Source organism: Malaclemys terrapin, chromosome 4 (genome assembly GCF_027887155.1).
Source record: "Malaclemys terrapin pileata isolate rMalTer1 chromosome 4, rMalTer1.hap1, whole genome shotgun sequence".
Classification (NCBI taxonomy): Eukaryota; Metazoa; Chordata; order Testudines; family Emydidae; genus Malaclemys; species Malaclemys terrapin.
In genome coordinates, this window is record NC_071508.1 from 93,940,812 (window position 1) to 94,084,990 (window position 144,179).

Consider the following 144,179-nt stretch of genomic DNA (forward strand, 5'->3'; position numbering starts at 1 on the left):
TTTGTAGTTGTGCATTTGATTTTTCCTTCCTAAGTGTAGTACTTTGCACTTGTCTTTATTGAATTTCAATTTATCAAATCTTGATGCCAAGAACAGAGGAAGCCCATGCTCGGATGCCAGGAATGGAGAGTTTGGAAAAGAACCCAAGCCTTTCTGTGAAAAGAGCAAGCAAGAGTACTTCTCCTCTGAAGTTAAATGGGGAGCATCATGCCTCATCATCTAGAACAGGGGTCGGCAACGTTCGGCACACGGCTCGCCAGGGTAAGCACCCTGGCAGGCCGGGCCAGTTTTATTTACCTGCTGACGCGGCAGGTTTGGCCGATCGCAGTCCCCACTGGCCGCGGTTCGCCATCCTGGGCCAATGAGGGCATCGGGAAGCCGCAGCCAGCACATCGCTCGCCCACGCCACTTCTCGCCGCCCCCATTGGGCGAGGATGGACGGCACCCCGGGCCGACAGCGGGCTGAGTGGGGCCGGTGGCCGGGACCCCGGCTGGCAGGGGCCGGCGGCCAGAACCCCAGACCGGCAGCAAGCTGAGCCACTCAGCCCACTGCTGGCCTGGGGTCCCAGCTGCTGGTCCGGGGTCCCAGCTGCTAGTCCGCTCAGCCCGCTTCCAGTCTGGGGTTCCATCCATTGGCCCCTGTAAATGTAAAATGTATTACTGGCATGCGAAACCTTAAATTGCCGTGAATAAATGAAGACTTGGCACACCACTTCTGGAAGGTTGCCGACCCCTATACTAGTCAGTTTCAGCATTCAGGTCCTCATGCACTTGCACAAGACTTCAACATTCTCTCAAAGCAAGAGAATGTTTGGGTTTTAAAAAAACAAACTTGTGATTATTTTACAATAGGGAAAGCAAAAAATATCAATCCAGATCTGGAGCTTTTACATTATTAAATTGATTTACTTCTAAGAATTATTTGATAATTTGAATAGACTTGGGTTTTAGAAGGTTGCTCTTGCGGTGGTGTGGATAGAGCACTTTAGAGACTATTTTTACGTAATAGACCCTGGTGTGGGTGCTGCTCTTCTTATGGGATAAAACAGACTGGTAAGGCCTAATATTAAAATTAAATAGGAAGCCTCAGAATAAATGGGGCTTTTATTCAGTATATCTTGTTAATCCAATATAAATTGTTTCCTTTATTAAATATCCTTTCCTCTTAAAAATGGATTAACCAGTCACTAAAGGCACTGAGGGAAAAGCCATCCATCACTATAGCAACAAGTTTCATGAATGTAACACTCACTTCTGCAATGGTTACCTTTGCTAAGTAGAATTAATTACATTATCCCATTTTAAATCCACCACTCCCAAACATTTTCCATTATTATTTCCATTGTGCCAATGCCCAGAAGCACCACTATGATTTCAAGTCCTGTTCGTGTTTCCTTTGTAAAGTATCTTTGCTTAGTCACAAATGTGATTTAATATTTAGTTTAATATTTGACATACAAGTTCCCGGTGTGAGAGAGAAGTAGGATTTTTGGGGTGGTTTGTTTTATGCCAGCCCAGACCTGTAAACTCCATTTCACAGACTACATTATCCCTTCTTCCACCCTTGCCATTGGCAAAGGTTTTTAGGACAACTGTAAGCTCTCACCAATTGACTGCCGTGCTAGGCCCATATATGGCAAGACAGGAACTCAAGTTTCAATTATGTATTGTTTGTAGGTTATTATTTAGGAGATTGATGCTCTATCTGTAAGAAAAGTAGATGGCAAAATAGAAGAATGGATGCATGAGCGAGCCCCAGTGCTTCATTGATTTTCCTCTTGTTGGATTTTTTTTATACACTTGTCTAAAGTTCTCATTATGAACAGCAGCTGTTCACATTGAAAACTTTATATGGTGTCACTTTACATTTTCATTGTAGGTGGCCAGCCCTCATGGTCATTCTCAAATGAAGAAGCGCCTAGCAGGCATTTGGCACTGGGGTTAGGGTGGAGGCAGAGAGCATAATTTCAATCTTTACACTCTATCATTTCAACACAAAGCAGCTGGCATTGCAAGATTTGCTTGCCAGCATTTAAAATGTTCAGTGTGAGGGGCTGGCGTTGAAAACTTTAAACAGGCAAATCTTTCAAAGGTGGCTGGCTTCATCCCCAGTGATTGAAATGATTATTTTTATTGTGATAGTGCCCAGAGTCCTCATTCAGAGATGGCCCTGTTGTGCTGGCACTGTAAACACGTGATAAAATGAGACACATGGAGTTTATAATCTCAATAGTAATGGTGAGTAGTGTCAATAGCTGTAACGGAAACCAATTTTTGTCAAAATTAGTCTAAGCATTCCATTCATTTAAAAAAATCCTTTAACTCCCTGGAAAGTTTGGCCTGTTAAAATCAAGCCATTTCAGATCAAAGGAGAACCCCACAACATTAGACACTACCATCAAAAATAAGTAATTTTAAGGACCTACTTAATCAAACTGCTCAATTCATTTTCAGCTTTCCATTTTTCTCCCCACTCCTGCCAAAAATTAATCACAAAGTTATGGAGCAGCTCCATGATAAAACTGAGCACTTCTCATCAGAGGATCTCAAAGCACTTTACAAAGGTAGATAATTACTCTCTCCCTCTGTTACAAATGGAGAAACTGTGACCTGCCCAAAATCTTCCTCTGCCCTTGACTCAGAATGAGCAATGCACAAGTCATCTCACTGACCTGCGCTGCCCTCTTCTGCTTAGCAAAAAGTGGACAGAGACTCATTTCCCCCTGCCACCCTCCCTTTGAATGTCAACTGTAACAAAAATAGGAAACCCTAGTTAAAATCAAGGGACTCTACTACCTGTATCAAATGCCGTTCAAATTCTGTCCAAGGAAATGCAGTCATAGCCATTCAGCACCTCCCTGGTTCTGCAGTCACAGAGACATTCTAGTGGAAACTGTGCTTAATCTGGGCCCTGCCTGATGGAAAAGAGACAAAGAGGCCATTCAATATCCAAGAAAAGAATTCTAAGCATCAATTTTGCTGGCACCAGCAGCAGAAGAAACTTGCATCGGGCTTTTCAAAATGCTTTATATTTGCCTTTAAAATGCCTCCCATCCACATCTCTAGAACACCGGGAGAAATAGGAAAGAAGCCAGGGTACACTGACAGAAGTGCTTAACATTTGCTTTCATTATCAAAACCGTATAGGTGCTGGTGTGGGTATATTTTATTACTTACCGAAAATCATAGATACAAATGGTGCTTTCCAGAAGAAAGACAGTGTCCCTACCCCCAAAGAATTTACAAACTCAGGGACTATCTAACTCCCACTGAAGTCAATTTTAGATTTTTCATCTGCTTCAAAGGGAGTGGGATTGGGCCATACATTTAGAGGAAGAGATGACAAGCACCAGAGAAGATGACCAGGGAGATGGCAATAAAACCAGAGGGTCGCTTGGCTGCAAGCTTCAGGGCTCCTGTTTTCACATGGTATTTATTTTTCTATTAATATGTATGACTAGTTTATAAACCTCCAAGAAAGAATGAGATTTGAGAAGGGAGAGTAATAGAGTTTTATAAATATATACAGAGATGCTGTATTATAGATATATATGAATGATGTACATTCAGTCAGTACAGTGTATTAAGGAACCTATCATTTTGGCCACTTTTAATTGTATGATCGATAGATGATCCGAACCAAAACTCTGGATCCAAACATGCATAAACTTTGCAAGAGTTCAGAGCTACATTTTTGACTTTGTGGCTGACTTCTTTTTTTTAAATGGTTGAACACCCCTGAACTTTACAGAAGTTCAGAACAAACCCAAAAACTTTGCAGCTCAGAGTCACCTTTAATCCTCTAACACAAGGTTTCTCAAACTGGGGTCCACGGATCCCTAGGGGACTGTGAGGGTACTCCAGGGGGTCTGCAAGTCATGTCCAGGGCCACCGACCCCACTGATCAACTCCTCCCCTCCCTCCCAGCGCCTCCTGCAATTCATGAAACAGCTAGTTCAGTGGCGTGCAGGAGGGATGGGGAGGAGTGGGGAAGGGGCATACTCAGGGGAGGGGGCGGAAAGAGGTGGGGAAGAGGAGGGGCAGGGGTGGAGCGGCGGTGGGAAGAGGTGGGGTGGGAGCGGGGCATGGGGCTGAGCGGGGGGTTTCGGGATCTGTGAAAATTTTTAAATCAAAATGGGCATCCTTGGTTTGCTAAAGCTTGAGAACTGCGGCTCTAACCTGTGCTCATTTTGAGGGGTATATGCAGCTTGCTAGAGGTACAGTTAGATGGTGCTTAGTGGGGCTTGAATAGAGATGAATAGTTCCGCTACATACAATACACAGTAGTGTAATACAGACAGTAGAAGGACTAAAAAGGATGTTTCTCTTTGCTAAATGTGGCCTGCAAAGGGAAAAATTGCAGGGTTGTGCCCTTTATTTCTCAGTCTGGATGCCAAAGACTTGAAAAATGTTTGTTTTTTTCCCCCACTTTTCTTTTTAACATGAAAAATTCATATCCTCTCTAGCCTGGAAGACTCTATGGTGATGGGAGAATCAGTGAAATGTTGACATTGTAAGAGTCAAAAAAACTGAAAATTAAGCGATTGAGAGGGGAGGGGATTTTTCGCCAGATAATTTAGAACTCTTTTGGGTTTTCTTTGTTTTTCCTAAACACATTGAGCTTCAGTAACTAATGAACATTTTGGATAAAGTAGGTGTTTGTTAACTATCCTTATAGTTAGAAATTTTTCCCTAATGTCTAACCTAAATCTCTCCCTTGCAGCAGATTAAGCCCATTACCTCTTGTCCTACCTTCAGTGGAGGAGAACAACTGATCACAGTCTTCTTTATAACAGTCCTTAACATATTTAAAAACTTATCAGGTCCCCTTAGTCTTCTTTTCTCATGCCCAAGTTTTATAACCTTTCCTCACAGGTCAGGTTTTCTAAACCTTGTAACATTTTTGTTGCTCTCCTTTGGATTCTCCAATTTGTCCACAACTCTCAAAGTGTGGCACCCAGAGCTGGACACAGTACTCCAGCTGACGCCTTATAAGTGCCAAGTAGAACGGAACAACTACCTCCCCTGTCCTGCATCTGACACTCCTGTTAATACACCCCACATATTAGCTTTTTTTGCAACTGCATCACATTGTTGACTCATTCATTTGTGATCCTCTATAACTCCCAGATACTTCTCAGCAGTACTACCAACTTCAACAGTTATTCCCCATTTTGTAGCTGTGTTTGATTTTTCTTTCATAAATATAGTACTTTGTACTTATCTTTACTGAATTTCATCTTGTTGATTTCAGACCAATTCTCCAATTTGTCAAGGTTGTTTTGAATTCTAATCCTGCCCTCCAAAGTGCTTGCAACCCCTCCCAGCTTGGTGTCATCTGCAAATTTTATAAGTATACTCTCCACTTCATAATCCAAATCATTAATGAAAACATTGAATAGTGCCAGACCCCACTATATATGTCCTCAAGTTTGACTGTGAACCATTGATAGTGACTCAGTATGTCAAATATCAGAGGGGTAGCCGTGTTAGTCTGAATCTGTAAAAAGCAACAGAGGGTCCTGTGGCACCTTTAAGACTAACAGAAGTATTGTGAGCATAAGCTTTCGTGGGTAAGAACCTCACTTCTTCAGATGCAAGACTCACTTGACAAGTGCTGGGTTTGTGAATAAGACTCACAGGACCCTCTGTTGCTTGACTCAGTATGGTTTTTCAACCAGATACGCAACCATTTTATAGTAGTTTCATGTAGACCACATTTCCCTAGTTTGCTTATGAGTATGTCACATGGGACTGTGTCAAAAATCTTACAAAATCAAGATATACCATGTCTATTGCTTCCCCCTTATCCACCAGCCAGTAACCCTGTCAAAGAAAGAAATTAGATTGTCTGGCATGATTTGTTCTTGACAAATCCATGCTGGCTATTCCATATAAACTTATTATCCTGTAGGTGCTTACAAATGAATTAATAATTTGTTCCAGTATCTTTCCAGGTATTGAAGTAGCCTGACGGGTACCTAATTCCCACGGTTCTCTTTGTTCCCTTAATGTGTTAGAGCTCATGATAAACATCCCTGAGACTTGTAAGAAATCCTCCTGTAAAACCAGAAAAGAGAAAACTTGACATTCCTGATACACCTCTACCCCGATATAATGCTGTCCTCAGGAGCCAAAAAATCTTACCGTGTTATAGGTGAAACCACGTTATATTGAACTTGCTTTGATCTGCCAGAGTATGCAGTCCCCTCTCCCCCCTCCCCCCCCCCCCCCCGGGGCACTGCTTTACCGCGTTATATCAGAATTCGTGTTATATCGGGGTAAAGGTGTATTTCTTGGGGTTAAAAGAAAAACAGATCTTATTTTTTTAAACACGGAAAAGAAAAAATCGTTCAGACATTCTTTCTCCATCATAAACAAACAAACAGGCAAAAGCCCATTTGTAATAAATTCTTTGCAGGTCACTTTTCAAGTTTTGCTATTCAAGCCATGGTGGGATGTGCTTTCTATCTTAGTGGGATGTCAGTTCTTGAGTGTGCTCATCCATTAGTTCTGAAGAAGCTCTGTTGACAGTGCTGCTGTTACCTCAGAAAAGAACAAAGGAGGCATGATAGTAAACGCAATTGTGCTTCTCTTGAAGACAAGTGCTGGGTTTGTGAATAAGACTTTCAAGTTTCTAAAAAAATATTGATCTGGGAAAATGGTGTTGGCTGAAAGGGAGAGAGAAAAAGGCTACATACCAATGGCAGCCACTGGAGGAGCACATCTACCTCTATTCAAGCCATGATTTCTCTTTCTTGTCTGTCCCAGACTAGTTAATATGGGCCTATGCTAATGCTCCCACTTTTTCCTGGAAGATTCTCCCTCCCTCCAAGCCTGATCCTGCCACCTTTAATCAGTCAAAACACTCAGATACACATGCTGTTTTGTCTGTGGCTCATTTTTCAGTAGTCACTTGAATGGGACAAAGCTGTGGGAAACTTGTTAAGAGGATTCTGTCACTTTAATCTGACAGTCAGAACTGGTCCTGTCACTTTGCTGTGACACAATTACTGTCAGTTACAAGTACACATGTTGTCGTGGCAGTTAAATGTAACCAACAGCTTATGGCTTTTGCTCTCTGACTTCATAACGCGATGGCATCCAGGAACTGTCTACTGTTGAGATGAGGTGGTGGTCCCTTCTGGCCTTACCCCCTGTGAAATAAGTACCACAAGTCACAGAGTTTATGTCTACGGAGGAAAAGCTGTGTGCGGGCTTGCCTGTCTGAGCTAGCTTGGGTCACCAAGCACTGTAGACAGTGCAGTGTGGGCTTCAGCACAGATCGTACAAGCCTGGCCCAAACCCAGGCTCTGTACTTGGCTTGCTGGCCTGCGCTGCGTTACCTTCCTTGCTACCATTGCGCATGCTAACTGGAATAAAGCTAGCTCGGATAGGCTAGCTGATGTACAGCTTTTGTTCTGTAGAAATACCCATTCCAGCTTCTGGCAGTCGGAGGCTTAAGGACACTCAGAGCATGCAGCCCCAAACAGGGCCGGCTCTGGCTTTTTTGCCGCCCCAGGCAAAAAAGCCTCCCCCCGCCCCCCCCCGCAGCGCGGCAGGGGAGGGCACCGAGCCTGGCCGCAGGCCGCTCTCCCCGACCAGCCAGAGTGCTGGGGGGAGGGCGGCGAGCCCGCCGCAGCTCCGCTCTCCCCAGCGGCCAGAGCGCCGGGAGGAGGGCGGAGAGCCCGCCGCGGCTCCGCTCTCCCCGGCGGCCAGAGTGCCGGGGGGAGGCCGGAGAGCCCAGCCAGGGCTCCACTCTCCCCAGCAGCCGGAGCACCGCACCGCCCCCCTCCAGGTGCCGCCCCAAGCACAAGCTTGGTGGGTGCCTGGAGCCGGCCCTGGCCCCAAAGACCTCTGTAGCAAGCTGAACCCCTCTGGTGAGTCAGGCCATAAATTCCATACCAATACCAGGTCCACAGAAAGAGTTCATTTAATATAAATATGAAAGCAATTGAGACTAGGTCCAGTATTCCTCATGTTGCTTACTTTGATACAAAATCCAATTCTTTTTTACATTGTCCCCATGTTTTCGATGTGCCATGGCTTTGTGTTGGCAATGCCTAGGGACGCTAACAAAGGGAAGCTGGGGGATTTGGCCTTTGATTAAGGCCTTGGTGGGGCTTTTAGCACTTGGGAAGGCATGGAAGGTGGTTGGGATTGTGGGATAGAAACATTACCCGGCTGTTTCAGCTAAAACGATGCACAGTTAAATTGTTAATGCTGACAATCTTGTCCTTGTTGGTTTTCAGTATTAACAAGTGCTAGTCACACACTTTTCTTAGAGCTATTGCTTCAGGCTGTCTCCAGACCCAGGGAGATAAACAAGCAAGGTATTGAGTTAAAGTAGATTCACTTTTGCAACGATCTCTTTGCAACCAAAAGGATTAAAATAAATAAAAAAATGTAATAGCAATGATTCTGGAACAAAAGCCTGCAGTCATGGAAGCAGGAATACACAGGGCTCTGCCTCCTGAACTTACTGTTCTGTGCAGTCCAATTTAAATGCTACATGCAGAAGTTCTTCACTTCCTTTGGGAGACTATTCACAGCTTAATCAATTTCATTGTCAAGAAGTCTTTTTCTCCTGATCTCACCCTACATTCTCTCTCATTTCTATCCATTTTTCGGGTTTACAGGTAAAACTTGCACAGAGTTTTCTGTAAGGAACAGCACTGGTAACAAGGATTCTTGGTAAAGAAATTGAGGGCACTGTATCCTCTGGCAAAAAGCATAATCCTACAAAGAAGCAGGTCCTGGAGCTTTTAATGAAACATACCAGAAGGGTGGCAGGGGCAGTATAGAATCATAGAATCGTAGGACTGAACAGGATCTTGAGAGGTCATCTAGGCCAGTCCCCTGCACTCAGGGTAGGACTAAGTCCCTGGCAGGTGTTTGTCTAACCTGCTCTTAAAAATCTCCAGTGATGGAGATCCCACAACCTCCCTAGGCAATTTATTCCAGTGCTTAACCATCCTGACAGGCAGGAAGTTTTTCTTAATGTCCAACCTAAGCTGCCCTTGCTGCAATTTAAGCCCATTACTTCTTGTCCTATCCTCAGAGGTTAAGGAGAACAATTTTTTCCCTCCTCCTTGTAACAATCTTTTATGTACTTGAAAACTGTTATCATGTCCCCTCTCAGTCTTCTCTTCTGCAGGCTAAACAAACCCAGTTTTTTCAATCTTCCCTCATAGATCATGTTTTCTAGACCTTTAATCATTTTTATTGCTCTTCTCTGGACTCTCTCAAATTTGTCCACATCTTTCCTGAAATGTGGTGCCGAGAACTGGACACAATACTCCAGCTGAAGCCTAGTCAGCATGGGGCAGAGTGTTAGAATTACATCTCGTGTCTTGCTCTCATCAATCCTGCTAATACAATCCCGCAATGATTTTTTTTTTTTTGCAACATACACTGTTCACTCATATTTAGCTTGTGGTCTACTGTGACCCCCAGATCCCTTTCCACAGGACTCCTTCCTAGGCAGTCATTTCCCATTTTGTATGAGAACATTTCCTTTAAAAGTAGCTCAGGAGCTGCAGCTGCATCTTTCTAAAAAGCCAGGGAGGGCCTATCCACACTGCACCAGAGCATGTCTGAACCTGGTTACACACAGCATTATTCCAGCAAGCAAAATGGTCTCAGCACTGCATGTCCTCACTTACCATGCTTCAAAACAGTCTTTGCACCAGTGCATTGTGGGAGAGTTTGCGCATACTTGCAAGCTCAGGTTACTGTGATAATGTTTACTGAATTTATTTGGATTCCATCAATATCAGGAAGTGTTCCATAATTTGGAATTGTCTCTATAGATTATCTCCTACAACTCCATAACATTACCTTCACCCAACAACCTAAATAAAACTTATAATTGAATTGTATCCGTAGGTGAAGAAAAAACAAACAAAACCAGTATTCTTTACAACAGCACACAGAGACAGCCCAGAACAGGGATCCATAACACCCAAAATGCAACTCTAAAAATCCACAAGTCATTGTTCAGTCCACAGAGATCTGTGCTGAGCTTTCACAGACCTGCAAGTTGTTTTCTGTATCCTCACTATCTGTCTACATAGCACCCCCATAGACCTGAAATTGGCAAGGACAGTTAATATGTGAGGAGTGGGTAGTAGTGAGTGTATGGGCTACAGAATAGCCTCCCGTGGCACTGATGGGTTAAAGATAGGATGCATCACTGGAGCTCTGGGAGTGAAAGATGAGAGGACTGCCCTCACCAGAAGCCGGTTACACCACCCGCTGTATTTATGACATGCGGGGCTGGGGTCTGAGACATTTTGCACATACTGTAAGTGGTTACTATGTGCTACCCCACCATCTCTCCCACAAACCACACCAATTCACCCCCTTCTGTATACTTAGGAGCTAATTCAGTGTCAGTAACAGACTGATTCCCCCCCCCCCCTTCATCTCCCTCCCAGGACTCATTCTCTCCCCTCACTTGTGTATGGGGTCCCTCTCCCATTAATGAAAAAACAGTCCATCACTTCTATAAATTGCCCTTTCCATTTCCAAAGGCCTACGGAGAGGAAATCACCACATAATCCAAACTGCTCTATGTCTGCCCATATTGAGGGACTTGGCCGAGCCTCATGGAGCAGCACTCAAGGCACTGCTGAGTTGTGGAGATCTTCCTGGTTCTTTTCATCAGACCTCAGGGTAAGCAGCTCAAGGCACTGACCCCCATCCCAATGATTTCCAATCCCTGCTGCGCTGGCCTTGCCATCCAGCAGCAGTGTTTCTCCAGGGAGCTATGCTTGGTGGGTGTGTTACAGCTATAGGCACTATGGGCCAAGCCTGTAGTCCTCAGTCCTTTTCAAAACAAAACTCTTGTGGGGGCGGAGGGGGGGATTTTTTTTTTTTTAAACTTGAGTAAGGACTCCAGGATTTGGCTCCTTTTCAAGTAATGATGATGATAGCTAGATCAGTTCTTACCCTCATTATCACGCATAACTCTGGCTATGCGTCCCAGTCATGAGTCTGCCACCAGATGGCAGACCTACCTAATAGTCAAGCACCCATCAAAAGTCCTATTTCCCCTCTCTTCCCCAAAATCCAAACCATATCAAGATATACAAAACTACGCTCGCCTCTGCCCTTTGGGGCCCTCTCCATTTGAGGCATTTTTCTTCGTTTCGAGCGTAAACCCATTTTTATGATTGCTGTAGAGACCTCCTGGACAGAGACATTGGCAGATGACAGCATCACACTCCGCCGCAGATGTATTTTTACACATGGAGGTGGCCACTGAGGGAAAGGCCATAGGTTCACTCACCAGTTTCCCGGTGCAGATGGCTCCCCAGCTAGAATGCATCCTTGCCTGAGCTTGGTTCTATTGTCTGCAGGAGCAAGAAATGAAGGCACTCCAGAGAGCGCGCACATGAGAGAGTGAATGAACGAACACACAAGCTACTATTCCACTGTAAAAGAACACAGCAAGGTGTGGCCAATATGGCTTCATCAAGGACTAATAGAGTTCTGAGGTATAATAGCAGCCTTCCTTGGAAGTGAGACAGAAGCAAAAGAGAATATAATCAGTTAATACTGCAGAGAAAAGATAAAGGCAGCAAAAATGCAGGATTAGAGCAGCTAAAGAGGGTAAATGTGTGGGGGGGGGAAAGGAGGGGTCAGAAAGGGTATTACTAACATGGGGAAAGTCAGAAAGAAATTAGGCCCATTACTAGTTGATGAGCGAGAATACTATCAATAAATGCTCTTTGGTGGTTGTGATGCCTAATACTTCTCCAAATCTGTGCGTGAGATAGGATGACCAGATGTCCCGATTTTATAGGGACAGTCCCGATTTTTGGGTCTTTTTCTTATATAGGCTCCTATTACCCCCCACCCCCGTCCTGATTTTTCACATTTCCTGTCTGGTAACCCTAGCGTGAGAAGGAAAATAAAAGGAGAGACATCTGAACAATTCAGAAGTAGTGAAGAGCTTGTGAACGCGGCTCTTGATAAACAGTTAGTATGTGTAGTGAGGCCGTATTGGCAAACCGGGAAGTGGGCGGGCTTAGCCGCCCACTACTAAAAGCCCCTCCCCCAGCCTAGCGGGAGGGACCACTGAACCCAGTACCAAATGATTACGTGGGACAACCAATAAAAAAACAGGGAACAAGGTGACGGTCAAAGGTTCAAAATCAGGGAACCAAATGGGGACACCGAGCAGAGAACCCCGGACAGCGCCCACTGCTCCTCGAAGGTGGCAAGGGAGCCAGCGGACGCTGCCCAGTGAAACTCCGCACGGAGACGTGAAACCAAAGAGGTGTGAAAGTAGGCCCCACAGTCGCAAAGCACCCCCTCGTCCAACATCTTCTCCCTGGTATTATAGATGGTAAGTTTGGCCAGGGCCAGGAAGAGGTTGACGAGGAGGTCTCGCGACTTAGTGGGGCCATGGACAGGGTGTGCATAAATAAACAAGTGCGGGGAAAAATGTAGCCAGAACCTCAACAAGAGGTTCTGGAGAAGCCGGAAAAGGGGCTGCAGCCTGGCGCACTCAAGATAAGCGTGCGCCAGGGTCTCCCTAATGCCACAAAATGGGCAGGCCTCAGGAATAGGGGTGAACCGCGCCAAGTACACGCCCGTGCTCACGGCCCCATGAAGGAGCCGCCAACCAATGTCCCCGGCGGGCCTTGGAACTAAGGTGGAATAAAGGCTGGTCCACCGGGGCTCCTCACCCTCCACAGGTAACAGATAGTCCCTCCACTTGGTGTCGGGGCGGGACACGAGGGTGAGGTGATGCAACGTGTGAAGCACGAGCGCGTACAGATAGTCCCTAGGCGCGGTTCGAAACTGGACCGGCTTCAAAGCGCGCAGCCGGCTCGGGTTATGGGAGCGGGAGAGCCGGGGGGGCTCATGGAACAGGGGCCCGAGAAGAAGGTCCAGAGGGCCCGGGGTGAGGGGTGGGCGGGGAACACCCTCCCGCAGGGCCCGCCACAGGAAGCTGAGAGCAGGAGGTGACAATGCAGCGCCCACCTCCTGGAGTACACGCAGAGGGGTCACGAGGGTGGAGAGCCCCATGCGCCGACCAAGCGCGCGGGGATCCACCCAGTCCCCTCTGGTGTAGTCCAGGAGGTCTCCGACCCTGGTGGTTTCCGCCAGGACCAACCTCCGGCTCACCGAGGGCGACTCCGCCACCTGCACACGAAGATCGGGATTGTGCAGCAGGGGCTCCGCGAGGAGATCCGCGCCCTCGGTGGCCACAATGGACCTGGTCGCCGAGAAAAGCTTCCAGGTCCGGAGAAGGTCCTGGTAGAAGACCGGCAGCTCCGAGAGGTCTCGCGGAAGACCTCTCGGATGAAGAAAAAGGAGCTGCCGGTCGTATCGGAGCCCTCGGAGGCGGCGGAGGAAGGCGTGCGCTAACGTGCTCCATGCCGGACTACCTTCACCATAAAGGAGCCTCTGCAGGGCCTGGAGGCGGAAGACATGGACCTTGCTACGAAGGCAGACCAGGCCCTGTCCCCCCTCCTCCAGGGGAAGACTCAGAACCCCCGCAGAGACCCAGTGCAGTCCAGGCCAGAAGAACTCCAGGGCTATCCTCTGGAGCCTGGCCAGGAGTCCCGGGGTCGGGCTCAGGGTGTTGAGCCGGTGCCAGAGCATGGACAGGACAAGCTGGTTCAGCACCAGCGCCCTCCCCCGCAGGGAGAGACACCGGAGCAGTCCCGTCCATCTCCGCAACCGCTCACGCACCCTGGCCTCCAAATCTAGCCAGTTCTCCGGCGGAGAGGGATGCGTGGCGGAAAGATAAACGCCCAGATAGAGCAGCGGGCCCGCGCTCCACCGAATGGCTTGAAGCGCGGGTGGGAGGGAGCCCGCCTGCCAACCGTCCCCGACCACCAGGCCAGAGCTCTTGGCCCAGTTGACCCGGGCGGAGGAGGCGGTCGAATAAACGGCCTGGCAGGCCTCCACCCGCACCAGATCCTCAGGGTCCTGGACCACGAGGAGCACGTCGTCGGCGTACGCCGACAGGACCAGCCGCAGCTCCGGCTCCCGGAGCACCAACCCTGCTAACCTCCGGCGGAGGAGGCAGAGGAAGGGCTCGATCGCCAGAGCGTACAGCTGGCCCGAGAGGGGGCACCCCTGCCGTACTCCCCGCCCAAAGCTGACCGGCTCGGTCAGGGTCCAGTTGAGCCTGACCAGACACTCCGCCTCAGCGTACAGCACCTGGAGAAAGCCCACAAACTGGGGCCCGAAGCCGAATGCCCGCAGAGTGCCCAGGAGGTACCCGTGGTCCATCCTGTCGAACGCCTTCTCCTGGTCCAGAGACAGGAGGGCGAACGACAGACCATCCCTACGCCCCAGCTCTAATAGGTCCCGGACCAAGTACAGGTTGTTAAAGATGCTCCGGCCCGGGACGGCGCAGGTCTGGTCGGGGTGGACCACGTCCGCCAGCACGGACCCCAGCCGCAGCGAGATGGCCTTCGCTACGACCTTATAGTCCGTGCTGAGGAGCGAGATGGGACGCCAGTTTCGTAAATCGCGGAGGTCCCCCTTCTTCGGCAACAGGGCGAGCACTGCTCGCCTGCACGAGAGAGGGAGGACCCCGCTCTGCAAGGACTCGGCCCAGACGGTGACGAGGTCTGGGCCGAGGACGTCCCAGAACACGCGGTAAAACTCCACGGTCAGCCCGTCCATGCCTGGAGATTTGTTAGTGGGCATGAGCCGGAGGGCCGCCGAGAACTCAGCCAGAGAAAGAGGCAGCTCCAGCCGGTCTCGGCCGCCCGCGCTGACCGTCGGGAGCTCGGTCCAGAGCACCCTGCAGGCCTCGGCGTCGGTCGGATCTGGGGAGAAAAGAGCGGCGTAGAAGGCCCTGGCCCTGCCACGCATCTCCTCCGGATCCGTGAGGGGGGCGCCGTCCTCCGCCAGGAGGCAGGTGACATGCTGTTTGGCCCCCCTCCGTTTCTCCAGAGCGTAGAAGAAGCGGGAGCCGCGATCCATCTCCCGAAGGAGACGGATGCGGGATCGAACAAACGCGCCCCGGGCCCGGTGGTCTTCCAGGGCCCGGAGCTCCTCCCGCTTCTCCCGGTACGCCGCGCGGAGGGGTGGATCCTCGGGGCCGGAGGCCAGACGCCTCTCCAGCTCCAAAACCTCCCGCTCCAACTGCCCTAACAACGCATCCCGCCGCCGGCTGGCGCCCCGGGTGTAGTTCCGGCAGAAGAGCCGCGCGCGGACCTTCCCCACATCCCACCACCGCCGCGCCGAGGGAAAGGCGCGTCGCTGCCCCCGCCAGGCCAGCCAGAACTCCCGGAAGGATGCCACGAAGCCCACGTCCTCCAGCAAACTATTATTAAAATGCCAATAGGCCGGCCCCGGCCGCTCGGAACTGAGAGAGGCCGTCACGGTCACCAGGTGGTGATCTGAGAACGGGGCCGGCCGGACGCTGGAGGCATGGGCCCGCGCCAGATGAAAACGGGACAAATAAATGCGGTCCAACCGGGAGTGGCGCGACCGGTCGTCCTCCACCCGGACATAGGTGAAGGTGGTGTCGTCGTCCGGGTGGTGGTCGCGCCAGACGTCCACCAGGGAGTGATGGTCTACGATCTCCCTGAGGACGCCCGCGGCTGCCTGGGAAGACTCAGGCCCGGAGCGGTCCCGGTCCTCGAGGGTGGTGTTAAAGTCCCCGCCCAGGACCAGGCACTCGCGAGAATCCAGAGTGCCGAGGAAGGCCGCCGCCCGCTGATAGAAAGGCACGCGTTCCGAGCCCGTGGTCGGGGCATAGACGTTGACCAAGTTCAGAACCAGCCCCTCCACACGGGCCCGGACGTGCAGCAGGCGGCCTGGCACGACCTCGGCGACCCCCAGCACCTCAGGCCGCAGCCCCGGGGAGAACAGGGTGGCCACTCCAGCCGAATGGGCGCTGAGGTGGCTAAAATAAACCCCGTCTCCCCACTCCAGCCGCCAGCTAGCCTCGACGGCCGGAGCCGTGTGGGTCTCCTGCAGGAAAATCACAGAGTACCCCCCCTCCCGAAGGAAGGAGAGCACCTGGCTCCTGCGGAAACCCACCCTACAGCCCCGGGTGTTCAACGACGCAAAGGTGGTAGCTGTCATACGGAGGGCTGGGGCAGATCCTCACGGGCGGAGGGATCATCGGCCCCCAGCGGGCCCCGCAAGATCCCGGTTTCGACTCCGAAGGTCAAAAGGGAGTCGCGGAATCTGCGGGCCCGCCGATAGGCCGCGATGTCCCGCCGACCGGACCCCCGCCCCTCCCCCAAAAGCGCCTTCACGGCCCGGAGGACGAGATGGAAGTCCCCCCAGCGCTGAAGGGCGAGCTGCACCTTACCCTGGGAACCACGGGAATCCGATAGAAAGAGGCTCAGCTCATCCCGCAGCGCGGAGGGGGAGGCAGCGGCCAAGCCGCCGCCATCCTCCGGCGGGGCCCCTGAAGGGTCCTCGCGGCCCACGGTGACGGACAAACAAGGGGCCGAGCTCCGGCGCTGCTGCGCTGGGCAGCCCGTCCCCATCCCCGGCAAAGGAGAGAGCGGCTGAGGGAACAACGCAGCCGCAACAGTAGCAGGAAGGGGAGACACGAAAACCGCCCCCTGAGGGTTGTCTGCAGGCAACGGAGATGCGACAACCCCGGGGGCGGCAGTAACACCAGAGGTGGCAAAAGGAGACACCTCGGGGACAGGATCTGGGGCAAGGGCGGGAGTAGGGGCGGGGCTCGAGACGGGAACAGGGACTTGGGCAGGAGAGGGGACAGGATCAGGGACGGGAACGGGAACGGGCTCCCCATCTCCCGCTGCCAAGCCGCTAGACTGCGGCTCCCCTCGGCCAAGGTCAGCATCCGAGGGGACGGAGGCAGCAGGGGCAGGGGAAGCCTCAGGGGCAGGAACGATGGAAGGGGCAGGATCGGGGATAGGAACCGGCCGCTCAGCAACGGCCGTCGCCCCGAGGGGCTCGGCGGCCGTGCACGAGATGGTAGTCGCGGCCGGGCTGGCGGGTAGGGCTAAGGGTTCTCCCAGGACTAAGTCGGGAGCGGCAGAGTGGGGCGAGGAACCGGGAGCAGGAGAAGGGGGCGGGACTAAGCCAGCACCCGGATCGGGGCCCGCTGGCAGAGGGTCGTCCTCCCCTTGGGTAACCGGGGTCAGACCCAGGGCCTCGATCTCATCGAAAATGGAGGCGAAAGCGGTCCCCTCGGCCCCGGCGACCTCCCCGCCAGTCACGGAGACAAAGGCCGCCCCGGCATCGGCGGCGGCGGCGGGGGGCACGGATGGAGCAAGGGCCGGGAGAACCGCTACGGAAGCCTCCTCAGGTGTGGGCTCAACAAAGGGGACAGAAGTTTCCCCAGCCACTGCCACGGCATCCACGGTCTCCATGGCCGGCACCTCCTGCTGGGCACCGTCCGGGGGCGCGGAAACAGAACTAACAACGTCGGCCCCCCGCGGCATCTTTCGGGGGGCCTGCTCTCCCTCCTCATCAGAGGGGAGGGAGAGAGCCCGCGACCTGCGGGCACCGCGCTTCCCCCGGACGGTCACCCAGCCCCCCGAGGTGGAAGAGGAGGTGGAGGGCCGGTCAGCAGGGGCAGGGCCAGAGGGCAAGGGCGATGGCTCCGGGGCTCGGGGCGGCAGGGTCGGAGGGACAGCAGGGGCGAGGGAAACCTCCCCCTGGGGCGGGCCCTTCCCCGCGGCCGGCGGAAGCCGCCCCGCCCTCTCCTCCACATGCCCCGCCGATCCAGGGTCGGCGACGGCAAGGCCCGCCCGCCCGGCCGTCTCCGCGGCCAGAGCGGGAACCGCGGCAGAAGGAGGAGGGGCGGCGGCAGCAGCAGTGTCCGAACCGCCAGGGTTGCCGGCGATGACAGGGCCGGCACCCTCCCGGGCCCCGGGGGTCTCGGACGCCCCTCCAGGCCGGGCCAGGGGACAGTCCCTCCGGACATGCCCCGGCGCCCGGCAGAGGAAGCACCGGGCCTCCCCCGTCGAATAGTGGACCCGATAATGGACCCCCCGGTAGGGCACCAGGAAGGACCCCTCGAGCGCCACTCCGGCACCCGCCGCCGGTGGCAGCTGAAGCTGGACCTGCCGGCGGAAAGACAGGATGTGCCGGAGGGCAGGGTCCTTACAGCCCAATGAGAGAGAGCTCAGAATGGAAATGGGCTTCCCCAGGGTGGAGAGGGCCGGCAACAGGGCGGCGTTGGGGAGGTAGGGCGGGACGGAGGTCAAGAGCACCCGTACGCCCAGGTCCTCCAGGGGTTCCAAGGGCACAAACACGCCTCCCACCGCCAGGCCTCGTTCCACCGCCTCCTGCGCAGCGGCCACCGACGCCAGGAAGAACACGGCCTTCCCGTACATCTTGGAGGCCGCCACGATGGCCGTAGGCCCCACCACCCTCGCCAAGGCCCGCACATAGGTCTCAATGTGGGGCGAGGCAGGCACCAAATGGCAACGGACGCCATGCCTCCTAGTCAGCGAGGGGAAGGGGCCGTGGTCACCAGGGACAGGCCCAAAGGCGGCGGTCGGGGCGGACGACGGGGCGGCACGCAAAGAGGCGGCGGCCACCTGGGCGTATGCTCTGGGGGCCGGAGGTGGAGCGCCACCAGAGCTGGTGGAAGGGACGGCAGGAGAGGGAGGGGCCGCGGCCGGTGTTGGGGCCGCAGCGGGGACCGTAGCCCTGCCCGCAGGAGGTCTGGCTCCACGGGCGGGGCCCTTGCCCTTCTTCCTCCCTTGGCCCTTCCTGCCGGTGGAGGGGGCAGCCGTGGCAGCGGCGGTATCCGGGACAGGGCCAGCCGAGGGGCCGGCCACTGGGGTGGGCGGGGACGACGGGGCAGGGGCAGGGGCAGGGGCAGAGTCCCCCGCCATCACAACCTGCAGCCGCTCCTCCCCTCTAGGCAAAAGACAACACAAAGGGGGGGGGGTGAACAGTGCAAAAGGGGAGGGGGCAACAAAACGGGGGCACAAGCGCGCGCGGGGGGGGCAAAGGGGGGGGTGCACCGGAGCAGCGGCTCGGAAACAGAATGGAATGTCCAGCCAGCTGCAGCCCAAGGACAAGGAGGGGTAGGAGGAAAAACTCCAGCCAGCCGCAGCCCAAGGACAGGGCCGGGAACACAGCCAGCAGGCTAGGAACCGAGGGGGGGGGAATGGGCACCAAACAAAATAAACCGAAGGGGCTCAAAAGGAGGGGGGTAGGGTAGGGCCAACTAATACAAAGGGGGCTACAGGGAGGGGACCCCACCAGCGAAACGTAGTTGGGGGGCAGGAGAAGTCCAGGGCGAAGGAAAAGGTGCACCCACAGCGTTCGCGAAGCGCAGGCTCCGCCGTTCACTGCTGCAAGTAAACAGTCCCGGACGATGGAAATGGCGGGGGGAGCAAACAGCCCTGCCGAGGGGCGAAAAGCAGGTCCAGGTGGCACGCGGGGCGGTGGAGGGGTTGTCGGCAGCTGTCGGCGGTGGGGGTGGTGGTAGAGGGGGAGTAGATGAACGAAGGGGGGGGCACCGCACCCCCCCCGCACCCCCTTCAACAGTCCGCTACGGGGGACGGGACAGCAGGATCCCAAGTCGACCTCGGAGCTTCCTGGCAAGCGACGGCTTCCAGTCCGAGGAATTACAAACGAGAGGCTCAGTACCGTCCACACTCCTAACGCGACTGGGGGCACCACCACCCCAGGAGCAAAGATGGCAAAGTCACTCAAAACACAGTCCTCAAACAACCCCCTCCACAATCTCCCGAACCAGGGACGCAGTCTCTTCGCACTCCGCGACGGAGGCAGCGGCTCCCACACAGGAACAGCAGCAGCAGCGAGCGGCAGTCAGCCGGCCGGGCAACCGGCCAGGCAGGCAAGCAAGCAGGCGGGTGGGCCCCCAGATGGTATCGGTGTTGGCGTTGGGGGGCCGATGCTTCTCCCTCCGGAGGCGAGGGCGAGGGGGGGGGGCAGGCCGGCAAGGCCCCCCCCTCCGCACTCCTCACTCACGCACGCAGCAGCAGCAGCGGCAGCAAAAGCAGCAACAGCAGCAGCAGAAAGGGGCCAGGGAGGACGGAGGGAGAAGGGAGCACAGAAAACTCCAGCCGGCTCCCGACGGCCCCTGAGGGAGAGGAGCCTGAATTGGCACCCAAGTGGGCGGAGCCACCGCCACCTGTTCCCGCCCCCCGGAAGTCAAGGGGCGGGACAGGAAGTATAAGAGCCAGGCCCCAGCCCTCAGTTAGAGCCCAGCAGCCGGAGAGGCCAGACGTGCCGGTGCGAGCTCCGGCGAGACCAAGGCTTCCCAGAGCCAGGTACCCGGACACGGACGGACCGAGCTGCCCCAGAGCCAGATACCCGGACACCGACCGACCGGACCTCCCCAGAGCCAGGTACCCCGACGCGGATTGGCCAAGCCTTCCCCAAGCAAGGTACCCCGAGGTAGACTGGCCACCCTTGCCCCGAGCACGGTACCCCGAGGAGGGGCCCGAGCGCCCCCCTGACCGGAGACCGGAGGAGCAACCCGACCCGGACGACCCTCTGCGAAGTGAGGAACCCATGGTGTGGGACCCCGTTGCCGAGCCCAGCGGGGAGCAGGTACAAATGGAGGAGGAAATGGAAATCAGCCCGGGGGTAGCTGACCCCAGTCTAGCTACAACAGAGAGCGAACCCATGTTGGTGTGTTGCGGTCAGGACCCCACCAACACAGCGGCAGACTGACTGCCGCTCTTAGGGCCCCGGGCTGGGACACAGTGGAGTGGGTGGGCCTGTGTCCCCCCTGCCACCCCACTTAACGGGTGGCAGTCTCCCCCTCCAGCCAGCGCTCTGGCACCGCCACTGAGCTATTGCTTGCTGCCCTGAACGAGTGCTTGTTGCCCCACCCTGACTGAGGGTCTGGGGCGTCCCGAGTTTGTCCGTGCTCAGCTCCTGATACCCAGACCTGAACCCGAACCCCTGAACTATTGTTTGTTGCCCCGCCCTGACTGAGGGCCTGGGCCTACTAACTTTGTCTGGGCTCAGCCTGAAGGAAGGTCCTGAGCCCCTGAACTATTGTTTGTTGCCCCGCCCTGACTGAGGGCCTGGGGCTACTAACCCTGCCTGGGCTCAGCCTGAAGGAAGGTCCTGAGCCCCTGGACTATTGTGTGCTGCCCCGCCCTGACTGAGGGCCGGGCCTGAACCCCTGACTTTACTGCTCAGCCTGAAGGAAGGTTCTGAGCCCCCTGGACTATTGTGTGCTGCCCCGCCCTGATTGAGGGCCGGGCCTGAACCCCTGACTTTACTGCTCAGCCTGAAGGAAGGTCCTGAGCCCCCTGGACTATTGTTTGTTGCCCCGCCCTGATTGAGGGCCGGGCCTGAACCCCTGACTTTACTGCTCAGCCTGAAGGAAGGTTCTGAGCCCCCTGGACTATTGTGTGCTGCCCCGCCCTGATTGAGGGCCGGGCCTGAACTCCTGACTTTACTGCTCAGCCTGAAGGAAGGTTCTGAGCGCCCTGGACTATTGGGGGTTGCCCTCCCCTGAATAAGGGCCTGGGACGTCCTGAGTTTGTCAGGGCGCAGCTCCGGATCCACGGAGCTGAGCGCCCGAACTACTGTTTATTGCCCCGCCCTGAGCTAGCGCGGGGGCTTGACTGACTTTGTAATCCCCAGCTCCGGCAGTGAGGACCGGAGCCCGGGCCTGAGTTACTGCCGGACCCTGACGGAGAGCAGGAGCTCATTGCAGAGGCCGTGTACCTTTGGCCTAGTCCCTGCCAGAGGGGCGGAACCCTGAGACCGATCCAGGCCGTGTAGTGAGGCGGCCTGGCCCCCGACGGCCCCTGAGAGGGCCCGACCCCCGCACCGGACGTTTACACGTGGCGCCCAACGTGGGGCCTCCTGCCTAGCATGTGGGCACGAGCCCTAGACACCGGTGAGAAGGGGGCAATGGGGGAGAGACCTCCCGCAAGGGAGGGGGATTTACCCCAGCTCCTGACCCGCATGACCGAGAGTCAGGAGCAACAACAGGCGGCCCCGGTGCGATACCAGCAGGAGTACCAGGCCGCCCACCTGCAGCAGCAGCAGCAACTCATAGAGCAGCTGGGGGCCCAACAACGGCAGCTGATCGCGGACCTGGTTACCCAACAGCAGGATTTCCAGCAGAAGTGTATCCAGCAGCTTGCCGCGGCCCTAGTCCGCCCGGGGGAACCCCTGTCCGGGGTCGCCCCAGGGGCCCCGCGACCCAGCCCCCCAGTACGGTTGACGAAGATGGGACCCGAGGATGACCCCGAGGCTTTCCTCGTGACCTTTGAGAGGGTGGCTATTGTGGCCGGCTGGGTCCCGGAGCAGTGGGCCACCATCCTGGCCCCCTACCTAACGGGGACTGCCCAGACGGTCTACCGAGGCCTGTCGGTAGAGGCGGCCAGGGACTACAACCTAGTGAAGGCCGCTATTCTGGACGCCCTGGACGTAAGCCCCGAGACCTACCGACGACGGTTCAGGGGCCTGGCCTACTCCCCGGGGGCCCGCCCGCGGATGGTGGCTCAGGAGCTACGAGAGACCTGTCGAAAGTGGCTACAACCTGAGCGCCGGACAGCGGAGGAACTGATGGAGCAGGTGGTTCTGGAGCAATTTACGCAGGTACTCCCGCCAAGGGGAAGATCCTGGGTCCTCCGCCACCGGCCGACGACGGTCTCTGCGGCCGTCACGTTAATGGAAGACTTCCTTGCGGCGGAGGTCCCGGCGGGGGCCGCTGGTCGGGCGGTCCCGGTTCGCACGGAGCACCCCAACCCAGAAAAGAGGGGGCCGCCCTCCCGGGCAGCCCCGAGTGCTCCCGCCCGTAGCATGGAGGGCCGGGCTCGGGTGGCCGCACCCTCCGGGAGGCTCACACGGACCCCGGCAGGCCCCGCCGGGGGATACCGTCGGACCCCCCCCGTGGATGACCCCGGGGCTCGGCCGCAGCTAGAGCGAGCCACGGTGGGACCCTGCTTCTCCTGCGGAAGGTATGGCCATTTGCAGCGGGAGTGCCCGGAACGGGGGTGTGCATTTGGCCAAGTCTATTCAGGAGAAGGCCGTGCCCGACGTCCACAGGGGACCAAGATCACCGTGCCCGTGGCTGTTGACGGCCGCCAAGCGATGGCCCTCCTCGACTCAGGCTGTGGCCAAACGCTGGTCTGCCAGGCCCTCGGCCCACCAGCGGACGACCACCTGGCGAAGATTCCCCTGCAGTGTATACACGGGGATGTGCGACGCTACCCCAGCACGCGGGCCCAACTAACCATCGATGGGGTCACCCGGCAGATGACGGTGGGGCTGGCGCCCCGGTTGGCATACCCGGTGATCCTGGGGCGGGACTGGCCCACCTTTAACGCCGTTCTACGCCGCCGGCTCGAGGGTAACCCGCAGGCCACGCCAGCGTTGGGAGGGGAGTCCCCGGGGACTGAGGACGACGAGATAGACAACCCCGTCCCCGCCAATCCCCCGGGGGGGCGAGAAGACCCTCCTCGGGGGGGGACTCCTCGGCGCCCACAGATTTCTGCCGGGACCAACGGGCCGACCCCACCCTCAGACGGGCCTACGAACAGCTGGCCTCCATAGACGGGACTATTCTTGACCCCCAGCGTGCGGCGCAGTGGCCGCATTTTGAGTTACGACAAGAACGCCTGTACCGCGTGGAGAAGGACCCCCGTACGGGGGACATCCGGACACAGCTTCTCGTGCCGCGGTGTCACCGCCGGGCGGTCATGAAACTGGCCCACGACGTCCCGGCGGCGGGGCACCTCGGGCATGACAAAACGCTGGCCAGGATTTTGGGGCGTTTCTTCTGGCCAGGGGTATATCAAGACGTAAAGGACTATTGCAAGTCATGTCCAGAGTGCCAGTTGGCCGCCCCTGCCCAGACCCCTAAGGCACCCTTGGTGCCGATGCCTCTTATGGAAACCCCCTTCGAACGCGTGGCCGTGGACCTGGTGGGGCCCCTCCCGAAGAGCAGCGCAGGGTTCCAATACATCTTAGTAATGATGGACTATGCCACCAGGTTCCCTGAAGCCGTTCCTCTCCGGAACATCTCGGCCCGCACCATTGCTATGGAACTGGTCAAGATCTTCGCCCGCGTCGGACTGCCCCGGGAGCTACTCACGGATCAAGGGACCAATTTTACATCCCGGCTGCTCAAGCAAGTCTGTGAGATCCTAGGGGTCAAGCAACTCCGCACCTCCATCTATCACCCCCAGACCGATGGACTAGTGGAAAGGTTCAACCGGACGCTGAAAGGGATGCTGCGTCGGTTTCCCCCGGAAGACCTTCGCCAGTGGGACCAGCTCCTTCCACCCTTGCTTCTGGCAATACGAGAGGTTCCCCAGGCATCGACTAAGTTCTCCCCTTTTGAATTGTTATATGGGCGACGACCCCGGGGCCTGCTGGATCTCATGAGGGAGACCTGGGAACAGGCTCCTTCCCCGGCCCAGGGTCTCCTGCAGTATGTGCTGCAACTACAGGAGCGTCTAAGGCAGGCGGGGGATCTGGCACGGGAAAATTTAAAAGCCGCCCAGGACACACAAGCCCAGACGTATAATCGAGGGGCACAGACTCGGGACTTCCAACCGGGTGACCGGGTATTACTCCTCCTCCCGTCCAGTGAGTCGAAGATCCTGGCCCGGTGGCAGGGGCCCTATGAGGTAGTCAGGAAAGTGGGCCCGGTCACGTATGAAATAAATCAGCCGGACCGGAGGAAGAAGAACCAACGCTACCACGTCAACCTCCTGAAGCCCTGGAAAGAGCGAGAAGGGCTGTTGATCAACCCCTACCCGCCCGAACCGGAACTGGGACCCCAGGTTCCCCTTTCCGGGGACACCGAGGAACCCCAGCTCGGGGAGAACTTAACCGAGGAACAGCTCCGCCAGACTCGGTGCCTCCTCCAAGCCTTCTCCCACACTTTCACGGACCAGCCGGGACACACCTCCCTCGTACACCATCGGATCCAAACAGAACCCGGGGTGGTGATACGGGGGACGACCCGGCCTCTGCCCTACCATAGGAGACAGGTCGTGGAGAAGGAGGTGCGGGCGATGTTGGATCTAGGGGTGATAGAGCCATCCCAGAGCGAGTGGCGTAGCCCCGTGGTGTTGGTGCCTAAACCCGACGGGTCACAGCGGTTCTGCATTGACTTCCGCCGCGTCAACGCCATCTCCAAATTTGATGCCTATCCCATGCCTCGGATAGATGAGCTGTTGGCCCGCCTGGGAGGGGCCCGCTACATCACCACCCTGGACCTGAGTAAGGGCTACTGGCAGATCCCCCTAGAGCCCGCCTCCCGTGAGAAGACTGCCTTTGCCACCCCCACAGGTCTCTATCAGTTCACCAGGATGCCCTTCGGCCTCCACGGGGCCCCGGCCACCTTTCAGCGCCTGATGGACCGCCTCCTCCAGCCCCATCAAGAATACGCGGCCGCGTATTTAGACGACGTTGTCATCTATAGTCCGCAATGGGAGACCCACCTGGAGAGAGTCGCAGCCGTCCTGAGATCCCTGCGGGAGGCCGGCTTAACCGCCAATCCAAAAAAATGCCGCATCGGCTGGCAAGAGACTAAGTACCTGGGGTATGCTATCGGGCATGGGCAGGTAAAACCCCTGATCGGGAAGGTCCAGGCAATTGCAAACTGCCCCCCGCCAACCACAAAGCGCCAGGTGCGGCAATTCCTAGGCTTGGCCGGATATTATCGGCGGTTCATCCCCCAGTTCGCGGCAATCGCAGCCCCCTTAACGGGGCTCCTAACAAAGGACAGCCCACGGCAGGTGATCTGGACTACCGAGTGCGACAGGGCCTTTCGGACTCTTAAGAAGTGCCTCTGCAGCGAGCCGGTCTTGTATAGCCCCGATTTTAACCTGCCATTTGTCTTGCAGACAGACGCCTCGGAAGTGGGACTCGGGGCGGTCTTATCCCAAGACGTAGGGGGCGAGGAACATCCCGTCCTATACATTAGCCGGAAACTGTTCCCACGCGAAAAGAACTATGCGGTGGTCGAGAAAGAGGCCCTAGCCGTGAAGTGGGCTTGTGAAGCTCTCCGCTATTACATCCTGGGAGTCCCCTTCACCCTAGTCACCGACCACTCCGCCCTTCAGTGGTTAGGCCGCATGAAGGACCACAACATGCGGCTGCAACGATGGTACCTGGCGCTCCAGCCGTTTGCTTTCACGGTCCGCCATCGGGCTGGTAAGGAGCACGCAAACGCGGATTTCCTTTCCCGGTTGGGGGGTGTGGAATGGGCTGGCCCCGCTGCACGGGAACCAGCCTTGGGGGGGGGGTCGTGTAGTGAGGCCGTATTGGCAAACCGGGAAGTGGGCGGGCTTAGCCGCCCACTACTAAAAGCCCCTCCCCCAGCCTAGCGGGAGGGACCACTGAACCCAGTACCAAATGATTACGTGGGACAACCAATAAAAAAACAGGGAGCAAGGTGACGGTCAAAGGTTCAAAATCAGGGAACCAAATGGGGACACCGAGCAGAGAATCCCGGACAGCGCCCACTGCTCCTCGAAGGTGGCAAGGGAGCCAGCGGACGCTGCCCAGTGAAACTCCGCACGGAGACGTGAAACCAAAGAGGTGTGAAAGTAGGCCCCACAGTCGCAAAGCACCCCCTCGTCCAACATCTTCTCCCTGGTATTATAGATGGTAAGTTTGGCCAGGGCCAGGAAGAGGTTGACGAGGAGGTCTCGCGACTTAGTGGGGCCACGGACAGGGTGTGCATAAATAAACAAGTGCGGGGAAAAATGTAGCCAGAACCTCAACAAGAGGTTCTGGAGAAGCCGGAAAAGGGGCTGCAGCCTGGCGCACTCAAGGTAAGCGTGCGCCAGGGTCTCCCTAATGCCACAAAATGGGCAGGCCTCAGGAATAGGGGTGAACCGCGCCAAGTACACGCCCGTGCTCACGGCCCCATGAAGGAGCCGCCAACCAATGTCCCCGGCGGGCCTTGGAACTAAGGTGGAATAAAGGCTGGCCCACCGGGGCTCCTCACCCTCCACAGGTAACAGATAGTCCCTCCACTTGGTGTCGGGGCGGGACACGAGGGTGAGGTGATGCAACGTGTGAAGCACGAGCGCGTACAGATAGTCCCTAGGCGCGGTTCGAAACTGGACCGGCTGCAAAGCGCGCAGCCGGCTCGGGTTATGGGAGCGGGAGAGCCGGGGGGGCTCATGGAACAGGGGCCCGAGAAAAAGGTCCGGAGGGCCCGGGGTGAGGGGTGGGCGGGGAACACCCTCCCGCAGGGCCCGCCACAGGAAGCTGAGAGCAGGAGGTGACAATGCAGCGCCCACCTCCTGGAGTACACGCAGAGGGGTCGCGAGGGTGGAGAGCCCCATGCGCCGACCAAGCGCGCGGGGATCCACCCAGTCCCCTCTGGTGTAGTCCAGGAGGTCTCCGACCCTGGTGGTTTCCGCCAGGACCAACCTCCGGCTCACCGAGGGCGACTCCGCCACCTGCACACGAAGATCGGGATTGTGCAGCAGGGGCTCCGCGAGGAGATCCGCGCCCTCGGTGGCCACAATGGACCTGGTCGCCGAGAAAAGCTTCCAGGTCCGGAGAAGGTCCTGGTAGAAGACCGGCAGCTCCGAGAGGTCTCGCGGAAGACCTCTCGGATGAAGAAAAAGGAGCTGCCGGTCGTATCGGAGCCCTCGGAGGCGGCGGAGGAAGGCGTGCGCTAACGTGCTCCATGCCGGACTACCTTCACCATAAAGGAGCCTCTGCAGGGCCTGGAGGCGGAAGACATGGACCTTGCTACGAAGGCAGACCAGGCCCTGTCCCCCCTCCTCCAGGGGAAGACTCAGAACCCCCGCAGAGACCCAGTGCAGTCCAGGCCAGAAGAACTCCAGGGCTATCCTCTGGAGCCTGGCCAGGAGTCCCGGGGTCGGGCTCAGGGTGTTGAGCCGGTGCCAGAGCATGGACAGGACAAGCTGGTTCAGCACCAGCGCCCTCCCCCGCAGGGAGAGACACCGGAGCAGTCCCGTCCATCTCCGCAACCGCTCACGCACCCTGGCCTCCAAATCTAGCCAGTTCTCCGGCGGAGAGGGATGCGTGGCGGAAAGATAAACGCCCAGATAGAGCAGCGGGCCCGCGCTCCACCGAATGGCTTGAAGCGCGGGTGGGAGGGAGCCCGCCTGCCAACCGTCCCCGACCACCAGGCCAGAGCTCTTGGCCCAGTTGACCCGGGCGGAGGAGGCGGTCGAATAAACGGCCTGGCAGGCCTCCACCCGCACCAGATCCTCAGGGTCCTGGACCACGAGGAGCACGTCGTCGGCGTACGCCGACAGGACCAGCCGCAGCTCCGGCTCCCGGAGCACCAACCCTGCTAACCTCCGGCGGAGGAGGCAGAGGAAGGGCTCGATCGCCAGAGCGTACAGCTGGCCCGAGAGGGGGCACCCCTGCCGTACTCCCCGCCCAAAGTTGACCGGCTCGGTCAGGGTCCAGTTGAGCCTGACCAGACACTCCGCCTCAGCGTACAGCACCTGGAGAAAGCCCACAAACTGGGGCCCGAAGCCGAATGCCCGCAGAGTGCCCAGGAGGTACCCGTGGTCCATCCTGTCGAACGCCTTCTCCTGGTCCAGAGACAGGAGGGCGAACGACAGACCATCCCTACGCCCCAGCTCTAATAGGTCCCGGACCAAGTACAGGTTGTTAAAGATGCTCCGGCCCGGGACGGCGCAGGTCTGGTCGGGGTGGACCACGTCCGCCAGCACGGACCCCAGCCGCAGCGAGATGGCCTTCGCTACGACCTTATAGTCCGTGCTGAGGAGCGAGATGGGACGCCAGTTTCGTAAATCGCGGAGGTCCCCCTTCTTCGGCAACAGGGCGAGCACTGCTCGCCTGCACGAGAGAGGGAGGACCCCGCTCTGCAAGGACTCGGCCCAGACGGTGACGAGGTCTGGGCCGAGGACGTCCCAGAACACGCGGTAAAACTCCACGGTCAGCCCGTCCATGCCTGGAGATTTGTTAGTGGGCATGAGCCGGAGGGCCGCCGAGAACTCAGCCAGAGAAAGAGGCAGCTCCAGCCGGTCTCGGCCGCCCGCGCTGACCGTCGGGAGCTCGGTCCAGAGCACCCTGCAGGCCTCGGCGTCGGTCGGATCTGGGGAGAAAAGAGCGGCGTAGAAGGCCCTGGCCCTGCCACGCATCTCCTCCGGATCCGTGAGGGGGGCGCCGTCCTCCGCCAGGAGGCAGGTGACATGCTGTTTGGCCCCCCTCCGTTTCTCCAGAGCGTAGAAGAAGCGGGAGCCGCGATCCATCTCCCGAAGGAGACGGATGCGGGATCGAACAAACGCGCCCCGGGCCCGGTGGTCTTCCAGGGCCCGGAGCTCCTCCCGCTTCTCCCGGTACGCCGCGCGGAGGGGTGGATCCTCGGGGCCGGAGGCCAGACGCCTCTCCAGCTCCAAAACCTCCCGCTCCAACTGCCCTAACAACGCATCCCGCCGCCAGCTGGCGCCCCGGGTGTAGTTCCGGCAGAAGAGCCGCGCGCGGACCTTCCCCACATCCCACCACCGCCGCGCCGAGGGAAAGGCGCGTCGCTGCCCCCGCCAGGCCAGCCAGAACTCCCGGAAGGATGCCACGAAGCCCACGTCCTCCAGCAAACTATTATTAAAATGCCAATAGGCCGGCCCCGGCCGCTCGGAACTGAGAGAGGCCGTCACGGTCACCAGGTGGTGATCTGAGAACGGGGCCGGCCGGACGCTGGAGGCATGGGCCCGCGCCAGATGAAAACGGGACAAATAAATGCGGTCCAACCGGGAGTGGCGCGACCGGTCGTCCTCCACCCGGACATAGGTGAAGGTGGTGTCGTCGTCCGGGTGGTGGTCGCGCCAGACGTCCACCAGGGAGTGATGGTCTACGATCTCCCTGAGGACGCCCGCGGCTGCCTGGGAAGACTCAGGCCCGGAGCGGTCCCGGTCCTCGAGGGTGGTGTTAAAGTCCCCGCCCAGGACCAGGCACTCGCGAGAATCCAGAGTGCCGAGGAAGGCCGCCGCCCGCTGATAGAAAGGCACGCGTTCCGAGCCCGTGGTCGGGGCATAGACGTTGACCAAGTTCAGAACCAGCCCCTCCACACGGGCCCGGACGTGCAGCAGGCGGCCTGGCATGACCTCGGCGACCCCCAGCACCTCAGGCCGCAGCCCCGGGGAGAACAGGGTGGCCACTCCAGCCGAATGGGCGCTGAGGTGGCTAAAATAAACCCCGTCTCCCCACTCCAGCCGCCAGCTAGCCTCGACGGCCGGAGCCGTGTGGGTCTCCTGCAGGAAAATCACAGAGTACCCCCCCTCCCGAAGGAAGGAGAGCACCTGGCTCCTGCGGAAACCCACCCTACAGCCCCGGGTGTTCAACGACGCAAAGGTGGTAGCTGTCATACGGAGGGCTGGGGCAGATCCTCACGGGCGGAGGGATCATCGGCCCCCAGCGGGCCCCGCAAGATCCCGGTTTCGACTCCGAAGGTCAAAAGGGAGTCGCGGAATCTGCGGGCCCGCCGATAGGCCGCGATGTCCCGCCGACCGGACCCCCGCCCCTCCCCCAAAAGCGCCTTCACGGCCCGGAGGACGAGATGGAAGTCCCCCCAGCGCTGAAGGGCGAGCTGCACCTTACCCTGGGAACCACGGGAATCCGATAGAAAGAGGCTCAGCTCATCCCGCAGCGCGGAGGGGGAGGCAGCGGCCAAGCCGCCGCCATCCTCCGGCGGGGCCCCTGAAGGGTCCTCGCGGCCCACGGTGACGGACAAACAAGGGGCCGAGCTCCGGCGCTGCTGCGCTGGGCAGCCCGTCCCCATCCCCGGCAAAGGAGAGAGCGGCTGAGGGAACAACGCAGCCCCAACAGTGGCAGGAAGGGGAGACACGAAAACCGCCCCCTGAGGGTTGTCTGCAGGCAACGGAGATGCGACAACCCCGGGGGCGGCAGTAACACCAGAGGTGGCAAAAGGAGACACCTCGGGGACAGGATCTGGGGCAAGGGCGGGAGTAGGGGCGGGGCTCGAGACGGGAACAGGGACTTGGGCAGGAGAGGGGACAGGATCAGGGACGGGAACGGGAACGGGCTCCCCATCTCCCGCTGCCAAGCCGCTAGACTGCGGCTCCCCTCGGCCAAGGTCAGCATCCGAGGGGACGGAGGCAGCAGGGGCAGGGGAAGCCTCAGGGGCAGGAACGATGGAAGGGGCAGGATCGGGGATAGGAACCGGCCGCTCAGCAACGGCCGTCGCCCCGAGGGGCTCGGCGGCCGTGCACGAGATGGTAGTCGCGGCCGGGCTGGCGGGTAGGGCTAAGGGTTCTCCCAGGACTAAGTCGGGAGCGGCAGAGTGGGGCGAGGAACCGGGAGCAGGAGAAGGGGGCGGGACTAAGCCAGCACCCGGATCGGGGCCCGCTGGCAGAGGGTCGTCCTCCCCTTGGGTAACCGGGGTCAGACCCAGGGCCTCGATCTCATCGAAAATGGAGGTGAAAGCGGTCCCCTCGGCCCCGGCGACCTCCCCGCCAGTCACGGAGACAAAGGCCGCCCCGGCATCGGCGGCGGCGGCGGGGGGCACGGATGGAGCAAGGGCCGGGAGAACCGCTACGGAAGCCTCCTCAGGTGTGGGCTCAACAAAGGGGACAGAAGTTTCCCCAGCCACTGCCACGGCATCCACGGTCTCCATGGCCGGCACCTCCTGCTGGGCACCGTCCGGGGGCGCGGAAACAGAACTAACAACGTCGGCCCCCCGCGGCATCTTTCGGGGGGCCTGCTCTCCCTCCTCATCAGAGGGGAGGGAGAGAGCCCGCGACCTGCGGGCACCGCGCTTCCCCCGGACGGTCACCCAGCCCCCCGAGGTGGAAGAGGAGGTGGAGGGCCGGTCAGCAGGGGCAGGGCCAGAGGGCAAGGGCGATGGCTCCGGGGCTTGGGGCGGCAGGGTCGGAGGGACAGCAGGGGCGAGGGAAACCTCCCCCTGGGGCGGGCCCTTCCCCGCAGCCGGCGGAAGCCACCCCGCCCTCTCCTCCACATGCCCCGCCGATCCAGGGTCGGCGACGGCAAGGCCCGCCCGCCCGGCCGTCTCCGCGGCCAGAGCGGGAACCGCGGCAGAAGGAGGAGGGGCGGCGGCAGCAGCAGTGTCCGAACCGCCAGGGTTGCCGGCGATGACAGGGCCGGCACCCTCCCGGGCCCCGGGGGTCTCGGACGCCCCTCCAGGCCGGGCCAGGGGACAGTCCCTCCGGACATGCCCCGGCGCCCGGCAGAGGAAGCACCGGGCCTCCCCCGTTGAATAGTGGACCCGATAATGGACCCCCCGGTAGGGCACCAGGAAGGACCCCTCGAGCGCCACTCCGGCACCCGCCGCCGGTGGCAGCTGAAGCTGGACCTGCCGGCGGAAAGACAGGATGTGCCGGAGGGCAGGGTCCTTACAGCCCAATGAGAGAGAGCTCAGAATGGAAATGGGCTTCCCCAGGGTGGAGAGGGCCGGCAACAGGGCGGCGTTGGGGAGGTAGGGCGGGACGGAGGTCAAGAGCACCCGTACGCCCAGGTCCTCCAGGGGTTCCAAGGGCACAAACACGCCTCCCACCGCCAGGCCTCGTTCCACCGCCTCCTGCGCAGCGGCCACCGACGCCAGGAAGAACACGGCCTTCCCGTACATCTTGGAGGCCGCCACGATGGCCGTAGGCCCCACCACCCTCGCCAAGGCCCGCACATAGGTCTCAATGTGGGGCGAGGCAGGCACCAAATGGCAACGGACGCCATGCCTCCTAGTCAGCGAGGGGAAGGGGCCGTGGTCACCAGGGACAGGCCCAAAGGCGGCGGTCGGGGCGGACGACGGGGCGGCACGCAAAGAGGCGGCGGCCACCTGGGCGTATGCTCTGGGGGCCGGAGGTGGAGCGCCACCAGAGCTGGTGGAAGGGACGGCAGGAGAGGGAGGGGCCGCGGCCGGTGTTGGGGCCGCAGCGGGGACCGTAGCCCTGCCCGCAGGAGGTCTGGCTCCACGGGCGGGGCCCTTGCCCTTCTTCCTCCCTTGGCCCTTCCTGCCGGTGGAGGGGGCAGCCGTGGCAGCGGCGGTATCCGGGACAGGGCCAGCCGAGGGGCCGGCCACTGGGGTGGACGGGGACGACGGGGCAGGGGCAGGGGCAGGGGCAGGGGCAGGGGCAGAGTCCCCCGCCATCACAACCTGCAGCCGCTCCTCCCCTCTAGGCAAAAGACAACACAAAGGGGGGGGGGTGAACAGTGCAAAAGGGGAGGGGGCAACAAAACGGGGGCACAAGCGCGCGCGGGGGGGGCGAAGGGGGGGGTGCACCGGAGCAGCGGCTCGGAAACAGAATGGAATGTCCAGCCAGCTGCAGCCCAAGGACAAGGAGGGGTAGGAGGAAAAACTCCAGCCAGCCGCAGCCCAAGGACAGGGCCGGGAACACAGCCAGCAGGCTAGGAACCGAGGGGGGGGGGAATGGGCACCAAACAAAATAAACCGAAGGGGCTCAAAAGGAGGGGGGTAGGGTAGGGCCAACTAATACAAAGGGGGCTACAGGGAGGGGACCCCACCAGCGAAACGTAGTTGGGGGGCAGGAGAAGTCCAGGGCGAAGGAAAAGGTGCACCCACAGCGTTCGCGAAGCGCAGGCTCCGCCGTTCACTGCTGCAAGTAAACAGTCCCGGACGATGGAAATGGCGGGGGGAGCAAACAGCCCTGCCGAGGGGTGAAAAGCAGGTCCAGGTGGCACGCGGGGCGGTGGAGGGGTTGTCGGCAGCTGTCGGCGGTGGGGGTGGTGGTAGAGGGGGAGTAGATGAACGAAGGGGGGGGCACCGCACCCCCCCCGCACCCCCTTCAACAGTCCGCTACGGGGGACGGGACAGCAGGATCCCAAGTCGACCTCGGAGCTTCCTGGCAAGCGACGGCTTCCAGTCCGAGGAATTACAAACGAGAGGCTCAGTACCGTCCACACTCCTAACGCGACTGGGGGCACCACCACCCCAGGAGCAAAGATGGCAAAGTCACTCAAAACACAGTCCTCAAACAACCCCCTCCACAATCTCCCGAACCAGGGACGCAGTCTCTTCGCACTCCGCGACGGAGGCAGCGGCTCCCACACAGGAACAGCAGCAGCAGCGAGCGGCAGTCAGCCGGCCGGGCAACCGGCCAGGCAGGCAAGCAAGCAGGCGGGTGGGCCCCCAGATGGTATCGGTGTTGGCGTTGGGGGGCCGATGCTTCTCCCTCCGGAGGCGAGGGCGAGGGGGGGGGCAGGCCGGCAAGGCCCCCCCCTCCGCACTCCTCACTCACGCACGCAGCAGCAGCAGCGGCAGCAAAAGCAGCAACAGCAGCAGCAGAAAGGGGCCAGGGAGGACGGAGGGAGAAGGGAGCACAGAAAACTCCAGCCGGCTCCCGACGGCCCCTGAGGGAGAGGAGCCTGAATTGGCACCCAAGTGGGCGGAGCCACCGCCACCTGTTCCCGCCCCCCGGAAGTCAAGGGGCGGGACAGGAAGTATAAGAGCCAGGCCCCAGCCCTCAGTTAGAGCCCAGCAGCCGGAGAGGCCAGACGTGCCGGTGCGAGCTCCGGCGAGACCAAGGCTTCCCAGAGCCAGGTACCCGGACACGGACGGACCGAGCTGCCCCAGAGCCAGATACCCGGACACCGACCGACCGGACCTCCCCAGAGCCAGGTACCCCGACGCGGATTGGCCAAGCCTTCCCCAAGCAAGGTACCCCGAGGTAGACTGGCCACCCTTGCCCCGAGCACGGTACCCCGAGGAGGGGCCCGAGCGCCCCCCTGACCGGAGACCGGAGGAGCAACCCGACCCGGACGACCCTCTGCGAAGTGAGGAACCCATGGTGTGGGACCCCGTTGCCGAGCCCAGCGGGGAGCAGGTACAAATGGAGGAGGAAATGGAAATCAGCCCGGGGGTAGCTGACCCCAGTCTAGCTACAACAGAGAGCGAACCCATGTTGGTGTGTTGCGGTCAGGACCCCACCAACACAGCGGCAGACTGACTGCCGCTCTTAGGGCCCCGGGCTGGGACACAGTGGAGTGGGTGGGCCTGTGTCCCCCCTGCCACCCCACTTAACGGGTGGCAGTCTCCCCCTCCAGCCAGCGCTCTGGCACCGCCACTGAGCTATTGCTTGCTGCCCTGAACGAGTGCTTGTTGCCCCACCCTGACTGAGGGTCTGGGGCGTCCCGAGTTTGTCCGTGCTCAGCTCCTGATACCCAGACCTGAACCCGAACCCCTGAACTATTGTTTGTTGCCCCGCCCTGACTGAGGGCCTGGGCCTACTAACTTTGTCTGGGCTCAGCCTGAAGGAAGGTCCTGAGCCCCTGAACTATTGTTTGTTGCCCCGCCCTGACTGAGGGCCTGGGGCTACTAACCCTGCCTGGGCTCAGCCTGAAGGAAGGTCCTGAGCCCCTGGACTATTGTGTGCTGCCCCGCCCTGACTGAGGGCCGGGCCTGAACCCCTGACTTTACTGCTCAGCCTGAAGGAAGGTTCTGAGCCCCCTGGACTATTGTGTGCTGCCCCGCCCTGATTGAGGGCCGGGCCTGAACCCCTGACTTTACTGCTCAGCCTGAAGGAAGGTCCTGAGCCCCCTGGACTATTGTGTGCTGCCCCGCCCTGATTGAGGGCCGGGCCTGAACTCCTGACTTTACTGCTCAGCCTGAAGGAAGGTTCTGAGCGCCCTGGACTATTGGGGGTTGCCCTCCCCTGAATAAGGGCCTGGGACGTCCTGAGTTTGTCAGGGCGCAGCTCCGGATCCACGGAGCTGAGCGCCCGAACTACTGTTTATTGCCCCGCCCTGAGCTAGCGCGGGGGCTTGACTGACTTTGTAATCCCCAGCTCCGGCAGTGAGGACCGGAGCCCGGGCCTGAGTTACTGCCGGACCCTGACGGAGAGCAGGAGCTCATTGCAGAGGCCGTGTACCTTTGGCCTAGTCCCTGCCAGAGGGGCGGAACCCTGAGACCGATCCAGGCCGTGTAGTGAGGCGGCCTGGCCCCCGACGGCCCCTGAGAGGGCCCGACCCCCGCACCGGACGTTTACAGTATGACACACTTGGGAAATGGACCACGCACAAACTGGCAAGTCCGGAGATGTCCAGCACTGTAGCATTTTCTAAATACAGAAATCAAAATATGTATAGAGCTTTGTGGCTCGGGATGTTCACTAGTTAACTTCCTGCATACATCTCCCCCTCCTTGTGCCTTCACTGTCTGCTGGTGGCTTTGCCAACAGATAGCGGTGGCCTAGTCACCAGACGGTACACACCCACATAATCTGCAATGCCAAGTTTTCCCACCCGGCTAGCGGCCTTATAGACCCATTTCTGCAGCCAGCTCAATCTCCAAGCTTTCTCCAACCTGCTGCAGTGGACGAAGCTCTTCTCTGGTGTTTCCAAATCCCACAGCGAACCTGCCAACAGCCTCAAAGAAAACACAATATTTAATTTGCGTAAAATAAACCAGCCCAATTTAGATACATTTAGATTTGCACACAGAGCAATAGACAAAGAAAGTGAGTCCAGTGGATGGCACACCAGCCTAGGAGTCAGAGGACCTGGCTTCTATTCCCAGCCCTGCCACTGACCTGCGGGGTGAGCGTAGGCAAGTCATTTCACCCCTCTCTGCCTCTGTTCCCTCTTCACCCTTTCTTTGTCCTGTCTATTTCAACTGTAAACTCTTTGGGACAGGGACAGACTTTCACTATGTGCATGTACAGCACAACAGGGTCTCTCTGTCACAGTTGGGGTCTCTAGGTACTACTGTAATACAAATTACAGACATCCACTGATCTCCTGGTGATGTTGAAGGGACTCTCCCCTCCCTCCCTCACCCCCCAAGGTGATAATCCGTCATCCCTCAGAATGCTTTGCTGAATGCGTCTGTTCCAGTGGGCGTTTCTGTCTGGTGTTCTGAAGGCACAGGACTCGGAGGCTGAAGGGTTTTTGGCTTTTACCACTAAGAAGTCAACTTCTTTTTTTATTTTTAATTCATTTGAGAGGAAGACATCCTCTTTCAGATACTCCTGGGATGGAAGCCACAGAAAACCAGATTAAAAAAACAATGCCCCCATCTGGTGCTCACTCAGCATTTTCCTCCTTGGGTGGCTCTCTTGACACACACAAAGATACCTAATTACTTTCCCTATCCCTTTGTCGGCTCATTCTACAACCCTACAGATATCCACACCTCCATAAGTACTCCCCCCCCTCGCTCCCAACTGCAAGTTTCCCATCAATCACACATACCAAGGTCGCACATTAACATTTGCTCCTAACAGACTCAATCTTGCTCGCTTCTGGTTCCTGGATTACTGGCCTCTACTCAGTTCTCCTCTTAAATTGTTCAAAGAGCCCCCCTGCCTGAAAACTGGCCAGAGCTGTAAGCCATATGGAATTCTGAGTGACAGCGAAAAATAAAAACTGCTCAAGACTTGACATTTGTTTTCTAAATCAATACAATTTTTCAAATTTATTTTTTAAGAATTACTTCTAATATATCTTTCTCACAGAAGGAGGGTATAGGGAATGTTCTCATTCCATCTGTAAACACTGAAATACAGATCTGGGAAACCAGGGAAGAGACACAAAAAAGTGCATTTTACAAAATTCTCAACTAAAATATATTTTACATGTATTACATTTCAATTTAAATTCTACTGACTGCATTTTCAGTTTCAAAAAATATTTCCATATCTAATAGATTAAAAAAGCATGAAATATTCTCATTATGGATAAGACATTTTGATTCATTTACATGCTGTTTGCACAACAGCATAAGCAACCATGTGAGTCTTGAACAATGTTCTTGGCCTGAAGCAGATTCTGACATAACATCAGAAGAGACAGGATTTCTCCTCTCCAGATGGGGGTGACAGCACATCCCAGAACATGGGTAAATACAATTTTTCCTCCCCCTTTGGGCAAGCTGGATTTCTTTTCCCCCACCTGGAAAGGAGATAAGACAGGTGGAGGGGGAACCAGGAGAAGTAAGATTTTCAGCAAGTGACTGTGGTTTCTGAAGCTGGATAGTAAACGCTTTACTGACTTTGCAGTAGCGTGCAGATTTGAATTAGCAGGAAAGCTTGAGAAACCCTGTCACGACACCAGTAAATAAAGCTACTCCTTTTGCAGAAGAGGATCCCCAGGCATCCTAGCATGGACTGTCCCTGACCCCATTGATCCTACTCAGGATGGCTGTCCAAGGAGTCCCAAATCTGACTCAGAACATATCAGCTTGTCCATATAAGGGTTCCTAAGACTTTCCCATATCATCAATCTGGGCTGTTTCCCCTGTATTAGGCCCACTGCTCCATTTTCCTTGTGCGCCCCTCTCCACCCTGTAGCCACAACTAACTACCTCTCACCATGGGACCAGAAGGGCAGGCAGCAGCTACAGAAACTACAATATTGCTCCACAACCACACCACTGTTTACTACGAGGGAGCAGGAACTACACCATTCTCCCATCTAGAACCAATGAGCATCCATCCCCTCTCACTTGGCCAATTGAGAGCCCTGAGGTTACCCCGACCCTGCTCTGATGCTGTAGTGAAATGCGCTCTGTAGTGCCAATGGCCTGACCTCCTTATTCCAAGTAATTGTTAAGGAAAACACAGACAATTACTTGACACCAACAGTGCCTTGAGGTATAAGTGGGATTAGATGCTTAAATTATGGATTTGTGCTCAGGTGCCTAGGGTTAAACCTCTTGAAAATGAAGGCTTGGGAGTTTTCCCCTGGGGCGCACTGGCAGGGACTTTGGAATTTTCCATCGTCCTCTGGAATACTGAGCAGGAATTGTCCATTGAGATCAAGTGAACATATGCCACACTTCCAGGGTTGGCCCTCATGGACCTCAGACCTTCCCATCTTCTTTCAAGGTTCTCTTGTCCTTCCATAAACATTCCCCTCTTTGGTATGTAGAGCAAATCTATGGATAACGCCTGTGTTAACAGAAACACAGGCTGCACAATTTTCATGTAACGGAATTTAATGTGGTCGGGATATTTTCTCCAGGCCAGGAAGGCGTAGCCTCAGTGATCAGAGCAAGAGGAAAATCCCCTTGATTCCAGCTCCGTCAGTGTCCGTGGTGAGTAAAGGTAGTGCTACTTCCACTTAAAGGACAACAACATTAAAGCAGTATGAACACTTCTATTGTTTAACACTAGTTCAGGCACCCCCAAAACTGAAAATGCAGGTCCCTAGTTTAAATGAGTGACTCCAGCAGTCAGCAGGTACATGGACCGATACAGTGTTGATTCTCATTCTTTAAATTAGTGCAATCTACAAATGGATTCCCAGCTTTGTGTGACTGATTCAATGGACTCTGTTATGCTGTCCTTTGGTTTTCTTTAGAATTAACTTCAATAGTTTGTGTTAAGATAAACTAAAGTATCTCTAGGATCTATACACATAAGGCAAGAGGCAAAAGTATCCGTAGGAATCAGGTAGCATTTTTCAACAACGCACACCTCTCATTGGTCAGTTCCTTTCAGAAGCCACAAAGCCACCCTGGTGAGCATGTTCAGATGTCAGTATAAGTGGTAGGGGAGGAGGATGGAAGGCAGTGCCAAGAGAGAGCACTGCTAATTTTCTCAGCAGTACGACCATGCCCAAGACCAAAACAATCGTGTCAGGTGTCATTTTTAGGATGAAATAGCCAAAGGAAATATTTTTCATTTCTTCCCCTGCCTCTAGCTTACCCACCTATGGTGGAATGTGCACATCTAGATTCTACAGGGACTAAACTACAGCAAAGAAAACTGAACTTGGAAGGGAGAGAATAAACCATTTACACTGCTAAGGAAGGCCTCTGATGTCAAGGAGGGCAAGGAGATGAGTATCCTAAAGAGAAGAAAAGCATGGCTTTCACCTACAGAGCAAACCTCGTGTGTTCCATATCTTACAACAGTACGTGTCTGCTAGAGGTGTGCCTTGTTGGCCAAAGACCTCTGACAGACATGCAGCTTTCCATAAAGGCGTGAGGTAAGGCCTACTATCCCTCGCCCCGTTTTCTGCCTTGCAGCTGAAACGGAGTTCACGGCCTGCCTAAAGGCCCCAATCTGGGTTGTAAAGCATAGACTGCAGAAAAATTGTACAGGGAAAAGGAGTCCCTCTCCCTTTGCAAAGCAAAAACTATTCAGTACGGCAGACGGCCGCTCTGCACTTGGCACAACTTCAAGAGGCATTATTGGATTTTGAAGTAGCAATGACATCAAGAATCCCCACACCCTGCCTTTTCTGCTGGGCAAGCATGACTCTCCTGCACCATGCAAATGAACTGGGCTTTGCCCTCTCTCTTCACATCAGGACATGAAAACCATGGACCTGTCACAGCTTGACTCATACCTGCACCACAGCATCCCTCCTGCATATTCTGACCACCCCCACCAATGATGGCTTTGGATTTAGTATACTGGCTTTTCTCCCCTGCAAAACCCCTCTCAATATATGCATCTCTATATACATATATAGATATAGATTTACATACGCAAGTACCTATATCTATATACATATATTTATTTATAGGTATATATTTTAATTTATGCTCTTTAATGAAGTGCTGTGCTTTGAACTGCTGGCCTTCCTTGACAGGGATCTGTTCCTGAATGCGGAAATCTTTTCAGTCTTTGAGGACAGAGTTCTTGGACGTTCCTTCTGGCCTGCAAGCAGTACTAGAAAAGTTGCTGAGCATGCATGGATGTCCCAGATGGTCAACCTGCCAGTGGCTCTCTGGTGCCACTTGTCATCACCATAGCTGGACTGAAGAGTTTTGCTACTGCGGATTCTTCAAGATGCGTCCATGTCGAAAATCATAGACATGGCGGCAGAGAAAAACCAGATCAGGATCAGTGTCCTCTGGCACCTTGCGATGTGGAGGTGTGGAATACTCTTCTGACGGAGGAACCATCATAGTTTTCCTGCCTGGGATCCCCTCGACACGACGCTTTGCCAAGGCACAGAATCTGCAATGTAATTAAATACAAAAAGTCACAGGGAATCTTCATTTAGTGCCTTCACTGCTCAAGCTTTCACTATTCCTGCTAAGGCCTCCTGCTGGAAGAGACTATAATCTCTTTCTGCTCCTTAGGGTTACACCCATTATAGTATATTCCTGCCAGGCTACTCCAGGAGTGGGGAGGATAAAGTTATGGATTCTGGAACAGAACTATCCTTTCACCAAAAAGAGATTTAGAGGTTGGTTTACAAGTTATAACTACTCTGATCTTTACCAAGTAGCACACTACTTTAGTTTCCTGGCTGGTAGATTCTGTACAGTTTTACAGTATGGAGAATTACAACAGTTAATCTGCATTGTTTAACCACCTTTGCCTTATTTCTGTTGATTAGCACTGGAAAAAGATTATTGCTCAAATAAAGGTGATTAAGCAAGAACATAAGCCAGGTCACAGAACACTCCGTTCTTTGAGTCAACAAGGCCTTTTACTGGTGCTGCAGGATGACAAAAAGACTTAAATTAATGCATGGTAGAGTTGGATATTCTGCAACAATAACTGCCATTTGTGAGCCTGGTCCAGGAGGAGGAATATGCCCTAGTGGATTATGGTACTTTAAAACAATGACCGGACATTTGCAGAAATAATGCGTGCATATAAAACGATTCGCCAGCCAGTCAACCTGATAATTATACCACAGTGTTTTAATTTATAAGCACTCATGGCAGAAGGCTACTGGGCACCTTAAAAATATTAACATTTTAGTATGAATGGAGAGAATGTGCACAAACAGAGCTGAGACCAGGAGCAGAACAAAGCATGCCATCCAAACACCAAGTAAAATAAAAAACCTTGAGCCTTGTCCAGTGGGACGAAACAGACATGCAGTGGGGATTGTTGGGAGGGACAGCATTCCTGGCCCTGCAGAGAAGGTCCTGCCTTCTGTCCTTTCTACAGTTTATTTATAGCAAAGCAGCTGTAAGAACCTCACTGAGCTCAGCTGTAGCAGCAGGACATAAGCAGAAAATACCTGATGTAGAAGAGCCCTCTTACATAAGGTTATATGACTATAGCCATAGAATAGTGATACATTAGCTGCCTGTTCAGCAAGTGAGCAACCTATGGAATGTGGGTGTAAAACTTGTGGGCGAAGGCTCCTGCACAGTAGCCAAGCTTGTTCTGCAATAGCTGCAGAGCTGGAGTGGTTTAAGGGCACAAGCATGCACATAACAGTAATCCAGCCTAAAGATCAAAGGCTGGAATCTCCATGCTAAGGTCGGCATCAGGAAGAAAGCGCCTACATTTGAAATATTTTGAAGCTTAAAAGCAAACAAACAACTGTTGACCACTGATGAAACATAGGCTTTGGTGATCAGATTGTGACTGAACATAATTCTCACGGTGAGAACTCTTATCATTGTGCTTGGTACATACCCCAGACACAGAACTGCCAATGAAACAGCAAAATCCTCCATCCACTGGTAAGATCTCCTTCCTATCTAGCTTGAGTTCAAACACGTTCTTTGAAACGACTGTGGTAGCACTGGGATGGAAGCACCATGAACAAGGCTTACGTAATGTGGGGCATCTGCTTACTAACCTAGCTGGTTGAACTCTCACCTGAATAGAGGCACTTAAGAATGGGGGAGGATATCTGCAAGATCTCAATGAAATGGATACCACTGATCAGGCTACCTTATCAGTTCTTCAAGTGGTTTCAAACACACATTGTGCAACAGTGGTTATCTGAACAAGCATCTGTATAGGAGGTTCTTCTGAGCCAGTGAATTCAGTTTTGCTGACCAGTTTGTGAAAACACCTTCCCACTGCCTGTGCTGATGTCTTTAGACTCCCTGAGCATTCAAACCAGTTTAGCACAGCTCAGCACTTGTATAGTGTGCAGAGAGGCACATTTCTAAGGAACACCGCCAACAGGTCCAATTAGTACAAAATTTGTAAAGGCTCCACACGGTGCAATAAAAATATATCAACATTTGGCCAGTGAGTCAGGAATAGCCCCTGTGGGTTCTGAGATGGGTAACCTCTCCGCATACAATAATTTATGAGGAAAGGCTATATTCCAATCACAGCAGCTTCATGTCAGAGCTGATGCAACTTCATAGGTTCAAAGTAATTAGAGTAGGAACAAACCTATCCTATTTTTCTCTGGTAGTTTTTCTCTGAACATACCAAGCACATTTGTGAGAACATCCTGGTTTCTTTTTTGCAGCGCCTCACTGTATCAACAAGCTTTTCTTTACTACATTTTCATTCTATGGCTCATTTTAGCAAGTGCTTCTGAAAGTGTAGATATGCCAAAAGGAAAATGACAGAAAGGGGTCTTTCCAAATTATTTTAATTCCCCAATTACTCAAAGTGGATTTATTCCACTTTTATTGAAGTTCCATAAAGGCAAATTCTGAGTAATTCAGAGCTGCTCTAGTTGCTTTAATGTAACATCCACCTGCCTGTCAAGCCATGCCACAGGGAAATGGGACTCCTGTCCAGAAGTTTCAAACCAGTGCAGAAGCCCAATGCTATATTATTCCCAGTCACTCACGTCTGCTTTTTTGGGGAGTGAGTTATTAAAAAAGCAGCAGGTAGTTAAGAACCAGGATGTACATGGTGCTCAAAAGAACTTTTGTAAAAATCAGTATAAGTTCGTTTAGTTAAAAATAACTATTTTAGGAAATGACCTTCATTTTTAGAAACCCAGTGAAGCATTGGAACACGGCATAAGGACCAGTGTGAAACTGGCTAAGATCGTTTTACTGCCCAAGATGAGCAAAGCATACAATGCAACCAATAGCACGGCGTAAAAGCACATCAAATAGGACAAATTTTTAAAGGGTTATTTTCCATTTTAATAACCTACGGTCTGGACTTTAAATCTAATTTCTATTTTGCCATTGTTACTTTTATGTTAGAAAATACGGTTACTGTTAGAAAATACAGATACTCTGAAGTCCTTGGTCACTAAGACTGATTAAAAATAGCAAAAATTAAACTGTAAAGTCAGTTAAATATTTCTCTAGTCACTATATTGGGTGACCTAATTACCAAAACACCTGATACTATAGGCATGCCTACAAAGAGTGATAAGGACAGCAAACACATTAGGCATATGCATTTTAGTTGAACTTGGAGCACACATGTGCATGTGGAGGAAATGTATAATGCTTGTAAGGGTTTGCTACATTTTTCTATTACAGTACACTCCAGTTTTGTAACTGAAATGTTATTGTGTTTTTACTGTGTCTACTGATGAGCATGTTCTGTAGAAGTAAGGTCATGCATGCGTAAACACTTATAAACTGCTTAGAGTGTTTATAAAACACAAAGCAAAAAGATATCCAAAGGAGCTAAAGCATGACAAACACTCCTAGATTAGCAGAGCACTCTCATTCACTAAATGTACCGCAGTACAGTTTAACTAGAAGAGGTAGGCTGCAAAGCACATGCAGTTCTGCTGAATGAGATCAGGTAATAGAAATGTTGAAAAGAACTGGTGATACAGAGATAAGCTGCAAAAGCAACAGCAAGTTAAGAGCACCACCTACCTGCAGTACTCTGCAAAGGTCAGAACATAGCACTTTTCCTCAATGCAGGCAATACTGTTTTCATCCTGATGTCGGGATGCAAAGATCTCATTCTGCAAACGGATATACAAAGGGGACAGTCACTCAACTGGACAGGAGCACTTAGAGAGGCAAGGCAGTCCTAGGTACTCTCTCCTTAAAGAAGAGAAAGGCTATGCACACATGCAACAACACGCTTCTTAAAGAGAAAGCACAACCCCCTACAAGTTAGACGTTGCAATTAACCCAAACAATTTACAGTTATAATTTTATAGCCTAATTGTTTTAGTGACCAAAAGAACTTCACTGTTTAACATTTGACCAAAATGTTATAGCTTTCCCATCACATAAACTCACTGCCATTCTACTTTATATTATCAGGTCTCCACATGTATGGCTAATATCACTGGTCAGTAAGACAGCTGCCACCAGCAGGCAGTTCAGAGATACTGCTTATAACCAAATCTCTCATTTCAAATGCAATTGAGAGTCTGTGACTTATATTTCAGGTTTCAAAGTAGCAGCCGTGTTAGTCTGTATCTGCAAAAAGAACAGGAGTACTTGTGGCACCTTAGAGACTAACAAATTTACTTCAGCATAAGCTTTCATGGGCTACAGCTCACTTCTTCAGATGCATAGAGTGAAACACACAGACAGAAGATATTTATACATACAGAGAACATGAAAAGGTGGAAGTACGCATACCAATTGTAAGAGGCCAATCAATTGAGATGAGCTATGGACACAAATCTGACATCAGGAATCATAACATTCAAAAACCAGTGGGAGAACACTTCAACCTCTCTAATCACTCAGTGACAGACTTGTAGGTGTCAGTTTTGCAACAAAAAACCTTCAAAAACAGACTCCAAAGACAGACTGCTGAACTTGAATTAATATGCAAATTAGACACAATTAACTTAGGCCTAAACAGAGACTGGGAATGGTTGGGTCATTACACTAATTGAATTTTTTTCCCCCCATGTTAAGTTCTCCTCACACCTTCTATGGGTCATCTCGATTATCACTTCAAAGTTTTTTCTTCTGCTGCTACTGATTGCTCATCTCAATTGATTGGCCTCTTACAATTGGTATGCGTACTTCCACCTTTTCATGTACTCTGTATGCATAAATATCTTCTGTCTGTGTGTTTCACTCTATGCATCTGAAGAAGTGAGAAGAGTAGCCCATGAAAGCTTATGCTGAAATAAATTTGTTAGTCTCTAACAAGTACTCCTGTTCTTTTTGTGACTTATAGTGTGATAAGTGCTTCTCACCAGCTGACCTTTCAGAATGCTGCATTGAGCAATATGAATGCAGCTTTTTCAAAAAGTGCTCTTCCAATACCAGACTCAGCAAGAAGACAGCTTAGAGGGGAAAATGTCCTGTAATGTCTGTCAGGGGAAATATTACAAAAGGCCCAAGATGTAAAGAAATCCAAAGTAAAGACAGGATTTTTCACCCCATCCAACCCCAACGTCACACCTCTAGAACTGTATGTGGAAAGACTGGAGAAATTGCATGGCAAAGAATGAACCTTCTTACAATCCCTCACTTTGTTTAGCAACCTAGGCAGGAGCTCTCTTCCTCCCCCACTTCCAATACCCTGGGGGACAGGCTCAGTTTTCTCTTTCCTGCTCTGGAAATCTTTTCTGATTTATTTACACAAATAAATGATATGAATGGTACTTAGCCAACCTCTCCCACTAGCCTCTAAAGTACTGTAGTGATCAGTCTCAGAGTAAATAAATTATCCCCTTTTCTTCTCCAACTCTCCCCCATCAACTGAAAGAACTATTCTAAGTGATGAAAAAATGGCAATAGCGTCTTCTCCCCAGTCTGAATCTCGAAAGGGTGCATCTGAAGCAGTTAGGGAGGGGTTGACAAGTGCTGCCACTGGGCATAGGCCAACCCAGCTGGAGCTAATTTAGTATCAGGTGTGGGAATCCAAAGTGAAGAGGATCTGGGTGCTGTTGTGTAAGTGCCAGCAATGTGCTTCAGCGTTCGTTTCGCCTGGAGCCCCAGGGAAGCAGGGTAGGCGGAGGACGGGCTTCACTACAGCCTCAGGAGCAGGGTCAGAGTCTGGGAACGTGATCAACAACTAGAAAAGCAACAAAAAACTAACCAACAAACAAACCCCAACCCGTAGAGGTGTGTGAATGTTTTGGTTTCCTCCTTAAATCAAGTTTACCTGAGTCATCCTTGGCAAGTCTATTCCACCTACTCAGCCCAGTGGCAGCTTCTCCTTTTAAAGCAGTTTTTGTATAGCAAGACAGGTGTGGGAGGAGGAAAGTGAGGTAGTTCCTCCCTAACCTGACTTCTTGCTCTCTATGCACTAAAATGCAGCTAGATACTCTCAGATTTCGTTTGTGGACTACAATGTCACAAGGTACCAAACTGGTTTCCAAAAGAAAATCTGGGGATCATACATGCGGCATGAACAACTACTGAATAGAATTTAAAAACAGCACATTGTGGACTTTTTGTTGGATGGAAAAATGGCAGTAACTCATTCCTCTCTTATCTCTGTTCTTTTGGTTTAAAAATGTACCTTTTCCCCTCCATACAAAACCAAGCAAAGCAAGAGGCCTGGGTTTGAAGACATACTGGGTCACAAGTTTTACTTTTAAAAGTGAACACTCTGTGCAGAAGAAGCACAGTATCCTTCTTAAATCTGTTTTTAACCCCCCTAATAAATCCACCCTTTTCTGCCCATTATACAAAAAGGGAACAGGAGCTGTTGGTCCCATATGACTAATTTCAGGCTAGAGGGATTGGACCTAAAAGAGGAGTTTTTAATAGAAAGTCACAAATTCAATTAATAGATTTAAGGAAAGAAGGGACTCATTCGGATCATCTAAGTCAGAGTCCCACATAACACAGGCCAGAGATTCTCACCCAATAATTCCTGCATCGAGCTCATAACTTCTGGCTGAACCAAAGCCCATCTTTTAGAAAGACATTCAGTCTTGATTTAATACAAAACACAGCATCTTCTGATTCCCAAAACAGCGCACCTTCCCCTAGCTAAAGTCAAATAGCCTCTTTTCTAAAGTGGCATAGGACTGTTTTCAGATCAGAGGAAATAGTAAATTTTAAAGCAAAGAAGATCCTGCGAAAGGAACAGATACTTCTGTTACTACCCATCCTTGCTACTCACAGCATCAGATTGCTTGTGTCCTACATGAAACACACTGGTTTTACCCATTCAACACAAAAATATGGCAGCATCTGTGGAGCAGCCAGGAGACCGGTGTGACAAGGATCCCGCCTCCATGTGTTATGAAGGGCTAAGCACGAATGCTGAGCAGGGATGTTCATTCCCTGGAATAGAGGGGATCCTTGCCAAATATCCCCTAACCGTCCCAACTAGGTATTTGGGACTGCTCACCTGATGCATGCTGGGATTGCGACCTCCCTGAGTGTGCTCTGGTCTGTAATACCACAGGAGACTCATCATTAGCTCTCCTGGAAGGAGACAAGAGACATTTTAAAGTTAGTGATGAAAACATGCATTAAGGGGTATCACAAAATCCAGTTTCAGTTCTCCTGTTTCATCCATCAGCCCTTCTATTTCCATAGCTCTCACCTAACTGCAGCTATACTGTGATAAATATTTGATGCTGAGCTGAGTTTCCTTTTGTTATAGCAACTGACTAGGTAAAACAAGTGGTGTCACTATTCCATTGTACCTGCCCCACCTAATAACTATTCACAGTCCCAGATGAAGAGGTCACTAGTCAACAAAGCCAAACGTTCAAATATGAAATAGCAGCTGAACTGGGATTTATCAAGTACACGGGTCCAAGGTCTGGTACTTGCAATATTTAGTTCTGGACAAATGCAACAACAAAACAAGCACTGCTAGCATGGTCGCAGCAATGTCCTTACCATCTTAAGTTTTGCTATTTCACAAGCTGTCAGGGGTATGACGTGCTCTGTATGATTTGGCATACTGAGCTTCCAACTTATACAAAGAATTAGGCTCTAGCCCTGGAGACCTGTCAGATATGGGATCAATCAAAATCACACTATTCCAATTACTGTTCGGCTTGTCCCTATTACATGATTTTCAGTGCTAATATCAAGAACTTCTGCAGCTACAAATCAATGCTTCATCTCCCAGATTACAAACTGCCTAGGACATTTGCACAATTAGTGGTTCATGAGATACCTGCTCCTACAAAATCACATGGGAGAGATTGTTGCAAAGATCTTTAGTTGGTAGATCTGTGCCGATCCTTTAAGGACAACTACTGATTCTGAGTTAATGACTAAAAAGATGAAATTTCAGTTCTTGTATCGGGGTCACTATAAGGCTCTGATTATCTAGCTCCTCCCCTTTATCACCCAAACCTGTAGTGGTGAGTTATTCTGGCAAATTAGCGTCCGCTACTCAATTCTGCCATTAACCCATTTCCACTCAGTTCTTTGGAATTTGACCGACAGAGGATGAACATAATGTACTCTGGCTTTCTGCCCAGTACCTGTTTTCGGGTCTTCCCACAGCGCCGATATCTTTGCCACATAAGGCATAGATTTCTTTCGCGGTCCTGATTTCAAAAGGACTGTATCTCGTACCCGGATAATTTCCCCATCTCTCTCCACAGCCTGGTAGCTCTTACGAACAGCTGGCTCTGGCTCATTCTACAGTGTTGGCAGGGGAAAGACAGGCAAAAAGTTAGGCTAGGAAATACTTTAGAACAACTAATACAAGCTGCCTTTAATCTTCCTGGTCTTGATTAAAACAGTTCACTAAAAGCCCTGTCCGAAGTGGTGCACCTTGGCTGCAAGAGATCCCAGAGAGAAGTCACACAGCACAAACCCACTCATAGCATCTCTACATCCAGAGGGTAAATTTGAAAAGTGGATGTGAACTATTTGCTAATGAACCTAGAAATAAAAAGCCACAGAACATTCTCCTAGGTTCAGTAATCAAGTGTCTTCAGATCAGGTATGGCCACCAGTCTGATGTTCAGAAAGGTTATGGAGAAAACATACTGCTATTGCTTCTGTACAGTAGATTGCAGAATCTTCACCACGCCAGTTTAAGAATCAGTCCTAGTCTAAAAGGAAAAAGTAGTACTTCGAAACCATCTCCCCCGTTGTATTTTAAATGGATCAAAAGTGAGCATTCCTACACCTGTGCACACACAAACCTGCTTTCAGGTAAGTGTTCTTGTGACAACCCTTTTTTAATACTATCAACCTAGATATTGTAGATTTCCAGCTGCTTATGCTACTGGTGCCATTGGAGACTAAATTTGTTGTTTGTTTTGAAATGTAATAATTATGCTTCTTAAGAAACTATTAAAAACTATTTGTAAGAATGCAACAACATGTAATATGTCCTCTTGAAAATACAGGCAAAGTGAAATCCACTTTACCAACTAAATGAAGTAGAGGGGTTGTGACAACACAAATTGGACTGGAGCAAAAACATTTGGGCTGAGTTACTTGATTCTTGGCTTCTCATTCTTCTGCCAGCACTACAGCAGCACATGCCCTTGTCTCCAGCATGACAAATGAGCAAAGAAAAAGCCTAAAAGGTGAAGGCTGCTTTTCTGCTCTGCTCCCACCTGACCTCTTGGGCATGAGGAACAAGAGTAACGGGCTCTGCCTCTATGGATACATCTACAGTACAAAACCAAACCAAACCCAAAGCCGACATTCCCACTCAGGCTGGAGCTTCGGCTCTGAACTCAGCAAGGGGGTTGGTCCCAGAGCCCAAGCTCCAGCCCTAGTGGAAATGTCCACACAGCTATTTTTAGCTCTGCACTGCATGCCAGAGTGTGTAGACCTGGGCTCTGAGACTCTCTGCCACAGGGTTGTTTTTTTGCAATGTAGATATACCCTCTGAGTTAAGAGCCACCTGTTCTGCCCCAAGAGACATGGGATAGTTTCCTTCCGATTTTTTGCCAGATTTGTGTGTACAATTTGATATTATGGATAAAATGAAACCACAGAGCAGGGTAACCCCTGATGCAGCAGAGTTGCCTCACAGGAACAAATCTCTACTCCTACAGGCTCAGAATGCCAGAGATCTGTTGAAGGGGGAAGCCTAGTTTGGAAACCCCCATGGAGAAGAACAGCTGGCTAGGGCCTATAAATAGGGCATAAAAGATGTGGGCTGGTGGGGCCCCCATTGGCCTGACTTTGTGTCCTTCCCAAGGCCGTGTACTGGGCAACAGAGGGGAATTATTGCTGGAGCTACAGGCACCACCAATGGCTGACGAGACAAGCTCAAGCAGCTTGGCAGTTGCTATTTTTGCCTTAGAATTGCCCTTAGACTGCTGCTTCCTCTACTCCCTGTAGTGGGGATAGAAGGTACCACTTGCCACTTCCCTGCTGGGGTTCACTGCTTTTCTGATCCAGCACCTGGGTCCTGGCTTACAGGAGGCCGTCGTCCCTCTCTGACTACAAACCCAGCAGCACTCGTTATCAATAATCTGGGAAGAGGGGCAGGAGAAGCAGGTTTTCCTTTTAGGCTTTTTCTCTGCTTGCCTGTCATGCCAGACGCCAGGGAAGACCAGGGCATGTGCTGCTGCTGTACTGGAGAAAGAACGGGAAGCCAACAATCAACCCAAAGCCCAGCAAAAATGTTTTGCACCAATCCAACTGTTCCCTTGTTAAAGAAATGCTGGATGACATCCAGTGAGATCGTGCTGTTACAGAGGTAACAGCAGGAGTGTCACTCTGGAGAATGCTCTTGTACCTGCAGTCAAGTCTACCTAACCTGAAATCCTGCAACCCCCCCTTCCTTGTCCCTACTGGATCTCAGTTTACTGTGCAGCATGCTTGGAGGCATACATAGGAAAGCAGGATTTTTCCAGCACTTACCACAACATACACGGCCTTTTCGCAGGCTGCACCCACGGGTATCCAGCCATTGGTCGCTCTCCTCCTGCTGATGCGCTGCTGCTTTGGATGAGAGTGACCTCCTGCTGCTTTGCTATCACAGGCATGTAAACAGCCCGTTGTATTTCGAAGACCAGATTTGGAGCCACTGGGAGGCTTGGAGCTCTGTGGACACTCTCGGGCCATGGTCTGGGGTTCCGAGTTGGGAGTCTGCAAGTGAGGAACTGGTTCTGCAGCTGGTGGCACACTGGGCACAGGGCATCCTGAGAGTGGGTGGGCAGGTGATGCAGGGTGCCCTGCCACAGGGATTGTGAGGCTCAGCTGGTCCAGAGATTTGCAACTTTCTAACAAGAGAGGGGGAGAAGGGAAGAGTGATATATTTGTTCGGCAGTTTCTTGATAACGACTAAATTAGCAGGATGATCCCAAGCTAAGCAATACTTTCCTACAGAATTCTCTTTATTGCACTACTAGTAGTAGACAATACTTATATTTAAGATAAACATGCACCTCCTGTACTAGGAAGCATTTTGTACTACTGCTCAATTCTAAAAGCAATGACACTTGAATATGCTGCTTTGAAAATGCAGTTAAGTACATCCTCACTATGACAAACCCATTTGATATGCCCCTCGGTAGTGCTAGCCTATCATGTACAAAGGGCTGGGTTAGCACCCTAAGTGATACTAGACTTCAGTGATTCCAGCCTGTCAACATACATGTAAAGATGAGTAGCAGCAGGGCTTACTGTGCGAGAGAGTGAGAACTCGCAAAGGACTAAATTATACATGAACCATCTGTCACAGACTCTCTACACATACTCAACCCTGCCTCAGCACAGGATGGTGGACTAGATGACCTCTTGAGGTCCCTTTTAGCCTTACATATCTATCCCTCCGTACTAATCCAAAAGCCCAATTTCCTTCAAGGTGCCAATGCAGGCACTAAGTTTAGTCAGTGGAAGTGAAGAGCTTTCTCTAATGAGATCCAGAGCAATGATAAAACATGGGGCCGAGCTTGAAACAAAGCATGGGCTGTTGCCTTTAGGACAGCCCTATATCCCAGAAGCAGACAGATTTACTACAAGTCAGCTGACAAAGCCTTCCAAAAGCATCCCGAAGCATTTTACAATGATAACACACATCCAAAATTCCCAGTGTCCGAAGTGTTTAATCCATGAAATAAGCCAGAGTAAAAAAGAAAGAAGCTTAGATCTGAAGAAGTCTAGTGACACAGCATTATCAACTCCGGCAGGAAGGGAGCCCCCAGCTTAACAAACAGCCCAGTACATACGAAATTCCCCATGCTTCATAAATCTGAAAGCATGCATCCTGGAAATGCCAACAGGGCAGCTTGAGGCAATCTCAGACAGCACTAAGGTTCACAAAGACAGTTGCTTTGATACATCTGCAGGTCCCCAAGTGGGCACCGCCTTAAAAATCAAAGCAGTTTAAGTGAATCAGCGTAATAACTGATTCAATTTACAGAGTGAAGCATGGCTGAGGCTGCTCCAGACAGCAGGAAACTGCTGCCCTCTGCCTCCCACTCAGTGAGCTGTAAAAGGTTATGAAACAATCACCATTCTTGGAGGTAGGAGCAGTAACAAAAGAAAGATGCATTCACAGATTAGCAGCAACAGCTATAAAAACAAGCACAGCTAACAGAGCTGGTCGGAAAGATTCTTGATCTCTCTGCTTGCTCGGTTTGTAGCAGCATGCAGGGCTACAGGTGTAGAGTACTGTTCCCCTGGGAGGAGGAGTGTTTCCTGTCACTCAGCAGCTTTCCTCCGACTTTTAGCTGATGGGGTTAGTGGGTGATTGTGATGGGTGTTTAAAAGATTGTGAAGTGGGAGGAAGAACATTGGACGGTGCAGAGGGGCACACAAGGAGAATGGAGCAGTTGTACTAATAAAGGGGAAACAGCCCAGAATGATGATGTAGGGAAGTCTTAGGAACTCTTAAATGGACAAGCTGATATGTCTTGAGTCAGATCTGGGACCACTTGGACAGCCACCATGAGTAGCTGTATTTAATGGTGTGAAGATTGGGAACTGAACTCTGGCACCCTATGGCCTAGGCACCTAGGCTAATTCCACAGATGACCTGGATAATAACGTAGCAGCCTCATGGACATTGAGATCACAAGCCCTTTTCAGTTCCAAACTGAAGCATGACAAACAGCTTCATACTAATACAGGGGTTCTCAAACTGGGGGTCAGGACCCCTCAGGGAGTCGTGTGGTTATTACATGGGGAGGTCGCAGGCTGTCAGCCTCCACCCCAAATTCCCGCTTTGCCTCCAGCATTTATAATGTTAAATATATTAAAAAGTGTTTTTAATTTATAAGGGGGGGGGTCGCACTCAGAAGCTTGCTATTGAAAGGGTCACCAGTACAAAAGTTTGGGAGCCACCGCTCTAATAGCTACCCACCTTAAGAAAGGGAAAGACTTCATTCAACCAGTGCTCAAGAGGGCCACAAGAACCCCATCATTTCCTACATTCCCATCTGTCATTCATACATTCCCATCACCGAAAATGATCTGCCCGGATTTAACCTCTCTAGCATCCCTTCACCGCCCATTAATTCATTGGTTTCAAGTGCTACCAATAAAGCATCCCCCATGTCTAAAAATAGATAATCATTGTGGCCAACTCCTCATCCAGTCTGCTCAGTCTTAACCCCATTACCCTGTGTGCAGTTTTACATAGCAGGCGGCTGTCACTGGAACACAAGAGTAATCCCTCTCTCTCTCTCTGCCGGATATGGCACACAAGCACTGCCCACGACACCAGTCTAATCCTTTCACCTGTATACAGCGGATCCCCATCATTCACCTACAAGTGAACACATCCTCCCCACTGAATGAGACTGGCACCTCATTCCTGCAATGCACTGTGCTACTCTGAGTACAAAATTAACACCTGTCCCCCGTAAAGAGAAGGCTAGTATCTATAAGCAACACTAACTAATCCCATCACTATCAGGATGGCAGCATTCAAAATTAGTTACCTCTACAAGGGCAGTTTGGCCCCACTAGGTACCCAGCTAACCTCTCTAACAACAGACTGTAATCAACAAGAATATAGACGCAAGGCACTTGATATGTCAAGCTGGCAACACTGGGGTATCAACCTTATCCCCTTTTCTCTGCATATGACATAATTCAGGTTAAGTAATTCTTTAACTCACTGAAGCTGACCTTTCCAGGAAAGGCTCAGATCTTTTTCACAGGGCTCAACAAACCAGATCTAGAACATTAAACTTTATTTATGCTAGAAGAGACCTCCCTCCACAATTCACTCAGCAAAAGCAGAAACTCTAGGGTTTTCCAATTTTGCAGAATTCTAAATGGAAGTTACTCAGCAAGGAAGACAAGAGGGCCTGTCCACACCTTTGAACACACACAATGCAAATGTACCACATTTAAGAAGTGTGCTACCTTGCTATTTCCCTTTAAAAAGAAAAATCTATAGCAGGGAAAGTCTGGAGGAATACAGCAGAGTTGGAGAAATCCTACCTGTGGGACAGATTGGCACTACTCATGGCATCTTAGCTATCAGCTTTCCAAGAAGGGATGACATCAATTTTCTCCCTCTGCATAAGACATCAACTTTTCTCTCTCTACACAGGAAATCACTCAGAGCACCACCAAAACATCATCACACCCCTTTCATCTGAATGTTAAGCTAGCATCACTAAGGTGCCTGACCCAATTCCTTTTAGTATAGTATAGACTGGCATGACTCAAGGCAGTACGTCAAAGAGCAGTATTTTTATTTCTGAACTAGTCTTCTCACAAGTATTATTCAGTTATGAAAACACTGAGAGCTATTACTGAGACTTTTATGTTACTGTCTAGCCCCCAGGGTGGGGTGGGGGCTTCCACACCAGGACAGCAGAGATCTATTTTGGAAAAAGGAAATCTACACTTTGCTCAAGTGCTTCTGAGTTACAGCACCTTCTTAGAACGGAAGGAGGCCATAAAGCCCATCTCACCCTGTACTCTTGACTTAGAAGTTTCATCCACCTACCTAAAATCCCCCAGCAGTTTTAATTGGATAAGTTATCCTTCCCTTTGAATCCTAAACTGTACAGCATTGCTGCATGTAGCTGCATCTTCAGAGACAATTCCATCTCAGCGGTAGATGAAGCAATCCCAGTTTATAGATTACACTGTATTTTGGCAATAGCAACACACACCTCCTTTATAGCTTGGTGGCTTTTATGCTGAAAATGTACTGGTATACGATTGGCCTGGCACAACAATTCTGGTAGCCAGTTTTAAATATTGTAAACAGACATTTTTCTACATAGTGAAGGCAAAGCTCCTGGATAAAAACCACAGTACAAAGTCAATGGATAACATAGCTAGAAAAAAAAGCTACACAAATACCTGAACCATTTATTAAACATATTACGCTTCTGGATTTCAATGTCTCATAGGCTACACACAAAAGCAGGGAAAGGGATCTAATGGGATCTCAAGAATCCACTGACATTCAGTGAGTTAATTATTTCAATGTACAAGGTGCAATTATGTTACAAATCTCACTGCTAACATCTTTTGGTGTTTTTCCAAACTGGGTTGTGTGACAGAGTGCTGGACAACAGCAGCTATCCCAGCGCTCTGATCACAGGATCACCAGTTAAATCACCCGGGAGGAAACCTGAGGAGCAAAGCTGTGCCTAATTGATAGATTGGGGATGGGCAGGAGAGAGCTACAAGGCTAATGAATCCATCAGCCCAGAAAATAGAAAACACACAGGAAGGATGTGCTCAGTGGGGAAGAGAGAAAGACTGAGAATGGCAGGCAGGCTTTTCAGGGTCAGAGGCAGAACCAGGAAAGCTCTTTCAGAAGGAAGATACTTTCCGTCTCCCCCACTCCTTGGCTGAGAGAGCAAAGAAGCATATACTATTGTAAATGCAGAGCTGCACAACTCTGGAAAGGGGGTGGGGAGAATACTGTAATACATTGCACAAGGTGTTTGACTAGAAGGCTCCAAGCAGTTTGTGCCTAGAGAAGGGACAGGAGCAGGACGGTGCCCTGTCACAGGTAGCACCTGCTGAAATACTCAATAACTTTGGTGCATTCAAAGGAAAGAAAAAACCCAAATAAGAGATTTTGTGAGATTGCAATAAAATGTATTTTGGGAATGTCATGGTTCGCAGATCAGGTACTGTGCAGAAGCCAGTGCCAGGTTCCACACACTGCCCTATCAGCATGCTTCAACCCTTCACTAAAGGGAGCCCCTCCAGGGATGAAAGGGTCATTCGATCTCCATGGTCTAGATCAGCCTTTGGATTCAGCTGGAACTCTGAACTAGAGCTCTTATACACAGTGGTGGCCATTTGGCAAACTGGACCGTTCATCCGCTAGGAACTGAACAGACCACCCCTTCATTTCCCATAGAATAGACAGCAATTGTACTGTAGTTACCTCTAACCTGGGAAGAATTCAAACCAGGGACCACTTTCTTTCTGCCTCAAATCTTACCAGCCTTCTGACTCAATTTTTCCATCCCCATAAAACATTTTAATGGAAACAGCCTTCAGAGGAAAAGGAAGGAATGCCATAACATCTAGAGGTGTAGCTGAACGCTGCATCTTCCTCACCAACAGACAGTACATGTCCCAGATTTAGCTGAACTGAATACATAGGGAGCATGCCTCTTACTTGGTCATGCCCAGGCAACAAGATACCCCGCTCTGCTTATCAGTGCACTAATCTAACCTTCTTCACTTAGGCATGCTAAGACCTCCATTTGTTACTTTGTCTTACCTGCTGCAAAAGGCATTTTGTAGGGGTAGCTGTTCCGTCCTGTATGCACACTGCTAATCCTGCTCTCCGGCACATGCATAACTCCACAAAGGCTGTAACTGTTAACAGCTGTTCCTTCTCCACAACAGTATGGAGAGTTACACCAGTGAAGCGGTTGGAAAGGAGTACCTGATGGTAAGGAAGTTGGAGATACCAAGAGCCCCTCACACGTAGACTGCGAAAGCTCATCTTTAGGGTAAACCGAGCAGTGAGAGTAGCCACTGTATCCACTTTGGCCATAATAAACATAAAACCCATTCACTGGAGTCAAATCTGAAGATTCACAGAGACATCCACAATCCGTGTGATTTCCTGGCACAGGCAAGGGATGGAACTGCTGCACGGGGAAGGAAGGCTGATGAAATTCCTGTTTGGGAGTAGGAGATTTCTCCCCAGGTCTCCCATACTCAGGCTTCATGGAAGCTTGTCCACCCATAAGCAAAGGCAGTCTGTGATAAAAACCCTCTGTGCTATCATAGGAATTAGATAATGGTTCACAATTCAGGGATTCAATTTTTCCATGGAGACTAGGGGAGTCCTGATGGTCTGCTTTCCTAAAAGCACTTGCAGGAAATCCTTGCCAGCCATGTGGACCCTCCATTTTTACATTGGACATTTCCTTTTTGGATTTGACACAATTCTTCCTGTTGGCTTTGGCCCACTTGAGCCTCGATTTGGAACAGTGGTTCTCAGACTTGCCCTCTCCATCTGATTTACTCCTTGGCTTCAGAGGTTGGTCTTTTTCATGGGTTAGTTTCAAAAATGCCACAGCATTGAGACTGGCCAATCTCTTTGGGGTGGGATGATAGGGAATCCCACTATCCTCCCTCTTTGTTCCATCTTCAAAGACGTCATCCAATGAATGGTCAGAGCTATTGCATTTCTGACTGGATCCACTCTGACTCTTTCCCTTAGCTGTTTTTACAGCTGGCTTTCCCAATGAGGGCCAGTTGCCACTAGCTTTGCAGTGCAAGCCCTTAGTACTGCAATCTCCACTGGCTTTGACAGAGTCTTTCCGAAAACGCCTGCCAGATAATAAGCCATCATCCCGTTCAAAGAGCAGGTTATTCACTGCCTCTGCATTCAGAGAGGCTAGTCTTCGTTTCCTGGGCTCCAAAGGAGCAGTACTGGGTTCCTGTTCTGTTCCAGGACAAGTTATTGTGCTCTCTTCCCCAGGTGGATCACTCTTCCCTGCTCCCAGAGTCTGAACTTGTTCTGGGAAACAGGGAGGTCTGAAGTCATCCATCCAACTGGAGAGGTCTCTTTTTGTGCCACTCTGGGTCTCTTTTGACAATGATCCAGCCACGTCCTCTAGTCTGGTGAGAAGCACTTTGCACGTTTTTTTGTCCACAGGAGTGATCAGACGTTTCCTTAATGGGTACGTCTTTCTGATCTCCTGCAAATTCCTGCTTTTGTTCACACCCATAAACCCACTCTGGCAGTTTTGAATATCAGTAGTGTCTCCTTGCTCACTGCACCCTGCCTCAGTCCTATCCATTCTTTCACCGTCTACTGGTGACAAAGCTTGGCCAGCAGAACCAGCTGGATGTTTTAGAAGGAAAAGTTGTTTCTTCCGGGCATGAGTCATAGGACCAGGTTCCACTCCTGTAATCAAACAGAAAAAAAAATGTTTATTAATATCACCAAAAGGGACCCATCTCCTCACAATAAACCAAATGCGAAATAGGAAACATTTGAGGATGCTGGTTACTATACAAAATATAGTCTTTCTGGGTCATGGCCAGTTTAAACCAATCAGAAAACAAGATGTAATGAGATGTGGTCTAACATTAAATCCAGAATATGACAGTAATTAAATATGTGACTGATACTGAAAGCCTCAGAAGCCAGGAAAAATCAGGGTTAAAGCCAAAACTTCATCCCTCACATGCACTATTATGCCTAAGTATTATTCCAAGTATGTTACATGAAAGTCCAGTCCCCAGTTAAACTGACATGATTTTTAATAAGTCACAGATTTTAATCAAACTAACTAAAGTTAATTTAAATCCATGCCCAAGGTGTATGATATAAATACATTCTAGGTATATTTTTGATTACTTGCGTGTTGCTACAAGCAGGGCTATTTCCCAGTCATTTCCCAGGACAATTAGACAAAAGATAACAAGTTCACCTTACCAGGCAGGGACGGCTTTAAGCCGATTCGGCTGATTTCCCGGAATGGGGCCCCGTGCCTAAGAGCTGCCATACAGGTGATCAGCGCAAGCCTGGGAGGGAGGGGTGAGGAAGAGGAATGAGGCGTCCTTGTGGAAGAGGTGGGGCCAGGGCAGGGTTTTGGGGAGGGATCCAATGGAGCAGTGAGGGGGCAGGGCTGGGGGTGGGGCCAGGACGGGGATTTGGGGAGGAATCCAATGGGGCAGAGAGGGGGCGGAGTTGGAGGGGGTGCGAGACAATTCGCGTCCCGGCGTGTGGCCCCGTACCTGCTAAAGCCAGCCCTGTTAAACAGGTCATGTGAAAGCTGTACTTTAAAGAAAGCCAAATGGACAGAGACTTACCAACTATAACACACAAACTGAATATATATACAAACCTTTGTGCAGGTAAGAACTTGTCTAAGTGCTTCTCTTAACAATTAGTTTGACATTTTAATTGTTTTAAGGACCAGCCACAACCTTTAAGTAAGCCATCTGATCTGTAGACAGGCCTGCATAATAACTGAATCCCAAGACTATGATTTTGGAAGGAAAAAAAACTTTTGTTCCACTGAGTTAAAGTCTAACCTTTCATCCAGAGTTTGAGAGTCAAAAACGCTATTCAAAACTGAGCTAATGCATGACAAAAATATAAAAGGGGAAATTATAAACATCTCTCTGCAGAACAGGAACAGGTTCTTCTACCTGCATGGTTGAGTGAATGTATGATTGGTGTTTTCCTAGGATTTCAGTTCTAACTTTTTGCTAGGTTTGCATTTTGAAAATTATTTTTGAGTTGGAACTTTTTAGGACTGTTGAGACAATGTCTGTAGAGTGACTCATGACCTCAGTTGTCTCAAAATATCTATGGACTTGCCCACTGACTGGATATATTTTTGGATCCATGGTCTTTGAGTCCATAATTATTGAAATGGGGGAGGTTCTTAATTTGCATAAGGGTGACCTAATCAAACACATAAGGTGATGCCAGTGACTTTAGAAGGAGATTCAATTAGGACTCCTGAGGAGGGATTCCCAATGGAAGGAACCAGCCATACCACCATCCTCAAAAACTGGAGGACAGGAAGAAGCTAATACTTGTTACTTCAGGCTTGTTGGCCACAAACCACGGCTTGCTTGCAATGGCTGTTGCAGTGGCTGCTGTGGACCTTGGCTGCTGGCCTCTGGCCATGAGATGCCACCGTGTCTGACCACATGGCCTGTGCTTCCTCCACCCACCCAGATGGCCACCAAGGGGTAGGAGTCATGCAACATCTAAGACTCGACATCTCAAGCAAGTAACTTCTATCCAAACAGCAAGTCCACCACTGTTAAAACCTGAGCCAACAAGAGCACCTGCTAATCTTTTCAAACACGTGCCAGCTTTCTTAGGCTATCCACAAGAGTTGACACCCATTCTGCATATGTATCAGCCTTTCTGGTTTTGTTTTCTTTTCCAACTCTACCTTAACATTCTTCCACTTTTAACTCCAGCAGATGGCTAGTAGTGAGCAGAAGTGTGTATGGATAAAACCCACAGGATCTGAGAATTGTGCCTATAGAACAGTTTTGCCAGTACCTGAAACAGCCATAGGTTAACCAACTTTGCTGACTGAAAGATCACACAATATTTCATGGGTTAGAAGTTGTATGCTTATTCCCGAGAAATCATGTTACTTTCCCCTAAATTTGTCATTCAAATTTTAAAAATAACAAGCTATTATCTTGAATTGAATTGGAACATTTCATGTAACCCTATGACTGGGGATGGGTGGTGTGCAAGATTTGCTATTACCTAACGACCATTATTTTTGGGAAAGTCCCTTAATTGGCATCAAAGCTCAACATTAACTTGAAGCTGGGAGGGATTAGATCCTTCCTGTATCAGCTACTTGGCTGAAAGATAAGTATATTGACTGACATTGAGATTGATAATGTCCTCCCATTTTGGGGGCTCTCAGTTATGCCTGCCCAAATTATTAGATAAAGCTGTTGATTTAATCCAGTTTAAATCAACCTGATGTATTTTTTTTATATTATCTCACTTTAATTTATTTATTTATATGTATTTTATTTGATTCTTTTGTTTAGTTAATAAAATATATAAATTAGAAACATGTTTGGTTCAGATGTTTCTTTCGATGTCAAAGTTACAGATCTAACAAGTCCCAGGGTAAATAAGAAGCAACTCAGTCTCAGACCCCTATACTGGTGGCCCACAGAACTGCCTCATAATCCTTCCATACTTGGTGCTGGAACAGGAACACTGTTGATTTTTGAGGGAAAGTTGATTTATGTACTGATCACTTCTTTCAGTAAGAGATGTAGGTTTTAGAACTTTTGAGGGCCTGGGATAGTGAATTTCAGCTGGTCAACCTACAGGCTGACCAATTCACTTATTTTCTCATACATCAGTGAGCAAATTTAACTTCAAAACATCAAGAGCAATCAGAAATAGGCAACAAGATCTTCTGTCCCTCTATTTAAAATAAATGAATTTTGTCATATTAGAGAAGAGTCTTCGACTTATCCACCAAACAGGTACAGTATGGGTAGTGGTAGTGCAACCATCCTACACAACCCTGACCTGGACGGAGCCCTTCTACCAGACTGCATGGACAATTGATTTGTTGTAGTATGGCTATTTCTGTGATCCTATTTCTTCTTGTCCCCATCAAAAGGGTAAGTCTCTGGCATAAGTGCTCTGTAGAGAATTATCTCCAGGTTGTTCAGAGAGTCTCACTTGAAATTGACATCAGCTGTCTCCTTCCTCTGCTAGCCCCCACCATTCCATTGTAGACATGATCACCCTGCAGGCCCCTCCCTCTCAGGGGATATGGACCCCGTGGTGAGGCTGCACCTGACCCTAGGGTGACCAGATGTCCCGATTTTATAGGGACAGTCCCAATATTTGGGGCTTTGTCTTATATAGGCGTCTACTAGCCCCAACCCCGTCCCGATTTTTCACACTTACTGTGTGATCACTCTACCTGACCCTGACAAAGTGCAAGAGCCGGGCCTGCCCCAGAAGCACCCCAGGGCCCTGCCCCTCCACACCAATTCCACCACGTGTGGGCGGGCAGGCTCAGCCTGGCAGGATCCAAGTGTGGAGGGGCTTAGTGTAGGGGGATCTAGGTATGGGGGGGAGAGGGTTCTGTATGGGGCAATCTGGGTACAGGTAGCTCAGAGTGGGTGGTCTGGGTGTGGGGGGGCTCTGGATGCACAGGGGCTCGTTGGAGGGGGGGTCTGGATGCAGGGACAATGGGACTCTGAAGGGGGGTCCAGGTGAAGGAGGTTGGGGCTCAGCATGGAGGGTCTGGGCTTGGAAGGGGGATCTGGGTGTGAGGGGCTCACTGAAGAGGTCATGTTGCTGCAGGAGCGGGGCTTGGTGGGGTGGGGATTTGGGTGCAGCTTGTTGGGGCTCCATGGGGTGGGGGTTGAGGTGCAGAAGGCTCATTGGAGTGGTCTAGGCACATAGGCGATGGGGTTCATTGGGGTGGGGCTTCAAGAGCAGGGGGTGGTCTGCGTGCAGGGGTGGGGGTCTGGATGCAGGGGTGTGTGGCTTGGCAGGGGGTGGTCTTGATGTAAGGGAGTGGGGCTTGGCAGGGGTCTGAATGTAAGGGAGTGGGGCTTGGCAGAGAAGGCTGGGTGCGGGGGGGCTCGGCGAAGGGGGGGTTCTGTGTGCAGGGGAATGAGGCTTGGCTGGGGGGTCTGGGTATGGGGGTCCTGTCCAGATGAACAGGGGTTGGCAGACTGGGGAGCAGCTCCCTGTACAGTGACCCATCCACCCGTGACTGAGGAGCAATGGGGACAGGAAGCAGGAGTGGTTGGTGCAGAGCTGGGGAGGTTTCTGGGGGTGGATCGCACCAGGCCCCGACTGTTCCAAGCCGGGGAAGGGTGCTTCTCCCTCACCCCAAGCCCAGCCAGGACTAACAGCTGAGCCCGGCGCAAGGTAGGAGCCACCGGACAAGGTGTCAGGTGCAGGGGGGCAAAACTCAGTGGGGGAAGGGGCTCCAGATGCAGTGGGTGAGGCTCGGCGGGGTGGGGACTGGGTATGGATGCCTGGGGTTGGGCAATTGTGGGGTGGGTCTGACCTGGCACTGGCCAGGGCATCCTCAGCCCCACCCCACCCCGCAGTGACTTACCTCTCCAATGGCTCCTCCATGTTCCCCGATACGACACACCCACGCTACTGGGGAGGGGTGAGTGGCCGCTCTTGAGGCTTCCCTTTGCTTCCCCATCAGAAAGTCATTTTTCTGCAAGGAAGCAAAGAAATCTGCGGTGGACGTGAATTCTGTGCGCACGCAGTGGCAGAGAATTCCCCCAGGAGTAAAATAAGGGAGCAGTTTACAGCCCAGGATACATCCCTTGCAGGTTTGGTGGCACAGCCAGTGCTACCAAGAGACTAACTGCTTAAAATGCTTTTCAAAAACTATAAGTATGAATGCTTAAAATCATATGCCACCACCCCTGAAAACTACATTTAGTAAGATACCTTTCAATAATAAGTATCACTTAGCATTCAGAAGAAAATTCATACACTCTCCCAACCTTGACTTTGAAATATATGTTCTACTGCACAATACCTAGGCAGAACATGGCAAGTTGTAGTTTATTTATAGCTAGTAGTTTAAAAAAAATCATTCAGCACTGATGGACTCAAATCCCACAGATCAAGAGACACTGAATTTATGGCTTATTACAACAATCTATAACCCACTAACAATCCCCTCCAACTTCTCCCCTCCCCTCTTTCTTTCTTCCCTATGACTAGAGGGGTGTTAACAGGCCACTTCACTTTGAATGGTCCCTTGAAATATGTGTTTACTTATGCTAAACAATCTGTTCCACCTTGTATTTAGCTGTGACACTCTGAGTACCTTTCCCAGACCTGAACAAGAGCTTGAAAACTGGTCTCTCTCACCAATAGAAATTGGTCCAATAAAACGTATTACCTCACCCACCTTATCTCTCTACACATCAAGAGAAGCATTTACAGTAGTTTATCATCTGAAGAGATTGCAATAGGTATCTCTATACTAGAAAATAACACATTAAAAGGTAAAAGAATTAATATGTATCCAGATTCCATGCAATATGTTTAAGGCAGACTGATTTAAATCAAAGCAATTTAAATCACAGATTTTAATCATGATTTCAAACAGCAAGCAGGAAACCTTGATTTAAATTGATTTTACTTAGGTTTGCATTTGTATGTTTTAGTTATTTTCCTAATGAAAGGTTGATTCTCATTGGTTGGTATCCATTAGAACATGTTGACTTGCAACTAAATATAGCCTTTATACTAAATTTTGTACTTCTTTTGGCTAACCAGGAGGATATACTATATCTATACACAATTATATAGCTTAACTTACATTTATTCAGTCAGATTCTTAATTTTGACTATGTTAAAAATGGTGAATGAGGCATTTCTTATTTATTAGATTATTTTTTACAAGCCTGACATGGATGAAGATTCAAATAAATTAAAAATGAAAAAAAAAATTTAATTAAACAAAACTACCTTAAATGTGCTGGATACATGAGAAAAAAGTTTATCAGAAACATTTAGCATTAAAACTAACTGGTTTATTAAATAAAGGAAGTATTATTTGTACTAAATGAATTTAACTGATTGTTTCCTTTTACCATGTCCTTCAAGATTTCAAAAGTAGTAAATCTCACCCTCTCACATTGAGTTTTTATTCGTAGATTGGAAGAAGAAGAAAAGAAAGCTTGCCTGCTTTTTCAACTCCCAAACAGTGTCTCTATTTTGAATGAACTAATCATTGAGTTGAACTGATTGAAATTAAATTAACATGAAGAAGATATTGCCTCTGTACAGTACTTGTAGAAGAGACTACTGCTGTCGAAAGCTAGTTTAGCAGTTCAACAAAATCCAGTTGCAGGTGCTTAGCCAGTGACTTCCACCAGTTCAGTTGTTTGACTTTCTTTAAAACTTGGCAATAAACATGTACTCCTTAATTTTCTTTGATTTAATTGAAATGATTTTAACATACTATAAGTAGCTTAGGCCTTAATATAGGTTGTCACTTTCAAAATTTAATGTTAAATAGGTTTATTTTTTAAAAATTAACTTGTATTTAATTTAATTTAAAATAATTTTTTTCTAAAAAATCATCTGAATTTTTACCTACCCTGAATCTGTTTCAAAGGTTTCAATTGAATTAGACCTTTGATCTGATGAGTGGTTATACGCAGTACTTACACAACAATCACAAGCAGCTGCTTTTTAAAGGGGTCATGCATGCATATAATTCTGTTCTTGTTAACTGGTGTTATGAGAAAACATCAACTCCTTAAACATTTCTCCCCACCTTTAGAAGTCATTTTCCCTTAAACATCACATAAGGCTAATCGATGACAAAGACCAGATATTCAGATTTAGAGACACAAAATGATTAAAAAATAAGTGCATTTTTTGGCATTACAGCTGAACCTCTCCTTTAAAATTTTGGTGAACACAGTGGTAGTTTAACCCACAGGTAATAAAACACTTTGAAATCTAGGTTTATACCACCAAGTACAAGAGAGATGATATGGAAGCACAAGTCAGAAAGGTATTGTAAGAAGTGTTACTGAGGAATTCCATATTTTCTATTTCAAAGATTTCTACATCAAATTTACTCAGTTTAGAAACCAAAGAATGATTCCCCTGCCACCCAACTGCGGGCTTGGCTACACTTGCGAGTTACAGTGCAATAAAGGAGCCCCGGGCGCCAGCTCACTCCCCGTCCACATTGGCCAGGAACGTAGAGCGCTCTGACTCCACGGCTACAGCGCTGCTGGTACTCCAACTCGGCGAGAGGAATAACATTTGCTGCGCCTTGGCTACAACGCACGGGTGTCAGTGTGAACAAGGTATTGCTTACTGCGCTCTGATCGGCCTCTGGAAACATCCCATATTCCCCTTAAGTCAAGTGGCCACCCTTGTCATTGTTTTGAACTTCTGTAGGAATGCGGAAATGCTCTTTCAAAGCTCCATTTCTGACAGCCGACATGCAAGCCATTAGTGTGGAATGCTGTGTGTGAGAGAGAGGCGGGAGGTCCGCTCCTGTCTGAACTTACAAGACAGCATGCTGACATGCTCTCGGCCTTCCAAAAACCCACTCTCTCTCTCCCCACATACACACAACACACTCCCTGTCACACTCCACCCCACCCCACCCCCCATTTGAAAAGCACGTTGCAGTCACTTGCATGCTGGGATAGCTGCCCATAATGCACCGCTCCCAATACCGCTGCAAGTGCCGCAAATGTGGCTACGCCAGTGCGCAAGCAGCTGTCAGTGTGGACAGACTGCAGCGCTTTCCCTACTGCACTCTCTGAAGGCGGGTTCAACTCACAGCGCTCTACATCTGCAAGTGTAACCATGCCCTGCGAGTACTGCATACTCAACTTAGGACCCAAAAAGACAAGACGTCGTCTTTCTGGCTTACACGTTATCACCAGTATCCTAGACTGCAGTCAAAGCTTAGATTAATTTTGTTGCAGACGAACAAAGCAGAATAGAATCCAGCTCATCGTATAACTGTTGGTCCACAGCTCCAATGCGAGTAATCTCATTTTTAGTCACTGACTTAAATCTGCTCGCTATATGTAGTTAGACTCATAGACTCATAGACTTTAAGGTCAGAAGGGACCATTATGATCATCTGGTCTGACCTCCCGCATGATGCAGGCCACAAAGCCATCCCTACCCTTTCCCTTGACTCTGCTGTTGAAGTCCCCAAATCCTGTGGTTTAGAGACTTCAAATAGCAGAGAATCCTCCAGCTAGCGATCCCCGCCCCATGCTGCAGAGGAAGGCGAAAAACCTCCAGGGCCTCTGCCAATCTACCCTGGAGGAAAATTCCTTCCCGACCCCAAATATGGCGATCAGTAAAACCCCGAGCACGTAGGCAAGATTCTCCAGCCTGACCCTCATTAGCCATTATACTATTTACCTGCCATGGCACGCTGTTCCTTTGACTAAAATCATGTTATCCCATTAAACCATTCCCTCCATAAACTTATCTAGCTTAATCTTAAAACCAGACAGGTCCTTCGCCCCCACCGTTTCCCTCGGAAGGCTGTTCCAATATTTCACCCCTCTGACGGTCAGAAACCTTCGTCTAATTTCAAGCCTAAACTTCCCCACGGCCAGTTTATATCCATTCATTCTCGTGTCCACATTAGTACTGAGCTGGAATAATTCCTCTCCCTCCCTGGTATTTATCCCTCTGATATATTTAAAGAGAGCAATCATATTCCCCCTCAGCCTTCGTTTGGTCAGGCTAAACAACCCGAGCTCCTCGAGTCTCCTTTAATACGACAGGTTTTCCATTCCTCTGATCATCCTAGTGGCCCTTCTCTGTACCCATTTCAGTTTGAGTTCATCTTTTTTAAACATGGGAGACCAGAACTTGTCACAGTACTCCAAATGAGGTCTCACCAGCGCCTTGTACAACGGAAGCAGCACCTCCTTATCCCTACTAGATATACCTCGCCTAATGCATCCCAAGACCGCATTGGCTTTTTTCACCGCGACGTCACATTGTCGACTCAGTCATCCTGCGGTCTACAAGGACCCCGAGGTCTTTCTCCTCCTCCGTTACTTCTAACCGATGCGTCCCCAGCTTGTAACTAAAATTGTTAGTCATCCCTAAATGCATCACCTTACACTTTTCACTATTAAATTTCATCCTATTTCTGTTACTCCAATTCACAAGGTCATTCAAGTCTCCCTGCAGAATATCCTGATCCTCCTCCGAATTGGCAATACCTCCCAAGTAAGAGTATACCACTACTACATAGTGGTAGTCATTTTCCTGAGGACACTGTCACCTTAAATAAGACCTGCTACAATATACAGACATTCTTGGAAGCGAAACACTATTCTCAAAAGTGCTTTTAGTGCTAAGAAGAATCCTATTACCATATCTATGGAATCCAGATCTACTAGGGCTTGTTACAAATGCTAAACACATTATCAAAAACATTTCTGGAGACATACTGCATCTGTGGATGCCGACGTCACCACGATGAATACAAAACGAAGAGTCTAGTGTCAGTGACTTGCACATCTCAAGCATCATCACTAACTTAAATCCATTCAAATATTTGGATTGTTCTTCTCCTGCCCCATCATCTCTCAGAACAAAGTATTTTTTAATCTTTCCACCTAGGTCAATCCCTCATATCAATAATTTTTGCTGCATTTCCTACAATCTGTCACATAAAAAAAACACACAGCAAGAGAGACTTCAAGGTTTTCACCTAGAGTTCTGTGTGACTGGATATAACAAGGTTGATATCAGTGGAAGAGCTATATCAAGATACAAGTGCAATGCATGACTGGATCATTAAACTGACAACACTGCCAATTTTGGTGGTTACTATTCTCAGCATGAAGAGAAAACTGGACTATTTTAGCAATGCAAACATCATCCCATATTCTGGAAAGAACACCCAAAAGTTAGCACCCAATAGAATTCAAATAATTTAGCAAGATTTATTAGTAAATAAAAACACCAGAAAAAGTAGTACTAGAATGTTCTGAGTCTACGTTGTTAAAGGACAGTTCTTAGTACTATGTGGCTTTTCTAAAATCAAGTTTCCTTTGGCTCCAAATTTGTGCTACATAGTTTATGAAAGCTACCTGGACAACCTGACTCAATATTTGGGGCCTATTATTCTCCATCCCTCACCACATTAATACACAACTTCCAGAGCCCTATTCAAAACTAGAACAATGACAGTTGAGTATTATTTCATGGCTTAATATCAAAGCACACAGATTTATGAAAACACAAGCTTCTGACCCTTGGTATGAAATACATTTCAGTAGGGAAACAACATTGTCAGATTCTTCATCCCACTGCAGTCCCTGCTAACTAATGGATCCATGATAATGAACCAAAGAATTCACACGAATGACGGGGAGCATGGCTATATTTGCGAGTTAGAGCGCATTAAAGCAGCCCCGGGCGCCCTAACTCACAACGCGTCCACACTGGCAAGGCACGTAGAGTGCCAGGACTCCGTGGCTAGAGTGCTCCTGGTACTCCACCTTGGCGAGTTGAATAACATTTGATGCACCACCAGTGGAGCGCCACAGCGCCAGTGTGGATGCCCTGGTCTGTTAATGCGCTCTGATCGGCCTCCAGAAGTGTCGCACAATGCCTGTTCTAGCCACTTTGGTCATCACTTTGAACTCTACTGCCCTGCCCTCAGGTAACCAACCATCAGACCCACTCTCTAAATTCTCTGGGAATTTTGAAAATCCCCTTTCTGTTTGCTCAGCAAGGAGTGGAATGCTCTCAGCAAATCTTTCCAGGTGATCATGCCTCCACGCGCCAGGCGATCCCCAGTATGGAGCAATGGCGAGGTGCTGGACCTCATCAGTGTTTGGGGGAGATGAAGCTGTCCAGTCCCAGCTGCACTCCAGCCATAGGAAATACGATACCTTCGGACAGATGGAAAGGGGCCATGACCGGAATGCACTGCAGTGCAGGGTTAAAGTGAAGGAGCTGTGGAATGTCTACCGCAAAGCCAGCCAGGCAAACCACCACTCCTGTGGTGCCCCCACAACCTGCCATTTCTACAAAGATCTGGATGCGATACTTGGGGGCGATCCCACCTCCACTCCAAGGACCACCATGGACACTTCAGAGCTCAGTTCAACAAGGCAGGAGGAGGAGGAGGAGGAAAGCGGGAGTGAGGGTGCTGAGGAGGAGGAAGACACCCCGGAATCCCTAGATGCATGCAGCCAGGAGCTGTTCTCAAGCCAGGAGGAAGGTAGCCAGTAGCAGCGGCCAGTGCTTGGGGAAGGACAAACACCAGAGGAGGTTCCCGGTAAGTGGCTTTTATTTTGGGAAGGAAGTTATTCGGTGTGGACTCTTGGGTCAAAGAGGGTTAGGGCTACATGCATGCCTAGATGCAAAATAAGGCATTGATGTGCTCTCTCACATCACGGTAATCGGCCTCAGTGATCTCTTCAAAGGTCTCATCCAGAACTTGGGCAATGCACTTGCGCAGGTTTCTTGGGAGAGCCACTGTGGTCCTTGTCCCTGTCAGGCTAACATGTCCGTGCCACTGTGCCATGAGGGGTGGGGGGGACCATTGCTACACACAGGCAAGCTGCATATAGGCCAGGGCTGAAGCCGCATTGTAGTAGAAGACCCTCCCTTGCTTTCCAGGTCACCTGCAGCAGCGAGATATCTTCCAGGACGAACTCCTGTGGAAAATGTGGGGACAGTGTTCAGTATAGGGGCCCCCTGCAGCTGTTGGCTTTCCCCAAGGCACAGAAACAATCAGTCCCCCTTGACCCTGTGCTTACTCACCATTTTGGGGCTCCCGTGGGTTATGTGCGCTCACTTTGGTATGCACAAATTATGCTATTGTGTAGACTATGCTTGCCCTTAAGTATGGGGGAAGCATTGCTCTGTCTGGTGTGAACAATGCTGCCTCTGTTAAGTGTTGCATTTGCCTTTACAGATGCAACCTTGAGATCTCAGCCGTCCATGTTATCACCGGCCAAGAGACTGCAAAGAATCAGGAAGAGGCCACACAGAAGCAAAGAAGACATGCTGCATGAGCAGGATGCAATTAATGGCCCTGAAAACTTGCATCAACACAATTACAATGGTCGACTTTCCCACTCCAAACTGGTTAGCGACTGATCAGTAGCAGTCTGGAGTTGCCAGCTTCCAGACTGCAATAGCCACCCGCTTCTCCACTATCAGGGCAGTTCTCAATCTCATGTCCTTGTGCCGCAGGGTGGGGGCGAGCTCATCACACAGTCCCATGAAAGTGGCTTTTCTCATTCGAAAGTTCTGCAGCCACTGCTCGTCATCCCAGACTTCCATGACGATGTGATCCCACCACTCGGTGCTTGTTTCCCGAGGCCCAAAGCAGTGTTCCACAGTAGTGAGCATGTCCGTGAATGCCACAAGCAATCTCATGTCGTATGCGTTACTCGAGTCAAAATCATCATCGGAGTCCTTACTGTCAGTTTGGATCTTAAGGAGTAGCTTGACTGCCAAATGTGACATGCTGACAAGACTCGTCAGCATATTCCTCAGCAGTTCAAGCTCCATTCCCGCAGACCGAAAGGGAAGATAGAGCGCACAGCACAAAAAACGTTGAAAGATGGCGCCAAATGTGGATGGAAGCACAAGGATTGCTGGGATGCAAACCGATGCATCACGGGGCACTGGGATAGGACTCAGAATGCCCCACTCCTCCTGCCCCCTTCTCACAAACCACAGCACCAGAATGGGAAGAACAGGAGTACTTGTGGCACCTTAGAGACTAACAAATTTATTTGAGCATAAGCTTTCGTGGGCTACAGCCCACTTCATCGGATGCATAGAATGGAACATATAGTGAGGAGATATATATACATACAGAGAACATGGGATAGCTGCCCATCATGCACTGCTCCCAATGCCGCTGCAAGTGCCGCAAATGTGGCCATGCCAGTGCACTTGCAGCTGTCCGTGTGGACAGACTGCAGCGCTTTCCCTACTGCTCTCTCCGAAGGCTGGTTTAACTCAAAGCTCTCTACATCTGCAAGTGTAGCCATGCCCTTATACTTGTTGAGCCCTCATGGAAACCTTGATAATCCAATTGTTACAGTCCTGATCTAAGTTTAAGAGAACTGAAAATTAAGTTATCTAAGGTCAGAACAGCACTACTCTGTACGTAAGGGGACAGAGGACAAAAAGATATTTAGATATACTACTAATTTCAAAAAAGAAAGTATTTAATCACTATTTCCCAGCTTGTCCTCATCACCCCAGTTACTCTAGAATTCACTAAACGGTAAACTATAGAACCACCACTTGCCAAAAAGTAAAATCACCAGAGAGTTGATGCCTCATTAGCAGGAAAATAACCAAATGTGTTAACAGCTGCATTTTCTGTAATCATGCAGCTGCAGCATCTGTCTCATACTCTGCATCCCTTGATTGCAAGTGAAATCAGGAGACAAACAAGCTTGGGACCATCCATCCAAGCACCCTCTTATTTAATTTATTTCCTTTCCAAAGCTTTACCAAAAAGATATATTCGCTCAGAGGGATTTACACCAGGACAGAGAAAGTTTAATTTCTGAGGTTTTTAAGCAACTGATCCAAGAGCATGGTTGCATTAAACATTTGACACCTAGTACCAAAAAAGATTATATGGCACCACGCTTCTTCCATGATTTTATGCACTGCATTGCGTTGTCTACTTTTAGGTCCGGTCAGCATAAGAAATTGCACTAATTTAAATTGGTGCAATTTCTGTGATCACACAAACCCTTCATCTGTTAAGCATCTTGTGTGCAGGGTTCTTGTCTCCTTTTTGTTCTTTATAATAAGAACATATCATTGGTACTCAAAAAATGAAACCATCTCCTGAGGGGGAGAGCCTTGTCTGGTCAGGAGGAAGAAATGAGTTATGGCTCCTTTAAGGGTTCCCCCTTCCTTCAGGCTGGGAAGGCATCACCTAGCTAGGAGCTGGCCAGAGGAAATCAGAGAAGCCACTGGCTCCCTGTGCACTGAGGCAAGGTGTATGTGCCCTGTTCATCCAGACAGAGCCCTCTCTCACACCCTGAACAATATCATGCTCAGAATTTGATTTGCTCAGCAGGACACTGGAATAGACAGTGGTACAGGAGGCTGGTTTAAAACAGATAGTTCACGATCTGTATGACTTCCTGTTTGTGGGTATAGTAGATTTCAGAGTGTGCCAGCCTACTGGCTTCATTCTAGGTTGGGAGTACCACTACAAGGAGAAAAGACATAGGACCCTCTGTTAAGCTGACCCCCCTAGGAACTGAGTTAGATACTGAGTTCGTCATTTTAATTTTGTATGTCAAGTCATGGCCCCAGGACAGTCATTTTGTGCTCACCTCTCAGCTGCCACCTCTGGGATAACAAGGCCCAACCAATTTACAAAAAAGAGTGAATAAAGAAATGAAGGGAGATTTATGGGTATGGGAACAGTTCCTGAATCATTGTAATGGAGTTTCCTTTTGGAAAAAAGAACAGATGCTAGAGGCAGACCTAAATATTCACTCTGCTGCATTAGGAAGCACTGGGCTTGGGTTTTTAGTGTTTGTAAACACAAAACAGGGAAAGTGGTGTTCTCAGAAATGGCTCACTGACTGGCTACAAAAAGGGATTGTAAAGGACATAACATTCCTGGAATACTTTCCCATTTTAGTTACAGTGAGAATTCAGGGGAAAGGAGCTCACAACAGAGTGAGATTTTAGAGTGACAACCTGATGGTGGTACCTGTTATCAATTGCCAGTCCTTTAGATTGTTTAGTGTGATCAGGGCATTCATCCTGCCGTGTTTAATTTAACATCTGTTTTACTGCTAAATACATGCCCAGTATTAATAATGGAGTAGGCAATGCTTTGTCTTCATTACAGGTGGAGAGATTTTGAGATTTGCTATTGGGAACCAACAAGAACCCGAACAGATGTTGCTAACCCTTTGGAACCTTGGCACATGACTGCTATTGGATTTCACAGAGATCAAACATTATGGGTTTATGACAGGAGTTAATCAGTTTCAGATGAATGCCTATTTTGACCAATTCCTGAAGATCAGATACTTCAGTATATGGTGTCATTGATAACACCACAGGCTGGCATCAACCACTATCTCTTGGCCCTCATCGGGGATAAAAAGTTACCCTGGTTCTTTTAGCAGGTTTTTAGTTAAGAGGTTGCTAGAGGAGTGGTCTCAATCCATAGGCCCTAGGGAAGATCCGACAACTTGTCACTATTCAGATACTTTGGGATCTGGTGCGAGTTCTTCACCAGACATGCCAATGAGGCCAGGAGCATTCTAGTTCTTGGTGGCATTTTTTTGGAGCATTTAGAGTCAGTGATCTGACCTCAAGACCCCAAGACTTCTGGAATATGCTGCTCAAACAGTTTCACTTTGTTTCTATTGCCCGTCCCTTCCTTCTCACATGTATCTCCAGACTTCTTCTCCTTGTCCAGTTCTATTCTGCCCCCAACAATCTTCTATTTATTGAACTTTTGGAAACTTTACACTTTTAGAGAGAGGTAAGGGATTGACTCTGTGTACACAAATTTGCAGAGGGACAATAGGATTGAGGTCTGTTATTTCTCACCTCTCTATTATTTATTTAAAAACATTTTTGCTGTTAACAAGCATGTTATCTCTGGAGACACAAATCCACAGTTTGAGAATTGCAAAACTAAGGATTTCTGGGGGGAGGGATAGCTCAGTGGTTTGAGCATTGGCCTGCTAAATCCAGGGTTGTGAGTTCAATCCTTGAGGGGGCCATTTGGGGATTTAGTTGGGGATTGGTCCGGCTCTGAGCAGGGGGTTGGACTAGATGACCTCCTGAGGTCCCTTTCAACCCTAAGAATCTATGATGGTATCTTTTAGACTGAGCACTGAGTCCCATTGGGTAGATGGAAAGATTAACATAAATAATCTATACAGAAAACCCATAAAGTTGGGTCCCTAATCCATGAACTACTGGAACTCATTTAGAAAACTTTTCTTAAACATTACATGAATATATTGTCTCATACTATAGAATTAGAATTTATAATCCCTATTCCATGATGAGATATCTTTGAGCTATAATGTATCTTAATTAAAAAGCTATCTTTAAATAGGTTTTTTCCCTCAAAAAGCATTTTATAAAAAATGCTATTTTTTTATTTTTTATTTTATAAATCATTGATTTTTATCCACCGTGCAGAAATCACAGTACACAAATTCCCCCAATGACTGGAGGTGGTAAAGGGTGTGCTTCTTACAAGATACAGTCCCTTGTTCACAATTCTCTCTTCTCCAGGCAGTAAATTGAAGAGTTAGGTTTGAAATGTTTTCACTGATTTTTGGTACCCAATCTGACTCACCTTGGGCCTGATTTTCAGAGGTACTGAACATCCACAACTCCAACTGAAGTCAATGGGCGTTACAGCTGCAGGCACTCGGCACCTCTAAAAATCAGGCTCAAAGTCTCAAAAGTTTGGCACCCATAAAATGAGGCCAGTCTCCACTTTTAACACTTTGGCCTTAGTGGACCAGCTAGTGGGTGTCCGACATTTTTCAAAGGGTCATAATATCCCTCTGCAATGTTCACAACCCAACCACTGCAGTACTGCACTTCGGAGTCCTTGGGGAGTGGGGTAGGTAAGTCCCTTCCTACCCTTCCGCAGTTTTGGGGGTGTGGATAATGCCACCTTGCACCCGTAAACTGATTCTGCAGGGGTTCTAATTTTTTTATTTTTATTCCCATTTCTTAGTCTCAGGGTGCATAAAAATAGATTGTAAAAAATCAGCTTTTATTTAAATTGGATTTTTTGTTTAAATTACAGTTTTATTATTTTTTTAAATGAACCTACTTAAAAATGAAATTTCAAATTATGGCAATGTATGTTAAGGCCTAAACTTACCATTGTCTATATAATCAATTAAATAAAAATAATATTAAGCCATACATGTGCTGTCTCCCCAGAGTGAAAATATGAGAGGTAACCACAGGATCAGACAAGATTATGAAGTTGTCTGGCAAGTCTCCACTCATGAGGATACACACTGGAGTCAATGACACAGAATCACATGGAACTGCTCAAATTAGAGAAGACCTCAGGCACCTTGGAAGGCAGCATAAGAAAAGGACAGTCCAAGTGATCTCATAGGAAAGTCTACGAATCCAATGAGCACGAGAAAGCAGAAAATACAGGAGGTGAATTTTGGCTGCACAGTTGGTGAGAGGCTACAGATATAGGTTTTGTGAAACATTGGGCCATATTCCAGTAGAAGAAGGAGCAGTAAAAACAGGATGGCTGGCATCTCACAGATCGGGGGCTAATCATCTCTGTAGGAGACTAGCTGGAGCAGCTAGGAGAGCACTGAAATACCAACACAAGAAGAGATGCTAAGGAGGCAAATGTAATACAAAACTCAAACTCAAGACGTCATGAACAAATTGAATTGATGTGACAAAAATACATGAAGAAAAGACATGTTTCCACTGCTTATATGCCAGTGCAAGTTGTTAACCGGATTCCTAAGAGGAAATAGAAATTCTTATTGATGAGGAAAAAATATATACAATTGGCAATACTGAAACCTGATGGAACAAGTCACATGATGGGTTATCACATGTCCAAGAAGAATAGAATAGGTAAAAAAATGTATGCATGGGAGGGCACTCTACATTAGACACCGTTCCTTGTTTTACAGTTATTGATAATTCAGAACCACAGGATCTTGATTACATATGGATCAATGTGGTAACTAACAAAGCCCAGGATGTGGTCTGGTGAGTGTGTGTTACAGGCCACCGAATCAAACCAGAGAACAGAATGAGTTATTCCTTACAGACGGGTGCTTAATGTATTGACAGAAATGGTGCTGTTATAGGAGACATATGCTGGAGGTCTCATGGAGCAATCAATGTATAATGCAATCAGAAGTTATGAAGAATAGAAAATGGATAAAGGAAGCTAAAGACATCAGAGAAAAATCCATGTCTGGCTAAGCTAAGGACAATAAGAAGGCACTTTTAAAGAATATTAGAAACTAAATAATTCCTAGAAACGGTATAGAGATAAATGGTGGATTCTCTGTAACCTGAAGTCTTTAAATCGTGATTTGAGGACTTCAGTAACTCAGCCAGAGGTTATGGATCTATTGCTGGAGTGGGTGGCTGAGGTTCTGTGGCCTGTGATGAGCCGGTCAGACTAGACAATCATGATGATCCCTCTGGCCTTAAAGTCTATTAATGTATGTTTATTGCCAAGTTTTAAAGAAAGTCAAATCACTGAACTTGTAGAAGCACCTGGAACGTCCTAAACCAGTTTTTGACACCAGTAGCCTCTTCCACAGATGCAGACAGAATATTTTCTTCATTTCAGTTTATTTCAATTAGTTCAGTTCAATGACTAGTTCACTCAGTTATGAAAAAGCAGGAAAGCTTGTTTTCTTCTTCCAATCTATGAATAAAAACTAGGTGTGGGAGGGTGAGACCTACCAGTTCTAAAATCTTGGAGGACATGGTAACCACAAGCAATCAGTTCAGTTAATTACACACATATTCTTGTTTATTAAGTCAGTTTTAAATGTAAAAAATGTTTTGATAAACTTTTTTCTAATGTATCCAGGACTTAAGGCAGTTGTGGTTAATAATATAAATAAATAAGTAACCAACCAACCAGCTGTTCTTGTGCATTTAAATTTGTGAAATTCCAGCCAGAGTTTGACACACATCAAACAAAAATTAATCTAGTAAATAAGAAATGAATCCTTCACCATTTTCTAACAATCAAAAAATGTAAAAATTAAAACTCGGAATAAATGCAAGTTAAGCTATATAACTGCTTAAATAAATGTTTATAGATATAGTGTATTCTCCTGGTGAGCAAAAAGCAGCAAATTTAGCATAAGTGCTATATTTAGTTGGGAATCAACATGTCTTAAATGATTACCAACTAATAAAACAACTTTTCTTTTGGGGCTTTTTCTTATATAGTCACCTATTACTCCCCACCCCCGTCCCAATTTTTCACACTTGCTCTCTGGTCACCCGACAGAGGGCAGATAGTGGGGAGCACCCATAGGGATGCACATCTTGAAGAACGACAGTTACCACACAGGGTGAGTAACACTTCCATCTTCAAGAAAGGAAGGCTGAGCACCTGCAGACTCCTAACAGGTATAGCTACAACCCAATAGCTATTTCGAAAATCTTAGCAGAAATGGGAGCACCCCCCCCCCCCCAGATCGATTTGCGAAGGATATGAAGAGTCCAGACTATCTCCTAAACTGCTTAGGGAGTTCTTTATGTACAAAGGGACTGCCAGCTGCCAAGATGCCCTTGGTCAGAAAACAAGCAGTTCTCAGCCAGCCTTGAAAGCAGAGGAGGCACAGCCTTGCATGACTGCTGAATGCTACCATATGGCACAAAGGTGCATGCTGCCATATGGCCAAGGAATTGAAGACCGTTCCTTATTGAAGTCCAAGGACTTCCTTGAATCATCCCTATCAGTGCTGACAGAGTCACAAATCTGTCTAAAGGGAGTTACACTCTGGCTGTCACTGAGTCCAAGTATGGATCCTTTGCAGCGGTACTAACATGGATTTCTTTGCATTCAGCAGTAAGCCCAATTCCCAGAACACAGCAAGGACCCTCTGAGTGAGAACACTACCTCAAAAGAGTGGCCTTCGAGAAGCCAATTGTTAAGATACAGGAAGATGAGAATCACTTCCTGCCAAAGGTAAGCCGCCAGTACCATTAGAACCTTCAAAAATGCCCCTGGGGTCAAAGATAGGCAGAAGGGAAGCACTCAATACTGGAAATGACCTTTCCTCTAAAGAAGACGTTCTAGTTGCTAGAGTCATCATCCTGAACTTTTGAGGGGGAAGGAGTGGGGCCTTGGGCACAGCTAGGGTCAAGCACCCCCATCACATTGGAAAGTCAGGACTGGGGCTTGTAGAGCCATTCTGGCCAACAGCTAACCCTCTGCAACAACAGACTGGAATTATTCCCTGCAGTCATGTGGCAGTTGCTCAATAAAGGCCACAAGCTTGTTGTAATTAGTGAAGTTATATTTGGCCATGACCACCTGATAGTTTGCAATCCAAAACTGCAGGGTTGTGTATGAGTAAGACTTTCCTCCAAAAAGATCCAGTTGCTTTTGGTCCTTGTCATCACAGGTAGTCTTGAAAAATGCTGCCTCACTCATTCATTCCCAGCATCTGCCATGAGGGAGTTAGATGGGGGATGGGAACATACAGAGTTGGAATCCTTAGGGGGCATGTAGTACTTCTTGTCTGCCTTTTGCACACTGGTGGAACAGTGGCTGGCATCTGCCATACCATCTTAGCTGGATCCAGGAGAGCCTCATTAATAAGTAGCACCACTCTGGAGCATGTTGCCGACTGCAAAATACCTAGCAGCTTACACTGCTGATTTTTGACCTCCTCCAGAGGGATCAGCAGAGTGTAAGCTACCCTCCTAATGAGGTCCTGGAACTATCTGAAGTCATCAGCAACAGAAGGAGGGAGAGGCATAACTGCCTCATTGGGAGACTATTGTGAAATGGGAGTTGCAGGGGAGACTCTCTCATCTGCCCTAGCTTCAGGCTCCTCAAACATCTCCTCCTGCCATGGAAGAGTTGAGGGAGGATGTCAAACCCTGATTTCCCTAACAGGTCTCTTGACCTGTCCATGGGCAGACCATAGGTCCCAATATCGCCATTGCGGGGGGGATGGGGGGGAGGGAAGAGGAGAAACAGCACACAGGGTTGGTTCCATCATCCTTAATGAGCAGCAAAGTCCTCCCTGCACAAGGGCAGGGATATGTAGGAGAACACCTAACAGAAATAGAGGAGACCAACCGGGAGTCTTCCTTTTCTTCCTTCACATCCTCCCAAGGATGAGCAACCAAGGAGGACAGAGGAGAGTCCTGTGCCACTCAATGGCACAGGACTCAGTATAGAGAGATACTCAGTATAGAGAGATGCTCAGTATAGAGAGATGCTCAGTACCTGACTACAAAGAGGACTCTGGTTCATCCAACACCAAGAGGTCCCGAGTACTGGCACTCCTTCGGTACCAGTAAGGATACAGGTGCTGATACTGTAGCCAATGTCACCAATGACTGAGTGTACTGCAGGCTTTGTGGATGTCCAATGCTGATGCTTGCTCGGTACAGAGGACACAGCTTGTACAAGCACCCACAGCTGAGCTATTGATATTGGTACCAATGGCTAGGTTAAGGCACGCATGACGGCACTAACAGCTGAGTGAGATGCTCAGTGCCAATGACAGGGCCAAGCTCAATGGTACCCTATGCTTACTCTCCTTATAGCGGATGGTACAGGTACCCTATCAGAGCCGTGCTTCCTCCCACTGGATGTCTGGGGCTTCACAGGCCTGCCGGTACTGGAGGAAGAGTCCTTGGCCACAACGGTACCCTCGGAGACAGAGGACCTTGATGCGCCCCTGGTCTTTTTTGGAGCTGGTTTGTTAGATACAGTGTCTGCTCTCCTCTTTTTGGGAGTCTTCCCACTGTGCTCCAAAGACTTCCTTTTCTTAGGAGAAGCCTGCCCTGAGTTTGATGGGGTGTTGGATGCATCCTGGGACAGATGTACAGGGGACTGGAGGGGCTCCTGATCCGGCTCAGAGAGTGGTTGCAGGGAAAGTTCCACCCACAACAGTTTGAGCTTTACCTTTCTGTTCTTCCTAGACTTAAGGGCTAAACAAAAGGAGCACTTCTGGGAAATGTGGGATTGCCCCAGGCAGACACACTCACTTGAAGTGTCCATTGCACACCAGTACAGCCCCCAGCAAGGGTGGTGTTTGAAGCCTGGTGAACTTGTTATATCCAACCAAGAGAGGACAAGTTTCTCAAGGGAAAAGAGATAGAAAAACAGTTCCCTTTCCTAAAAAGGACTAACTATAGTAACTTTAACATCAACTCTATGCTAACTACCTTTGATAGAAAAAAGGTAAAGCGAAAAGGTCAAGTACACACTAGGTGGATACGCTAGTGTTCCATCTTGGACCAAGAAAGTAGAAAAGGAACTGAAAGCGGTTCGCCTGTGCACCTCTACATAGTCTCAGTGTCTGCCACAAAGCGGCATAGGACTCATCACAGGCTGAATGGGCATTGTTAGCTAGAAACCTCTGATCAAGGGCTCGAGAGGTGTATGTGCACCTTAAGTGGAACACTCATAGGGACACCACTCAAAAGTTTAAAATTGCAAAAACAAGCTTTTGTTAAAAAATAAAATCAGATAAATTTTTTCAAAAATTGTGAAGTTAAGTTTATTTTTAAACATTCTAACTCAATGTTTGAATCCTGAGTACTGCAGCACTAAGTAGTGAAACATCATTAATTCTCATTGTAAAGGATGAAAAAAGCACAGGTAAACAGAATAGTGACAGCCGGATTTCGAAGTTTAATTATCTGAAATGTTTTTAGCAAGGAATTAGTTTAAATTATAGGTTGTAAGCAAAGTGATCCTTTATGACCAAGAAGGGAAGAAATTAGGATAAATAGGAGAGGGTAGGATGCTCATCTAACATTTTTAAAGGATGAGAATAATTTAGGTCTGGTTCTCAGATATAAATTAGCACAGCTCTACCCTTTTTAATTTTTTTGCTAGTAAAACCATTCACCTCCCTTAACATTTGCCTAGATATTTAAGATTAGTAAAATATTCTAAGTTAAAAGCCTCAGTAACAGAGCTGTACAAATAATCAATTTTTCAGTTTTCTGACTGAAATGGAAAAAATAAAAATGTCCATTTTGATTGACCCAAGAAGTTTTTCAGTTCCTCATAATACAAAAAAAAAAAAAAACAGGAAAATATTGTTTTGAGTCGACTCTGTAGCCTCGTGGTTAGGACACTCACCTGGTGGGACACACCTGGGTTCCAATTGCTGCTGCAATTAATATTTATTTATACAAAGTGGAACAGTTTCAGAAGAAGGAAAAATTGAGAGCGACCCTCTCCAGAATAGCCCAGGGCTCTCATCCACATGGTGAGAGTGCCAACTTTGAATCCCTGCTCTGAATTAGGCAGAACAGGACTTGAACCTGGATCTCCCACACCCTAGCCAAGTAATCTAGCCACAGGTATAAGGAGGGCAGCACTACTGCTGCCTCTCTCCAGTGGTTTTGTGAATAGCACCTAAATTCTCTTGGGAGTTTAATCCAAAAAAATATTTTTGGTTTCGACTGTTTGGTCAATTTGTGTCAAATTTGCAAACAGTTTCAGTTAACCCCCAAACTGCATTTTTTGACAAATCAACAATTCATCTGAAAAATTTCACCTAGCTGTATTCCGTGAGCATAATCACCCTGTGGACAGAAAACAGGATTCTCACTGTCACTTTCCTAATTCATGGAACAATATTCTCAGCTAAAACCCCTTATCTGTATTTGAAACAGTGACTCATCTATGAGGCAACAGAATGACATTATGTGTGGGATTTCAAAATAATTATTCACAAGTTCAGGTAATTGTTCTCTTTCACGAGCCAAGTAACACAGCTATTGCTCAAGGAAACAGTCAATATTATTACTTTTTTCTATCCTTTTTTCTCCATCACCCAAATCACCCTGAAATAACATGCTTACTCCGTATCACTGCCCAAAAATTAAAGAAAATCAGCGCACTTTTTCATGTCTCCTGAATAACTGCACTTTTAAAAGCCCATCATCTCAATTCCAGCTCAGAATTTACATTATTCAAAAAAGCTTTCCTAGAACTTAAAAAATAAATAAATAGAAGGGATGCCATATATTTATTTTTAAATCCACTGGAAACAGTTTAACCAAACATACAAGCTAACTTCTACGTTTGCAACTCAAGCAGCAGCTCTGAACTCTTGAAAGAAAAGGTGAACTGAAACAAAAACTAACAATTGATTTTCAATTCACATGCAAAGAGAAATGCAAAAAATAATTGTCCATTATTTTTTCTGAGGTATTAGAGCACAGGCTTCTCATGCTGGGTCTCAAATGAAACCGGGTAGAACATCCCTAGGTCATGGTTTTGGGGACCTGTTAAGTAGTTACAGTAGTCCTGTACACCACACTGCAACACACAGTTCTTGTCACCAGCTACCACCTCAGTTCCTAGAACCTTCCACCCAAAGGCTACATTGCTGCAAGAGGCTAGCCCCCCCCTTTCAAATTAGATATAAAGGGGAATAAAAATGGCTAAAATACCATATTTTAAGTCTAAAATACTAAAGGATGTTCCAATTTCTATACATTATCTAGACATGTTTCAGAGTAGCAGCCGTGTTAGTCTGTATCCACAAAAAGAACAGGAGTACTTGTGGCACCTTAGAGATTAACAAATTTATTAGAGCATAAGCTTTCGTGGGCTACAGCCCACTTCTTCGGATGCATCACCAAAGCTTATGCTCTAATAAATTTGTTAGTCTCTAAGGTGCCACAAGTACTCCTGTTCTTTTTATCTAGACAGGTGTACGTATTCATATGTATATACACAGATTATTGAAGCAGTTCTATTGTCACTGTAGGCAAAACTGCTTTGCTAATTCCACTGCAAGCCTTGTTTTAACAAACACCCCTGCTTTTTTATGCATATACACAATTTGTTTAAAGAGTGTGTAATGTAGGCGAAAAGAAGTTCCTCCGAGAATTTGACAACTCTAGCTGTTTTCACACACTAGTCACTCAAAAATTAGCACAAAAGCTAGTGCAATATCTCACTACTTCTCATTCTGTTTTTCTTAATAGAGCATACACTTTTTAATTCCTAAATTGGTCTGTATGCTCCAATATAGCATAGTTCAAGTTATTAAAAGAAATGGTAACTTATTAAACAGATGCCCACCAAAGGAGATGGTGGGTAAAGATACATACTCTGGTTAGCCAGAAAGCTCAACATTGTTTTGATTTTTATGGCCATTTAACAACAGAACATGCTGTAAACTCTAAAATTCAGCCGCTTGTGCATAGACTGGTCACTAGAATTTTAGTTTTGAAACAAAAGTTAACAGTCTTCATCAGATATTAGAGGATCTCCACCAGCTTGAGTGATTACAGTTAATTGCCTGGTGATTAATTTTTTCATTACTAAGCAATTAGCACTTAAACATTTAAGTGCTAAGCACTTAACAGCATTCCAGAAATACTAGGAGTTAGGGAGTAAAGCTGGTGAGGTTGGGAGGAACAGAGCATGAGCAGGGGTCCACAGGGAAAATGGGAGGCTCCAAGTTTTGCCATGCAGGCACCTTTGGCAGCTGGCAGACCTGCTAAAGGAAGTCCTGCTCTGGAGAACAACATGTGGTCCAGTGGAGTGGGACTCCTTTTGGGCCATGGCTCCAGAGCCTGCCTCAAACCCAGGGAGCAGGGTGGAAACTCCATTTTTTCAGATGAAACGATTGGCACCATATTATATCAGCTTTACAAAAGAGAGGAGAAAATTCCAAAACAGAAAAGTTCAATTCAATAGTAGGCAAACTATGTAACTTGTTAAAACATTAACAATTATGAAAGTCAAGCAATTCAGATAGCAACAGTCTCAATACTAGCACCAACCAACCTTAACTCTATTCCTGCATCTGTGTTACTCTTTGAGGAACCAATCTAGCTTCAATGGAGACTGAGATCTGACTCTTACATATCTAACTGTATAGCTAAAAGGTATTGGACTATAAATATATTAATTAGTTCTGTATTATCAAGTTGGAACATTCATTGCAACACACACACACACACATTACCTGTTTTAATATAACAGACAATGTTTGGTGATGTGGTTTGGGATTATATTTCATATATGTCCATATAGTTACTGTTGCATGGAATTTAATCATTAAGAACAGATTGCAATTTGGATGTACTTATTTATAATTGTGATGGGTGCCCACAGGGTGGATTGCTTTAAATCAAAGTGATTTAAATCACAGATTTTAATCAGCAAGCAAGAAACCTTAATTTAAATCAATTTTATCCAATTTCACATTTGTACTCTAGTTATTTTCCTACAGAAAATATTATTCTCATTGGTTGGCAACCATTAAAACAAACTGATTTGCAGCTAAATATAAGCCTTTACACTGAATTTGATACTTTTTACTAAACAAGAAAATACACAACTACACACATTTAAGCAATTATATAGGTTAATTTACATGTATTAAAATTCTTATATTTTTTTACAATTGTTTATTGTTAAGAAATGCATCATTCACAATTTTCTATTTAGGAAGTAACAATTTAAAAAAAAAAACTTGTGTGTATCAAGCTACACTTCAATGGAAACTGAGTTCAATTAAAAATGCACCAAGTTTTATTTAATAAACAATTTAAAAGTGCTATCTTAAAGGGGCTAATTTATAAGAAAAGTTCAGCAAAACACATTTTGCATTTAAATATAACTGATTTATTATTAATTTATTATTAATAGGACACACTATCTGTACTTAGTGAATTTAACTGATTGTATCTGGTCACCATGTCCTTCAAGTTTGTTTTTAGAACTAGTAGATTTCATCCTCTTGCTTAGTTTTTATCCAGAGATTGGAAGAGGCTACTGCCAGCAAAACCTAGTTTAGCAGTTCAGACTTCAGATCAAGGTGCTTAGCTAGTACTTTTCCAACAGTGGAGTGGTTTGATTTTTTTTTTAAATTCAGCAAACATACTGCTTGAATTTTTTTTTTTTTAATTTACATGATTTTAGTAAGTTATAGAAAGTTTAGGCCTGAATATAGGTTTCTAAATTTGAAATCAAGGCTTTTTTAAAAAAAATATTTAATCTAAATTTAAAAAATTAGAGTTGATTTTTTTCTGAAGAAGTTTCAAGACAATTCAGACTACATGAATCTAATCAAAGTATTTCTTGATTTTGTTGGTCCTTTATGATTGGAAAATAGGCCAGACTTCAAAAAAAAAAAAAAAATCTCTGAATAAAATAAGGTATAAATATTCATGTATAGTTCTGAGTGAAAGCTATGAGATCAATATTTTTGTTCCTTTATTGTGAGTTCTCTTAAAGGGCGAGTGTTGAGGTTTTTTTGGGGAGTTGCTCACTGAGGATTTCTGTTCAGTGGTGTACATGCACATGCATGACTGGGTGTGATGTTGTATGGAATTTGAGAGACACTTTAGAATATCATGAATACCAATATAGTAAAATTGCAATGGGTTATGCCAGATATGCCGTGTAAGGTATCTGCAAAAAATGTTATTTGCCAAGTATGATGATCTCGTTTGTGTGTTTGTATCACCTTTGTGTTGTAAGTTTTATATGTATGGTGTGTCTGTAGTTCCAAACTTGTGCTGTGCATCTGGGTGACACCCGCAGACAGATTGGCATTAGCACTGCCTAGCCTGCTTGACAGCCCATCAAGGGACACCAGCTATACAACTGACCCATTGAGAGAAGGCAAGGCATACACTTTATGACTCAGCAAGGCGTGCAGGGGCATACCTATGGACAGAACTCTAAGGCTTCCAGGATATGTGCTGGGCAGCTTGTGTTTAGAACAAAGGAAATCAATCTGTGTGGCAAAAGACTATAGAAGGTAGCTCCATCCAGGGCCGGCTTTAGGCCGATTCGCCCGATTCCCTGGAATCGGGCCCCGTGCCTTAAGCGCCTTTTTAATTTTTTTTTAAATTTAATTTTTTTTTTTTTTTTTAATTTAAATCTTCGGCGGCCCCGCTCCCCTGGCCAGAGCGCTGGCCGGAGCAGGGCAAGCCCCGCAGCCCCGCTCTCCCGGCTGGAGCTCCGGCCGGAGCACGACAGCCCAGTGGCCCCGCAACCCTGGCCGGAGCGCCGCGGCCCTGTGACCCCGGCCAGAGCGCAGCAAGCCCTGCGGCCCCACCCCGCTCTCGCAGCTGGAGCTCTGGCCGGAGCGTGGCAGCCCCGTGGCCCTGGCCGGAGCACGGCTGCCCCGCGGCCCCCTCCCCTGGCCAGCAATCCGAAGTGCCGCCGAAGACTGGGAGCGCCGCCCGGTGAGTACAAGCCCCAGGAATCAGGCCCCACACTTGCTAAAGCCGGCCCTGGCTCCATCTTCTGCTTTTTGTCTTCTGTTCTGCTTCTAACCTCTGGAGTAACCTTCCTACAAACTAAGTTCTGAACAAAGGACTGAATGACCCATCCAAGCTGTGGATGTGTTCCAGAGGGACTTTCAAGCCAGCAGACTCACCAATACTACTAGGAACCTGGTGGACTTTGTACGTATGTGACTGTTTTACCATTTAACATCTCTCTTCTTGTTCTTTATAATAAACCTTTAGTTTTAGACACTAAAGGATTGGTTGGCAGCGTAGTATTTTGGGTAAGATCCAAACCCATACTGATCTGGTAACGTGGCTGATCCTTTGGGGACAAAAGAACATTTTGTAAATGTGAGCAGAGTTTTTTAAATAACTTAAGTTCTCATTGTACTGGACCTACGTGTTAACTGGGAGCCAGCGAACTGGAATGCAATAAAGGGCTGTGTGATTTCTTTTTGATAACCGGTTTCGGGGATCAGAACCACAGTCTGTGTCTGGTTGGGGAGTTTAACTTCAGTGTTACTCCCAAGAATGGTGGGTATCCGCTCTACATTTTGCAGCCTGCCCTGACATTGGCATTACCAGTGAGGGCTGACCTAGGCACCATGGGTCACACTGGGGACTTAAAGTTGGTATCAAAATTTATGTAAGCTTAGCTTAGATATCTTTTTTGTTTTTAAGATGTGTTCAGTGGTATGTCGTCTATTGAATTGCACTTAGCAACCTTAACTATTTTAAAATTTTGGTTTGGAAGAGATGGTGATGTGGAATAGTAAAAGGGTTATTTTCATGATTTCAGGATAGCAGCATTTCTTACAAGTGGCAGTGCCACAAATTAATCCTGCAGGTCAACAGGTGCTGGTAAAATCTTTACCATGCTATCATGTGGTATGTATATGCCACACATTACAGAAGAACCATTTTAAGACTATTGAAATTTTTACTGGATTATGTTTTTCCTCTGCCTGCAAAACCAGGTGCCTTCATTACCATGAATACAACTACACAGAGCTCAGAAGGAACCATAAAACCTCTGAAAAAGTCAGATACAATCACTTTTCTGTACATAAGTTTCATGTTTTAACGTCCAATATCTCTGGCCCTTCGGTAAGAGGCCCCAGTGGGAAGTGCAGGACCTCTATTTTCCAATGGTATAAAGTTCCTGTTTCTAGATCCTCTAACAAGCACGCGAAACATCTGACTTTAAATTGTGATGTTTATATCTAGAAAGCCATCACTGATGCAGTGCTAAATATTGCTGGCCTGAGGCTCAAATAGGGGATATTTGGAGGGAATTCTACATATGTAGGGACAAACGGGAACGGTTTCTCCTTTGCAAGTTGATAGTTGACAAGATGGTGTCTATTTGAAGCAGCTCAGGGGTTTGGAATGTTAGAATAAATCCCAAGGGAGATGGATTAGTGAAGCAGCTACAAGTGCCTGATAAACTGTAGTATGTGACAAATTTAATCACACAGACATCACCTGGGTGATATGCCTGGGAACATATGCATATGTGTGATATAAAGGTCCTACACCAGCATTAGAGCACCAACCTGCATTGGGACTGGGACAGCTGCTTCATGTAAAAATGTCATCTCTTTCAAAGCAAGCTGAGACATGAAACTGAAAAACAGTGGGCAGTCAGTCAACATACACCATCATTTAAAAAAAAAAAATCAATCAAGGTTCCTCAAATAATGCTGCATCTATACATACATACAGAGACAGACAGACAGACAGGATTATTTGGAGACTCTTGGCTCCTCATACCTTCAGAACTTCTGCAGAGGCGATGCCTCATCAAGGGAAAACTTTAACTTTGACATCAATACAACTCACCATGAAACAACCGGTGAAGCATATCTGGTGATCCTTATGGGTAAATGGATTTGTGCTCATTGGGGAGTGGTGCGAACGTCAAATTCAGATGCCCAACAAAGGGACATGACTCAGGCTTCTTCACAGAAATCTTTCAGAATCATACAGGCAGGATTTATGAAAACATCTTGAGGGTGCCTTATGAGAACCTTCAGGTATGCCCCTTGAAGCCAGACAGCTCTGGGCAACATCGCCAAGCAGATCTGACATGTGTGCACATTATCAGAGCCCCAAGAACAAAATATAGCAATTGTATTAATCTGTGAAGGACATTTTATGGCCACATCAATTCTTCAAGAATTCACTGGGCTTCCTCCTTCTCAGGCATCAAGGAAGAGGAAGACACCCTGAAAAAGAAGAACCCAAAAGAAAAGTCTAAGCCACATCAACTGCAGGAAAGGACAAATGCAGCATCAGATCCGAGGGTCTGGTTGTTAAACCTTGAGAGTGGTGACTGAGCAATAGAAGGTGTCATGACCAAAATGCACTGAGATACAGAACACGTTGAGGTGGAAAGTCTGCAGTACATGATGTGGCAAGAAAATTTCCTCAAAGTATTAAGGGCATCAATGCAAGATCACCAAGACAGACCCTCGGGGGCAAAAATAAAAACAGCTCAAATCTGCTAGCTCAAAAGGACCCCACACGGTAGCTTGTACTTTGTCTCTCGTTCTGTGACAATTTGTTAAAACTGACTGGAGAGAAGATCAGCGAAGGATGCCTGAAGTGGAGAGAGCTGCCAGGTGGAGCAAAGCCAGAGTGACTTTAGGAAACACTAGCAACTCCCTATCTGAAAGTTTCTAGGAGCTGAGATACTGACAGTTGGTGGACCTGAGAACGCAGTGGCATGCTTTACTAAAGAAATCATGTAGGCTATATGAAGACAGAGTGGATGCAAATTTTAGTTGTGGAATCTCCCTATGCGGACTAGCGGTTCTAGTTCTAGTCAGGAACCTACAGGCAGCCCAGAAACTGCCAAGAATCATGTCAGTTTCCTACTGCTGCTGTGAAAAAGATATGAGTAGCAGAGGAAAGCAATGGTATTTGAGAAGTAAAAGCAAAGCAATCAAAGTTGAGGAATGTGCAAGAATAATGAAGACCAGCTCTTGCCCACACAGCCCCTCTTTGCAGTAGCCAGGAGGCTCTGGATGGGGAGACTAGATAGAGTTCCTTCATCTTCCTAGCAAAAAATTTTTGGAGAGAAGGGTTGGGTCATGAAAGGGAAGGAGGATGTTTCAAATATGTAAGATACCTATTTAGTCAGAGGCTTCTTTTAAAGTTGAAGCCCCCAAGTAGGGAGATAGAACACTAGCACGAATCCCAGCATCCACCCTTTTCATAGCAATTGGGAATGGCAGAAGGCCGGGCTTTTCACCAGGGAGCAGCCTGTGGACCTCATTAGCAGCCCTTCCCTGCCTTCTGTATCAATGAAGTAAGTTTAGTCTTTCAACCAGTATGCAGCTGGAAATCCTCAAGTCTGTGTATAAAATACTGTCCTTGAAGCACGTTCTATTGCTTATGGTAGCGGCTCTCAAGTAAGAGTCCGGGGCCCCCTGGGGGGCCGCAAGCAGGTTTCAGGGGGTCTGCCAAGCAGGGCCAGCATTAGACTTGCCGGGGCTGACGCCCAAGGCCTTGAGCCCCACCACCCGGGGCTGAAGCCAAAGCCTGAACAGTTTAGCTTCAATGGGGCCCCAAGCAATTGCCCTGCTTGCTACTCCCTAACGCAGGCCCTGGCTTTTATATGCAGAAAACCAGCTGTTGTGCCACAGGTTGGCCGTGGAGTTTTTAATAGCATGTTGGGGGGGCGGAGGGCCTCAGAAAGAAAAAGATTGAGAACCCCTGGGTTATGGGATATCTGATCCTGTACCACACTCGGTAACTTTCCAAAGCAGTGCATATACACACTATAATGTGCAGTAGCAGCAAGCTATTATTTTTCTCCCCATTGGTTTAAAAGGATGCTGCCAACCTAAAAATCTTTCATCTGTCTAAAATGTTTTACCGACTATTACAGATACCAAAAAAAGAAAAAAAATCCTACATTGGTTACTTCATGCATTTTTCCCAAGTTTGCGTGGCTCTTTCATAGAGCAAAAGTGGAGAAAGTCTGAAATACAAAAATGTGATTGTAAGACCATAAAAATCGGTGAAGGGCCTCAGAGCAGGGGCAGTACTTGAAGTTATTTTAATTCTTTTTTTAACTGAAGAGATTTCATTTAAGCAGAATGCAGGCCCATCAAAGAAAGACCATCTCACGGTCACCTACTATACTGTTTTATTAGGGTTACTGCTGTTAACTAGATTTTAATAAAGCTCAAGTATTGAGATAGTAGGAATGCTTGTGTGTGTTCACTTTCCTTCCTCTCTATGGTCCATTTCTGCAATTGCTTCTGATGGTTACCTTGGAAACATATGCAAGTTAAATTGGATTCACGTCCACTTAGTGGTGGACAGATGGAGTTTTGAACAGGCCAGTGCATGAGATTCAGAAAACAGTAAGACTTGGAGAAGTTCACATTATCTATTAAAAAAAAAGAAAAAGAAAAAAGCAAGCAGCCACGCCCATGCCCCCCCCACCCCAGCAAGTAGGGCATGTGATCTATTATACAAAGTGGCTATGTGAGCTTAGCATCACAAACCCCGAAATCCCTGCTAACTTGTTATACTTTTGTCTAGATAGCAAGACCACAGGCACCTTCGAAATTCCCACTAAGGTTTTACGGTTGTGCGGGTGTTTGTTTTTAGGCAAGGACAGGACAGTTCTTAATCTTGGTTAGTAGTTCAGGCAGGAGAGCTGGTGTAAATCAAGGCTACATCTATACAGTGAGCTAGGGGGGTGATTCCCAGCTCTCATTCACATACTCACATTAGCTCTTATCTGAATAAGTGCACTAAAAATAGTAGCGTAGCTGCAGTGGCATGGGCAGACCGTGCCGCTACTGCCACTGGCCACCCCAAGGACTGGTTATTCCAGGGGACAAGGGAGGTGAGAAAAATAGTTAAGAATTAGGGCAGACAATGTTAAACACGGGCAATCGTAGATTGAAAGAAGGAAGCAGATTCCTCACTTCTGGCTGGGGGAAAGGCTGGGAGGGGAGGAGATCATTCTGGAAATGAGCAGAAATTAGACTCTGCAGTCCTGAGGGCATTCTTGTAAAGAAAACCACTTATAAGGTCTCCTAATGGCTGTACAGAGAGGACAGCATTGCAGTTGTGGGTCAGTGTTGGTACATTACACTGCATGCTGAGACTTGTTCAACAGTCATTAGAATTAACTTTAGAGCATTACAGCAGTTATTTGCAATCCCACTGGTATAAATACTGTACCAGTGATATGTCACAATCTGAGAAAAGCTCTCCACAGCACCATGTATATATGGTTACGTCTACACTATAAGACGTGGTGTGATTCCCAGCTTGCATATGCATACTCGCACTAGCTCTCATCTGAGCTAGCACATTAAGTACAGTAGTGTAGCCACAGTAGCATGGGCAGCAGTGGCACAGGCTATTATGCTCTAAAGTTATTTCTGATGCTGGTAATCCTTGTTCCCTCTTCAGAATGATCACCTCCCCTCCCAGCCAGCCAGAAGTGAGGAATCTACTTCCTTCTTTCAATCTATGATTGCCCAGGTTTGACATTGTTTGCCCTAATTCATAACTATTTTCTCACCTTGTCTCCTGGAATAACCAGTCCCTTAAGAAACCTCCCTTCTCCCCTAACCTCTTTTTGTTTGATTTAATCATTCTTCTGTTGCTCCCTACATCTCAACTCCTTTTCCTCTGATACCTTCATCAACTTGAAGAGTCTGCTGCTGCCCACCTCTCTATTAAAAACAATCTTTATTCCTAACAATACTTACCTTCCTACCGTTAACCTTTTCTTAAAATGCTTTGTAGTTCACCTGGGCAACAGGAGAAACATCAAAGAAACCCCCTCCTCTCTCCTTAGCTGGTGATTTGCTTTCATTGTCCATAAATTTGGCTTCATCCTCGAGTATGAACTTTCTTCTTACATGTGTATATATCTACTCACTGACACTTTTGCAACATTGCCTGCATACCCCAATGCCTCAGCATTACCTCTGTTGAGATATTAAGTTCCTCTCACCTCAAATATTTAAACTCCCTCCCTTCTTTACTGTCTCACCAAATCCCAGTTTGTCAGCCTTTGGGCACCTACAATAAAGGGTGACCATATCACAGCCAGTCTCCAAGAGCATCACTGAGTCCCCATTCATTTCAGGATCTACTTCAACTTCCCCTTTGTTTTTAAGGCCCTCCATAGACTTGATTCATCTTCACAAAACTTATCTTTCATTCTGTTCCCTTCTTTACATCTAGCACTAGCCCGTCCGCTCAGTCCGGTCACATGATTTTGCAGTTCCTGGTACAAGGACTTCTGCAGAGCTCTTTCTGTATAACCCCACTTAATATCAAACTCAGTTGAACTGAGACTAACTTTTCTCCCTTGCCTATAAACACATCATTTCTTCTCCTTTGTGGTTAAATTGTTTTATTTATAGGTATTCTACAAGCACTTGAAAATCCAGTCTGTACAAGAGACACTATATAAACTGTACTGTACTGGAGGACAAGCTAAGGAACACTTTTCAGTAAGGCATTCAGGGCCACAGCCTGCAATAATCGAAAGCCAGCATGCTTAGCGTCTACCTCTGTCTCTGCAGCTCTAAGGTCTCGTTTAAAGAATAACATTTAGACTAAGATACATTTGTGAAGAAAAATGGTTTTACATAACTTAGTGTCTTCAATTTTAATTTCAAAGAAACCTTTAGATAAATTAAAACATACTAAGTCACACATACATAGAGTTTACAAAAACCTTTGAGATCTTACTTGATAAAAACAGGGCTTTGGAGCAGAGTCCGGAGCTGGAGCGCGAACCAGTAGGTTTTTGCCCGGAGCCGGAGTGGAGCAATTAAAAAATTTGATTGCTCCAAATCCCTGGATAAAAATCCAGCCTACTTCATTCAGGAGATGCATACTTCTACCCCTGAACATTTGAGGCAATATTTTGAATAAATACTCTAACAATGGGTGCAAGGAAACATCACCATAGTATGGCTCACAAAGGAAAACCACACAATTAAGCTGCAGCTAAACAAAGAACAAAGTCAAAGCCCAAGTTAACATGAGAACTGACAGCCCTGAACTAAAGCTATAATGTACCACATTCAGAAATAAGATACTGTAATAAATCCCATTTATTCCAATAAAAAAAAATCATTCCACTTTAGCCATCCAGGTGCTTATTTGTATAGAGAGCAATTTCTATGAACACTTGCATCTATCCCACATTAAACAATGCTACACCAAATACTTGCACATACACCTGAGTGTAAAGAAAAACGTTTCACTGTGTTTTAGTCTTTCCTACTGGTATATACAGAGACCACAACATATACAAGTCCCAAGACATCTAATTTATGTACCAATCCTTCCCGTCATGTACAATAATATTACACCAACTCTCTCAGCATTTTACAGTGTTGTACCAAACAGATGCATGGTATCAGCTGATACTAAAAACCATGCCAATAATCTATTTGGCTGCCATTTTCATAACATTTACCTGTTTGAACTTAATTGTATGTCTGCCTATGATTATAACTGAACATTTAACAATGTACTTATCAGTAAATGGCACCAAAGCATACATGGTTAAAAAAAATTCCCTGAAGTGTTTTGGAACCAAACAGCCTTGCATTAGCATTAGTGCAGAAGAACCAGAAAATGAAAATGAATAGAAGCAGTTAACAGCAAGAGTGAAACTGACCAGTTTAATGAAATCCAGAGGTAAAAATAGCACAATTATTCCCCCCCCCCCCCCCCCCCCAGCTTAAGCTGTTAACTCATAGCTGGGAAAAGTGTATTATGAAAGTGAAGTTTTTCGTCCTGTCAATCGCAACAACCTTAAAATGTAAGTCTCTGGAAGCACTGCTGCCATGATGAGTCTACATCCTGACACACCAGAGTATAAAAATATATGTTTCTACCTTTTCATCTTAATAGGTGTTTATTAGCTGCACTTCACTGCTAATGACACACTAGCTACAGACAAAAGCACTTGTTTAGTGCAGTGGGACCTATGGCACATTATGTGTCCTGACATTCCATAACTACTTGCTGCCAGAACACATTCACCCTTCCATCAGCTACAAAGGCAATTATACAGCAAGCTGGTATAACTTGGCTTAGTGCTCTTAGCAGAGGGCCCATGCAAAATTTGAAGAGAGATCTGCATGTGCTGCTTAAGCTCAAGAGTTTTAGCTAAAACAGTGTAACCTTTTATCAAAGTTTCACAGAATATTAAATGTAAACAAGTGATTAGTTGGACACACAAGCAGTAGAATTAGTTTTACCCATTAAAGTTTTCCCTCATTTCAAGAGCCCCTATGTAATTAAATTTGTATAATGCAGAACACCTACCCTCGTTCAGGGAGTTTCGTTACAAAACCTTTAAAGGGACATCAATTTAAAGTATACTTCTACGTGAATTTTTAAAACTTACAGTGGGGCTACAAACTGAGATTGAATGGAAGTTTATTTGGCAGTTTTTTTACTTTGGGAAATTGAAGGCACTTTGTCTACTCAGTTTCATTATTTTCCCTTTATACTGTTTCCCCCATTTGGGGGCGGGGGGAAAGGGGGTTCCCCACACAGGAATAGGAAAATGGGATTGTAAAAATCACAATAATTGGCAAAGGGGTAAAACCGGTGTAAAACCTGAACTCATTTTGAAACTATCAATAAAGACTCAATTTTGGTTTCATTTAAAACCCTTTTTCTTAAAATAAGAGTGTCTTTTGATACTATGCCAATGGAAGAGTTGTTAAACAAAAAAGTAACCTAGACATTCTGCTGAAGCGTTTGCGACCCAAACATTTCAGTCTTCCTGCACTAGCACAAGAATGCAAAGTGAAATTGACTATTTTGTCCAAAACCCTAAAAATCTAGCTTTATTTAAATCTTAACAAACAAAGGTGGTATGAGTAATATTCATAAGAAAATTTGTTTTCAAGCCCCCCCCCCCCATTTCAGATTTATTTTTACTCAATGGTATGTATTCAATACTGAGGATCCACAACATGAACTTAAGTAGCGAAGACCACTATGATTTAACTTTTATATTAGCACGTACAGACTAGGTACAGATCGGGTGCTATTGTTTATGTATTTATACATATGTAAATAGCATGTTTTTGCCCCAGTTAAGAATGGCAATTTGTTGGGTTAGGCACCATGCACATTCTAAGATATCCCCCCCTCAAAAGTGTTTACAATCTAAATCATGTTTTGCTATTTACATTCTTTTTAAAGAACTTACACAGCATTCTATCACAGATGCCACCTAAAACCAAGGTTTTAATATGTTCCACACACTTGACAGTTTGGGGAAATATCCGAAGATACGTACTAGACTGGCATTAGGGAATCATAGCCAGTTTACTTGCTGTAAGCAATCAATTGCCTTGATGCCATACTCTTAAATGTCATTTTGGCAAAGAGGAAAAAGCCCTTCAGAAATCCCATGGAATGTAGAGAGAAATCCCAAAAGATTTTTACTAACATTTCCCTAATAGTCATAATATATAAATAATAATATCAGTTATCCCTGATCATGGCATATTCTGTGGTATAAAATGTAGAATGTGTATTTTAAGCATTTGATGTTTTTTTCTTGCTTCAATGTTTGTTGACGTGCGTCCATTTTTCTGTGGCATGCTTCCAAGTTAACTTTACCATTTTTCTGAACTTCTGTTTTCATTTCATTATTCACAAGGAAGACACTCGAGACTTTTAATTAGTTCGATCGATTAATTGTGAAGTGGGTTCTCTCTCCATGGTGGTTTTTGTGTGTATTCCCCCCTCCCCCCCGGTGTGTTTTGTGGTGGCTCGGTGAAGTGTGTGTATATATATATTTGGACATTTTTGAGGATTCTCTTAAAGTTCTGATGTACTAAGTCTGATCATTGGCAATAAATATACTAGTTTTCTTGTGGCCTGAGTTTAATGACAGAATGTAACTGCATGCCTATGTTTGCCTAGGATTTCTAATTTTTCAATTGTTTATTTTGGATAGGTCTGCTATTAAGAGTTTGGTTTCAATACTGAAGTATATAAGGTCAGTGTTGAAGAAGAGAATACATTTCCCAAATAATTATTCATCACCATCTCAGTAAAATAACCACGTACTGCACAAGCACAAGAATAGCTGCTCACAATACACACACACTGCACAATGACAATTATTGCTAAGACATAACGCTAAATGAATCCCCTAGTTTCAACCAATGATGAAAATGAATAAGGTAGCAAAGATATCAGAGAAGTGACCCGACGGTGACAAAAGTTAAATTTTATTAAAAAACAACAAAAAGTTACTGTAAGCCACTTTAAATGCTGTGATGTACAACTTCAGAGGCTTTGAAAGTAACCAAATTCCAGCTCAAAATCCAGTATTATCAGCCCACAATGCTGCTATATCAAAAATGCATATCAACATTAATGCCAGAAATCTGAAGCGGGCTAAGTCATATTTTTTTCCCCAAGATTTGACCCCATATTCAAATGTGTCAAATTTCAACATCAACTACAGATTCAACCAAGCCAAATGCTAAGGTAAGTGTGGGACTATTTTAGTCACTGGTTATAACTGTCGATTTCTCAAATGACAAAATCCATGATGGCACAAAAGTATTTTACTAAGGCAATGGCACTGTATTGTTCAGTATAACTGTTTTAGTTGATAGCAAACTGGATCATCCAGATAAGACTACACATGAAGTTCCATAGTAAATTATTCTTCCCTCAACAGTAGTTCTGGGTCTTTAAGCTAAAGTGTACATCTATAAGCAAGGCTGTATTTCAGTGAGGTCAACCTAAATTCTGCATCAAGGATCCCGGATTCTGCAGCACTCATCATACAGCAGCCTGGAAACAGAAGCTGCTTCCGCTCCATTTAAAAACAGAGCGATTTACTGAATTAAATATGAAAATGAATACAAACAATTAATGCAACATTCCAGGTGTTTAATCTGACTAAATTAAAAATTAAGATTAGTTTAACATAATTTTGTATTGAAGTTGCAAAACTGCATCATAGAAGTTGTCAAGGAATCTGAAGTTTTTGGCAGCTCAGCAGGGGACAGTTGGGGTATTTGGCACTTGAGAAAGCGTGGGGAATGATTTCAGATTGTGGGATAGGCACATTATTAGCTGGATATTTCTGCTAAAATGATCAGCAGTGAACTAGTTAATGCTGGCATTTTAGTTATAATTAGATTTCAAAGGAAATGCATAGTGCCCAGTGCATCACATTCGGAAGGTTTGCTTCACAACCATAAGGGCTAGAAACTTACATTTTTTAAAATGAAAGCTCAGATTCTGGAGCACAGTTTTGCAGACACAGAATCACACAATGCAGTGAGCTCTGCTTAGAAGTAATAGCCTGGAATTACCATATTCTAATTGTGACAGATTGATGGATAGGTCAATTAACTGTACTACCAACTGCCCAAAAATGTTTTCTTAAAAGTTCATCTGCTCCTGATGATTATAACTTCAGATGTGGAATAAGTATCAGCAGTAGCTGTACTCTTAAGAAAAATCCTGTTTGCAGGCTACTATCTCTTTAGAAAGACGTACCATATTGGGAAAATAAGTTCTAAATTTAACATTTTCAAAGTTGTCTCATAAAATATCACTTGCTCTTTTTAAAGAGACTGGGTTGCCATGATGCACCGTAGAAGGAGCTGCAGATTGTAATAGGAATAACCTGGGATTTTAGCATCTCCATTTATCCAGCTCACTGGTTCTCGAATCGTAGTCCAGAGAGCACTTGCTAGTCTACAGAGATCTGGCCAGTCACATGGTGCTGGCTCCTGTGTCTTGCAGAAGCAGCTGGAAAGAAGGAGCCAGTGAAGCTGCCTCTATTAGAAGCCACTGCTACACAAAAGAAACAAGCTTCTCTCAGCAATGAGAGCCACCAACAGGAGAGAGAATATCCAGGACGATGGGAACCATGCAAATGGGCAGCATGTGTAGGGGAAGAGGAGGAACATTTAAAGTGAAGAGCAAAGGAGACGGTGGATTTAATCCACATATACCCCAAACAGAACAAATTCTTATTACAGTAAAGTCAGTTAAATGTAATAAATAATATTATTGTATGTAAACTATTGCTTTAGGTGCCAGACATAATTCATTCAAAACAAAGGAATGGTCCAGTCACTCTATTAACACATGATCCATTCCATGAGAAAGTTTGAGAACTTATCTACTTAATGAACATTTATACTTAGTGTAGTTATTCTAATTTCTGGCATACCCATAAGATCAATCTGCTCACAATAAGCCACACAAGCTAAATACCTACCATTATATATACACAAACTATAAAACTGATTTAGTGCCCTAGATCTTACTTTAAAGATACTTGAAAACAAACACTATCATGAAACACCAAAAGCCCTGATACTTGCATAAGAAATTATATAGTGAGCATATACAATCTGCTCTCCATCTATTTAGGTGTTCCATTTAATGTACTCATAAATCCAAATTTATGGCATTTCGCCCTGGAATCACGTTAAGATAACCATAATCTTTCTTTGGAGGGGGAGACAAATGACACCTTGTTTTCATTCTCTGTGGGCAGTCCACTATAACAAATTCCTTCTCCATTTTTCTTAACATGGTGTTGCTTCAAACACATGCACCACAGGATATACAAACTTAAGTTTATGTTTTCCCCCCTTGCTAACACAGGCCACTTGAATCAATATCAAGTGATTCTGTTTCTTGCTCTTTCCAGAGAAAACCCATCAAGATTCATTTTTCAAACATTTTCCCCTTTAAGACTGTAATGCTTAGTCACTTCTACAATTTTTTCCCCGTTTTAAATTGCCTGTCAAGTTGCCCAACATCTAGGAATCAAGCATTCTGTTTGTCTTTGTCCTTTAGAGCCATTTTAATAAGGACATCTGTCTCAGATATTCTCCCCTCCCCCAAAAAAACATAGAAGTTTCTGTATAGATTTTGTAACCATCTCAGAATGAGCAAATTGTAAAATATTCCTAGGACTTTAGAGAGACAGAGGAAAAGAAATAGCTGGCCAAGGAGCACAAACCTCATTTGTGTGCTTCCCCCTGAGCCCATCACATGCCCTTCTCCACATGATTTGGAGTTTCCAAGTTAATTGTTTTATTACATAACTTTAAACCTAAAGCTAATCCCAGAGCAAAACAGCCTGGTCACAGATATGATATGGGACGGATGATACCAGGCACTCACAACCAGAGCTCAACCCACCTGCCACAAAGGCCATTTCCTCTACTCTCTGGGGAAAGGGAAGCCGCTCAGACAGCAGGGTGATGGGCGGGGTAAAATGGAAACAACCCACAATGTCCTTCAGCTCGCCCAAGTGCCAGACTGGAGCAGGACGCCTTTTGCGGTCAGATCGCCCCCCATCTCGCAGCCTAAGGGTCACAGACCCGCCCGCCCCCGCTTCGCGAGCTCAGGAGAGAGCGAGTGTCCTAGGGGGCAGCTCCTTACAGTGGCTGAGCTCTGGGAGGCCGACGCAGCCGGATCCCCCACCCCGAGCACACGCGGAGATCGCAGGGCAGGGGGGAGAAAAGGCTCCGCCGCCCCGACCCCACATTATCGGTCACCTCAAGCCGCCAAGCACGGGCCGCCCGCCCGCCCGCCCACATCGGGCAGAGGACCCCCCCAGGAGAGGGGGCTCGGATACCCGCCGGAGTAAACCAGCCCCCGCCTTCCCCCAGCCGGATCCGGGCGGAAAGTTCCTCGTCTTCCCGACCCGACCCGGCGCCCTGGGCAGGGGCGTCCCGGAGGAACCGCCTCGGGGGCGGCGGGAGCTGCATCCCCTCCCCTCGGCGGCACCTGTTCCCATCACCCCGCTCCGCAATGGAAGTTACCCGGGGAGACGGAGCCAGCCAAGCGCCACTGCCTCCGTCGTGCGGGATCCTGGGGCGGGCGGAGCCCCGAGCACCATCGCGTGGGACTCACCGCCGCGCTCTCCCGCGCTGCTCCGTGGCCGGCCCGGCCCGTCGGGGCCCAGGGCAGCCGGAGGCCCCGGCCGGGATGGAATCCAGCAGCTGGACCCCCCCCTGGGGCGCCCGAGTCCCGGGCTCCACGCTGCTGCGTCAGCGCCGCCGCCGCCGCCTCCCCCTCCTCCGGAGCCTCCCGGCTGCGGGATGGGGATGGGGGGGGGCCCCCCGGGGCGTCGCGATCAGTCTCCTCCCTCCCGCCGCGGCCGCCCAGCGCACACAGGCCGGGAGCAGGCGGCCACTACGGCTGGGACAAGAGGCTCCTCCGCCGCTGCCGCTCGGCTCGAACTCCCCGAAAGCAGCAAGCCCCTCCGTCCTCCTTCCTGCTTCCTCGTCCGCAGCCAATCAGCGCCCTCCCCACCAGGCCGCTTCTCCACAGCCGCCAATCACACGGGCCCCTGCTAGCCAATCCCGGCTCCCAGCCACCCGCCCGAGCCGGGCCAAGCGCCCCCCCACCACAACCGGGTCCCAGCGCAGGAGGCTCCCAGCAGCCACGGCATGGCCACCACCGCCCCAGGGCGGGGGAGGGGCCAGCTCCACACGAGCCTCAGCATCCCCCGCGGAGCATCGCTGGGCGAGCCCCTCACCCAGCCCGGCTGCCTGCCACCCCTCTAGAATCCCTTCCTCATCCCACACCCCTCCTGTATCCCCCTGCACCCCATCCCTTCCTGTATTCCCCTAGAGCCTCGTCCCCTGCCCCTCAGCATCCCCCTACCACACCCCCGTTCCCATCCCAACCTGCCTACAAGCGCCCTACATCGTATCCCACCCCCACTCAAGCTCTGCTGCACCCTCTCTTCCCAATCCAAACCGTCTGCCCCATCGCTTGCCCCTCGGAAATCCTTAACTAGACTCTCATGCCTGACCCACTGAAAACCATTCCTAGCCTAGTCACTGCGCCAGCCTGCCACCAACTCTCCTCCCTTGTGACTCTACACCTCGGTCTCCATCCCCTCACTGAGCTTCCAGAGCCAGTCTCCCACCGTCCAGCACTTCCCTTGCCTTGGACGAGCTCTCTGCTGCACCCTCATTCCTTTCCCATCCCAGAGTATGTATAACCAGGTCACTGACATTCAATGGAGCCTTCAGTTGAGTCTACTCCCCCTGCACAACTGCCATATTCAGGTCACTGACTCAACTTGTCAGTCAACCTCCAGTACTTCCTCTCCAGCCAGACGAGCCCTCTGTGCACTCTGCAAAGACCTTTGCTTGGCAGTTTGTGATCTGGGATATGATCTACATGTTAAACTAATCCTACCTTCCCCACCTGGCTATTACAGAAGCGAGCTGAATTTAAAATTTACTAGCAATTGCTGTATTAACCTACTATCAGGCAGACTAGAAATAAGAGGAGATGATCACATCAACACTTATACCTTAAATCAGATTCCCAAAAGTGGTCTGGTCACATGCTGGCTTCTCTTTTCCACCTGTTAAATAGCATTAAAAAAAAAGTAAAGATACATTAAACACCTTCCTATTTAAGCAACTGTAGTTCCACAGAGATATTGTGTGATTGTGAATGAGAGGAGAAGCAGTCCGCAAGACAGTCTTTGTATTAAGTATGTCTCATACTATGAAAAAATGGGAAAAATTGCTTGGGTTAAAGCAATACCTGTTAGCCACACATTTATCTAGTTATTCTATTAAACTAACCTCCCTCCAATGACTACTGCAATTCATAAACAGGAATACTATTAAATGCAAGAATTACAGTTAATGCTGAGAAATCAAGCATTCACATATAAAGGAAATAGCCAACATTAAGTTTCCTACCACTGTAATAACTTTGTATATCCTGTAAAATATATTATAGGTTACATAGTAATATGATAAGGTTTGCAATTCAGAAGGTAAACTACAATATAAAGTACTATATTTGAATAATGTGACTGAGTTAACACTGTGGTAAAACCTTAACTTTTGAGATTTCCTAAGGAGAGTTCTTGATTTTGTGACTTTAACATCACATCAATGCTAATTTTTGTAGTTGATTTTCTCAAGTGCTTAAAAAAAAAACCTCACAGTGCACTTTTACCTGACACCTTAAAGTGAGGTGGCTGTAACTAATGGATTCTTTAATAAAGATATCCTTAATTGACGGCCTTCCCTACACTTTGGTATCTTTACAAATGCATCCTCCCCAAATCACCAACTATTCAAATGTGTAAGTTAATCAAAGGCAAAGATGGAAAAAATATACTTTCCTTTAACTGAACGTTGGAACAATTTTGTTTAAATTTTCCCAAAATAAACATTCATTTTTCAGCTGAGACTAATCTGAAAAATTTTGAACCAGAAAGAGAAAAGAAAAGTTAGTTCAGGAAAGTTATAATCAATTGGAAAAAGCGGCAGTAGTATAGAAACTGGAACTCAGCCTTACCTATAAATGATCACTACTAGCAACCCATGTAAAGATAAATAGCAATAGAACACCTTTACCAGTATTTATATTGCAGTGTCTTCAATATAATCATGGTTCTTCAATGCTTTCCCCATTTATATGGTTTTCCCTTTCCATTCAAGGTGTAGATCAGATTACTTTTCTCCTGGTACGCAGCATGGCAGAACAAATGAAGACTACGCTGCTGCCTATACAGATATTTGTAATCTGGGTCATGCAAGCATGAACATCTGATGGCAGGGTTGGGCTCCTGGATGCTGTGGAGAAATATGAAGATAAGAAGTATTATAGAAAACCATCCCTTGCTGCCCTATCACCATCTGTAGGAACCCATTTTCTAGCTCCCCAATTACCAGTATTTAACACTGTCATAGCACAAACAAAGGCAAACTCCCTCTTTGAGAGTTTAGATGGCAGGTGATTGTGACTTCTCACAGAAATGGAAGCACAAAGAAATATTCCCCCTTATTGGTTCACTGGCACAAACTCCTTTTGTAAACAGTTTTGTAAGCCAGTATCAGCAACTTCCCCGTTCCTTCGGGGGAGGCCAATTTTACTCATTAGCCAGGAGGGATCAACTGCCACAGAACCTCCCACTCCAGTATTCCATACTTTCTCCCACTGAAGGGGCACATTAATAGCAACAGAGGGGAAGGGGATCACCCCACATCTGTATTGTGACATATGGGGCAGTTTCTTCTACTCTTGCAGCCATCGAGACAATCATTACAGTAAACACATCAGTTAAGAGTCTGTGTCTTACATATTTTAGTGGAAGTGCAGCTGTCACTAAGGGCTTCCTTTTGTAATCACCTACTGCCATTCCATAATAGGAGGATCCTACCACACAAACCCCTTTCTGTTTTTAAAGAGAAAAATCTATTTTTAAAAAACGTACTTTATCACCACCAGACTCAGCACTCACCCAACGATAGGGCACCAGGAATAAAGAGCTGTCTACGACCAGCTCTGGAGGCCAGCTATGGGACTGGCCATTGCAAGCAGAATGCTTCTTCAAAGCAGTGGTACTTAGCTGAACTATCCAGCCTAGACAGGCTGCAAGAAGGAAATGATGCCCCCAAACAGATATCAGCCTGAAGTAGTGACTAGAGCCAGTACCAGGGCATTACCATTGATAGTCAAGTTTCTACTGATTAATCATTTAAGTCTCTTTTCCCATTCCTGGCCACTCTAAGCAGAGAGGGTGGTATTTCCAAACAAGGCAACAGCTCTCTCCTGAGGAGCTGCAGTGAGAGCCACGTAATATGCGATTTACAAACTGCAAGTTATAAAAAGCAATATCCATTTTCTCAAAGATAAAAAGGTGTGTTACTTTCACTGAGCTTAGGGCAGAAGATACATGCTCCCTGATTTCCACCAACTCACACCCATGCTATCCACATATTGAAACTTATCCATCAGTTTTAACGTTTGCCGTTCATTTCACTCCCACTACAGTTCAGGAGGACTTTGGGAAGCAAGCACATACCACACAGGATAGCCCAATCACAATGTAAGAGTATGTCTAAATAGTAAGTGTACACCAATGAACAGACAGTGTCAACTAAGCCTTAAAAAACTAGGTTAAAATAACATTTACAGGTGTGGTTGGAATTCAGCAAAACCCAAGGAAAGTTAAGAGGCTGAAATACTCTTTTTCCATTGGGCCTGGATACTGTAACCTACAATGGCTGATCATGCATACCATGTTTTGAAATCCTTGCTGTGCCTAAGTGAATTGGGCTAAGAGGTAAAAGGGCACATTTCAACCAATTGGAAATACTGATCCGCTTTCTAAACTACCCCCTCCTCCCCCGAAACTCATTATTTCCTTAGGCAGTTTGTGTAGATGTAAAATTTATTTTAAGATACAGCTCTGCAGCCTTCTGTTCAATCATCTACTTGCCACTTCAATGAGACAGCACAACTCCTCTCAGCAACCAGGATTTGTAAGCTACTGATAAAGTCTCACATGATGGTAAAGTAATTGTCTGAGTCTACCACACAGTTTATTGCAATGATTTCACACATAGTACCACATGCAAGGGACCAGAGTAGGGTTCATTGATGGTATATTTTTCCAGGCTAGCCATCCTCAGAGCAAGTGGTCAGCCACTACTAGATGTTACTGTGGTGAACATTGACACAGGCACTTGAACCTAGTACACTGGCAAATTACCATGAAAACTAACCAACATGCTTTTGGACTGAGCTATGATAACTGATTATATGAGGCCTGATTGAAGTTTCATTTGAAACCTGGCCTCTCCAGCAAAGACATGTACACTACCTGTGACAATGGTACAGAAGCTAGACATGAGGCTGCCTGAAAAATTTGCTACCATCTTTGATAGAGAACAACGCTCTTCCCCCCCCCCCCCCCCCACAAGATTTATCAGCTATACTGCTGAGAGCCACAGGGGATGTACAATAGCAACTGGCCTTCATCCAATAACATAGCCACCTTTGTAAGATCCTTGTGTTTTGAGATGCTCAGAAGACAGGCTCTGTAGAAGTGCACAGTGCTAACACTAAATTTTCTCCTCCTTTAAGGTAGCATTAAAATAGAAAGCAATCAATTCACAGAAGCATATGGAGATGATAGTGCAGTCTACCTTATGAGTACTTAAAGTATATGCATACTATGTGCCCCGAAGACTGTAATGGTTATAAAGGAACACTTAGAGTCTCATATAGATCCGTAAACTTACTAAAGAGTTGATTTCTAACATGACAGCATGCAACAGCTCCTCAATCGGATCAGACTTTTCAGAATCACAACTGCTCTCAGACCTGCTTCCCTTACGCTTTAGCAACTTTATTGCAGTTTGGGATTTAAAAAAAGATGGGGGGGAAAGGAGGGAAAATATTCCCATTATACCTTTATTTCACCTCTTCCCTCAAGAGTCCTGTAGCACAGCAACATACCCTCAGAACATGCAGTTACCCTCCCCAAACCCATCAATTCTGGTGAGTGTCAGCTAAAGGAAGTCACCCAAGGGTAAAGGGTATTCCCTGTCCCCAGGGGCTGAGTGCTGCCTACACAGTGCTCCCAACCTGAAGAGTGAGGGAGTCAACCTTTGAGCATCAGCAGTATATTTTACCACTGGACTACCAAGCTGTCCTCTACATTTTTAAAACAGGCTCTCTCTCCAGTGAGCAGCAGCAATAGGTTAACTAAGGTACTGGACAAATGCAGAGCACAGAATCTAACAGAGTTATCTCACCTTACTCTCCAGAAGTGTTTTAATGCCTCTGCAGCCATACCACTGTGGACTGTGATTTCATCAACTAAGGAGGGTCACGTATGGTCAATACTTGCATTGGAAACTGACGGATTTGGAGATGCTCTGAAATAATTTATGATTATGAATACTGTATGTTGACCTCATTAGTGGGATGTATACTGTATGAATATATTGGTTTAGTTTAATAGGGAGCTGTAAGGAAAAAAACAAGCAGAAAGGAAAAAGAATGAATCAAGATAGGCCATTTCTCCACAAATGCTCGAGGATTAAGAGACAGTGCCATACTGGGAAAGGTGTGCACACACCACCAGATCAAAAGGACCACAGCAGTTTAGAAAGACTCAAGATATGGGGAGATGTTTGGAGGAATCAGGATGAGATACAGGCATCCAATAGGGGTATGAACAAATTAGCCCTGCCTAGCTTACCACGAGGTGAGGACAAACCTTTAGGTAAAATAGACAGGCACAAAGACAGCTTTAAAATCCCTTTTCTCTAAAGCTTTGTTGCTACTGTTAAAACAAACAATGCTTTGGTTTTAGGAAAGCTGTTTGGCCACTATATTCACCACTGGCCACAGAACTCCTGACGGGAAGAACCACAGGTGCCAGAACTCAGTCCAATCTGCTGGGTAAGCATAGTTGATACATAGCGCTGTAGCCCAGGGCCCAGTCAAAGTGTGCGAATTGTAGAATGCCACCCCAGGAGAGGTAAAGGCATGAGGCATGTCAACTGTGAGGGTGCTCTCAGAGACCAGAAAGGGGACAGAGGTGCAGCTAAACCTGTAACCATGACAGAAACTTCCAAGGAAACAGGTGCTAGCAGGAATTGGTGCTTATGATTCAGTAGATGGCACTCTTCCCTTTGAGTCAGTACTGAACCAATACCCCAACATGATGTTAGGGGTCACTGTGCTGCTGGACATTCCATCTTTCACATGAGACAGAAAACTGAGTTCCTGACTGCTTTTGGTCAGTGAAGATCAAGACACAAAGAATGGGTGCGAACAAGGGTGCTTGATCAAAGCCTAACTCGGGTAATTATACTGCAATTTATTAAATTCCCCCTTCAGTTTCGACTGGAGAAGTTATTCTTCTGTTCCTAATACATATAACCCTTCTCCCCACCACCACATATCACACACACACACACACACACACACACACACACACACACACACACACACACACACACACACACACACTGTACACAGTAGCTGCCATGTATTCTACCCCAGGTGTGGCTGCCTTTCAACAATGAATGAGATATCTGGATTTAGAATACATTAAGCATGGTGGGATCCCTTTCTCACTAACAGTGTCCTGCTGCTATCATTTTAAGACACCCTCTTGGGCAATAGTTTCTGTGGGATAGAGGTGCATATGTAAATTAATCTCACCTCCCACACAGTGACGTAGTACGTTTAGGAAAGAGGGAGACCAAGGGACACAAATGAAAAAGTTAGATTTCCTAACAGTTGCTTTATTAATCTACATGTAGGCAAATCTGGAATTAAATTAGCTAAATTATCTCTATCCCTTAATATTTCATCAGTAATTGTTAATCAGAAGTTTTTCCAGTTACACTATTAAACACATTGTTAGACACTTGTTTCTCGCTCAAACAGCAATACATGCACTTTCCAGCATTTAGAGTGCAAATTTTTCAGTCTAGTTGTTGCCTAGGAGAAACTTGTCAGTGTTCGTGCTATTCCATTTACGATTAAGCGTCACCTCCGCATTCAAGGTGCAGGACAGGTAACTTGCCTCTTTCAAGGATGCAGGATATCAGAACATCTGTAGACCAGGCCAATACAGTTATATTTTATATATATCTATATCCACACACACACACACACTCACAGCTGTATCCGATGGAGAAGTACAAGAACTGGAATTGACAGAGAAAGCAGACTTAGACCCAGCATTACTAGAGTTCTCTCTGACACTCTTCATATAGCCACTTTCTCCTTTGGGACATTACTATTTAAACTACTTTTCTTGTCCCTTCCACAGCCATCAATTACACTCTCAAAGAAAGGGAGGGGAGGAGGAAATAATGTAATCATTGGTTACAATACAAGATAGCTGGCTATCTACTACTCCCTAACCAACATCACAGGAACCCCATGAGAGTGATTTTTCTCATTAACCATGAAGAATGAGCTGCCAATGCCCAACTGTCACAGAACATTCCGATTCCTGTAAAGGGAACAACATCCAAAACATTCTGCTTGTTGTCTGAATAGCAGCAGAGGAGAATAAATATCCCTTTGTTTGTTGACTCACCATTTGAAATGTGCTGGTATAGGCAGTAACAGTGTTTACTAACCTGCTGTCACATTCACCTCCATAGCCAGTGAAGGCTTGGTTGTAGTTTCCTGTGGCCTCCCAGTAGCAGGATGGCTCCAAGGAACTTACAGAATGATCCAGGAAGTGACAGAAACTGAAGGCTTGATTCTCCACAGCTGTGCACTTTATGCAGTCATTTACGCTGTACAAAAGGGACAGGTACCAATGAGAAGGGATGGAGACTGGGATGGGGCAGCAAAAGGAAAGAAAGGCAGTGGAGAAAAAAAACACACTGATTAAGGAAAGAAAATGGTATGACATAAAGGAAGAGAATGGCTTTGGAAAAGAGAGAGAAAGAGAAGGGAGTTATGTTTCTTTATTCCCAATTACCCAAACAATCATTCAGTTAACAACTTTAACTGAATAAAAAGCAACAGACAGGAATTTAATAAATGGATCAACTAAGTGTGGCCAGAGAGTCCTTCAAACACTATGCTCCAAACACTACAGCAGAGAAGAAGACACAAGTTGCCTGTGTGCCACCCTCTCATTCCCCTCTATTTAAAGGACTCCCACAGTCCCTGCAATCCCACATGCCTGCCTCATACCAGGGGCTTGGTGTATCTGCCACGCCCTCTCCCCCCATGCCATTTTACCCCTTTCCCTATTCCCCTCATGGCAGGGGCTCCATGTGTGCCCCCCAGCTCCCTATTTCCTTATCCCATCTCCACTCTCACCTCTCCAGGACCCTGTTTCTTCCCCACCCTGCTTTTCCCTCCCTGTCTCCACTCCAGGTTGCTGCTTCTACACCCATCTATTCAGTCTTCCATCCCTGGAGTCCCTGCTTCCCTTATCACCACCCCCACTTCCCTCCCCCCATTCTCTTGTAGGTCTCTGCTTTGCCCCTCACACCCACTCTCCCACCCCACCTCCTTCCTCTCCCCCACCAGCCCCCAGTTCTCTCCCAGCCTCTGCTTCTCCATCACCACTGGCCCACACTGTCTCCAGGTCCCTGCTTCCCCCTCCCCACCCCAATCACCAATAGCCCATCTGGCGGGTCCCTGCTACTTCCCCTTGCTATGGCTATTTCCTCTTCCCCCTCTGGATCCTCATTCCTTCCACAAACACTCTTCCTCCCATACCCCCCAGTCCCTGCTTCACACCCTCTCTGTAAGGCGGTCTTATTTCTGATGCAGTCCAGACAACAATGTGCTCCCCAGCAAATTAAGCTGCCATCTCTAATATGTGTAGGCATCAGAATCCTCTGCCTGCAGCACCAGGCTGTCTTGGGGCATGGGTTTCCTGTGAATCAGTGTTCAAATTTGCACCAAACTCACTAGGCTTGTGCCTACTGCAGCCTACAACAATCCCTGAAATTTTGGAATTGATCGGATAAGACATTACAAAGTTACCACATTACAGATAACTGGCTTCACTTGGCCAAAACTGTGGGCTTCCATATGCAGCAGTTGCTTCTGTGGCCTCAAAGCAGACAACGTCCCTCTTTTTGTGCTATCAGCCTCAGGACTAGCTGACCACTGCAAACTGACTTCTTGGGCTGACCTATAGCACTCAAGAACATCACCCTGACCACACAGTCTGTGAGAGGTGGGAAGAAGTCTCTCTTCCTCCAAGAGCAGGAGATCCCACCTGAATCCTGACCAGGACCATTAATGGGGAATTCCCATTACACTTGTTGCTTGCAATTAATTAGGATCTATAAGAAGTAGGAAAACAAACTTAAAACTATTGATAGCAATACAATAGAAGCAGCTGCTTACAGTATTCTTGAGAACCCTTACTCTAACCCTTTCCTAGATCAGCTTTAATGGGTTCCAGGGAAAGCCTTATCCAGCCTTCCTTGGCTGGAAGTCATAACCTGGTGTTTTTGGAGAGCAGGTAGGATCCTGACAAGATTTCTTCCTGACACCAAGCAGTTGCTGGGATCACAAAAAACTTGAGTTAAGTCGATCTAGGGTGACCAGATAGCAAGTGTAAAAAAATCAGGGCAGGGGGTGTGGGGTACTAGGTGCCTATATAAGAAAAAGCCCCCAAAATCAGGACTGTCCCTATAAAATCGGGACATTTGGTCACTCTAAGTCGATCCCTTCTGATAACAATATTTGAAATTATATCATTGCCATACTTACATTTCAGTGCATCAATTTGCTGTATTAAAGAGATTCTTCTTATTTTACAGCTTCAATAGTCCCCCTCAGAAAAGTCACAGAGATTTCCATTACAATCTATTGATGTGTTAGATGTTTGCAAAATCCAGCATCCTCATTTAACCTGGATTTCTGCATAGACTTGCACTTTTTAAAAATCAGCCTGTTTGCTCTAAGCAAGAAGAATCTGGCAGCACATCACTCATCTCTCCATAAGGTCGGGGGTTTCAAATAACACTGTATGTTGGAGAGAACCAGATCCTTCCGCAAACATCATAAAAACCTAACTAGAAACTCCATGTACAGGTTGGTGCAGGGGGAGTGGAACTGAAAGGGGGCAGCACTCAGTAGAATTAGGACCCATACAATAAAATATAAAAACTACATCCCCAAGAAGCTTCCGTTTGAAACCCTATAGAAAAACACAGTAACATCTTCCCACCTGTGTGGAGGGATATAGAGTCCTATTCCTTAGGGATGGAGATGTAAGTAATTATCAGCCCCTTAGCAGAACAATTTTATACACTGATAGGTGTTTAAATATACTGCACACAGATTAATTTGACAGAAGACTTTCAGTTTCATTTACTGAAGATGACAACCAGCCCCACTCCCTCATCCCAGCCAAATACAAATAAATTATTAGCTTTCCCAGCCTAGACTGAGGTACTTTTAAATTAGAACTCTCCATACCCTGTGAGGGAATATCACAGTTATACACATGCTGTAGGTGCCTTTATTTTCTATTAGAAGCTCCTCTACACTTCCTGGGACTAAAATGAGAAACAGCCACTCAGTCAGACTTTTGTACCAGGTTCAATTTATCCAGAACCCCTCCCTTGTAAAGTTCTCCCTCCCCACCCCTTGCAGGGATATCTTTAAATGACCAAACTCTAAACCAGTGAGCATACACATATCCAAATCAGCTGAGTCAGCCCTACCCCACCCGATGCAGAGCAGCCTCAGCATAAAAGGTGCTCACACTGCACAGTCTACTGCTTAAAGAGAAAGTTTCCATTCCTTTTTCATGGAGGAACAGCGAGTAAATACTGCAGGCCAAATTAATTTCTGATGGAACTCTACTCACTTACTTGGAATTACATTACAGTGAGGGTAAATTTGGACATCAGTGTTTAGCTACACAATATATCACCTTTAATTACAGATGCTTTTTCTTTTGAGACCTCTACTTAAACATCAACTTTTCTGTATTCTTTTCATAGTGATTTTCCCCCCTTTCCCATGAAAAGTAATATAGTCTCTGCCCTGATGAGGGCATATTAGAAACAGACTCAGTGTGGGAGATCTGTCAGCCAGCATGAAGGTGCCATATAAATTTGAGATATTTTATTTACCTGGAAAAATGGCAAATAAATAGCACCATGTGTGATTACTAGCTAATTGGAACTCCAGACTTTATATAAAATAAGATCTTTAGTACAGTTATTGTGCTTTTCAACCAAAGATCTCAAAGCACTTCACAAAGGTGTATGTAAACTTCATTAGTCACATTTTACAGGAGGGGAAACTGAGGCACAGATAAGTGAAATGTCACAGTGAGTAAACAGCACAGTTGGGAATAAAGACATGGATTCAGAAAACACGCTTAAGCAAATGCTTAAAACTTTAACACATACCAAAATACTACCCTGAATTGCAATGGACTTAAACTTTGAACTGGATCATGCTACCATTAGTGAAAATTCATATGCACTATCAGATGTTTAACCATCCCTTGATAACAATTATTTTATAAAGTGTGATTCACAAAAAACTGTTGTAAGGCTGTAGTAATATGAACATGAAACACACGTCCCAAGCAGACAATATAGTACATAAAACAAACAGCAGTTACATGATCTGCAAAATGAAATCTGAAATGATAGATTTGTAGTGGGCTTGGAATGCTGACGCAGTTGTTCCCAGAGCATAGACGAGGGCTCTATAGTATAAAGTTACAGTCAGTAAAAGCCAGACCCCTGTCATTTGTTCATGAGTGCCAGTGACACACTGGATACAATTGGCTCAGATAAGTCAGTGAGTTCAAAGACACAAAGGGTATGTCTATACTGCAAAATAAGCCCAGGGTTTGAAGTCAGGCCCAGGCCTAACCCCCCTTCCATCTACACACATATTGCATTAATCCAGGGGTCTGACTCAGGGTCCCAGGCCCCCATGGGATGGAGGGTTCAAGCCTGAGTCAAGATGGGGCTCAGGGTTCAAACCCTACTGCTTTGCAATGTAGTCACAGTCCCACTGGACCCATGCTCTGGGAGTCCACCAAAAGTATTCCACAATCCTTTGGGCTGACTTTCATTGTCCTCTCTGGACAGTCAAGTTTGGTGGATAGTCAGGTTTTTCCACACTACACCACGAACAAATGGCTAGAGTGGCCACATTTCAGGAGAGCGCTAGAAAGCCTGAGATGGTTGGTTGGACTGAGGTCGGTGTGCTGAGCCCCAGGTTCAGGCACAGGTTAGAAAATTCTTAACGTAGGGTTGACAATCAGTGTAGACGCTCAAGCTCTAGGTTCTCTAGTCCAGGTCCGCTGACTCAAGTTCCACTAACCCTAGGCTTACACTGCAGTGCACATGTATCCTCTGAAATTAAGTAAAAGGTGCCTGGGTGCAAGGGCTCAGTGCAACACATGTACGCAGAGAGGAAGCAGATGCAACACCAAAAAAGCTACATCTCTTTCCTGTCTTCATTTGCCAAGTACAAAGGGACTCAGTCCAGCATGTATACATTTCAATTACATTTACAGCCACTTCCAGGTCCCTTTATGCTGCCAGAGTGGAAGGATGGTCCAGTGGGTAGGTGCTAGACTCAGAAGACCCGGGATTCAATTCTCCACCAGAGACTTCCTTTATGAGCTTGGGTAAGTCCCACTGGCCCATATCCACAAAGCTGTTTAGGCTTCCAGCTTCCATTGAAACCATTGGAACCCTGAAATCAATGGAAGTTAGGGGCCTAACTACCTTTGAGGGTTTGGGCCTCAGTCCCCTATCTGTAAAATGGGGATAATTGCACTTCGCTATCTCTCTGCAGTGTTGTGAGGATAACATCATTAAAGACTGTGAGGCCAATGGTAACGATATTACCATAGATAGAGGGAGGTAAAGGGGGCTTAGTATAAACTCATGCCATAAGCTGAAATGAAATACCAGACCCACCCCATTCACAGTTATTAGATATCTCCATTAACACAACTACAACTACCAGTCAACCGTCCATGGATGTGAGGAAGAAAGTGGCTCAGTCAGGATCCCCCAAAGACACTTTAACCTCTACTGGTAATGTCTATGGCCTTGTCTACTCTTACAGAGCTGCAGCAGCACTGGTGCTGCTGTAGCACTTAGTGAGGACACTACCTACACCCATGGGAAAGCTTTTCCCGTCGGCGTGGTACTCCGCCTCCCTCAGAGGCAATAGCTATGTTGACGGGAGAAGCCATCCCATCGATATAGCTCTGTCTACAGTGGGGTTAGAATGGTATAACTTTGTTGCTCAGGGATGTGGATTTTCCACACCCCTAATTGAAGTAGTTAGTTATACCAACATAAGTTCCTACTATAGATCAAGCCTATGTTTACACTACCCTTTGATATCCTGAGTGTGGAGGAATTCCAGGATTCTCTCAGGATATAGATAAGACACACAGATGTACGCTCCGAGAAACTGCTCCCTTGCACTCCATGTACACCACTGCAGGTGTACTGGGAAACATTTTTGCCTTCCCAATTGAAACATCAGATGATGACCAAAGCTGAGGCAAGACACCTGATTTGACAGACCAGTAGCCTGATCCAGTATGGCAAATCACACATTCTCAGTCCCTAATTCTGCTCTCAGTTAAACCAGTGTAAATCTGACCTAACTTCATTGACTTTGTTAAGAGTTTCTCCAAATTTATACCAGTGTTACTGAGATCAAAATTTATTCCTATGAAAGTAACACACAATCTGACAAACTGTCCAGGATTCCTACAGCTTTTTCCAAGGAAACCCTTTTGCTATTATGATGAACACCAATACACTGGTATAGGTACACCGATACATGCTGTAGTGTAGAACCTCACTAATTTTCAGGGAGACCCATTGCAAACAACTGAATTTTCTGAATTAGTGACTAAATGAACAAAACAGAAAAAAAAAAAAAAAAAAAAGCAGGCTATGGTGTCTCAAAATGAACTTTGTTCTTTTACTTGGTCAATTATAGTTTAGTTTGATTTATGATAACACTTCATAGTAGTGTCTGTAGCATATATTGTGAAAATAATGAAATCTTACTCACACAAGCCCTCACTCCATTAAATCTTTGCAGAGAGATGGAGAGAGGCTGCCATTATTTTGTGCAGATTATAATAAAGTGTGCAGTTTAGTGGAGAATGGATTATGAGGTTCTACTGTAACTAAGACTGATTTATAGCTGTCATTCTATTCCCAATAGTTGCTGATAACTCTCTCAGACAAATTCCTTTTGTGTTGAAATTTTCTATGCTTAGTCTCAGCCCAAAAGTGAATTGTTTTGAAAGTTTTGTGAGGTTTTTTTTTTCATAGATCCCTTACTTTAAAGAACTTTAGAACACTAGATATGCATGGAATCCATTTATCATCAGATCACACTTAGATCACTATTAATTCTTCACCCCTTAGCATTAAAGCTGGCTCAGGCCTTACAATGTAATTCTACTCTGAAAAGTGACAGTAAAAATTGTACTTTCTTACTAAACAGATCTTATTTGCCATGGCTTTTCACCTTGTGGAGTCATTTACACCTGTGAAAAGAGGATGTTAGATACAACCAAACCAGAATTCTCCACTCACTTCAGTGGTACGAGTCATACACGCATTCTGAACAGGTGTAAAAGTGGGATCCACAAAGGGACTTAGGTGGTGCAATGCTCAGTGTCATGGCACTTAACTTTTAGGTGCATAGGAAATCACAGGAACAACACAATGACCCACAAAGCCTGAGCTCAACACCTAGGCTTCCTATACAATGAATGGGGAGAACTAGGCATCGTAGAATGCAAACCACAAAAGCCAGCATCCTAAGTGGGGAGCTTCCTAAACTAGTGAATGGGAGATATAGACCAGAGGGTGTGTTCTAAGCCCCACCCCTCATTCAGAGACAGGCACCTAATGCCATGCTGCGAGGCACCTATCTCTGCTCGGAGATCCCTGAATGGGAACCTGCTGCCTGGAATCAGGCAGCTTAGGTACCTAAGCATTTTCCTGCTGGAATGGGTTACCTGCCTGTCTGACTACACACAAAATGGAGGAGCCCACCATATCATTTTTAGCCCAATGGTTAGAGCTCTTGCCTGGGATGTGGGAGACCCAGGTTCAGTTCCCCCCTCTCTGCCAGAAAGGGAGAAAGGTGGGAAACACCTGTTCAGATCCTGTCAGGAGACAGCTGCAATGACTGAGCTATGGAATATACTGAATTGGAGCTCCCTCATTCTCTCCTGTTGGAGCTGTTACACTTTGGATAACTAACACAAGAAGGGATGGAACCGTGGGATAGAACCACGGATCTCCCACCTCAGGGTGGGTGCCCTAACCACTGGATTACAGAATCATTCTCATTCCCTTTCTCTCTCTGATCCAATGATTATTTAGGTGTCTATCCACAATGGAACAGTCACTGGAGTCAGAGAGCAAGGGACTGGGAATGACTGTAATCCAGTGGTTAGGGCAGCCTGCTAGTAGGTAGGACACCCTGGGACCACGCCCCTTGCTCCAATCACTCTTTCATCATTTATCCAGAGTGCAGCAGCTTCAACAGAAGAGACTGAAGGAGACCCCCACCTCAGAATATCCCATAGTTAGGTAGGTGGGGCACTCTCCTGAGAGATGGGAGACACCTGTTCCAATCTTGTGGCCGAGTGGGGGGAATTGAACCTAGCTCTCCCACATCCCAAGCAAATGCACAGGCCACTGGGCAAAAAGTTCTAAGGTCATCCCCCCCTCCACGTTTTTGAGTGGGACTTGATCCAGTAGGCATCCTCAGAAACCGCCTACCAAATCGGGCACTGCACATGATTTATGTGGCTGAACACCTGTCTTCCCCCAGCTCATGGATCATTCTGGGCATGGGTGGGAGCTAGGCATCCGTACACCTAGAGGGAGGTAGCAGTGCACATGCCTGGAGGCAGGAACATAGGTGCCATAGGGAACTTTTACCCTGAATAACTTAGGCATCACATGAGTTAGGTACCTACAGGGGTAAGGGGGAGTTTTGTGGATCACGGTGGAGCCAAAATTGGGACTTAGGCACCCAAATGTGGGATTTAGGCACTTGAGTAGCTTCACGGATCCCACCCTAAGTTACTATATGAAGTGAAGCACAACAGTGAATCAGCAGCTGTGTGTATTCAGAAATACATCTGTTTACTTCACTGAATAAAATAAGTTTTTACTACTTGTTACTCCTTCTAGATGTGTTGGCTCTGCTATGCTAAGAGGGAGGCCGCTGAATCCTATTTATTTTCATATATCGTCAACAGAACTTGCAGGGCCAAATTCTGCTCCGAGTGAAACCAGCACAACCCTTCTCTAAACAATAGAGTAGCAGAGGTTTAACTGCAGGTAAGATTTGGCCTACAATCTATATTACTGGTGATGACGGATAGGCAGGAAAGAAAGAACGCAGCATGACATTCATAACCCAGTTTGAGTCTGGTAATTAGGGAAAAAGTGTCTTAATTGTAAACTGAGCAAATATGATCTGAAGTCACTGAGACTTACTAAACATGGAACCTCATGATACCATTTTAAAGTCACTTTTCAGAGCCGAATCTTCAGTGCCTTCACTGCTGAGCTGCCTCAAGCATTTTACCTCTAATGATGCTCTTAAGCACTTACTGGTGCTGTTGGCTCTAAAGCTTTAAAGTAAAAGGCATGCTTAAAGGGACCTGACTTTTTAAGGTGCCTCTACACTAAAGAGAAAAGCCGTTGTTTCTGGCACCCACAAATCTTGGAAATAGATTCTGTCCACACAGATAAGCACTCCTGACCTCACCAGTATCATTGTAAGTGTACTTTCTTGAAGCAAGTGTTAACAATACCACTTCCTGAACCGTTCATTGCACAGCAGCGTAACACCAATGCAAATGTAAACCACAGGCTTTGCAGCCACACCAAGGTTGCTTGCCCTTTCGGCTTGGCTCTACAGTGCTCTGCCACCCCTACCAATGACCGTTCTGCTGCTCTCTGTTCCAGGAAGATTCAAGAGCAGCCCAGGTGATGCCGGTCTCTTCTCTGTTCTCTCCACCCCCAGGAGAGAGATATCAAATAGCACACATAATCAATGTTTATTTATATAAAGTTTTAACTGTGACATTTACACATAACGAACAATAAAAATCATAACCAAAGCAGTTCTCACTTCATTTACTCCTGTAAAACATGAAAGGGAGAGAGGTTTGTGAGCACAGACCACAAACACACACAGCACATCCATTAAATAATACTATAGAACTGAACAGCATCAATAAAAAATTAACTTAATTTAATGGGGGCCAGCGTTTGAGTTACAATTTGGGAGCTGCATCAGTTTCACCTTCCAGGTGCCAGGTATTTGAAAAAAATAACCAGAGAAAAGGGACATAGTGAAAAGTCATTGAAATGACAGATCCACAGTCACTACACAAGGCTACTGCCAACCTCCAAATAAATCCTAGCCCTCTACTTACCTTTCCACAGTGTATCAGTGCTACAAAAGGACTTCTCAAAACTGGTGACTGGGCAACAAAATGGAAGATGAAATTTAATGTTGATAAATGCAAAGTAATGCACATTGGAAAACATAATCCCAACTATACATATAAAATGATGGGGTCTAAATTAGCTGTTACCACTCAAGAAAGATCTTGGAGTCATTGTGGATAGTTCTCTGAAAACATCCACTCAATGTGCAGTGGCAGTCAAAAAAGCAAACAGAATGTTGGGAATCATTAAGAAAGGGATAGATAATAAGACAGAAAATATCCTATTGCCTCCATATAAATCCATGGTACACCCACATCTTGAATACTGCATGCAGATGTCGCTGACCTATCTCAAAAAGATATACTGGAATTGGAAAAGGTTCAGAAAAGGGCAACAAAAATTATTAGGGATATGGAACAGCTTCTATATGAGGAGAGATTAATAATACTGGGACTTTTCAGCTTGGAAAAGAAACGACTAATGGGGGATATGATTGAGGTCTATAAAATCATGACTGCTGTGGAGAAAGTAAATAAAGAAGTATTATTTACTCCTCATAACACAAGAACTAGGGGTCACCAAATGAAATGAATAGGTAGCAAGTTTAAAACAAACAAAAGGAAGTATTTTTTCACAAAATGCACAGTCAGTCTGTGGAACTCTTTGCCAGAGGATCTTGTGAAGGCCAAGACCATGGGCGGCGGGTGAACCCCTGCTTTGGGGAGGCTAGCTGGTGACTGTGCCCCTTCCGCCCGAGGCCCCGCCCCCCTCAAGCCCCAAATCCTTCCCTAACAGGAGAAACCCTGAGGGCCCGGCCCACGACTGGAAGAGCCCTGTGGCCTGCCCACCCCAGCCACGCGGTCCCCTCCTCAGCCCCTGAGTGACAGTCCAGTTCCAGCCACGTTGGGCCAAGCTGCCAGTCCCCCCCCACCAGCCACCGGCCCTGCTGAACGGCCATGTTGGACTGAGCTGACGGCCCCCATGGACAGCCCAAGTGCTGGGCTGAGCTGCCAGTCCCCCCGAGCTGCCGTGCTAGCCCCGGTCATGCCAGGCCAAGCCTTCCACCGGACAGGCCGAGCCAATCGCCCCCAGACATGTCGAGCCGAGCCGCTGTCCACGGCCCCGCCAAGCCGGCCCCAGCCACGCTGGGCTGGGCTGAGCTGCCACCGTCCCCTGTACCCGGACAGCCGTGCCCAGCGAGCCTCCCGCCCGTGACCCGCCAGCCGCACACCGCCAGCCCCAGCGCACAGCCAAGCAAGCCGCCTGACTCCCCCGCTAGACCCTCCCGCCCACTGCTGGCTCGCCGCGTTCCCTCCTCACTCCCCCATCACCGAGGAGGAGGGATGCAGCAAGCAGTGGCAGGCAGGCAGCAGCAGACAGTGGGGGCCTCAGGGAAATGGAAGGGACAGGGCCAACACGGCCCAGCTGTCCAGCAGTGGGTCAGCGGCAGCTGGACCAGGGAAGGCTTAGCCTTCCCTGGCCTATTATACCTGCTGCCCATGGCCAAGACTATAACAGGATTCAAAAAAGAACTAGATAAGTTCATGGAGGATAGGTCCATCAATGGCTATTAGCCAGGATGGACAGGGATGGTATCCCCTACCTCTGTTTGCCAGAAGCTGGGAATGAGCAACAGGAGATGGATCATTTGATGATTACCTGTTCTGTTCATTCCCTCTGGGGCACCTGGCATTGGCCATTGTTGGAAGACAGGATACTGGGCTAGATGGACCTTTGGTCTGACCCACTATGGCCATTCTTATGTTCTAAAACAAAACTCAGGGCTTCTGAATGGAAAGCAGGCTGCAGGATTGGGCTCATATGGAAATTCATACAAAGTATAAAACTTTATATTTAAATTAATTTTAAAAGAATCAAATCAAGTCCCTACCCATGGAGAATCATTACCCGAAGTTGGGGGTGCTCATCATAATATCCTGTAAGCCTGCTGTCTGTCACAGCGGTTGACAGGCAATATTTGCAAGGGAACACCCTGCCAATCTTTAGCCATGGCATCAATATTCTTGTGTGGGTATGTGGAAACTAATGTGCCATGGGTAAAGAGTCAGAGAAAGCATCATTTTCTTCTAACACTGAACAAGGGTCTTTATAAGAATAAGAAAATAATATCAGCTCTAAAGATATTCTGTCTCTTGAGGCCAGAGCTATAAAGGTATTTAGGTGCCTAAAGATACAGTGACATGCCTCAGAGGTTTTAAAATGTGTCTAGGTGCCTAATTCCCACGTACCTCCTAAAGATGCAGCTAGATGCTTTTAAAAATACCATTAGGCACATAGCTGCATCTTTAGAATCTAAATAACTATAAAAATCTGGCCCTTTGTGACTTTCTGCTTCATGACAAAACTTCTGCTTCAAACTTTTCCCAGGCCTGGCTTCCTGCTACACATTTAAAGATATATATCCTCACAGAAACAGAAAGTGAAACACATGTCTGATTCTTCACTTTAGAAATCAAACTCTACTTAATATTAACTGTTGCAAGCAATATACTACAAGTATGCATTTGCCACTATGCCATACACCTGCTCCAGGGAGCTGTGTGACAGGCACCACAACGTACAAGGTACAATAACAACAACCGGGGCAAGTCCTGTAGGTGGACATACTGCATCCACTTGAAAAAACCCAAAACAAACAAACAAACAAAGGCAAGCTGGTTAGTGTAGGCACAATGAACCATTGTAGGGACAGATGGGTCTGGCAATAAATATATGGAGATATACCTATCTCATAGAACTGGAAGGGACCCCGAAAGGTCATCGAGTCCAGCCCCCTGCCTTCACTAGCAGGACCAAGTTCTGATTTTGCCCCAGATCCCTAAGTGGCCCCCTCAAGGATTGAACTCACAACCCTGGGTTTAGCAGGCCAATGCTCAAACCACTGAGTATCCCTCCCCTATTACTTGGCAATAAATAACTTTCATGGATAAGCTGGTTGCTTCTCTCTCTCCCTCCCCCGGGTGTTTTTTGGCTTCCCCATTCGTTCTGCAGCAACACTCCTCGTACCTAAGCAAAGATCCCTGCAGCGCGCAAAAATCTTGTGGGGTTTGCTCATCAAGTGGCTTACTACCAGAACAATTGTAACACGAAAGTGGAGCTAGGGACGTGCTGAATCTGGGACATATGAGGGTGGCAGCTTGAAAGTGCTGTTCAACCCAGCCTGCTGAGTCCAGGGACATATAAGAGGTCAGCTTGGGAGTGCCGATTAACCTGGTCCTCTCAGACGTGCTCTGTTAATGCGTGTGTGTGTTCATCTGATTCTGGGGCTGGAAGAACCCAGCCCTGGGGAACCTAGGTCCTGCAGGATAGCCCCATTGAGAGGGGACTTGCAGCAGGGAGTAGAGCTCCGTATGAGAACACAAGTGACACAAACAGTACATTGATAGAATTACAGAACCCCCCCGCCCAGAAGAGTAACCCTAATAAAGGAGCATACCCCAAAGTAACGGGCAAATCTGGTAACACAACCCTCTGCCCCAGCCCTGAGCCCCTCATCCCTGGCCCCACCCCCAGCCGGAGCACTCACACCCCGGTACCCCAACCCTCTCCAGCCCTGAGCCCCCTCGCCTCCCCCCACCATATGAATTTTGTGTCACACATCACTTCCATATTGGTGCACATAAAATTCATTCCGCACATGGGTGGGAAAAATTAGAGGGAACACTGCATATTGCCTCTATATAAATCCATGGTTCGCCCACATCTTAAATACTGCATGCAGATGTGGTCGCCCCATCTCAAAAAAGTTATATTGGAATTGGAAAAGGTTCAGAAAAGGGCAACAAAAATTATTAGGAGTATGGAACAGCTGCCATGTAAGGAGAGATTAATAAGATTCAGAGTAGCAGCCGTGTTAGTCTGTATCCGCAAAAAGAAGAACAGGAGTACTTGTGGCACCTTAGAGACTAACAAATTTATTAGAGCATAAGCTTTCGTGGACTACAGCCCACTTCTTCGGATGCATATATATATGTGCCACAAGTACTCCTGTTCTTCTTTTATTAATAAGATTGGGACTTTTCAGCTTCGAAAAGAGACGATTAAGGGGGATAGGACAGAGGTCTATAAATCATGACTGGTGTAGAGAAAGTAAATAAAGCAGCATTATTTACTCCTTCCCATAAACACAAGAAGTAGGGGTCACCAAATGAAATGAATAGGCAGCAGGTTTAAAACAAACAAAAGGAAGTATTTTTTCACACAACGCACAGTCAACCTGTGGAACTCTTTGCCAGAGGATGTTGTGAAGGCCAAGACTATAACAGGGTTCAAAAAAGAACTTGATAAATTGATGGAGGATAGGTCTATCAATGGCTATTAGCCAGGCTGGGCAGGGACAGTGTCCCTATCCTGTTTGCCAGAAGCTGGGAATGGGCAACAGGGGATGGATCACTTGATTACCTGTTCTGTTCATTCCATCTGAAGCACCCGGCATTGGCCACTGTTGGAAGACAGGATACTGGGCTAGACGGACCTTTGGTCTGACCCAGTATGGCCGTTCTTATGTACAGGTGAGGTGGAGAAGGGCTAACGTGGTGCCCATCTTTAAAAAGGGAAAAGGAGGGGCTGGGGAAGTACCTGGGAAGCTACTAGAGCAACATATATATCATTAAATTTGCAAATACGTGGAGGATGAAGGGGTATCACTAGCCACGGTTAGCCACATCATTTCCCCCTGAAATGGAACACTTCTATGGTGCAGATGGACCTTAAGAGAGCTTCAGGTCACCTTTACGTCTTTTATCCCCCATTTGTTTCTTTTATTTTTTCTTTAAAAACTAACGTTAATGCAATGTTAAGGCTGAGCCATCATGCACACATAAGTTAGGGTAACTCCCACGATGCTAACTCTACCACACTGTGCACCTTATATCATTTACAGTACTCGTTAATAACACACAATAGTACAGTAAAGGAGATCTGCAAAATGACACAAACCCATTCTTTTCCCCTTTTCAGATCCCCTTTAAAGCTGACATTTAACAAGGAAGGTAGGAATAACAAATACTACATGGAAGTAGTATTATTATTAGTTGCATTATTGTAGCACCTAGGAGCCCAATCATGGACCAGGACCCCATTCTGGTAAGTGCTTTACAATATGTATGTGTGGTTTAGCACTGTGGAAACAACTTTGAAGTGATATTCTACTCTGAAAAGTGACCGTAAGAATTGCACCTTCTTACTCAATAGATCTGCTCTCTGTACATATTCAGAGGCATATCTGCTGACTTTAGTGCCTAAAATACATTTTTACTATTTTTTACTCCTGTTAGCATAACAAAATCAACATACTTATGGCAGAAAGAGTTGGATTCTGTTCTGGCTCGTGCACCATCAACACGATGTTAGCTAAGTTCTAGTTGCAGTACCCTTATAGTTGATGCTATGTGAACCCAGTTTGACTTTCAGATTCTGGGTTGACTTTGCAGGGCTGGCATTTAGAAAAAAATCAGATTTTTACTTGTAAACTGAGCAGGTTTGATCTGGAAATCACTGAGAGACTATAAAGATGGAACCATACAACTGTATTCTAACCAAGTCACTTTTCAGAGCAGAACAATATCTTACCTTTTGAAGAATCTAGCTTTCTCTGTTCTTTATTTTTCATTCTTAACATTGCACTAACACAACAAGGTTATTAAAATTTACCATCCCTCTTTCTTTAAAGGAAAAAAAATAAGGAACTATTTGGCTTACAGAATTTATAACTTCTGTCAACTTCTAAAGGTATTACAAGCTCCACAACCCTGCAGCTCTAGCGAAGCCATCATTAACTGCCCTTGTAAGTTCCTTGATATGTCACTATTTGCCCTGCAGAGTTTACAGGCTTAGTTGGCTTTAGTAAGGCATCTGTAGCGAGGGGGCATGGCCCCGCACTGAGAAATATGGGGCGGGGGGACACAACAGACCCTTACAGCATCCTTAACCAACTTTTTTTAACCTGGCATTTTTAGACTTAATGAAAGCTACAAAAACAACACAAAGACCCAATTCTGCCGTCAGTTACATATGTGCAGTTTTCATTGATATAATATGGAGCTCCACCCTCATAACTATAGAGCAAACTAGGGCCTAGTTTTGAGCATCTAATTGCAGATGTTTCTGGAGTTCTCCAGTGTAACATTTCTGATCAGAACATATGGGGAAAATGTTAGTTTTCATACTTAAATTACTCAAAACAATTTGAATTGACTTTGGTCAATCTTTAAATCACCGCTGGCTGAAAGCAAAGTAGAAACATTTCAACCCCAAAATAATTTGATTGAGGACAGTTATGAGCAGCTGAAAAAGGAAATTAAAATTGGAGTCCAGCTTCAATGCACAGTTTGCACACACACGTCTATATAAAATATAGATTCTGATACCTGGATTTATGCCACTGCAACCAACCTAATGTACAGCCTCAGCTGTGTCCTATGTTCACCAGAGTGGACCCACATACAGAGCAGAAAAGGGAGTACAGAACAGTGAACACTTAAGAAAATAACAGTAGTTGTCAGAAGTGAGTCCTCTTCCGATTCCTCCTCTCCCTCATTTAGTTTTGGAAATGGCTTAGCTTCTAGTTTAGATGGAATAACAATGTTCCACCAGGTCTTAATCAAACTTTCTGTAGCAAGAATGAAACTGGTTTTGTTCTATCTAGCAACAAACCATTTCAAACATATTAATGGGTGGTTATCAGGGAGAAATGGTTTCTTTCTAATCCCTTTTGTCAGCAATGGGTGATGCTCCCAGTGTAGAAAAGACATGTAGAGGTTAGTCATGGAAGTAAAGGCAGCAGTGGCAGCAAACAAATGACCTAGTAGGTTTCAGATTTTATTGTTTTATGTCTCATGGAGCCAGGGCTATGGTAATAGGAAATATTGCCCCTTTTGCTCTTGGGAACACACCTACACACACCCTTGCTCACTGCTCACCCTGCTACACCATCTATTTCCTTAAAATCAAGTTCCTAGTCCTGTTTTTCATGGACATCTTTTCTGCACTCTCCTATCATTTGTCTCATTTTAACACTTTCCTTGTCTCCAGTTCATTTCAGTTCCATCAGCAGGGAGAGAGCCTGCAATGCAAATGAAGATCAAAGGGGAGGCATATTTGCCAAACAAAAGGGGGGGGGGGAGCTTACAGTAGCCTAATGTAAAGCTCCAAAGTCCAGATACAGTTTGTTTCTACTGCATCTCTCTCACACACACACACACTGGACAGGGGTCTAGGAGAAGGAGCTACACACACTGATACTCAGGGAAGGAAAGAACTGCACTGTGCTTTGAGACGCAAAGCCTATCTGCGGATACACATCTTGCTAGGGATTTTCATGGTAGACATGGAGCATAGCCTATGCTAAAGCTGGGAGAGCTTCCATTGTGGGAAAGGTCGCTCTGCCGGGGCAAACTAAAACCCGAGGCCAGATGCTAACAGGGTGTATGTTGGGGGAGACGGGGGGAGGTTGTTTTTTTTTTTTGTAAACGATCTCTGATCTCGTGCCTCCTCCAAAAGAATTTCTCTCCGAATCCACCTCAACACTCTCCTAAGGGGCTAGGGGGAGACGAGCGGGAGCTGCCAGTTCACTAACAAGCCGGAAATTGAGCACGGGAAGCAGCAGGAGGCTCATTAGCCAAAGTGCTCTGCTCCGCCAGTGCATTAGCCACCCAGAGAGAGGGCTGCGGTGGCTGCCCTGTTAGCACCAGCGCCCGGCTCGCACATCTGCCACTGGACCGCGTGGGCTGCAGCTGGCAGCGCGGGAGCGGGGAAGCGCCCTGCACAACGAGGCAGCCTTACAGCCCATTCCCCGCTGCGAACGCGACCAGCCCGACCCGCCACCCGGACGGCTCCGTTCTGCTGGTCCCCTGCGGCAGCCTCCGCTCACGCGGGAGCTCCCCCTACGGGCCTCGTGCCCCCAAACCAGCTGCTGCGGGCTCCCCCCGCGCCGGCGGCTCCTCGGGCACGTGGCCAGCTGAGGCTGGGGGCGGAGTCTCGAGCGCAGCTCAGATCCCTGCGCCCCGGGGAGGGGCTGGCAGCGCCAGAGGGGGGGAAGCGGTGGAAACGGGATGGGGGGTGGGGGGAAGAGAAGAGAATTGGCCGCAGAGCCAGGGCGCCCCCTGCGGCTGGAGGCGGGCGGGGAGGTTTGAGGTTGCAAGGGGCCGGGGGTGGGAGAGGGTCAGGTTTTAACCCAGCCCAGCTTCCTCCGCCTGGGGGCCCCTGCCCGGCTTAGGCGGGCCGTGTAGCTGCCCCTCGGCGAGGACTGCACCCTCACTTGCGTTGCACTGGCCCTGGTCCTAGGCCCTGGGGAGCAAATGTGTCATTGCTGAGATTTTTGGGGGGACGAGGGGGTCGCAAATTCCAGTCCCTGCTCTTTACCCCTAGCAGGACCCAGTTCCAGCCCTCCCTCCCCCCCATTGCCTCTTCCCCTCCTCCTGGCAAGGACCTTTGGTCTCCCTCAGCCAGGGGGTCTCCCCTCTCTCTTACCCACACACAGTGTATGAGCTGGTGCCACTGGGAGTCAAGATCTTGGCTAGTGCCCCATGCTCTGTTGTACAGGAACAGACCGCCCAAGCGGTGGGTGGCATTGGCAATGCTCCAGTCCTCTCCAGCAGCCCCATGCTGTTTCAGTACAGCAGTACAGCTTAAGGGGGGGGCCAGCCCTGCCCCCCCCCCGCTCAGCAGCTTATGGAGCTTTGAGCAAGTGCAGAAACCTTGGGGGAAGCATTCACACACACACACACACCCAACCCACTTAATGGGCACCACTGTAGGGACAGGGACAGAGGTAAGGAGACAGTGTGTGAGACTGGCACTCGGGGCCATCCAGACCCAATCAGATTTTTGATGAATGGGGGGTGGGGCACTTGAAAACAAAAAGTTTCCCCTTTGAGCCTACCACTCTAGCTTAGGACCCAAGAGAGTGCATGATGGTCATGGGAAGAAAACAGGAATAGCTTCGTACTAGGCCTGACCTAGCAAGGTGCTGAGTGTCCTCCACACCCATTAAGTTCCTGCAAGGTTTCTAGTTGTCCAAGGAAATTTTTTTGGTTTTATAGGCTGAGACTCCCTCTGCTGCAATAGTTAAAAGGTCTGATCAGGAACTTTATTTTAAATTCCCATTCTATTCTGTATAGGATCTTATACCGCCCTCATCTCAGTAGTATCTGAGCACCCTCCCATCAGCCATCTCCCAGACTAACGTCTTTCACATGTGGTTCTGTCTCTTGTCCTCTTCACAGGGGGAGAATTGTGCGTACAATAGTCTTTTGTTTCACTGGGGTTTTATTTTGGGGGTGGTTGTGTTTTTTTTAAAGTGTATATGCTGTTCTGTTTTTGTTAGAGAAGGCAGGTCAAAGCAATGTACCTTGCGTTTGCAGCAGAAAGTGGTGAGGTTTGTGATGATCCTTAGTTCTTGTGAGCGTTTGTTCCCCAGTCTCGGACTAGCCCCTGAGAAAGCTTTGTCCCCTGTACTGATAAACTGTACCATTACGACAGAAAGTTCCACTGAGCCTGAGAAGCAGTGTTGTTGACCATGGTCTTCTTTTCAGAGCTTTAGGTGACCTTTTAGATATGCTGGGCCTGGGTCATTAAACACCTTAAGTTCAACTTGTCTTGACTTTCTATGGGAAGCCAGTGTAAAGAATGGAGGACAGATTTCTTGTGCTCGCTGCAGCCTGAGGAGACACAACATTTTGTACTAGTTGGCGTTTCTTAAGTACTGAAGAGGTATATCACATGGCTGTAGTCCAGCTGAGAGGCAATGAAGGTGTGAATAACTGAGGCCAGGTCATCCTCCACCATGATGGGATGGAGTCTCCTAGCCCACCAGCAAGGGGGAAAGCAGTACTAATGGATGCTGCTCTGTGAGAGCTTAGCATCAGTGAGGAATCCAGGAGCAATCCTAAACTACAGACTGAATTGACCAATTATAGAGATGGGCCTTCAACCAAAGGGGACTGCACCATGACTGCAAACTCTGCAAAGCACTTGTCTACCCACCAGCATCACCTCTGTCTTGCTTGGGTTGAGCATCAGCCAGCTGTTCTTCATCCACAAGCTGATCTTGCCCAAGCACTGGGCCATCTTGGAGGTAATGGTATGGTGGAAAGTGGTGAAGGATAGGTAGAGCATTGTGTCATCTGCATATTGCCGCCACATAAGTCCATATCATCTGACCAGTTCACCTAGTGCCTGTATGTTGAGAGAGAATTGATCCTTGTGGAACTCCACAACTGAGTGGTGGAGGTGCAGTTTCCCATCACTACTCATTGGATGTGTCCCTCCAGGAAGGACTTAAAACATTTCCGTGCAGTCCCCTGTATCGCTGCCACCTGTTTTAGGCAGGACAGCTGTATCCCATGGTTGACAGTGTCAAATGTTGCAGAGAGGTCAAGGAGGATGAGAATGGAAGTCTGCCCATCATTCATCCACAGCAGGAGATCGTCCATCTGACCATCCATTTGTCTCATGGCCAAAATTTTCAAATTTGGGCACCTTGATCCATATTTAGGCACTTAAATAGAACTGACTTGATTTTCAGAGGTCCAGAGCGCTAGCAGCTCGTTTTGACATCTGGAACCTGAGTTTGAAAATGTTGGCCTAGTTTTTAAGCATTTATAAATTGGACCATAAATTAATTAGAATATGCTGCTGGCTGAAACTGTGTGGCAGTGCAGACTGACAGTGCTTTTTAATTTTTTTTTAAACAAATTGCTAAAAATCTGTCCACTGCTTTAAAGAATTAAAATGTAGTAGGGTTTGGAATACGTTTGTGTGTATCTGAAAACTGGCAATGCTTTTAAAATGAACTTTTCCATTATGCAGTTGAGACTTGTTTGTTTGTCTTTGAAAGTAACAAGCAAAATCACTGGTGTTTTCATTGTCCGTGCCCAGTAACTTATAACATTGTAATATGCTATATGTAATATCTCCAATCTAACAATTTGTTAGGAACTGTCAAAAGTCCATGCAATGGCATCAAAGGATCCAGTGTGCTTTTTATCCCATCAGATCAAAATTCACATTTATATATTCATAAATTGCATACATTCATGTTTCCCTTATGAGATATCTAAACTCCAAAGAAAATTGCTCTCCATTGGACAAATAATAAGAGTTTTACAAATTGTTTTACTGTGCCATCGCTTTCCCATTCCAGTGGACTGCATGTGTGGAGAAACAGACATTTTGCAAGCAGACATTGGGAAAATTTCTTCCACAAAGCTCTGCCAGTTTTTCCTCAATCCGGACCTGAAGCAGCTTCTGGACCACTACAGAACTATGACAATGCCCTGCAGTTCCAATCCTTAATTCCCACACAGCTTTCCTAGTGCACCTCCATAGTGACCTACTGCATTACAGCTATTACAAGCAGGTCCTCCCACAGCAAAGAACATTAGTGATATCAAATTATGCCAGACTGGCTGTTAGGTTGTGTGATGTAGACAGATGTCCACTGGAGACTAGTCTGAGACCATCAAACTCATTTCGCCTGTGACCTAAAATAAATTTGAATGTAGATCTCCGAATCCAAAAGGCTAGGTTATGTAATCATTACAATCTTTAACCATTGTATTTTTCTTTCCTTAGTAACTAACAAAAAAAATCATGAAATACAGACACACACACATATCATGTTTGTGTATTATCCAAACGGTGCCCCAAGGGTGCATGGCATTTTATAGACAATCCAGGACCTTGCCCTGCTTGCTCTCATTGATATCATTGGTACAAAATCAGGCCATAAATTACACTTACCATGGATTAAGGGATGATAGACAAAAGTGATGTGAGTTTTGAGTGAGGAGGTCTGAGACTGCTCAGGAGTACAGTGTTAAGAGACTGAAGGATATATGTGTGTGTGTGTGTGTATACACACACACATACAATATACATAATATTACATATTTAATCCCATGAATGCTGTTGATACTTGTGGGCTGTGAACAGTGTGAAGGACGCTAAAGAATTCTGAAGGTCATGTGATTTGAGACGATATGAACAATTGGGCTGTGCACATGCCACTTTGATGGCTGTATGTTGAATACCTGCAGATCAGCAAAAGAGTTAAGCTAAGAGGGCAGTAAGCTTTACTGTGTTGTTTGGATGTTTGCTGTGAAAATCCTATTAGCATTAACCTCAACTGTGTGGCTAAATCCTTGCATTTTGGACAGAAAATGATCCTTTAAGGATCTGACTTAAACCATCAAATGCCAGGAAAATCAGTTAAGATTGAAACTCCACTCGTAAACAAGGTCGTGCCCATACTGTAGCTCATATAATATGTAAATCAGCCATTGCTTGGAGACTCAGCAATAACGGGGCTCCGTTAGGTAAGTCGGTGCCACACAATGCTAGTTCCATTAGAATGTGCCTCAGATCTCAAGGAAGGCAGTGCAATAGCTAGGGCAACTGACATGCCCAAGTGTATGATGCAGCACATACCAGTTGGTGTCTAATGGGGAAGGGTGGGGCCCGCCAGCATTGACATTGACATGTATAATCAGCAATTGACTGAGCAAAGAGAAGAGGCTGAAAGAGAGAGAAAGTAGAAAAGAGATTGAAAGGAAAAGAAGAGGCAGCCAAAGAGAGGGAAAGGGGAGCAGAACATGGGGAAGAAGAGTGAAAAGAGAGAAAGGGGCCAGAGAGTGGAGGGGACAGAACAGAGAGAAAGGGAATAAAGAGAGAAGGATTCAGAAGAGAAGGGGAAATAATGGGGCAGAACAGGGGGAGCATGGGGACATTGAAGGGAAGAAAATGTCATCAGAAAGCCACAAAATTTTGTATCTGACACTATAAACATTCCATTTTTGAACCTCATGACCAAAAAGGCTCATCAGCAGTGACCAAAGCCGAATAAGAGGAGTTACAAGGGGCTAGTTTTCAGCCTTACATTTCCATTTCATTTGATTCTGACAGTTTAAATGAGCCAGTGTAGGTTTCAGTATGTGTGCACAACCAATCTGCCTCTGTATCCCACCAGGAATTCAGCTTTCAGTTTGAAAACTTGTCCTTTAGATAAGAACTGTTTTTGAAGTTTCTTTTCCTTTTACTTTCTACATTACACTTTTGTAAAAACAAAAAGCCACAATGTCCTTCAAAGATTGTTTGAAATTTATGATCAGTCAAAACCCTTGGGAAAAGAAAAAACAACAACCACCTTTTCTGTTTTGGAATTAACGTAAGTCGACAAGCAGAGCTAATCTTTTAGCTTCTGTGAGGTTAGCACAGTCCTTAGATATGGAGGTCTGCCTGGTGCATGAACTTTTGCTGTAAGTCATCTGTGTTCCTCAGCTCTCTATGCTCTCTTCTGATGCTTGGACAGTACCCTGGCACTGCAGTAAGTCATACCACCACCTGAATGAAGAGCTTCCTGTCTTCATTATGATTAAACTGTGCTCCTCAGTTCCTTTTTTCTTTTGTGAGTTTGTACTCTAATAGTACTTCACAACAAACATCATTTGGTAACTTGGTAAACAGCAGATGTCGGGAAGCAGCTTGTTCAGCAGGCCCTTCTTTTAATCAAAATTATGATAAGCTCGGACGTAACCACAGGTGACACTCAGCTCCTGACTTAAAATAACCTGAGGAACTGTAACAGTAAGTGGAATAAATGTTAACTCTCAGGAGGGGTTCGTGAGACCCTAACATGGCACAGATGCAGGGCTTTGGAGTGGAGCCTGGAACTGGAGCGCGGAGTAGCTCCCGAGCAGTGGAGCTCCAGGTTTTTGCCTGGAGCGGGATCGGAGCTGGAGCACAGCTCCAAAGCCCTGCACAGGTGTACAAAATAAATTTCAAGGGAGATAATGGATTCGTTTGTCAGCTCCTTTAAGTTCTTGGGAAAGAGCAGTTGTTCTCAGGCTGTGGTCTGTGGACCACGGGTGGGTCTGCAGGGAGCATGACAGCCACATGGTGCTAGCCATCCTCCTTTTCATATGATAAATTGGGTTAAAAATGCATTAAATTTTCCCAGTAAGCAATTGCTAGAGATACAAGGTGGGTAAGGTACTATCTATTATTGGACCAACTTCTTTTGGTGAGAGAGACATGTCAGAGAGGTGGTATAGGACTACTAATGGGAGGGGAAGAGACCTGGGCAATCACAGCGACGAGGGCAGGTGATCCATGAGATAATCCCTCTACTCACCAATTAGATCTATATTCTAAAACAGCGTGAGGACTCCTGCTGTAGAGAAGCTGTTTCAGGCAAAGGAAGAGCCATAATCCTTCCCAATTAGTATTAACATCAGTCTTTCAGCATCCAGAATGTCTTGACAACCCAGTTCAGGATCCTGAACCACACCGACCTAAGCTTCTCTCTACTGCTGCTCACGGAGTTGGTTTTAATTATGCTGACAAGAGAACTCTCTCCGTTCAGCATAGGGCATCTTCGCCAGATATGCTACAGTGGCACAGCTGTATCAGTGCAGCTGCCCCGCTGTAGTGCTTCTAGTGTAGACTAGCCCTAAGAAAACCCAGGATACTGCAGGAAGTGGTGATGCAGTAGGTAGCACTCTTCCTTTTGAATGTATACTGAACCAGTTCCCCAGAGTGGGGTTAAAGGACACTGTTGATAGAGTGACTGTCTTTCAGGAGAGTCTTAAAATCAGTGTTTTGGCTTTGGTTCTTTTTGCAAAAGTAGAGGTGTTAACCCTACTTCTCCTAGATCAATATATTCTGCCAGCCTAAAATACTTCTGCAATTTCAGCTGGATACAGAGTTCCTGTTTTCCCATATATGAGCAGAAAATTGTTTACTCTTATTAGACAAAGGTAAAATGAGATCCAATGGCTGGAAGCTGAAGCATCACTGGCAAAACCCAAGCATTTAAAAGCCAGGAAATGAATAGTTGAGGACCTCACTGCCCACATAAACAGATTATTCTTATCAAGTTTAAAGTAATGCATATTTCATCACAACACAAGCACCCTAACTCTGATGCTATATGAATACTTTCTTTCAGAATCGAACATAGAAGAGCAGTGGAATTCTGGTCTTAAACTCTATGAATTAGTCCTCTCTGTGGGAACTGGGACAGCACATGCAGTAACAGCTCAGGCTTAGATCCCACCTCATCACTGTGCCTGAATTTGACTATCGCTCTTAATGAAAGAATAGTTCAGTTTCTCTGGGCTGGTTCAGCTCTTGGCATCTCTTCTGAGTGCCAACAAAGGTGCCAATTAGTTCCAAATGCATAGACTGCGTAGACTGTCGGTCCTTCATCAGTTAAGACTGAGCTGATCACAACACGTCTTCCAATCTTCTCTCGCTCTGGCTATCCTTCGCCATGCTTGTCCATATCTCCTTGTTAGGAAATCATCCCACCTCTCTGGAGGCCGACCTCGTGGCCGTTTCAGTTCTTGCGGATACCACTCGGATATAGCTGCAGTCCATCTGTTGTCACTGAGTCGGGCCACATGTCCCGCCCACCGCATTTTGTTGAGCCTGCTTTCAACAACAACATCTCGCACTCCAGACTGCTGCCTAATTATTTCATTGGGGATGTGATTGCAGAGTAAAATGCCCAAAAATGTTCGTTCCATTGCCCTCTGTGTGACAGACAGTTGATGTTCTTCAATCTTCGTCAGCGACCATATTTCGCTGCCATATAGCATTGCTGGAAGCGTGGTCGAGTTAAAAAGATTTGCACAAATTGTTTTGCTGATCTTTCCTTGGAGGATGTCCCTGATGTCATTGAATGCGCACCATCCAGCTTTATTTCTGCACGATAGTTCGCCTTTCTGATCGTGGTGCATGTTGACTTCCTGGCCTAAATAAACGTATTTGTCGACCTCTTGGATCTGCTTCCTCCAAGAGCTATTTGGGTTCTTGGTGGAACATCTGATCTCATATATTTCATTTTCGACTGGTTCATTTTTAATCCGATTTGACTACTTTTCGTGTTCAGTTCTTTAAGCATTCTCTCAAGCTGGACTGTATTTTCGGCTATCAGCACTATATCATCTGCGAACCTGAGATGGTTTAGCCACTCGCCTTTGATATTAATCCTGCCTTTCAGGTCTGCTCATCGAAAGACCAATTCAAGACAGGCTGTGAATAATTTTGGTGAAACTATCTCCTTGTTTCACACCTTTCTTGATGGGGATTCGGAGGGGAGTATCGAACAGCGATATATCCAGGCTGCAGCTAAAGTTCGCTTCCTTTAATAATGTGATATATTTTGCACTGATGCCCTGTTCTGAAAGAGCTTCAAGAACGGCGTTAGTCTCCACGCTATCAAATGCCTTCTCGTAGTCCACGAAGGCAATGCACAAAGGGAACTTGTATTCCCTTGAACACTCTAGTAATTGGTTTAGAGTGAAGAGGTGGTCAATCGTGCTATAATTTCTTTGAAAACCGGCCTGCTCTCTAGGTTGCTGTTCATCCAGGTTTCGCGACAGTCGATTTGTTATTATTTTGGTGAACAACTTATAGACATGCGAAAGCAGGCAGATTGGGCGATAGTTCTTTAGATTTTCTCGATTGCCTTTCTTATGCAACAAGATGGTATTGGACTCTTTCCAACTGGACGGTATCGTCTGGATTTCCAGGTAACGGTTGAACTTTTGGGTGAGAGCTTTCCAGAGTTCCTGACCTACCACCTTAAGCACTTCTGCTGTCAGACCGTCCTTGCCTGGAGCCTTCCCCTCTTTCATTTGATGGACTGCATGACGGACTTCGCTGATGAGAACTGGGACTATGTGTTCATCGGTTTATTGAAGTGATGGCATTGGGACGTCTATACGGGATGCAAACAGCTGGGTATAGAAATCCCTGCAGATTGCCTCCATCTCTGTTCGATCAGTTACTGATTCTCAGTCCTTGTTCTTCAAAGCCGATAATGATGACCTATACAACGCCAGTTCCCATTTGCATTTTTTTAGACTTTTACAATCTTCAACAGGCTTTAGGAGCTTTTCGGTTCAAAATTTCTCGAAGTCTTCCTTCAGCTTCATTCATATGAGCTTGCAGAGAAGGGAGTACTCAAGCCTTATCGCTGCCAACTGTAATCCTGATTTTTGTTATCTGTCCAGCAAAAATTAGACTGAACCACCGACTTATTTCACATGGTCATCATATTGTAGCTTTCAGTCTCTACCAATTTGGAGGGGATTTGAATGGATAACCCAGAGATGAAAGGCTTTCTATTCTATTACCAGTCCCTCAGCACCATATTATTCTGCACGTGTCCCCTAGGAGGTCCTGTCCTCCAGACCTGAGGTTACCTCTTTGATGGGGCCTTCAGTTGTTACCTAATAACATAAGTTATACAGTACTGAAAAATCTCTCTATATAAAATCTATATATACACACATACAGAGTACTCTCTGTATGTGTGTATATATATATCTCCTCAATATATGTTCCATTCTATATGCGTCCGAAGAAGTGGGCTGTAGTCCACGAAAGCTTATGCTCTAATAAATTTGTTAGTCTCTAAGGTGCCAAAAGTACTCCTATTCTTTTTGCGGATACAGACTAACACGGCTGCTACTCTGAAACAGTATTGAAAAAGCGTTTCCTACTCTGATACAAACATACATGCAAAAATGTTGACCCTGGCCCTCACACCATGCTCTAAATACAATAGCTGTTGGCACAGTTTTCTTGACCAGTATGGCAAGGGATTGTTTTCTAAAAACAGTGCTAGCTAAATCATGTCATAGACTAGTCTCATAGGGAGCAGTTTGGCTAGCACAGTGCTTTAAAAAACCACCACGACCACCACCGTGTTCACACATGGCCTGGAAACCATGTTAGTATCTACCAGGTCTAAACAAGGTGGGTTATTAGCACTGTTTGGCCAGAGCCTTTTATCCAAAGCCATTTATTCTGCTATTACTAGTCGTTATTCCCGTCACCATTACTAGTACTATTCACTATTCCCGTCACCGTTACTAGTACTGTTCATTATTCCCTTCAGTGTTACCCTGGCTGTTTGAGCTGGGATCTATATAATCCCACATAACCCAGCTTCTCCTTATGCCAGAACCTGTAGTGAAGTCATAATTCTCATTTTGCAACATCACAGTCTGTTGCTATGGGAATGATTGTAATATCACAGATTCAGCATTACAGTTCCACTGTAAGAGCAGGTAGAAGATGGCTTAGAGTGGGGAGAGAGCCCTTGTTTGAACACAATGCTCTTTGACAATTAGCCAGGGAAGTTACAAATCACACAGGCAACAGGACGGAATTTATGTTTAATTCGGATCTATTGGATAATTGTTGTAAGTGTAGAAACCCTTTTAAAATAAATGATGATGCAGTTTGGTCAGACTGACGAGTGAGATTAAACACTCATGCTTCAGAGTTGAATCTCTTACACCCAACAAACACTGGCTAATGACCGCAACATCGAAAAACCCAGTTTTTGTTTCCAAATCTGTAATTACATATTATTATTGACTGAGTCTGGAGCTGCAACATCCCAGAAAACTAGGGGATTTGATTACTAGCAGAGGAGCTGCCAATCAGCTAAATGCACCAGCAAAACCGACCAACCACTTGCTCCAGATTCTGGCAGTTATGTTCTGCCAACCCAGATTTTGTAGGCAGAGCAACCTTGATCTTTTTGAGTTAGTTTGTGAAAATACTTTAAAAAATTAACAACTTAAGATACATTTTTGCACATGAGAATTCATAGCAGGCTGAATTTTAAAGGCTGAAATTTATTCTGTAGCTAATCCTCACCCTGGAATAATCCTGTTTAAATTTGGGGAAATAAAACTGATGATAATAAGTGAAGTTATGAGAGACAGAGAAAAAAAACCAGTTACTTTACTCACTGTTGTTCTTTGAGATGTGTTGTTCACATCCGTTCCAATCAGGTGTGTGCGCGCACGCATGCACGGTAGCCGGAAGATTTTTCCCATAGCAGCCTCCGTCGGGTCGGCCTGGGCGTCCCTAGAGTCACACCTTCATGGCGCTCAATATAGAGCCCTGCCGACCCGCCACCCCCTCATTTCCTTCTTGCTGGCTACTCCAACAGAGGGGTAGGAGGGTGGGTATTGGAATGGACATGAGCAACACATCTTGAAGAACAAGTTACAAGAAGGTGAGTAACTGTTTTTTCTTCTTCGAGTGATTGTTCATATCCATTCCAATCAGGTGACTCTCACAAAAAGCCCAAGTTCAGGAGGTGGGGTCAGAGTCGTTCACTGATTGGAGCACTGCTCTTCCAAAGGCCGCCTCATCTCTGGCCTTTGGAAGAGCCTGCTGGGTAATCGCATAGTGCGTGGTGAAAATGTGTATGGAGGACCATGTCGCTGCTCTGCAGATTTCCTGGATGGGAACTTGCACCAGGAATGCTGTTGAAGAGGCCTGGGCCCTGGTGGAGTGCTCAGTGATCGGAGGCATGGGCACCTTTGCCAGGTTGTAGCATTCACGGATGCAGGATGTGATCCATGACGAGATACGTTGAGAGGAGACAGGAAGACCTTTCAATCTGTCCGTCACTGCCACGAATAACTGTACAGACTTTCGGAACAGCCTCATTCTCTCAATGTAAAAGACTAGCGCTCTGCGGACATCCAACGAGTGTAGCCTCTGCTCCCTGCCACTGGAGTGCGGCTTAGGATAGAACAAAGGGAAGAAGATGTCCTGGTTGATGTGAAACTGGGAGACAACCTTTGGGAGGAAGGCTGGGTGGGGTCTGAGCTGAACCTTGTCCTTCTAGAACACCGTGTAAGGGGGCTCTGATGTCAGGGCCTTGAGCTCAGACACCCTCCTGGCTGAGGTTATCGCTACCAGAAACACCACCTTGTATGAGAGAGAGAGCAGGGAGCATGTCACCAAAGGTTCAAAGGGTGGTTCCATGAGTCTAGAAAGGACCATATTGAGGTCCCAAGCTGGGACAGGCTGTCGGACAAGCGAGTATAGCCTGTCAAGACATTTCAGGAAGCCGCTGACCATTGGTTTGGCAAAGACCGACAGGCCCTCTGCGCCTGGGTGGAAGGCAGAGATAGCAGCCAGGGCCATCCCTACCCATACACAAACTGCACAGCTGCATAGGGCACCAGGAAATTTGGGGCACCAAATTACCGCAAATTTCCTGGTGCCCTACGCAACTGCATGCTGCATCCAGCTCCAGCAGCCAGCCCAATCCCCTGGACAGCTAAGCCGGCCCCTCGTGGGCTGCACACAGCAGGGCCCAGGAAAACTGCCTCTGCCCCTGCCCCACCCCTTCCCCTTCTCTTCAGCCCCCACCCCTGCTCCGCCGAGATGGAGAAGATAGTCCAATATAAATGGCACAGAGGCAAGCGTCAAGGATAAACAGTGCTGCACCAACCAGATTGAAAATCTCTTCCAATTGGCAAGGTAGGTGGCTCTCATAGAGGGTTTCCTACTGCCAAGGAGCACTTGTCTAACCTGATCCAAGCAAGAAAGCTCCATCGGGTTCAACCATGGAGCTCAAATGCCGTGAGGTGCAGCGACTTGAGGTTTGGGTGTTGGAGACGGCCGTGATCCTGAGTTAGTAAATTTGGGAAGAGCGGCAAAGTGACTGGAGTTTCCACTGACATTTCCCAGAGTGATGTGTACCAGCACTGGCGGGGGCAGGGTGGAGCTATCAATATCACTGAAGCTTGTTCCCGCCGTATCTTGATGAGCAGCTTGTTAACAAGAGGGAAACGCGTATTGGAGATGGCCTCCCCATGGGAGGAGGAATGCATCCACAATGAAGGAGCCAGGCTGGTACTGAGCGTCTCGGGAGGAGTCCCTTTTCAGCACTGGTGCCCGGGATGATGGTGCAGGGACTCCATGCCGATGAGGATGGGCTGGGTGCGGGGTCCCCCGACCTGGGGTCTGAGTGGCGGCGAAGAGCTGCCTCCCTTAGGAGAGCCTTAAGCCACTGTTCCCTTTCTTTAATAGTTCTTGTACGGAACTCGTGGCAGATCCTACACCAGTCCTTTTGGTGACCTTCCCCTGGCACCTTAGACAAGTCTTTGGCGTGCACTTAGCACAGACCTCACAGATTTTGAAACCCAGGGACCGTGGTATACCCCGATTCCGGGGAGTCGGAAGGAGGGGGAGCCCCCAACTAACTAACTAACTAACTACTATACACTAACTAAAGAACTATATACAGAAAACGGAGATAAAGGCACTTGCTAAGCAAGGGCTATGGGAAGTTCCAGCTAACTGTTACTGGCGGTAAGAAGGAACTGAGGAGGGTGGCGGGTCGGCAGGTCTCTATATTGAGCGCCATGAAGGCTCGACTCCAGAGGGTGCCCAGGCCGACCCAACACAGGCTGCTATGGGAAAAATCTTCCGGCTACCGTGCATGTGTGCGCGCACACATCTGATTGGAATGGACACGAACAACACATCTCACAGAAGAACTAGTTTTGCACTATGAAATTCCTCCTCAGTGTAGAATTATTATACTGTAGTTTATGTGACTGTGGAGCACAGTAAAAATCAATCAATCCCAATTTCTCCAAATGTTTTTGTCATTTGTAAATATTTGCAGAATAGTTTAGGCAAACAATTTTCAGCCAAAGTGGTGTTTATCAACTGTTCACTTTGAATACACACTATTTTTGATATGTGATTGGTCTCCGGGTGAGGGGTGGTGGTCACATGATTTTGTTTCTGCTTCCTGATTGGAGGATTGAAAATTTTTAAAACAGGAGAATAATGACGGTCAAATAATGCACAATGTGCTACCAGTACAAATATTCAGACAAATAAGTATTTGTGCTAAACATTTTGAAAATTTCAGGAGTTGTGAACAATAAATACCACCTTGTGAATAGCAGGAATGTAAAGCTGGTTTTTAAGCACATACCAGCATTGTTTGATATTTACATGAATGTGTGTTTGTGCTGCTGTTTCATTGCAGAGTTTTAAAGCTGCAGCCATCTGTGGAAGTATGCTGAAAATCAACAGAGATTAACCATTCATGTCTAAATCTCCTTTTCCTCCCTTTCCTTGTCTTCGGTTTTGTTTTTTGTTTTCAAAGAAGGAAATTAAGGATCAAGTCCTGGGAAATGTAACAAAGCCCTTATTACAGAGCTTTGCACCTGGTGAAAATATCTGCGGCCCAACTGCACAGGATGTCAGTGCTGCTGGACTTCAGCTACGCCACAGGGCATGTGGGAAGAGGGCATAGCAGATGCAGCCTGCTCCTGCTCTTTGGGCATGTTTTGGCTCACTGGATCCACACTGTGCAAGAATCATCCACCTCCATGCCTCCCTTTACAGTGACTGGGAAGACCCACCACAGAAAGCTGCCTGCTGTGGAAGGGAGTGCAGAGTCCCTTTGCAGAGAGTCTCCACTGCTTTTGCCCCCTACAGATTTCAGTTGATTTTTGGTCTTACATGCACAAATCGGGCTTTCCAGTGTTTGACCCTAAGGGTACATCTACACTGGAGCTGGAGGTGTAATTCCCAGCTCAGGCAGATATACACACACTAGCTCTGCTCGCGCTAGCATGCCAACAATAGCAGTGTGGCTGGAGAGCCATGGGCTGCGGCTTGGGCTAGCTGCCAGAGTACATACCTAGGGTCTCGGACAGGGTTGTACTTGGGCAGCTAGCTTGAGCTGCCACCTGTGCTGCAGCGGCCACATTGCTAATTTTAGTGCACTGGCTTGAGCAGAGCTAGCACGTATACGTAGGGTGACCAGACAGCAAGTGTGAAAAATCAGGAGACTTTTTTTCACGGGGGGTAGAGTTGTGTACATAAGCCAAAGCCCCTAATATCGGGATGTCTGGTCACCCTACGTGTAGGTCTACCCAAGTTAGGAATCACACTGCCCAGCTTCAGTGCAGACATACTCTCGGGTTTAACAATGAGAATTGGACAAAAAAATTAAGGGAGGCGGAGAAGCAAAATATTTGGTCACATTTTTTCCACTTTTCTTTTAAGTTTTGAAACATTTGAAATTTTCTGACCCGAGCAACACTAAGCTGCCCACTTTCCATGTATGCAGCATTTTGGATGATAACTCAGTGTGCATGGGGGAATTCACATTGCAATGAAGCCTTGACTTTTCATCCCCTGATATTTCAGTGTTTACGTTCATAACTGTAACGTTGCATCTGGGCACATTTTTGCCAGGTGCGGTTCTGCTGGCCCTGCCTCATGCCAGCATGCACAGCTATGCCTGGAAGCCACGTGGAACTAATTTTCAAGGCCTCTCTGTGTGGGCTCCTGGCATGTTGTCCCACTCTTGAACTCTAGAACCATAATAATCCCGCTGTATCAGGGGCTCTGCACACACGCAGAAGAGGGTGAGGGTGTAATAAAGATGTGACACTCAGCTAAGCGACTGGTCTTTATTTTCTGGACCCCCGTAACTTAACATCAGTCAGGGTAACGCAAGGTTACTGGCTGTGATTTTCACAGGATGCCCAATTCTCATTGAATTTCAACAGGAAATTGGGTGCCTAACTCACTCAGACTCCTTTGAAAATCCTGGCCTATCCCCCTGTCACACAGCAGGCGTCAGACTCCATTGACCCCTCCACTGGCTACTATTTTAGGGGTGGGCAGTGACTGGCTCTTAGTGAGGATAAAAATAGAATGCCTTTTCATTAAAGGGGCAGGAATTTACTCTCTCACTGCAATCTTTTAGGTGGCAGAAACCAAAGCAGAGTCTGATGATATGTCTACACTACGAAATTAGGTCGAATTTATTTAAGTCGACATTTAGCTTCTGATTTTACAAAGTCGATGCTACATGTCCCCACTATTGACATTCCGTCGGTGGAGCACATCCTCACTACCATGGCTAGCATCGACACATGGAGCGATGCACTGTGGGCAGCTATCCCACAGTTCCTGCTGCCAATTGGAATTCTGGGTTAGGCTCCCAGTGCCTGATGGGACAAAAACATTTTCGCGGGTTGTTTTGGATACACGTCATCAGCCTCCCATGATGCTCTTCCCTCCTCCCTTCCTCCCTCCCTAAAAGCAATGGCAAACAATCATTTTCGCACCTAAGCCTGGGTTCTCATGCAGACGCCATAGCACGGCAAGCATGGACCCCACTCAGCTATACACTGTTGTTGTGAGCATCGCAAATACCTTGCGTGTTGTCCTGCGGTATTTGCAGAGCCTAGCCAGGAGCTGCCGTGTGGAAGAATGTGATGTCACCAAATAGCCGTGCTGGAAGCCATGGAATGGAGCAATTCGCACATACTGGCGGCAGCAACCAGGCTTGTTGACAGGGGGAGCCCAGGAAACAAGCTTCTGGGCCCAGGAAACAAGCACTGATTGGTGGGAACACATAGTTATGCAGGTATGGGATGAGGAGCAGTGGCTGCATAACTTACGAATGCGTAAGGCCACTTTCATGGAACTTTGCAAATTGCTTTCCCCAGCACTGACGCACAGAAATACCAAAATGAGACCTGCTCTGACAGTTGAGAAGCGAGTGGTGATAGCCCTATAGAAGCTTGCAATGCCAGACTGCTGCCAGTCAGTCGGGAATCAGTTTGGAGTGGGTAAATCTACCGTGGGGGCTGCTGGGATCCAAGTAGCCAGGGCAATCAATTCACTTCTGCTAAGAAGGGTAGTGACTCTGGGAAATGTGCAGGGCATAGTGGATGGCTTTGCCGCGATGGGGTTCCCTAACTGTGGTGGGGTGATAGACAGAATGCACATCCCCATCTTGGCACCAGACCACCTTGCCAAAGAGTACATAAACTGCAAGGGGTACTTCTGAATGGTGTTGCAAGCGCTAGTGGATCACAAGGGCCGTTTCACCGACATCAACGTGGAAAGGTACATGATGCACGCATCTTTAGGAACTCCGGTCTCTTCAGAAAGCTGCAAGAAGGAACTTTCTTCCCAGATCGGAAAATAACCATTGGTGATGTTGAAATGGTAATTGTTATCCTTGGAGATCCAGCCTACCCCTTTCTCCTGCTGGCTCATGAAGCCATACACAGGCAGCCTGGACAGCACTAAGGAGCAGTTCAACCATAGGCTGAGCAAGTGCAGAATGGTGGTAAAATGTGCCTTTGGACATTTAAAGGGGTGCTGGCGCAGTTTACTCACTAGGTTAGACCTCAGCGAAAGCAATATTCCCATTGTTGTTGCTGCTTGCTGTATGCTACATAATATCTGTGAAAGTAAGGGGGGAAAGTTTCTGGCGGGGTGGGGGGTTCAGACAGATCGCCTAGCTGCCAATTATGAACAGCCAGACACCAGGGAAATAAGAGCACATCGAGGTGCACTGCATCTCCGAGAGGCTTTGAAAACCAGTTTCACAAATGACCCAACACTGGTGTGACAGTTGTGTGTTGTTCTTTACCAAGCTGCCCCCTTTTTTGCATGTACTGCCCTGTAAACTAAACGCCCACCAACCACTGTGTGCACAATGAATAAAGAGCCTCTTGTCCTCAATCCGTGCATATTTATTATGCTAACAAACACTGAACAAAGACAGCAATGAATAGCAAAGATAACCCGGGTCTAAGGTCCTGATAACACAGGACGGGAGGGGCAAGGACACATAGCTTATTACAACTGCACTGTCTAGCAATCCAAGCTGTGGGAATGAGAGCCTTCTGCTCCATGAACCATCCCCTGGAGTTGAGTTCAAGGGATAACGGAACCCCCCCCCCCGCCCCGCATTTTAAGACATCTGGGAGAGGAAGATGTGGAACTTGGTGAGGAGGGCAGC

At 47.6% G+C, this 144,179-nt stretch overlaps 2 protein-coding genes across 5 annotated transcripts; one reads left to right on the forward strand and one right to left on the reverse strand.

Moving 5' to 3' along the window:
- Window positions 1–37,271: 37,271 nt before the first annotated feature.
- On the reverse strand, window positions 37,272–100,876 carry BAHD1 (bromo adjacent homology domain containing 1). Of its 4 annotated transcripts, none has more exons than XM_054027424.1 (7): window positions 100,671–100,876; window positions 57,000–58,643; window positions 51,203–51,564; window positions 48,850–49,009; window positions 47,754–47,830; window positions 44,345–44,436; window positions 37,272–40,793 (listed from the first exon to the last, which is right to left on the reverse strand). In XM_054027424.1, the coding sequence occupies exons 2-7, from the start codon at window positions 58,624–58,626 to the stop codon at window positions 40,604–40,606; spliced, it is 2,508 nt and encodes an 835-aa protein (XP_053883399.1). In that variant the 5' UTR covers window positions 58,627–58,643; window positions 100,671–100,876; the 3' UTR covers window positions 37,272–40,603. The 4 variants fall into 4 exon arrangements, with proteins under 4 accessions (XP_053883399.1, XP_053883397.1, XP_053883396.1 ...); XM_054027422.1 differs by lacking the exon at window positions 100,671–100,876 and adding an exon at window positions 100,580–100,661; XM_054027421.1 differs by lacking the exon at window positions 100,671–100,876 and adding an exon at window positions 88,581–88,756.
- On the forward strand, window positions 100,046–101,116 carry LOC128836153 (collagen alpha-1(I) chain-like). Its single transcript, XM_054026171.1, has one exon. It carries the CDS (start codon window positions 100,046–100,048, stop codon window positions 101,114–101,116), a length of 1,071 nt encoding a protein of 356 aa, XP_053882146.1.
- The last annotated feature ends 43,063 nt before the right edge of the window (window positions 101,117–144,179 follow it).

Coding starts and splice junctions, on each gene's coding strand:
- BAHD1 (XM_054027421.1), bottom strand. CDS start 88,602: ATGCTTCACCGGTTGTTTCATG. Junction 49,010..51,202: donor AAAAGGCCGTGTATGTTGTG/GTAAGTGCTGGA, acceptor CCAACACTGTAG/AATGAGCCAGAGCCAGCTGT. Junction 47,831..48,849: donor GTGGGAAGACCCGAAAACAG/GTACTGGGCAGA, acceptor GTCTCCTTCCAG/GAGAGCTAATGATGAGTCTC.
- LOC128836153 (XM_054026171.1), top strand. CDS start 100,046: ATGTCCTTCAGCTCGCCCAAGTGCCAGACTGGAGCAGGACGCCTTTTG.